This window comes from Gorilla gorilla, chromosome 13 (assembly GCF_029281585.2).
Source record: "Gorilla gorilla gorilla isolate KB3781 chromosome 13, NHGRI_mGorGor1-v2.1_pri, whole genome shotgun sequence".
NCBI classification, from domain to species: domain Eukaryota; kingdom Metazoa; phylum Chordata; class Mammalia; order Primates; family Hominidae; genus Gorilla; species Gorilla gorilla.
The window spans coordinates 103,954,230-104,098,408 of record NC_073237.2 but is presented as its reverse complement, the minus strand read 5'-3'; the positions used below and the strand labels follow the sequence as shown (position 1 = coordinate 104,098,408).

Genomic DNA, 144,179 nt, shown 5'->3' with positions numbered 1-144,179 from the left:
TTTCCCTTTTCACCCAGTAAAACCCTGCCTTACTCACCCTTCAAATTGTCTGCAGGCCTAATCTTTTGTGGCCATGAAACAAGAACCCCATCTTTAGCTGAGCTAAGGAAAAGTACTGCAACAATAGGACCCTTAATTTTTGAAGAACTGAGCTCTCCATCTTCCAGCTATAGAAGCAGAAAACACAAAGTTGGCAAAATCTTACTAAAGATAATTTAAAATTACAGTATAACTTTCAAATGAACAACACTGCACTTTAAGAAAGGCATTTAAAAGTGAGGGCTCCTGAAATTAGGCTTATCCAGGAATGCCTAGTGATGGGCAGAAGCTTCTAAAAAGATTCTAGTATTTTTATTATCTTTTTAAAAAGGCTTTTTGAAAGGCAAATAGAAAGCTTAAGCAATTAATTGATAAGAAAAATTGAATCTGCTAACTTTTTGGCTTAGTTTCTATTCTGCCCTGAAGGTGAAAAGAAAGTTGGCTGTAGTATTTACAAAAGGCAGGCCCTCAGGTAAAGAGGGCTTAATTATTTTTCAGAGCTATCCATGCTGAGTTCAGGCATAGAGAATGCTTTCCCTGCCCTATTCTTTAATGGGTTTCACCCTGAACTCTGTAATTTTAGCTAAGAAACAGACACTAAGTTTAAAAGTCCACCTATTGAACTAAGTTGGTCTCCAAAATACATCTTTCTGGCATTTAGCTAGTTATTTTAAAACCATTTTATATTTTAAAAAATACATCTATAAAGGAAATCCTAGATTTTAAGATTGACTCCTCTGTGCACTGGGAAGAGAGGGAGGACTGAGTCACTAGAAACTGTGAAAGGTAGATTAGATTTACATAACATGTGTTACCTATAAGGTGATTTTCCTGGCCATTTTAACTGGGCCCTTACCTACACTCTCCTTTGTTGATTTGAGCAAATGATGGTATAATGATTAGGCCTGAAGTCTCTGTGCTTTTGAGACACACATTTTCTCCTTTGTTTCACCTAAAAGGCATCCCTTTAGAAGTGTAAATGTAGGGTTACATAACTAACAATTACTTAGGACAATGAAATAGGTAATTGGGAAATGGATAGTCTGAATAGAGGAAAGAAAAATTATTTGTAAACTGGCCAATGCAAAACCTTCATGAAAGCTTTAAGATGTGCTTCTGTGTGTCTGTACATCTATGTGTCTATATATGTTATGTTCATGTGATATTTCTATGTGCTCTAAAATGATACTTGGTAGATAAAGCTAGTTTTAAAATTGTTGGTATAATAAAATAGGAATATCTCCAGAATTGTCAGTATTAAATATAATTCAAACATTTTTGCCTGGATCTACTGATCAGACAGGTTTATGCTGTCTCTAATACACGTTTTAAGGCAACAAAACTGCTGCTTCTATAATATTTTTGATACTTGCTTTATTTATCTGTAAGCTAAGGCTATAAGGGCTGGCTGTTGGGCTCCCCTGAAGGTTTGCACATATCTTACTGTGAGCTTACATAAGTATTTGGTTTTGAGCCTCTGGATCCTGGGGCCTGGTCAAGTGGCTATTGTGGGCTTGGGGACACATCCTGTGTTCTCAATGCCTGGGCCACCAGCTCCAGTGCAGAGCCAGGCCCAATATGGCCCAGCTTTGCTTCTTGGTTATACTAGGAAGAGTCAGATCCTCCAGGCATTCTCTTTACAGCTCCATCCAGTGTTCTGACCTCTACACCTGCTGTGTAAATTCAGGATTCAGAAGGTTCCTGCCTTTCGTAGCTGTCCTGGGTGCCATGTGGTATTTGAGACTCAGTATGACTGTAGAAGACATTAGGTAGTGTACCTGTGTCATAGTTTGAAGATGCTTTTCAGTAATTTAAAAATCTTGAAGACACATTATGTTAAATTAAGTAACAGATAATCATAAAATGTTTGAGTCATTTCTAAGTTATTATAAAATACTAAAACATTAATTATTAAACATAAGCTTAAGTTTCTATACTTCATCTTATTTTACATCGTATAGAAAAGCTAAATATATTTAGATCTGTTAGTAAATTTAAAAAATTGAGGAAACATATCTCTTTTATTTTATTTTTTGAAATGAGAGTCTTGTGTTGCCCAAGCTGGTGTTGAGTTTCTGGCCTCAAGTGATCCTGCTGCCTTGGCTTCCCAAAGTGCTGGGATTACAGATATGAACCACCATGCCCAGCTGGGAACATATCTTTCTAAAAAATTATGAAATGGTTTTTATCTATAAATACTGATATAAAACAGTTCAGATTCCTTCCTAGGTTTTTCACTGGAAATTAGGGTTACTAAGGGTTGAAATTGTAGTTAATTTTAATTGTAATAGTTAATTGTAGTTAAAAGTACGAGATAAAAAAGAAACAATTCGGTATACGGAGCGTATTAAGTGAGATACGGACAGAAAGAGGGACACAACAGAGGCAGGTAAGAACTGCTGCCCTGCTGTAGCCATGACTGTGGTGAACTTACCCACCAGAATAATATGAAAAAGCAGAGTGACTTGGTTAAGGGGAAAGCACCAAGATGATGGGCTTTCTGTTGCCTCCTGCAAGCAGAGGGACTTGGAGACCATTCAGCAGAGGCAGGAAAAGGCAAATGAGGAGGAGGAGAACCCAGGCCGGGCACGGTGGCTCATGCCTGTAATCCCAGCACTTTGGGAGGGCGAGGCAAGTGGATTACCTGAGGTCAGGAGTTCAAGACCAGCCTGGCCAACATGGCAAAACCTCATCTCTACTAAAAATACAAAAAAAAATTAGCCAGGTATGGTGGCACATGCCTGTAATCCCAGCTACTTGGGAGGCTGAGGCAGGGGAATCACTGGAACCCAGGAGGCGGAGGTTGCAGTGAGCTGACATCATGCCACTGCATTCCAGCCTGGGGAACAGAGCGAGATTCCATCTCAAAAATAAAAATAAAAAAGGAGAAGGAGGACCCAGGTAGATTTGTGGCTTTGTGTCCAGCCCTCTTGCCCCTTGCCAGTGTGCCTGAAGCCAGTCCAACTGTACTCGCATTTCCTCCTGTAGTGCTCACAGGTACCAGCACCGATGGCATTCCCTTTGCCCTGAGCCTGCAGGGCATCTCTTTTGTGCTTCCTTCCCCTCAGGTAGCCTCTCTCCCCCTGGGCCACTCCTCAGGGTCAAGTGGTTTTCCCTTCCCAGTGTTTTTTATTCCTGTGGGGCTCACTCCAAAGTATGAAAAGTCACATTGTAATTCAAATAAATAAATAAAGTGAGATGGGTGTTTTTTGGTGAAGAACGTTATAAAAAAGACATGAGGATGAGTATGTTGTCAAACAAAAAGTAATTTTGTCTCTTTTTCAGGTTATGTAAAAGTTGTTTCAAAATGAAGGAAAATATGCTATAGATAAAACTAAATGAATATAAATGTTGGGGAAAGAAGATAAAAAGAATTATACAAGAGATTATAATCTTATAAGATTCTAAGATATTATGTAAGAGGTTAAAAGAGATTATTTTATAAAATATAAGGTATCCATTGTATGGAAATCTTATTTTTGTGTTCAAAAGCTGGCTGAGATTAGATGTATTTGTTTATGAGTGTTTTTTTGTTTTTGTTTTTTTTAAGAGATGGGATCTTGCTCTGTCACCCAGGCTGGAATGCAGTGGTGTAACCTTAGCTCACTGCTGCCTCCAACTCCTGGGCTTGAGGGATTTTCCTGTTGCAACCTCCTGAGTACCTAGAACTACAGGTGTATGCCACCACTCCTGGCTAATTTATTTTAATTATTTTTTTATTATTATTATTTTTGTAGACATAGGGTCTTGCTACGTTACCCAGATTGGTCTCAAACTCTTGGCCTCAAGTGATCCTCCTGCCTCAGCCTCCCAAAGTGCTGGGATTACAAGTGTGAGACACCATACCCACCCTGTTTATAAAACTTTCTTAAAATTAATTTTAGTATTGACAATACACTAATACAAAAGTAAAATTTGATTTTCTTCTTTGAAGGAGTTTGTGAAGTATTAATATGCGAGAAAGCAAAAGAAATATTCTTCACCCTTTAAGTAAACTGCAAAAAAAAAAAAAAAAAAAACAGGGAAGAGAAGGAGAGACAGATTGTGTTTCATGCTGTCTTTCTTAGGTCTTTTGATTATTTGGAAAACTGACCCTCCTCTCCATCAAAGAATAAACGTTTTTGCTTTTTAAAACCTTTTAATGGCCAGGTGTGGTGGCTCACACCTGTAATCTCAGCACTTTGGAAGGCCGAGGTGGGCAGATCACGAGGTCAGGAGATAGAGACCATCCTGGCCAACATGGTGAAACCCCGTCTCTACTAAAAATACAAAAAAATTAGCTGGGCGTGGTGTCACGTGCCTGTAGTCCCAGCAACTCAGGAGGCTGAGGCAGGAGAATTGCTTGAACCTGAGAGGCGGAGGTTGCAGTGAGCTGAGATTGCACCACTGCACTCCAGCCTGGGTGACAGAGTTTGTCTCAAATAAAATAAAATTCTGATATATTGTCAGTCATAATTGTGCTTATTATGTTAAATTATTGTAAGCCACACAAATAAGCAAATTTTCTTGTCAATTGCATCTTTAACCATGACCATTTTAAGTCTTGTCCACAGTTAATTGCTTAATGCTTATGCATTTTCTGAAAGCTCTTTACAAGCAAGTAAAATTCTAAAGTATTATATCTTTAAGCAGGTCGGCTCCTGGAAAGGATGGAAAGGACGCTGACAAAAACTCTTAAATACAGATTTCTGATTACTTTAGGATCATTTGGACAAAGAAAGAATTCCCAGAACTCTAATGAAAAGATTGACTCGTTTATAAAACTGCTAACTCAAGCAAGATATTAATTAAATGCCAAAGAAATACTTTGCCAGATTTTCATGTTGAAGCAGCCAGTACCAAAATTATTAAGATATGCAATTTGAATGAGCTCCACAGTCCAAGGCAAATTACCTATGATAACCCATTTAATAAGCAATGCTATGTACCTGAATTGAAGAAACAAAGTTGGTATTTAATAAGAGGATATAAATCCAATGTTAAGCATGGATTAAGTGCAAATCGTTCTTTGCTCAATTAAACCCTGTTAAATTTGTCTAGTTTCTCTTTTAACACTAATAAGTAGCCAAGCCAGGATTTCAACCTGGTGGTCTGGTACCTAAAACCCACTCTCTTAACCACTATACCATAGTGTCCCTGAGTTATTAGGAGCACCTGTTAAATACACAGGCTGTTAAGAGTCCAGTGGTGATTATGTCACCTTCTTGCACTTATTTAAGTTCTTGCCCCTTTCTGAGTGTCCCTGTCTTCATCTGCAATGCAAAGGAGATGAACTAGATTTTTAGGGACCCCCCAGTCCTCCTGTGTGTGCTGTATCTTCACAAGTGGACTAAAACAAAAACTAAACATTTTATGATGCAAGCTTTTATTGTCTGTTAGGAAGAACTTAATGGAGGCTTTCAAAGGTTATTGAGGACCCAACGTCCTGGGCCAAAAAGCTGTAAACTAGAATACAATATTCATTTCAAGTCATTCATCCTAGGAATGTATGCTGAGCACCAACTGGTGCTAGATTCGGTGTTATCCACTGGATATCACAGTGCATAGGAGCCACACAGGACCTTCCTCATGGAGCAAATAGCCTGGGGGTAAGAGTCAGGCTAAGGGTGGGACCCACCAAACAGACTGAGGAATTACACGGAGATGAATGTGATGCTTGGGATGCCATGAGCAAGCATAGCGACAGGATCTGGCCTTATGAGAAGGATCAAAAGGACATGATTTTTATTTTGGGATCATGGCCGGCTCTGAGAGTTTGTTCTCTAGGACTGCTGAGGGCTCTGCATGAGAGACACAATGTTTTAGGCTACACTGTCTTTTCTTGCCATTATATGTTTGCCCAGCCTACTCTCAATGCCCGAGTAGCAATGAGAATAGGGCAGATGACCTCAGGGTGATATTTGGATCCCTGCTTCTCATTTCATCAACACTGCAAAACCCACATGACAACCAGGAACACAACAGAAGGACTGCAAGTGCTTCCCCCACAGAGCGGCCATGACCAGGCGGCTTTCCACTCAAAAAGGGACCAAAAGAGGAGTGGGCAGGGCTGACCAGGTGGGCCTGCAATAGGGAAGCAGCAGACAGGAAGATGCTACAAATTGGAGCACTCCAGCATGAGCTGCCTGGAGTTGGTTCTAATGTGGCCTGACTGCCCCATCAAAAGATGGTGAGGGGAGTTGATGAAATGTAAATGCCTTCCATTTGTTCCACTCAGGGTGCTATTAGGAGCACACGGAAAGAATTTTGGTGTCAGATTTTTATCCAGAAAGCCTCACTTGGATAACGGGATATTTTGCTTACATAACTTGCTTCTGATAGGACTTCCCTCATATTTTTTTAAGCTCTCCTACTTCAAGCCTCACTCACAAAAGCAAGCTTGTCCAACCCATGGCCCACAGGCCACACATGCAGCCCAACACAAATTTGTAAACTCTTAAAATATTATGAGATGTTTTTGTGATTTTTTTGTTGTTGTTGTTTTTAGCTCATCAGCTATGAGTAGTGTTAGTGCTTTTTTTGTGTGTGGACCAAGACAACTCTTATTCCAATGTGGTCCAGGGAAGCCAAACAATTGGACACTCCTGCACAAAAGCAAAGCTTTAGTTTCTTTTTTCTTCATCCTGTCTTTCATTTTCACAACAATGGCAGCAACTCCATGTTAAGCTCCTACTGGGTGGAGATGACTCCCAACTCTCGGTACTTCTCAACAACCCTTTGACATCAGTCATCCTTCTCCCCTCGTAGCTGACGCTGCAAAGATTCAGTGACCCAACTGTCATGCATCTGGGTAGGGGTCAACTGAGCAAGGATCTTCCTGAAGCCATAGGCGCCTACCAGCCCCCAAATATGCTGTTTCCCACCCCCATCATAAGTGCTACAGAAACTTGAAGACACTAGAATCTTTATGGTTCTCCTGAGCTGTTTCAATTTATAGTTCCTGGCCAGGCGTGGTAGCTCATGCCTGTAATCCCAGCACTTTGGGAGGCCAAGGCAGGTGATCACCTGCGCCCAGGTGTTTGAGACAGCCTAGGCAACATGGCGAAACATTTCCTAGCTGGGCTTGGTGGCGGCGCATGCCTGTAATTCCAGCTACTCGGAGGCTGAGGCAAGAGAATCACTTGAGCCCAGGAGGCAGAGGTTGCAGTGAGCCGAGATGGCGCCACTGCACTCCAGCCTGGGTGACACAGCGAGAGTTGGTCTCAAAAAAAAAAAAAGTATAGTTCCTATGTTTAGTCACTCACTACTGATGTTGTTTTTTGTTTTCGTTTGTTTTGAGACCGAGTCTCACTCTGTTGCCCAGGCTGGAGTGCAGTGGCATGATCTTGGCTCACTGCAACCTCCCCCTCCCAGGTTCAAGTGATTCTCCTGCCTCAGGCTCCCAAGTAGCTGGGATTACAGGTGCCCGCCACCATGCCCGGCTACTTTTTGTATTTTTAGTAGAAACAGGGTTTTGCCATGTTGGCCAGGCTGGTCTCAAACTCCTGACCTCAAGTGATCCGCCCACCTCGGCCTCCCAAAGTGCTGGGATTACAGGTGTGAGCCACTGCGCCCAGCCTACAAATGTTTTAACATTGGTTTGAGGACACTTTTAAGTTGTCTTACAGCTTCTCTAAAACATTTTGAATTTTCCCCCAAAAAAGTAATTTTTCTAAGTTTAACTTGGGGCCAGAGTTTAGTTGTTGCTGTTATTTAATATATAGTGGGCTTTTTAACTGATTATCTTGTTGTTTTATTTAGTATCACGAAGAACTTGCTACATCTACTTCAAGGGAATAAAATTATACCAGAATAGATTTATGGAAAATGAAAACAGGAACTGGCAAAGTCAATGCTATTTCACAACTATTTGCTAAAAGAGTTTGCAACACTCGGATTTAGTTGCTTTTTTTATGTGTTTTTTTTCTTTTTTCTTTTTTTTGTTCTGCTTCAGATGAATGGTTAGCCTGAAATTAAAACATTTTGAATTTGCTAGAATGCTACATGCCCAACCCAGAGGAGGAGGAGAACTCTAAAAACATTCAAGTATTCGAAAGCTGCATCTTGCATGAGGCCTGCCCTGCTCCCATTTCTCCTGAATTGGGAAGCTGATTTCTCTGCAACATTCAACGAGCTTGCATTGCCTCTTTAGAGAACAGAAAGAACAATATCTCCTTTCAAAGAGAAGCCACCCTTGCTATCGTATACGGGCTAACCTCTGCTTGTTAATCTATGAACAAACGCTGGTGAACCTCTGGGCAAGCTGAAACATCTCTGAACTTCAGTATCCTCATTTCTTTGACATTTCAGTGTCAAAGAGTTTTAAACTCTGCAGAGCCCAGTGAATGTGAGTAATTGTTGCAACTGTCAACACAATTATAATGGAGAATATAACTTAATGTACAGGCATAACTCTAAATGCACCTCCCATGTTTAAATAAAATATTTTCAACAAAAGTAATTCTAATCCTGTCCTGGCAAACACATCATCTATGGTAAGAGTTCATTTTTATGTGTGAATTCAGGAATTTGTGATGACTCAGTCAAGGGCTTGGCTTAAACTGGCCTTTGGTACTGAAGAAAAATAAACTCTCTTTGTCATTCCTTCATTCATTCAACAAACCTACAGTGCCTTTCACAAAGAAGTTTAAGCAAAGCTTTCAGATAAGAAAGGGCTTAAGCATTTTAGAAGCACCATTTATGCAGGCTTTTCACATGATTATTCAGAATAGCTGGGAAACTGCAAACCGTTGAGAGCATAGAAAGGTACATGTTCACTTTATAAATAATTTTGATTCCTTCATTAAAGCGAGTTCCAGTGATTATCCTCATTCACCTTTCTTTCTTTTTTTAATAGAGATGGGGTCTCGCTATGTTGCCCAGGCTGATCTTGTCTTTAACTCTTGGGCTCAAGTGAGCCTCCCACCTCAGCTTCCCAAAGGGCTAGGATTACAGGTGTGAGCCACCGTACCTGGCGTCATTCACCTTTTAATCCTTTTAGGTCTGCATGAAGAGTTTAAAATTGTACAGCACATTTTTAAGTTACATACAATAGTCACCTGTAACTTATCTATCTTATTGTAGACTTTCTCCAATTCTTTGAAAGTAGTAACACTTTACAATAAATGGAGGTGCAGTAGAGGGCAGGACATCAAAGACACACACAAGCCATTTGGGGTGAAGGTGCCCGAAGGCAACCGATTCTCCCCCTTAGCAATGGCCTGTGATTTCTGGAGGGTCTCCCTTTGTTTTCCTGTGGATTAAATCTTAAAAGATTAGGTTCCCTACCAGCCTCCCCCAGCTTATTCAGCCAGTAACCTGTGCAGTCTATAACTCTTAAGAGGTTATTTGGGGGCCAGGCACGGTGGCTCACGCCTGTAATCCCAACACTTTGGGAGGCTGAGGCGGGTGGATCACTAGGTCAGGAGATCAAGACCATCCTGGCCAACATGGTGAAACCCCGTCTCTGCTAAAAAAAAAAGTACAAAAAATCAGCCAAGCGGGGTAGCGCACGCCTGTAGTCCCAGCTACTTGGGAGGCTGAGGCACGGGAATCACTTGAACGCAGGAGAGGTTGCGCCACTGCACTCCAGCCTGGCGACAGAGCAAGACTCCATCTTAAAAAAAAAAAGAAGATACTTGGTACTTTTCTTGAACCACATGAAGCTTTATCTTCTCAACCAGGCCTCTCCCCATCCTTGTCTGCCTCCTGGGGTAAGGAATGGGATACACTGGGTGGTGCTTCCCAGCAAGCAGGTGCTGACATATCCTGCTCTTCAGGTGGCCACCTCAGAGGTCAGGAGGAGCCTCCTCCTTGTAAGGACATCGAGAATTACCAAGCACAGAGAAGTGAGGTAACCAGCGCAAAGGGAATGCAATTTTCTAGATTTCTAGGTTTCAGCTGGGAAACAACAAGGTGCAAGAGAAAACGAGCATACACTCTTTGGGATTATATAGCAGGGTGCTTTATACTGAGCATGTCATTTCACAGCTCAAGCCTCTTAACCTCTGTAAGTCTCAGTTTCTACATCTGTAAAATGGGGATGGTAGTCATTCCTACAAGTTTATTGGGAAAACTAAATGAAGTAAACACTGTCTGTAAAGTAACAAGCACTGTATCTGTACAGAATAGTGGGCCTATGAATCATGGGTAACACCATAGCCCGTTGTAGTCTCAGTCGTAAATACCGATGTAGGCATGAGCCACTAGTGTCTCCCAAAGCAGTGGGGAGAATAGGACATGAGCCCACTGTCCAGTGAGCCTCTTATTGTTGCCTTTTTCTGGTACCTCTCTGCCTCTCTTCCCAACTCTGAAGCTCGTTCTAGGCATCATCTGCCTCCCACACAAAGAATCTTCTCCACGTCTTCATTCTGCCTTTTTCTGCAAGTCCTTGTCCAAAAGTTACCAAAGACACCCAACCTTACCTTCAGTGAGCCCCACTCACAACTCCCCGTGGGTGCCCTAGCTCAAGCCCCCTTCATCTCTCTCCTGTGCTGCAATACTGCCTCTTCTCTGATCTCATTGCCTTTACCCCTTCTCTTATCCCAAACTCTTCATCTCTACAATACACAGAGTTTATCAAGCCTCTCATTTATAATTTCTGAAATGGAGTACACATACCATGTGGGGTGGTCAACCTGATCCATTGAATACAGAAAGACAACCTTACGTTATCATCTCCATTGTGTTGTGTTGTATTGTATTGTATTGCATTGTATTGTATCGTATTTTTTTGTTTGTTTGTTTTTGTAGAGATGGGGTCCCACTGTGTTGCCCAGGCTGGTCTCAAGCAACACTCTTGGGCTCAAGCAAGCCTCCAGCCTCAGCATCCCAAAGTGCTGGGATTACGGTCATGATCAACCACACCCAGCCTCACCTCCATTTTAAAGACGGGGAAACTGAAACTGGGCAAAGTAGTCCCAGCTACTTACGAAGCTAAGGCAGAAGGATTGCTTGAGCCCAGAAGTTTGAGGCTATAGTTTTCCATGATTGCACCTGTGGATAGCCACTGAACTCCAGCCTGGGCAACATAATGAGACTCCAATCTCTTTAAAAAAAAAAAAAGATGGAGAAACTGAGGCATGGCTGTGTTAAGTAATTTGCCTGTGGTCACACAGCTGTTAAATGTCTGAGTTTGTGCTATTAGAGTTATTCTGGTATCACAATACCACAATACGTATGCATAACTTATTAACAAATATGCACAAATGGGGATGAGGTGCTCCAAATATATATTTTGTTAGAGTTGTGTGATTTTAAAAGTTTGGATTAAATTTAAATTCCTTATCTTGGCTGAGCATAGTGGCTCATGCCTGTAAATCCAACACTCTGGGAGGCTAAGGCAGGAGGATCACTTGAGTTCACGAGTTCAAGACCAGTCTGGGTAACTTGGGAAGACCTTGTCTCTACAAAAAATCAACAAGTTACCTGGGCATGGAGGTGCATGCCTGTAGTCCCAGCTACTTGGGAGGCTAAGGTTGGGAGATCGCTTGAGCCCAGGAGATGGAGGCTGCAATGAGTGGTGATCACACCAGTGCACTTCAGGCTGGGCAAAAGAGCAAGACCCTGCCTCAAAAAAATAAAAAAATAATAAATAATAAAAATCTTTATCCTGGTCTTCCTGGGTTATTAATATGTTCTGACTACTGCCTACCTCTCACTCTTCTAGCAACTTTCCTCCCCTTACAGAAGCTTCATGCCTCCAGGCCTTTCCTGGTGCTGTTATCTCTACCCAGATGCCCTTCCCTCAGGTGAGCTCAAGTGAGATTTGAACTGAAAGGGGAATTTTGTGCTTTAACGGGAAACTCTATATTGTCTAGAGAACACCTTCTAAGTTACCTGATTCTGATTCCAAGGGACCTATTTTACAACTCTGGAAATTGTAGATAACTGATAGAGATGCAAAATAATTCTTGTTTACGGACATGTAAATTCTGTTTTATCCACAAAGGTTTCCATTGATTCTTCTTCCACTGTAAAGGAAACTAATTTTGTTTTCATTTGCATATTCATTTCAATATTCCTCATGTGCTAGCTCTTCAGATTCTCCTTTGAACTTGTTATAATATCTGCCTCATTCTCTAATTAATAAGCTAAATAAAATATTTAACACGTGTTTAATTTCTACCTGTGTGAAAATCATGATGTTAGGCCAAGAATTGTAGCTCACACCTGTAATCCCAGCACTTTGGGAGGCCGAGGTGAGAGGATTGCTTGAGGCCAGGAGTTTGAGATCAGTCTGGGCAACATAGTGAGTCCCCATCTGTATTTTTAAATAAAAAGAAGAAGAAAAAAGAAAGTCACGATGTTCTCCTTGTTTGGAAATAATTCTTTAACAGACTGAGGTCTGACCCAGAGCCCATGATCTCTGCTCTCCTCCCCTTCATGCAGGAAACCTTCGGTGAAAACCCACATAGTGTCGGACCCTGTGTTGGGTGATAGGGATGTTTGATGAGTCAGGCATGGTTTCTGCTACCAGACAACTCCCACACAGGAGGCATATGGGGAGGCATAATGACACAGACTGTTTGCCTGGATAAAGGGAGACAGAAGCTGCGAGCAAAGTGAGAAGTCCCCATCCCCAGTTGGGAACACAGAAGGAGTTTCCTGAGAATCAAGGTAATAATTAATATAATGAGTTAATCGCATTACAACAAATTCTAAAACTCTATTCAAAACTATTGGCCGAAATACAATTTTATGTTGAATATTACTTGAATTAAGTGAACTAAACCTTGGCAACATCTGGTTTCTTATGAGATATGTTAGTAATAATACTTGACCTGCACAGTATTTAAAATAATGCTGTATCCTATTCCAAAGAACATACTTCAGGGTTTCCAAATCCCATGGGCAGAACTGATTAGTTGCAGTTATTTAAACAATGTCAATCATCAAACAGCCATCCTCATGAAAAGGAAAATGCATGCATATATAACAATGGATCCAGAAGGCTTTTCTGGACACCAGGCAAAAGGAATGACAGCATATATTTGTCTCTCCGCCAAGAAAACTCATTTTATTCATCTTTGTATTTCTTGCCCAATTCATTTGTTCATTCATTCATCCATCCATTCATTAATTCTAAAGTCTGCACCACTGGGGTCTATAGAAACTTGAGGGGATTTAATGATGAAAGAAAGGTATAATTCTTGTCCTCAAAAGGTTTACAGTCTTCTCACAGGGATGGGGTCAGGGCCCAAATATAAATACCCAGAATGCAATTCAATCGTGTTATAAATAGGTTAAATTCAAAGTGCTATGGGAATAAAGATAATAACTTATGAGACAGGAGTGGCCCATGATGAGGCAGATAAATTGTTTCTACCCAGGGGAAGACACAAGACTAGGCTAAGCTTGAAAAATCTGAAACGACAGGTCACTCCTACTTTTAGGAGTATATATGTCATTAAAAGGATAATTGTTATTAAAGACTGTCATTAAAATATAATTTTTGAAGGGTTAGAAACATGACTTTTCTAAAAAGAAAAAAAAACAGAAGGCAGGCAGGACACACAGTGGCTCACTCCTGTAATTTCAGCACTTTGGGAAGCTAAGCCTGGTGGATCCCTTAACTCCAAGAATTCAAGACCAGCTGGGGTAACATAGCGAAACCCCATCTCTGCTTTAAGAAGCAAAACAAAACAAAACATGACTTTTCTATTTATATTAAAAACACACACACACACACAAACAAGTATCAAAGATTTTAATCAACTCTTCAATTAATAAGACATTAAAACCAGTTCAAATGAGAATTTAAGGAGCTAGGTATATGTGGGCAATGTAATTGTATTAGTCTGTTCTCACGCTGCTAATACATACCCGAGACTAGGTAATTTATAAAGGAAAGAGGTTTAAATGACTCACAGTTCAGCATAGTTCCAGAGGCCTCACCATCATGGCAGACTGCAAAGGAAGAGCAAAGGCACGACTTATATGGCAGCAGGCAAGAGAGCATGTGCAGGGAACTGCCCTTTTTAAAAACCATTGATTCACTATCATGAGAACAGTATGGGAAAAACCCACCACCATGATTCAATTACCTCCCACCAGGTCCCTTCCACGACTTGTGGGAATTATGGGAGCTACAATTCAAGATGAGATTTGAGGGGGGACACAGCCAAAACATACCAGTAATTAAACAAAACTCACGGAGTTCACACTGCCTGAATTGACCTCCATGGTATTTCAACAAAGTGAGCAGTAGGTTCATTCAGTTTGGGCTTTTTAGGGTCAGTTATAGCAACAGTGGTGGAACTAGCAGAATAAGCTGCTGTGCCAAATCTCACTAAGCTGCCTCCTCCCCAGAGCTTTAAGAAGACACATCCTGCATAGATGAGGAAGAGGCAGGTGTTTTTAGGAAACATAAAGACACTCGTTATGACAGATAGTAGATTGGAGGATGGGGGAGATGGGTGGAGCACTATGGAGAAGTGTATGAGTTGTGTTAAGAAGCATGCAGATTCTCAATTCTGGACTTGGATGAAAGCAAAGATACTCCCAGAGGGGTTTTAACCAGAGAGACACATGGTCAATTCTGCATATTAGCAGGACCATGTTGAGGAACAGATCAGAGCTGGAAGATTAGAATCAGAGGCTCAACGGGAGACATGAGAACAATTCAGAGCAGAATGATGAAGGATTACGTGTTTCAGAGAAATACTGAAGTAGCAGCATTCAGAGTCGGTAACCAGTTCATACGGGGAGTGAAAGAGCAGAAAAGTTGAGAATCTTGCTCAGTTTTCTAATGTGGGTGTCTGAACAAGGTGATGCCATTTGAAAAAAAAAAACAGGGACTGGTTTAGGGAAACGGGTTAAAGATTATGAATTTAGTTCTATGTATAGTGAGCATAATTGGGCTGAGAAATTTCAGTGAACTGGATGGGACCCAGAAGGTCCACTGGGTCTTTGTTTTCATGGTGAAACTACCTTAGAATAACTTGTTCTTGAAAGTATTTGTAGAAGCAATGCATCTGAGGATCTCACAACAATTCTGGCAAAATTGAAGCTTCCACCATTATTCTAGTAAATTATTTATGAAGAATTGAATATCTACTGTGTGTCAGGCCTGTGCTGGGATGCAGAGGTGACCAACAAGTTCTTTGTCCTCTAAAAGCTCATAGTATCTGGGCCTGAGAGAGTTAACAAGAGTAGGTAAGAATGGGGGTTGGGTAGGGGGATGAAAGTCATAGAAAAGAAGAGCCCACCTATCTCCTAGGTAACAGGTAACCACCTTCTCCAGGGATACAAGGTCAGCAGGCCACACAGGTTATGTGCTGCCTTCATCTGATACAAGAAGTCACTCACAGGAGGAAGAGGAGAAAGTAACTAAAAATAACGTGGTTTCTGATTTGAGTATATTGCAACATTCTTTGGGTTGTTTTAAGGAACAAGTGCCTATGTTCTTTCAGGAAGAACTTGGAAATCAGCAAGCATGGGTGATTTGAGTCATTAAATGTTTGAAGCCTAATCCAGGCTTCTAGAAATCCTTCAGACACTGCTCCTACCTAAGCGGAAAACAGAACTTAATTTTCTTCTCCCCTCTCTCTTCTTCTCCTGCCCTAATTCTCTCTCTCATATTTTCTTGTCTCTCTTTCTAGAATGCAGTTGCTAAGAAATAAGTTTATTTCATCCCTTTGCTCTCCAGTCAATGGCACAATGTCACCAAAGTTGCAGGTTTAATATCAAACCTCTTTTTTGTGTGTTTGTGTTCCATCCAACCAGCTTCATGTTCATCTTCAGGGCTGAACCCGTCAAAGTCTAGCCAAGCTGATAGGTCAAGTCACTATTTTTTTTTTTTTTTTGAGATGGAGTCTCGCCCTGTCACCCAGGCTGGAGTGCAATGGCGCGATCTCAGCTCACTGCAACCTCCACCTCCTGGGTTCAAGCGATTCTCCTGCCTCAGTCTCCCGAGTAGCTGGGACTACAGGTGTACATCATCACGCCCGGCTAATTTTTTGTATCTTTAGTAGAGACAGGGTTTCACCATGTTGTCCAGGTTGGTCTCGAACTCCTGACCTCATGACCCAGCCACCTCAGCCTCCCAAAATGCTGGGATTACAGGCATGGGCCACTGCACCTGGCCAGTGTCTCAGCTCTTTTAGAGTCTACCTATCTTCTTCAGAAGCCCTTATTATAAGGTGATAAGACCCCCCAATTACCCATCTTTCAATCTTTCAAAAGTTGTCTTATCCATGAAGCCTCTTCCCAAATGGACCTGATCCCTCTTCCTTGAAGCTCACATAGTGCTTGACATGCATCTTTCTCTCTTTCTGCTTTTATAACGATGACCTATATGGACAGTAACCTTCACTGTTGCATTCCTAGTGCCTGGCATAGTTACAGGAACATTCTTCGGCAGATGGAGCAATTTGTCCGCTATATCCTCAGTTCCTATCACAGTGCTAACTAGCAGGCTCTTAACAGCAAACAAATACATGAACGTAAACTCTTCTTTTCCCCCACAATCAACAGGTAGGAAGGATTAGATGAGTTATTACTCTATGGTTCTCCTTATTTCCCCGGACCCTTGCACTCAGCTTAGTTTACTATTTTGCACATGGTTAGTACTGGGTACACATTCCAAAAATCATTTTGGTGAGGAATTCTCAGCTTCTTTGCAACTTTTACATAAATCTAAAACTATTCCAAAATACAAATTGAGTAAGACAATTAATTTGATCTTCCTTGGGAGTTGATTTTCTACCAGTGAACCACTGGAACTCTTGGCAAGTTCTTTTTTATAGCTCTTTCCATTGAGAACTCTACCTTTCATTTAACAAATAAATTTAATTGAAAAACATTTGTATAGCACTTATTATGTACCAAGGACCATTCTGGGTCTTTTCTAAATATCTTTCATTGACTCCTCATAATAATCCTATGGCAGTAGTAACCCCTTTCTACAAATGAAGAAAGTGAGGCATAGAGAAGTTAGCTAATAGTCATCAGGAGACATAAAACAGCACAAAGTCTGTTCATCACAGGTTGTAATTCCTTTTCTGGGACTTCTTTTTTCATAAGCTGAGGAATGGCTTCATTTCCATTTGGTCTGAACAGACAGTGTATGGGATTCTGTCACTGGAGAAACTTTGAACAAGGGCAACATTGTATAGCTCAGAGAGAGAGGCTACCAGGTTTGCTTTCCCTGGACACGTCAAGGAAGAAAGAATGATCTTTCTTTCCATTCTTCTGTATATGAAACCAGCTTCATGTTCATCTTCAGCGGCTGAACCCAAGTCAAAGTCCAGCCAAGCTGACAGGTCAAGTCACTACTTTATTCTTTTTTTTTTTTTTTTTTTTTTTTTTTTTTTTTTTTTTTTTTGAGACGGAGTCTTGCTCTGTCACCCAGGCTGGAGTGCCGTGGCACAACCTTGGCTCACTGCAACCTCCACCTCCCAGGTTCAAGCAATTCTCCTGCCTCAGCTCCCCTAGCAGCTGGAATTACAGGCACCTGCCACCATGCCAGGCTAATTTGTGTATTTTTAGTAGAGACGGGGTTTCACCATATTGTCCAGGCTGGTCTCGAACTCCTGATCTCAGGTGATCCGCCTGCCTTGGCCTCCCAAAGTGTTGGTGAGCCTCCAGGCCCAGCCATCACTACTTTATTCTTGCTGGTAAGATTGAGAGATGATTCATTTTTGTACCACATATACTACATGTTTTTCTAATTGTCTGGGTTAGCTTGTCCATTCCCAGATGTTTTCACTACCTCCTCTATGCTGGCCACTCTCCCCAAACTCTGTCTCCAGGCTTCTCTTCTGAGATCCAGGCCTGCATATCCCTCTGCCTTGTACAGTGAGGGACCACCATCTCCTGGCCACTTAAGCTATCCCTGTGGTCACCCACGCTGCCTTTGTAGCCTTATCCCCTGCTCCTTCACAGACTCTCTTTCCTGTTACATCACCTCATCTGCAAGGTTCAGATGCCTCTCTTTCCAACCTGTAGCCTATGATCTTCCTTCTCTTCTTCCTGAAGTAAATTCTACACCTTGGTCTATCTGGTGGGTTTCTACTCTTTTATAGCTCATTCCAAATATCTTCTTCTCTTGGAAACCTAGGTTGCAGATAAGTTGCTTTGCTGTTGCCTGACATTGACTGTCGAGTTCACCAATTCCCAATGCCACAAGCTTACTTACAAGTCTGGTCTAAAATGAATTTGTTAGCCAAACATGGTGGCGTGTGCCTATAGTCCCAAATACTCAGGAGGCTGAGGTGGGAGGATCACTTGATCCCAGGAGGTCGAGGCTGCAGTGAGACAAAATTGTGCCACTGCACTCACTCCTGGGCAACAAAGCAAGACCCTGTCTCTAAAAATAAAAATTAGGCCAGGCGCAGTGGCTCACACCTGTAATCTCAGCACTTTGGGAGGCTGAGGCGGGTGAATCTCCTGAGGTCAGGCGTTTGAGACCAGCCTAGCCAAGTGATATAGCCCCATCTCTACTAAAAATACAAAAAATTAGCTGGGTATGGTGGCCGGCGCCTGTAATCCCAGCTACTTGGGAGGCTGAGGCAGGAGAATCGCTTGAACCTGGGAGGCAAAGGTTGCAGCGAGCCGAGATCACGCCACTGTACTCTAGCCTGGGCAACAGGCTAATTAATTAATTAAAATTATATTAAATTAAAAAACGAATTAATTTTAACTTTTCTCAAGAGCTATTTTAATGGACAACTAAACTGCACAGTCTTAAATATATAATTAGATGAGTTTTGACAAACACAAACACTCATTAAGTAAATATCTCAGTCAAGAATTAGAATATTATCATCAGCCCAGAACATTCTCTCATGCCTCTTCTTCCAGTCAATCCCCACCCCCACCCCATAAGTAACTATTGTTCCAGTACCTCTCACCAAAGCCTCAACTTGTTTGACCTCAATTTTATATAAATGGAATCATGCAATATTCTTTTCTTCGTTTTGGTCTGGCTTCTTTCACTCAACATGTTTTTTGAGTTTGATCCACGTTGTTTTCTATCTCGGTAGTTTCTTCTTTTTCACTGCTGAGCAGTATTCCATGGTATGAAGATACTGTATCCTGAGTTGGTTTGTCCATGCTCCTGCTGATGGACATTTGGCTTGTTTCCAGTTTCATGCTACTGTGAATAAAGCTGCTGAAAATACTCTTTTACACATCTTTTGTGAGCATATGTTTTTCCTTTTCTTAGGTAAATATCCCCTGAAATTGTCTGACCCTCCTACTACCAACTCATCAAACTCATTTTCTATCTCAAACGTTTTCATTGTTTCTCCATGGCTTAAAGTTGCGGTCCAAGTTTTCCTTTTTTTTTTTGAGACGGAGTTTCACTCTTTTTGCCCAAGCTGAAGTACAATGGCACAATCTTGGCTCACTGCAACCTCCGCCTCCTGGGTGCAAGTGATTCTCCTGCCTCAGCCTCCCGAGTAGCTGGGATTACAGGTGCGCACCACGATGCCCGGCTAATTTTTTATATTTTTAGTAGAAACGGGGTTTCACCATGTTGGCCAGGCTGGTCTCAAACTCCTGACCTCAGACAATCCACCTGCCTCGACTTCCCAAACTGCTGGGATTACAGGCATGAGCCACCGCACCTGACCCAGTCCAAGTTTTTAAGGACCACCCTTTCAATAAAACCATGAGGGAGCCCTAATGAACCCCAACACTCAGAGGAGCCAAGAGATTTTCCCAAGGTTGTTGCCCAAGAGACAAAAAAGGACTGGAAGGTAGAGTTTCTGAGCCCAAGCCTACCTCTTTCCCTTCTGGGAAGAATAATGCTGCCAAAAGGTGGGTGTTTTGGGAGCAGCATCAGCTCAATTCCACCTTCAGATTTGCCCACTTTTTTGCTTTTCCTCCCATCAGTGTTTCAGAGCCCTCAGGCCATCCTAACAGTGCAGGTTCTACAAAGGGCAAGAACTCCAAGTCCAACAACCATTTATCTGCTTTGTCTTCTTCTTGCTACCCCTGCAAGTAGATACTGACTGGTTTGCTACAGATATTCCGGCATTCTTTGATAATCCTGCCCTGGAGGGGAGGGGCTAGATATTTGAGCCATTCAACTGTAATTCACACGGTGCCAGAATCAATCCAAAGGAAACCTTTGAGTATCTATTTTATACCAGATACAGGGAAGCAAAGATGGCCAAGGTCTAGTCACGAGCTTCAGGGCACACATGGCCCAGTGAAGGCAAATAGATGAGGAAATACTGCAAACAAGACAGGTCTTGGCACTAGCTGTTAATGGTGAAGGGAGACTCCTCTCCTGGAGGAGTTAAGACTGGAAGTTTTCCTGGAGGTGACAGCATTTGTGGTAATCCTTGAAAGTTGATTTATTAAATTTCTATACTTGGAGATAGAATAGTGTGAGCAAAATCCTAGAGATGGAAGAGTTCAAAAAAGATAATGAAGGCAGTGCCAGGAGAGTGTGGCTGGAGTTGATCATTCAAGTCAATAGTGGGAGGCAGAGGGGTGAGGTTGGCAACTGATTTGGACCAGGCCACTGAGAGTCCCAAATGCTGCCTCCATACAGCTTGACTTTTCCTGATGGGGATCGTTAGGCAGATCCTTGCTTTAGAAAGATGCTGGATAGTTTAGAAGATGGGGTTTAGAGGAGAAAAAAGGAGTGAAGTGTCCCCAAAAGAAAGGTGCAGGTGAGAGATGACATAGGCTTAGATGACAGAAACCATGGTGAAAAAGGCACAAAGGCACTTCTCCCAGCAGAGAAAAAGTGACGTTTTAAAGGACAGGTGTTAGCAAAGCAGGAAAGAAAATGACTCTAAGGCTGGGCACTATAGGTGGCAACCTCAAGGACAGAAGTCCTCACCATAGAAAGTGGTAGCATCGGACAAGCTTGAGATAAGCGGTGATGGAGATGTGGTCAGGGCCTGCTCTGGGGAAACTTGTACAAGCATGAGAGGTGAGCACACTTCTTCACTGGCCCCAAAGCAGCAGGCCTGGCAAAGCCAGCTAGAATGTTTTGTTTATTTGTTGGTTGGTTGGTTTTTGAGAAAGAGTCCCACTTTGTCACCCAGGCTGGAGTGTAGTGGCATGATCTTGGCTCACTACAGCCTTCGCCTCCTGAGTTCAAGCGATTCTCCTGCCTCAGCCTCCCAAGTAGCTGGGATTACAGGCACGGGCCACCACGCCCGGCTAATTTTTGTATTTTTAGTAGAGATGAGGTTTCGCCATGATGCCCAGGCTGGTCTCGAACTCCTGTCCTCAAGTGATCTGCCTGCCTCAGACTCCCAAAGCACTGGGATTATAGGCATGAGCCACCGTGCCCAGCCTCTGTTTTTATGTTTGTTTGGTTTTTAAGCCTGTTTTGGGCAAACAGTACCTCAGACTCCTGAGAGCTGAAATAAAGGGAGTCTCTCTTGAGGGTCAATCAACCACTGAAACAAAAAAATTGGGAGGAAATACTCTTCCCCTCCTCACCAGCCCTCTTCTAGCAGAGAAGGTGACAGCTGGAGAGTAGGGAAACCCAAGTTCAAAGGTCACCATTTAACTATGAGATCTTGAAAAAGTCGCTTTCGACTTTCTCTATGATCCTCGATTTCCTTATCCGTGTAATGCCTGCCTAAGTGTCCTCACAGGCTTATTAGGAGGATCAAGTGAAAATGCACGTGAATGCAGTTTCAGAGTATAGAGTGCTACTCAAATATAACATACTCTCTTTCTCATTATTATACTGCTATTATTATATGCTGCCTGCCAGGAGGGGAGAGTTAATTACCTGACCATCTCTTTAACTATGCCAGCACCCAGAGAAGTTAAAACTACCTTTTTTTAATCCTGTTTTGCCCAAGAAAATTTAAATGCACTTCTGTGCCCACAGCACTCCCGCAAATATGGTGAATGTTCCTAAAACCCACCGGACTTTCTGTAACAAGTGTGTCAAGCACCAGTCCCACAAAGTGACACAGAATGAGATGGGCAAAGATTCTCTGTATGCCCAGGGAAAGAAGTGCTATAATAGGAAGCCAAGTGGCTATTGTGGGCAGACTGAGCCCATTTTCAGGAAAAAGGCTAAAACTACAAAGAAGATTGTGCTGAGGCTTGAGTGCATTGAGCCCAACTGCAGATCTACAAAAGTGCTGGCCATTAAGAGATACAAGGATTTTGAACTGGGAGGAGGTACAAAGACAAAGGGCCAAGCGATCCAGTTCTAAGTGTCATCTTTTGTTTTATGATGAAGACAATAAAACTTTGAGTGTATGTTCACTTCAAAAAAACAAAAACAGAAAATTTAAATGTCTAGTGTGTATTGACCGGAAAGAATGACATGTTTTATTGCATTTTTCTCAGTAGCAATTATCCATGAAAAAGAACCATGTCCCTTGGCTTGAGGGTTTTAAGCAAGACTTACTTTTTTTCCTCTTAAAGAACTTCTAAGGATTTCTGCAAACACCAAATCACCCTTGAATTCTTTTATTTCCTATTGATTATCCACACAAAAAAAATAATTCTGGCTAGTATAATAATAGGCTATACCATTCTGTAGAACATGGAGGATTCATTCAGATGAACATTACTAGAGGATCCAGATAGAGCATGGAACATGAAGCCAAAGGAACCTCATAGGCTCCCCATCTCATCCTTTGATAGGGGCTCATGCCTCAAGGGGCATTCTGATGGAAGAGGGCTTTTCGTATCAAGGGAGACCACTTCTCATGGAGAAAGAAAACCAGACTATGTGCTGGGGGTGGAAAGTTGTCGGCCGTGTCTGTAACATGGATCTGCGGAACACATACACCCTCCACCATTACCACTGCTAAAGAGACTGTATGGCCCATTCTCAGGGGAACTAAACAAGGTTCTCACATTCCACGAGTTTGTAGAGTCCCTCGGAGTTATTACAAGGCAAGCTGTTGACCATATATAGCACTGCTCAAAAGGGCCTTATTTGTGGGAATTTTCTGTTTAATTGTATTTTTGATCAACAAGAATGTGACTTCATTACCTCAGCATCAATTCAGTAAGATTTTTCTGCCTCTTCGTGTCAGATACACTGCCATTAGCCCTGCCTTATACAGCCCTGCCTGCTGCACAGTGCTTACGGCCCAGTGTCTTAGAATGACTGAGTTGAAGAGCAAGATGTGACTATTGAGAGATTTCACAATTTGGAATGCTGTACCTCTAACATGTTTTTCTTTTTCCACTTGTTTGTTTTTGTAACTCATGGTTACTCTTTTTCCAATCCAGAATGAAATAGAAATTGAGAAATAATCAGGTTAACTCAACCCATGCAGACAGAGAAGCTGGTCAATGAGAACTCCCAACTGCACATGGAGCTGAGACGTTCTGTCCTGCTGCCCACGGTGGTTAGATTAACCTAAACCCATCAGAAAGCTAACCATCCTTAGCCAGCTCAACAAAGACTTCAGCTTGCAACATAGGAAAATGCAGAGCAAAAAATACTATGATAAAAAGAGTTTGGGAGAGATTCAAGGAAAAAAAATGTAAAGAGAGCATTGAGGAAACAGGCTTGCAAATCCGCATGAAGGACACACAAGAGAATCCTTTTCAAGGCTGAATTGGTGACTAGACCAATTTTACCCTCCCTTAGAAAAACTGGCATTGATTAGTGAGTGTGACTGTATGGGCTATTTGGAGCTTTAGTTTTCATTCCAAGAAACTGGCAGCGTCTCTCACCACGGATCTCCCCAAATTGATGGATGGTAGCAATTATGTAGAGCTATTTGTGTAATGTGTTGTAATAGCAGCACACGTTGGCTGTCACTTTGACCCAGACAGCCCCTTGCCCAACTATAAAGAAACCCCATCACAGAGCCGCCTTCAACAAGGAGCCAAGAAAAAAAGAAAAAAATCTTCATCCCACCCCGCCTCTCAAGGAAATAGAAATTTTTAAAGCCTTCGAGAAAATAATGCCCCGTTGATAGGAAGAGTTAAAATTGGACTTTGTGGTTTATCAGTCCATCTGAGCATGTATATTTCTGCTCATTCCTAGAGCAAACAAAGGTTATTAAAGACTAAAGAAACTTCTTCCACTCAGTGGATGTTTAATGACTTTTCACATTAAGGCCACATCATTGGTCTTGTCTGCAGGGGCATGCAAAGGTGAAACAGAGCCTTGGTGCTCAGGAAGCAAAGTGCCTGGTGTCCTTAAGATGAGAACAGCAATAATAATCACACCTTTCATGTACCGTGTACCGGGCATTGTACCAAGTGCTTCAACACATGATCCCTTATAACACTCGGATAGGACCATCTCCCTTCCTGGGCCCTTGACTCTTCTCACTGATCTTTTTGTTTGTTTTTATTTTTGAGAGAGGGCCTCACTCTGTCTTCCAGGCTGGAGTGCAGTGGCACCATCTCTGCTTACTGCAAACTCACAGCCTCCTGGGCTCAGGTGATTCTTCTACTTCAGCCTCTTGAGTAGCTGGGACCACAGGCAGGCACCATCATGCCTGGATAATTTTTCATGTTTTTGGTAGAGACAGGGTTTTGCCATGTTGCCCAGGCTGGTCTCCAACTCCTGGACTCAAGAGATCCACCCACCTCAGCCTCCAAAAGTGCTGGAATTACAGGCATGAACCACACACCCAGCCTCTCACTGATCTCTTTACTCTTCCCTGAACACTGGATGTGCTCCTGCCTCGGGATCTGGCACTGTTTTCTCCAAGGACCATTCTTTCCCCAGATATCCAGGTCTCACTCCCTCACTGCATGCAGGTTTCTGCTCCAATATCACCGTATCTGGCAAGCCTTCTCTTGATCACTGCAGGTAAACTAGCAATGTTGTCACCTCACCCCACTTATTTGTCTTCGGTGACCTTGTCACTCCTAGCAAATTAGATATCCATTTGAAATTGATCTGGAATCGGGCAGTGGTAATGGTTGCACAACTTTGTGATACACTAAAAACCTCTGAATTATACACTTTCAGAGGGTAGAATTTATAGTATGTGAAGTCTATCTCAACATAGCTGTTTAATAAAATAGAATAAAAGTTGCTGCCATCTTTCTCCCCTGCGGGGAGACAAATAAGAGTTGTTTTTGTTATGTTTTATTTATTTATTTTTTTAAACAAGTTCTCACCCTGTCATCCAGGCTGGAGTACAGTAGTGCTATCTTAGGTCATTGCAACCTCCACCTCCGACTAGGTTCAAGCAATCCTTTCACTTCAGCCTCCCAAATAACTGAAACTACAGGTGCATACTACCACTCCCAGCAATTTTTTGTAGAAATGGGTTTTGCCATGTTGCCCAGGCTGGTCTCAAACTCCTGGACTCAAGTGTTATCTGCCCACCTTGGCCTCCAAATGTGCTGGAATTACAGGCATGAGCCACCATGCCCAGCCTGTCCTAGCTATTTTCTTGAGGTCTAGAGAATCATGAACACAAAGCAGGCACTCAATAAACATTTGCTGAATGAATAAACATGTGAGAAGAAACCTTGAAAACTAAAAAAACATTAATTAGCCGCAAGGATGTTAGTGTTTTTATTCCACAGATAATGATAGGTTTCTTCTAGAAGACAGAACAAGATAACTTCTGGCACAGTTTGTCTGCTTCTCAAATAATTAGTTGGGCTTCTAGACTTTCTTCTTTTTTTTTCTCTATTTTTTTTTAGTCAACTGCAATGTCATCAAGCTGAGAGAACTAAAAAGAACACTTCATCACATAAATAGAATCAGGGATAAAAAAACCTTATGATCGTTTCATTAGATGCTAAAAATTTAAATAAAATGCAACATTGCTTTATGATAAAAGCTCTCAACAAACAGCATATAGAAGGAACATCTCAACACAATAAAGACCATATAGGACAAGCCTACAGCTAATACACTGAATGGGAAAAAACTGAAAGCACTTCCACTAAGATCTGGACCAAGACAAGGATTCCCACTTTCACTGCTTTTATTTAACATAGTACTAGAAGTCCTAGCCAGAGTAATTTGGCAAGAGAAATAAATAAAGGGCATCCAAATTGGAAAGGAGAAAGTCGGATTATCTTTGTTTGCAGATGACACAATCTTATATTTACAAAAACCTTTAGGCTCCACCAAAAACCCTTAGAACTGATAAACGAATTTAGTGAAGTTACAGGACACAAAATCAACATACAAAAATCGATAGTGTTGCCATACACTAACAGCAATCAATCTGAAAAAGAAATCAGGAAAGCAATACAATTTGCAATAAACACACACACACCCTAGGAATAAATTTAACCAAAAAAGTAAAAGATCTCTCACTGATGAGAGAAATTGAAAAGGACAGAAAAAAATGGAAAGATATCCTACATTCATGAATTGAAAGAATTAATATTGATAAAATGTCTGTACTACCCAAAACAATCTACAGATTTAATATAATCTCTATTAAAATACCGGTGACATTTTTTGCAGAAATAAAACAAATAATCCTAAAACTTATGTTGCACTAGGAAAGACCTCAAATAGCTAAACCAATCCTGAGCAAAGAGAACAAACCTGGAGGCATCATACTATCTGATTTCAAGTTATACTGCAAAGCTATAATAACCAACACAGCATGGTACTGGCATAAAAACAGACACATAGATCAATAAAACAGGGTAGAGAAACAATAAACAAATCCACACACAGTCAACTAATTTTTGACAAAGGCATCAAGAACATACACTGGGGAAATGACAGTGTCCTTAATAAATAGCTCTGGAAAAACTGGATACTCATATGCAGAAGAATGAAACTAGATTTCTATCTTCCACCATACACAAAAATCAACTCAAAATTGATTAGACTTAAATGTAAGACCCGAAAGTATGAAACTATTAGAAGAAAACATTGGAGAAATGCTATAGGACCTTTGTCTGGGCAAAGATTTTTTTGGTGTAAGGCCTCAAAAGCACAGACAACAAAAGCAAAAATAGACAAATGGAACTAAATCAGCTAAAAAGCTTCTCCATAGCAAAGAAAACACTTAACAAAGTAAAGAGACAACCTACAGAATGGTAGAAAATATTTGCAAACTATCCATCTGACAAGAGATTAATAACCAGAATATATAAGAAACTAAAACACCTCAATAGCAGAAAAACAAATAATCTTCCTTAAACATGGGCAAAACACCTGAATAGACATTTCTCAAAAGAAGAAATATAAATGGAAGCTGGAAGTGGTAGTGCGTGCCTGTAGTCCCAGCTGCTTGGGAGGCTGAGGTGGATCACTTGAGCCCAAGAGTTTGAGGCTAGCCTGAGAAACATAGCAAGACCCCATCAAGAAGGAAAAGGAGAAAGGGTAAGGTAGGGGGAAGGGGAGAAGAAGAAAAAGGAGGAGGAGGAGGAGAAATATAAATGGCTTACAGGTATATTTTAAAATGTTCAACATCACTAATCATCGGGGAAATGCAAATCAAAACCACAGTGTGATATCATCTCACCCAGTTAGAATGGCTATTATCAAAAAGACAAATAATAACAAGTGCTGGTGAGGATGCAGAAAAGGGGAATGCTAGGACACTACTGATGGCAAAGTAGAACAGCCATTATGAAAAACAGTATGGGGGTTCCCCCAAAAAACTAAAAATAGAACTACCATATGATTCAGCAATGCCACTGCTGGATATATCTCCAAAAGAAAGAGAATCAGTATGTCAAAGAGATATCTGCACCCCCCTATGTTTACTGCAGCACTATTCATAATAACCAAGATATGAGATCAACCCAAGCATACATCAACAGATGAATGAAGAAAATATGGTACATATACACAATGGTGTATTATTCAGCCTTAAAAAAAAAAAAAAAAGTCTGTCATTTACAGCAACATGGATAGAACTAGAGGTGATTATGTTAAGTGAAATAAGCCAGGCACAGAAAAACAAATATTGTGTGTTCTCACTCATATCTATGAGCTAAAAAACAAAAAATGGATCTAATGGAGGTAGAGAGTAGAACAGTAATTACCAGAGACTGGAAAGGGAAGCTGGGATGGGGAGGAGGAAGAGAAGTTGGTTAATGGGTACAGATATACAGTCAGATTGAAAGAATAAGTTCTAGCATTTGATATTACAGTAAGAAAATTATAGTTAGCAGTTATTTATTATATATTTCAGAATAGCTAGAAGAGAATAATTATAATGTTCTCAATACAAAGAAAAGATAAATGTTGACTAGGTGCTGTGGCTCACACCTATAATCCCAGCACTTTGGGAGGCTGAAGCAGGAGGATCACTTGAGCCCAGCAGTTCAAGATCAGCCTGGGCAAAATAAGGAAACCCTGTCTCTACAAATAGTTTTAAAAATTTTGCCAGATGTGGTAGCATACGCCTGTGGTCCCAGCTACTTGAGAGGCTGAGGTGAGAGAATTGCCTGATCCCAGGAGGTAGAGGCTGCAGTGATCATGCCACTGCACTCAAGCCTCGGAGACAGAGTGAGACCTTGTCTTAAAACAAAAACGAAAAGATAAATGTTTGATGTGATAGATATCCTAATTACCTTTGATTATTATACATCGTATACATGTATCCAAATATTACATGTACCCCAGAAATATGTACAATTATGATACGTCAATAAAAGATAAAAATAAACAAGGAACACTTAACTGACAGACATTTCTTGATTCATACACTGGCTCTGCCAATTATAGTGTATGACCTCAAGTGAAATCACTTATTTCTTTGAAACTCAGTTCCTGGATTTATAAAATGGAGATTAAAACATCTCACTGGGTCCTTATGAGGATGGAATAACAGAATGTACATGGAATAGTCTAGCACTTCTAGATATATAACAGCCAGCCAAGAAATGTCCAGATATCTGCCAAAACATCAGTGACAGATCTTAAGGGAACTCAAACTACAGTTTTTCAGTAGCCTCACAAAAATAAAATTCAGTTCTCAAGAATTGTAAACCTGGATTTCAAAGCAATTAGAAAATGCAATGACTGCCCTTCCACAGGATGTCTGGTTACATCCCACTTCACCTCCCTGTCTTCCATCTTCGTGAATGCTGATTTTTCTACTCTGACTGCTGACTTCCCCTTCCACGCCAAGGATATCACTTAGCACAACAGAGTGGGGACACAGAGTGCTGGTTTTCCAGCCAGACAGGCCTAGGTATGAGCCTGAGATCTGCCTCATTGTAACCTTGAACAAGAAGCTTAGTCACTCAATTCTCAGTTTCCTTATCTAGTCAATAAGAATCATGTATCACGTGCAATTCTCTCACGTGCATGCTTTCCCTCTCTATCTTTATCTCTGTCTCTGTTTCTGTAGTTGAGCTAAAGTGAATGAAGTAACAGACACGCAAATACAATACATATTACTAATAATATAAGTACCTCTGTCCCCTACTCCACTCACTGGATGTCAGCTTTGAGAACTGTTCAGAAACGCATTATTGCATTCATTCAATCATTTAATATTTAATGAGCACCTACTCTGTGCCAGATGTCAGGTTTTTTTTTTGAGACGGAGCCTCGCTCAGTCGCCCAGGCTGGAGTGCAGTGGTGTGATCTCGGCTAACTACAAGCTCCGCCTCTCCCGCTTCACGCCATTCTCCTGCCTCAGCCTCAGATGTCAGGCTTTGAGGAAACAGGTTTACAAGACGGATGCAATCATTTGTTCATTCCCCTATGGAGCAGAGTCTGCAGGTCCTCAGGTGAAAGAACTCTCTATACTGCCCTCACACCACATTTCAAGAGAAGTGGTAAGATCCAGCTCTTTAAAGAGCAAGTAGCCCACTAGTACTTCTTCTTTTTCTTCTCCAAGGTCCCAGGATTCTAGGAATTTGAATTCCTGGAAAGAGAGGTCTTTTGTCTCTCCCCTTGGTCACACAAATAAGCTAAGGCAAACCATCTCTCTAGCTCCCAAGAGATCAGGATTCCTTGAAAAGATGACATCTGGGCCGGGCACGGTGACTCATGCCTGTAATCCCAGCACTTTGGGAGGCCGAGGCGGGTGGATCACGAAGTCAGGAGATCGAGACCATCCTGGCTAATATGGTGAAACCCCATCTCTACTAAAAATACAAAAAATTAGCCTGGCACGGTGGCGGGCGCCTGTAGTCCCAGCTACTCAGGAGGCTGAGGCAGGAGAATGGCATGAACCCGGGAGGCGGAGCTTGCAGTGAGCCGAGATTGCACCACTGCACTACAGCCTGGGCGACAGAGCGAGATTCTGTCTCAAAAAATAAAATAAAATAAAATAAAGAAAGAAAAGAGAAGACAGGACCCCAGTAGAGGGAGCTTCAAAGGATCACCAGAATGATCAGACTCCCTATTCACACTTGGAAACACTTCTTAGCTATTATTAGGAAGAGAAAGGACCTTCATGGATATACCATCTTCATGAACTTTCTTTGCAGCACTGAGGTTTTCTTTTCAAAAAGGAAGTTTCTCTTTCTTCCATGGACCAATAGCCTTTTTGAAAACAAAAGTATTAATCCTCATGGACAGGAAGACAATTTTAAGTTTTGGAGTGCGACAGGCAGGGTTTGACTCCCTGGCTCTCCTTGAAGAAAAAAAAAAAAAAAGCCTATGCAAACATCAGGGAACTTTATTTTATTGCTGGCCTTAATTACAATTTAGTGAGAGGAACACATCCTTCTTTCCAGGAGACACTGCCTACCCAGAGCTTGGAAAAGAAACAGAGTCCCCCTCTGGCCTTTGTCATCAACTTTTTGCCTCTTTAGTGTTTTTTTTGTTTGGTTTGGTTTGGTTTTTGGGGTTTTTTTCAGACGGGATCAGCTCTGTCATCCAGACTGGAGTGCAATGGCATGATCATGGCTCACTGCAGCCTTGACCTCCCAGACTCAAGCAATCCTTCCACCTCAGCCCCCCAAGTAGCTGGAACTACAGGCATGCGCCGCCACACCTGGCTAAGTTTTTAATTTTTTGAAGAGACAGGGTCTCCCTACGTTGCCCAGGCTGGTCTCAAATTCCTGGGCTCAAGTGATCCTCCCACCTCGGCCTCCAAAACTCCTGAAATTACAGGCATGAGCTACTACGCCTGGCCCATTTTTAGCCTTGGAAAGATGACTTTCCAGGCTGTCACAATTCCCCCCTGCTAGGTACCATTGCGTATCTATAAATTTAGATGCTTAGATCTGCTTTCACAGTTTGTGCTCACAATGTCTGGATATAACATTTGCTACATAGATAAATTTCTCTCTTAAAAACATTGGATGCTTTCATATCTAATAAATTATTTTACAATGCATCACCAATTGCATTATCTCATTTAATTCTTGTCGCAATTTTGTGAGGTAGGTATAATCCTTATTACAGAGGAAGAAACCAAGACTAAGCAATTTTATAGGGAGTTAGATGAAGATCCAAATCCAGGTCCTCAGATTTCAAGTTCAGCATTTTTCATCGACTCCACAGCTGTCTTACAAAATTTTTCTAAAGCTCTCTTGGAAATTAAATATACGTATATAATAAACACATATAACACTGCACTTATTTTATGGGCAATAATAAAATTAGAAACCAATGCACAGTTTAGCCACAGTGAAACAGAGAATAGAGCTCACTTCTTTTCTCTACCTAGCCATTTTGCCATAATCTGGAAGATTTAAAGCAGTTTTAATGCACTGAACTTTCTTTAGACTGCTCAGTCTTTATCTGGCGAGGCAGAATAAATTCTGTTTTCTACATTTATAAGCGAATCACTGCAAGGCCCAGAGAGTTGGCTGGGGAGTGAAATGATCTGGGGCTCCAACAACAGCCAGGACCACCCTTGAAGGGTGAGGGTCCATGAGGAGTGCCAGTAGAGACACCGAATTCTACTGTGTTACAAGGGTATTAGCACATATGTACTCTTTCTTCATGGTTTTTGGCATTAGGTAGCTTCTGGAAAGTTGTATGAAGTCACACGTTTATCAAGTCACTCAGTAAGTAGCTATAACAGGGATCATCCTTTGGGGGAAAATACAGAATTGTCTTTTTCTCCCTTTCTCAACCCACACATCATTGCTCATGATTTTCCCTCTTTCTGCCCAGAAGCATATATTCCTTATTAAATAAAAAAATAATTAATTAAACTTCATTGAAAGGAAAAAATGGCTTTCTACATTCCATTACCTATCAAAACTCAAGTCTAGTGGACTTGGGATTGAGAGTTTCCTACAAGCTATAAGTTAAAGGAGAAGAAACAGAAAATGCTCACAAGACAAAAATAAAGGAAGATGAGGAAGGAGGAGGTCAAATGTCACCTCCAACTCCCTGTAAGATTAAAAGCCATAGATGGGAGAAGAAGTAAAGGATAATACCAAAACTCTTAATATAGCTGTGAACTCCAAATGCTGGCATAGCAGACAAGTTTTAGAAATGGTTGACATTGGTGCTTTGGACAAGGGACTTGCTCTCAGACACATTTTGGAAAAAAGAAGATCCTGAGACCGAAGGGCAGAAACAGCTCTGATAGAGTTTAGATTTGGAATACGCCAAGTACATATCTAATTAACTTGTGAGTTAATCCAGATGAAAGTGTTTTAAACCAGAGAGACAGAGTTTCCCTTAACCGGCAAACTTCTCCTCCCCACCCATCCCCCAGGGAATGGGAGTGGAAGTTCCATTGCAAAATAAGGTCATTTATCGATAAACACAGAATTTATTTTTTAAACTGGGACACTTCTGAGGGTGAAAGGGAGCGCTATTAGTAATTTCTCCAGAATAGCAGGCATAAATCAGAACTGTCCCAAGCAAACTAGTTAGTACGATCCCCCCAACAATAGAAAACAAAAATGCCTCCTTTTGTGTCTTAGTTGTAAAGTGTAAATATCTATCCCCACTTATTTAGTGTCTCTTCTGGACAAAACACAGTGGGAGAAGGGTAGCCTCTCTAGGGAACACTAGCCCTCTACCCTGCTTTGCAGAATGTGGTAGCCAAACTGCAGGGATGGCTGGAGGGAAGTCACATCCTCAGGCTCTCCGATGGTAAAGGGCAGTGGGAATGCGGGAAGATGGAGACCCATGCCCACTGGGATAAGGATGTCAGGAAAGGTGCTGAGAAAAAAGGTACCCCAGAGACAGGGGGAACTTGAAATTGTGGAAATAAGAATATTAGAATGGAGGTGAAAATATTTCAGGATGAAAGAAGAGTATAAGCAGAAATGTGAAAGCGGGGTCCATGGATATGAACAGGGCACTGCAAGGCATTTATTCTGGCAGCACAGCTGTGTGCAGCAGACACTGGTAACGACCATTCCTACTGCCATTTCCTTCTTCCTTTCACAGAAAACACAACTTTGTTCTGAGTGACAATGGTCCCAACTAAAGATATGTGGATCTTCCCGGCTCCATAGTACTCTGGCCAATGAGATCTGGCGGAAGTTCTTGTCCAGGACACTCTTTCCCAAAGCCCTGCTATGAGAAAGCCCTTTACCCATCACTCTTCACCTTTATTTTAGCCCAGGCAGAAGCCATGCCTGGAAGTGCAGAAGCCATCTCATCTTCTGTGAAGAAAGTTATAGTCTGTGAATGGCAGACCAGGAAAATAAAAGGAACCAGGGTTGCTGGTGGCGTACACATGCTGCCATACTAGCCCTAAACTGTCTACCTTGAACTTCCTGTTGCATGAGATGAATATATTCCTTAATTGTTTGTTCCACTGTCGGTGGGACTTTCTGTTATTTTCAGGCAACATAGTTTTAACTAAATAGATGTAAAACGGATGTAAGGCCAGCTGCAAATCAAATAGTGAGGGCCTTGAATACCAAGCCACTGGTCTGTGGAGTGTCTTATATATCACAAATGATAAGTTTGAAAAAAATAAACAGTAGACAAATGGAAATGCTAAGAATCTGAGGACATTGTTATTAAGATTTGTTTTTCATTGTTTGTTTTTGTTTATTGCAAATAGCTGGGGTGGTCAATATAGTCCTTAAAGTCAGCGGCCAATCAAAACCTTCAGAAATACTTGAGTTTGTGACTATTAAATTTTTTTAATTCTAGCATTAACTGAGCACACATTGTGGGCTAGTTTCCACAGTAAAATGAACATTTTATGTCACTACTCTTAAAACGCAAAAGGTTGACATCTGTTCCCATTCTGATGTATCTTTCTCTGTTGGCTCCTGAATTTCCTGAAATGCATGATTATAGCAGAGTAAAACAGATTTTTCAATTATTATATTCCTGGTTTGAAAAGTTTAACGAGGTTTACATACTCAGGAAGTCAATGTTTGTATACTCTACCAAGATTCAGCTCGGAGAAAAGCATCACCCAACAAAGTTCAAAGCTGATAAACAGCAGTAATCAGGCATCTCATAACCGAACCATCTAACTCAAACTGCAACATCTGCTGAAGAGTCTAGAGGAATTTGCTGAGAATGGGCTTATCAACAACCTCTCTGAACACTCCTTTTCTTCTTACTTTCCAAATACACCATGGTCAAGGCTCAGGAGCAAGAATTAACAAAAAAAAAAAAAAATTTTTTTTTTTTTTTTTTTTTTTTTTTGAGACTGGGTCTTGCTCTGTCTCCCAGGTGGGAGTGCAGCGGTGTGATCACAGCTCATTTTAGTCTCCATCTTCTGGGTTCAAGTGATCCTCCCACCTCAGCCTTCCGAGTAGCTGGGACACTACAGGTGTGCACCTCCATGCCTGGCTAATTTTATTTTTAGTAGAGACTAGGTCTTGCTACGTTGCCTGGGCTTGTCTCAAACTCCTGAGCTCAAGCAACGCTACCAGCCTTGGCTTCCCAAAGTGTTGGGATTACAGGTGTTAGCCACCGCACCCAGTCAAAGAAAAGAATTTCAAGGAGAAGGAAACACCATGTCCACTGCTACCCTAGTGCCACATCCCACGGCTAAAGGGCATGATCTGCTGTCCAACATGCGCAGCACCATGAAGTGATGTAGACGGCCACTCGTGCATGCCCTGAGTCTACAGCGTTGCCTCCAGATGATCCTTGCAAATTTGAGTAAGTGTGGCATGCAGTTGAGGACATACACTCAGAATTGAATTGCCTTGGTCTCAATTCCAGTTCTGCAATTTATTAGCCGTTTGACCTTGATGATAACAACAATGTCAACCTCACAGGGTTGTAAAGATTAAATAAATTAGCACATGTATAATGTTTGGAAAAGTCCCTGATACATAGTAAATATTTCAAAATATGAGAAGATTAAAGTGGAGCAGTTCTAGGGAAGCTTGGGATGGAGCCCAGAGGTTTGTCTGCTAGGATTTTCCCCCTTGTCCCTCTCCAAGAGGCCCAGCCCCAAAATTTACTCCTGTCTTAGGGAAGTCTCTCACTTAAGTTAACCAGCTATTAGGAAGCCTCTGTGTGTGGTGAGCGGTGATGACTGTTTAAGTCTCTGCTATGTTTTTATTTTTGTGAATTCCCTCAACCAATATTCTGTAGTTCTCTACTCCAATCCCCGATCCTAGTTTACTGAGAAGTGATTGTAGCTTTTTCCACTTTCCAACCTAAATTAGTATCATTTAATGTTCTTTAAATAGTTCAGAACTATGGTGATAAAAAAAGAAAGTATTTCAATAATGCTACATTTCACGATTAAAATTCAACAGGCACACACTTGTCTTTATTTAAAACCTCTTCCATAGTATATCTGAAATCTGTGACAGCTTTTCCTGCTCAATATTTAAAAACAGTTTTATCTCCCTTTGAAAGAAAACTTCCATAAGGACCAGCTATTCACTGCCAATGTCAAAACAGGTGAAATATGGAAATAGCTCCCACCAGCAACATGTTTTCTCAACATGTTTGCTACACAGCAAAGTGTAGCAAAAAAAAAAAAAAAAAAAAAAAGGATTGAAAATAAAAAAACCTGGACTTTGCAGACCATTGTTTCCTCTATTTACGATTTGTTATGCAACTTCGCATAAGAAATTTTCTCTCTCCGAAACTCAATTTTTCTATTTTAAAATGAGGGGCTTAAATTAGAATGATGGTCTTTTCTTACTCCTTCTTTCTTGCCTTCCTGCCTCCCTCCCCTACCTCCTTTTCCTTTCTTCTTTCCTTTTCTTCCTCACATTCCTCCTCCTCTCTTCCTCCTGCTTCTTTTCCTTTCTTCTCTTTTTCTTTCTTTCAATAGTAGAGACCCCTCCCTCCCCAAAATCCACTGGAGTCACAGTGGATAAGAGTCCTGAAGAAAGCTAGCTCTCCAGGAAAGCCAGCATTTGTTTATGTTAGAGGGCACGAGTTTGGGGAAAGCAGTCCCTCACTCTATGTTTCCGGCCATCTGATGTTTTCTCTCCTTCTGAACACAAACACGCACAATTCACTCGCATGTTTGGGAAAGAAAGCACTTGCATTGTACACTCAGAGCTGAGAGTAAAAGAGCACAGATCTTAAGATGTATTTGGACACAGTGAAATGTGTATGAGTGGGTAGTGTGTGTGTGTGTGTGTGCGCGTGTGTGTGTATGCTTTGTGGTTATCATCAAGCAAATCCATTACAAGCCAACAAACATTTGCAAACTTTTTTTAGCCTTCGTGACTCTGTTCTCAAACCATTGGCTTATTTGTGGAACTCACTAGTATCTTCATTAGAGCGAAGCACTTCAAAACTGTGTTTTAGGCTTCTCCATCAGCCTTGAGAACAAGAGAGTAAACACAGCATCACTTATCACTTTGGCAAGCTCAACAAACACCATTTCAGAGTGTTAACAGCCCTTAATAAGGACTCTCACTGGTGTTAGTTAAACAAACAGCATTAAGTTGAGAAAAGCAATCAGCGGCCTGATCTCAGTATTGACTGATTGTTATCAGGCTTGGCCTCAGCTGGCTTGGTGCGGTGCGCACGCCTGTCCCAGCACACTGATGAGAGCTGGTGTTATTGGCCACCTGGGAAGTGGAGGCCTTATTATTTAAACGCTCAGCTGAAACTTGCGGTTGTCAACAGACCTTTGTGTCACTTTCAAATGCCAGAGGTCATCTTGGAAATGGAATTTGAAGATTTAAACATTGGCATGTCTGGAATATTTTCATGACTTACTGCATCAATGGGGCAGAAGTTTTAGAAAAATCCACGACCCTTAGTGACTGTACCTGTGAATTTGTCTCCTTAGGGGGGAGGAAAAGGGTGTATGATCATAGGAAGGACAAGAAGTATTTTAAATGCTTATGGGCAAATAAGGATGTCATTTTAGAGTTGGATCTACTTTCAAAGCTGGGCTACCACTAGCCCTGTTTTAAACGACCTAGAATTTAAACATGTGATGATTTAAACTGTCCATGTTCCCCTTTCCCCACAACTAATGAAACCCCACTCACTTTTCCCAATTTCACCCACAGAACCACTCACCTCCTCTAGGAAGTTTTCTCCTCACTCCACCTTCCTCGAACTCCAGAAGAAAATTATATTTTCTCCTCTAAACTTCTATAATGCAAACATTAGCAGGCTAAGAGTCACTGAGATGCTTGTAAAAAATGCAGGTGCCTCTAATCCAAAGACTGGCAATCCTGGCTCCATATTTCAATCACTTGGGGACAATTGAAAAACAAAACAAAAACACAAAAGCTCTCCAGGTGAATCCTATAGCCCAACAGAGTTCAGAACAACTACTCCTCCCCAGAGAGATTCTCATTCTGTTTACCTGGGGTAGGGCTCCAAAATTTTATTTTATTTTATTTTTTTGGAGACAAGAGTCTCACTCTGCTGCCCAGGCTGGAGTGCAATGGTGTGCTCTGCTCACTGCAACCTCTGCCTCCCAGTGTGTCCGGAATTGATGGGTTCTTGGTCTCACTGACTTCAAGAATGAAGCCGCGGACCCTCGCCGTGACTGTTACAGTTCTTAAATGGGGCGTGTCCAGAGTTTGTTCCTTCTGATGTTGGATGCGTTCGGAGTTTCTTCCTTCTGGTGGGTTCATGGTCTCGCTGGCTCTGGAGTGAAGCTGCAGACCTTCGTGGTGAGTGTTACAGCTCATAAAAACGATGTGAACCCAAAGAATGAGCAGCACCAAGACTTCTTGCAAAGAGCGAAAGAACATAACTCCCACAGCCTAGAAAGAGACCCCAGCCGGTTGCCACTGCTAGGTCGGGCAGCCTGCTTTTATTCTCTTATCTGCACCGCCCACCCCCGCACCCCCACCCCCATCCTGATGATTGGGCCATTTTACAGAGAGCCGATTGGTCCATTTTACAGAGAGCTGATTGGTCCGTTTTGACAGGGTGCTGATTGGTGCATTTACAATCCCTGAGCTAGACACAAAAGCTCTCCACGTCCCCACTAGATTAGCTAGATACGGAGTGTGGACAAAAAGGTTCCTCAAGTCCCCACCAGAGTAGCTAGATACAGAGTGTCGATTGGTGCATTCACAAACCCTGAGCTAGACACAAAGTGCTGACTGGTGTGTTTACAAACCTTGAGCTAGCTACAGAGTGCCCATTGGTGTATTTACAATCCCCTAGCTAGACATAAAGATTCTCCAAGTCCCCACCAGACTCAGGAGCCCAGCTGGCTTCACCCAGTGGATCTCACACCGGGGCCGCCGGTGGAGCTGCCTGCCAGTCCCGCGCCGTGCACCCGCACTCCTCAGCCCTTGGGCAGTGATGGGACCGGGGGCCGTGGAGCAGGGGGCGGCGCTTGTCGGGGAGGCTCAGGCAGCGCAGGAGCCAAAGGCGCGAGGTGGGGTGGGAGGAGACTCAGGCATGGCGGGCTGCAGGCCCCAAGCCCTGCCCCGCGGGGAGGCAGCTAAGGCCCGGCGAGAAATCGAGCGCAGTGCTGGTGAGCCAGCACTGCTGGCGGACCCGGCGCACCCTCCGCAGCTGCTGGCCTGGGTGCTAAGCCCCTCACTTCCGGGGGCTGGCAGGGCCTGCCGGCCGCTCCCAGTGCGGGGCCCGCTGAGCCCACGCCCACCCGGAACTCGCGCTGGCCTGCAAGCACCGCGCGCAGCCCCGGTTCCCGCCGGCACCTCACCCTCCACACCTCCCGGCAAGCTGAGGGAGCCGGCTCCGGCCTTGGCCAGCCCAGAAAGGGGCTACCACAGTGCAGCAGCGGGCTGAAGGGCTCCTCAAGTGCCGCCAAAGTGGGAGCCCAGGCAGAGGAGGTGCCGAGAGCGAGCGCGGGCTACGAGGACTGCCAGCATGCTGTCACCTCTCACCAGGTTCAAGAGATTCTCGTGCCTCAGCCTCCTGAGTAGCTGAGACTACAGGCGTAAGCCACCATGCCTGGCTAATTTTTGTATTTTTAGTAGAGACGGGGTTTCACCATGTTGGCCAGGCTGGTCTCCAACTCCTGACCTCAAATGATCCACCCACCTTGGCCTCCCAAAGTGCTGGGATTATAGGTGTCAGCCACTGTGCCTGGCCGAGAATTTTAATTCTTAACCAGCATCTTGGAGCAGAGATTCTCAGTCCACATTTGAGCAAAGCTGCCATGCCCTTTGGGTGCTAAATGGGGCCTGATAACTATCACATTAACATTGCTTTATAAGGAGCATACATTCTGGAAACTGGGGGTCCTTTAGTCTTCTAACCATTACGATGCCTTTTGCATATATAAGAATGGAGGTAGAAGCTCAGGTATAGATTAATTGATCTACTTCATAAAAAAGAGTGCCAAATGTGTGGGAATGGGGGAGGGAAGTGGATACTGTAATGGAAGAAACTGAGGCCAGCAAAGCTGAGGAAAAGGGAAAGCAGGAAACTCATGACTCTAGCACACGGCCATGTCCTAGAACCAACCTTGAATGATGAAAATGTTGCAGGGGAATGTTGTAAATTGTTTGCTAAGGTGTGCAAAGTAATCTCCTTCCTCCATCTCCCTTTAAAACTCTTGAGTAAAGAGAGGTGCTGGAAGCCTTCTCTACATTGGCAGGGGTGGGAAAAGGGAGGAGGGCCTGAAGAAGTAGAGCAAGGCAATGAAGGACAGCTCACATCTGGCTCACATGTGTGGGCTTCGTCTTCTACACAGCCTGTTACACAAAACAGGTGTTCAACAAGTATTTGTGAAACAAATAAAATAACTACTAGGAAAAAAGCTCACAAGGAAGACTGTGGTTCTTACCACTGCAAAAGACTGACAGGGATCGAAACAGAAATATCCTTATCAGTTTGCAAATGCAAATCCTGACCTTCTCAACCTCAAGCTAGCACAATGTGCAAATGTTTGCCAAGAAAGAGCTGGCAAGTTTATAGCTTACAGAGTCAAAGAACTATCCGTGTGACATAAGGTAGGCTTTGGGTGTTTGGCTGTTACTGCTTTGGAAAAGTTGGGTGGTGGGGGGAATAAAGGGGGCCTTCAGAATACTGGCAGAACAGTTCCCATGTGCCCTTCGATACTGATGTGCACGGCATTGGTCTTAAAGCAACTGAAGCAGGAGACATCCATGTGACACCCAGCTGGCTGAGTGAAACTTTGCCCTGAGTTCCATGTGTTTTAAGCCAAAGTCACAGACTTTGCCTGGGGGTCCTACTTACAATTCAGATTCACACAGCTCAACAGCAACTCTTCTGCAAATTATTTTACTTTGATGGAAGCTATATGTATTTCTAAGCCAACAGAATTCTCTTTAATGACTTTAGAAACAAATTTACTTGGACTAGGACTGACTCATAGGGAGACCTAGGGAAGAGTCAGGAGCAAATACCTCTTTCTCTAAGGCTCTTGAGGTAGATATTGCTTTGTTTTCTTCAGCCTAGCATCCTTAACGCCATTGAAGAACGGCTTGTCTCCAGTCTGTGTCATCCCAGCCATCTACCAACATCCCCCTCCTCATCACAGAGTTGGTCATGTGACTCCAGATTAACCAATCTCAGTGCTCTATGCCTCTAGCAACAGTGATTGGTCCAGGTGTAAGTTGTGTAATCTAAGCAAGGCCAATCAAAATCTTCCCTGGATTGATAATAAATGGGCATTGGGAATTAATAAGCTGGAAAACATGTGAATCTGGAGCTGTGGGTGGCCACAGCCTGTCTACAGGATACAGCCAATACCCACAGGGACTCTGAACTAAGGGGTGAAGAGAAGCTGGGTCCTGATGTCACTGTTGGAATCCCTGAATCCAGCTGCACCTAAAGTTGGTCTTGCTGAGTAAATAAAATTTTATTTATTAGTTTATGTTTAGGTTAGTTTTAAGCTGAGTTTTGTTACTTACGAGTGAAAATGTTGTAATGAATATAATGTGTTTATATTTCAGTAAACTTCATGTAGCAAAACGGGATAATAACTGCAATTATTTATTGAATGCCCATTTGGAGTTAAGGCCTGTACTAAGACATTGACAGCATCTCTCATGTGAACATTCCACGAAACAAATGAAGTCACCTGAGACTCAAGAGAGGTTGCTTGACTTGACAAAAATCACTGAGCTAATAAAAGGAGGAGTGGGGATCCTAATCTAAATTTCAGTTTACGTTGACTGCACTCTCTGCTTCCAAAGGAAGAGTGTATAGGGAGCAACACCTCTTTTGTGTTAATTAGCAAGATGTCAACACTTCCCTCCGAAGCTTAGGGCCACAGAATGACTTTTGTCCTACACAAGGCTCCGAGCTTCCAACCGGGCTCCTGAGGGTGGCAGAACCCAGCTCAAAACTCTGGCAGCAACAAAGCCTCCCTAGTGGTTGTTTGGGCTGCCTGTGCCACATGCCAGGGAATCAGTGGAGACATGCTCTGCAACTGACACTCATGGGCCTGAAAGCTGGAGGAAACACAAACACTAAGGCAGTGCATTTCATCCAGGACCTGCCACCTTCTTGGTCCATGGTGAGCTCTTTCAAGCTGAAGTGGGGAAGTCAAGGAGCAGGATGGCTGTGATATATCAGTAACAGGAGTGGAACATATCCAAGACTGTCTCTGCACCCATTCTTGACTAACTTTGCTCATCCTGCTACACCTTCTCCTGCAGTTCCCTTGGAAGTAGCAGGGGAATAACATCCTACATTCCCAAACCCCATTAATGAAAGTGTCCTTTATTTGAATGTAAATTCCCATTCTAATTGTAAAAAAATGCATGATTTCTCTTATTAAAATCCCCATGCCAAGTTTTGAAAAATGCATGGATGTAGCCCTGCACTGCCATTGATTGTCTATGTGACATGGGCAAGTCACATGGTCTCTTTGAGCCTCAGTTACCTCTTCTGAAAATGGAAATCATGCTGCCTACCTGAAGATATCATAAGAATGAAACAAGGTGATGTGCCATCGCTCCTTCTGCTGCGTGGCATGCAGCAGATGCTCCCTAATTGTAAATAATGGCAAGGTTTCCTGCGTGTTCATGGGAACTCTGTTAATGCATGCCAGGCCCTGTCTCCTCTGCTGAATCTTGAATTGCTGCCTATTAAATAGCCAGCTTCTTCCAAACGAGGCCAGAAGTAATTCATAGCTTTTCCCATTTTCCATATTTAATGACTCTGGAATCCCCACAAGTGGTCCTGGCCTGGTTAGATGAGGCAGAGCTACCCCAAGGTCACATAATCACTGTGATGCTAAGGTTAACTATGGGTTAATCGTGGTGCTATCGTGATACAGCAAGAAATATATTGGATACCATGTAGAGAAGTCTCAGGGCTCAGGCACTGCCTCTCTGCCTCCAACTGAATCCCCCGAACCACAAGTAGGGTGTAGCTGATGAGGAGATTAGGGACCCTAAACACTTTCTAAGATAGAAGACTTCTGTGCTTTACTTTCCATTCTGTTAAGGTCTAGAGGTGTATACCACATATGCACGGCTAGGAAGGAGTGGTCACCCAGGCTCTAGACCAAGCTTTTCCAACTTGGGGCCCATGGGCCGCATGCAGCCTAAGATGGCTTTGAATGCAGCCCAACACAAATTCATAAACTTTCCTAAAACATCATGAGATTTTTTTTGCAAAATTTTTTTTTTTAGCCCATCAGCTATCATTACTGTTAGTGTGTTTTATGTGAGGCCCAAGACAATTTTTCTTCTTCCAATGTGGCCCAGAGAAGCCAAAAGATTGGACATCCCTGGTCCAGATGATCACAGGTGCACTGAAGTGAAGAAAAAAAAAATTGTGGTCTAGAGGTGCCCCATTGTTCCTTGTGTGGATTAATGTAATATTGTAAAATATATATTTAATCTTCCATCCTGTTACTGGCATACAACTCCTAAAATCCTTGGAATCTGCACAGCGATGTTTTTGTATGCTAATGAGTTGACTGATGGCTTGTAGGCCCTAGGTAACTTCAGAATGAGGGCTAGTCACCAAGACACGACTAGAGGGTTAGGACTTTCAGCCCCACCCACAACCTCTGGGGTGAGGAGAAGGGCCAAAGGTCAAGTTGATCACCAATGGCCAATGGTTTAATCAATCAATCATGCCTACATAATAAAGCCTCCATAAAAATCTAAAAGGGCAGAGTTCAGAGAGCTTCTGGATAGCTGAACGCATGGAGGTTCCTGGAGGGTGGTACACTCAGAGAGGGCATGGAAGCTCCGCCCCCTTTCCCCCATGCCTTGACCTATGCATCTCTTCATCCGTATCCTTTGTAATACCCATTATAACTGATATGGTTGGGCTGTGTCCCCACCCAAATCTCAATTTGTAATAATCGCCACGTTTCATGGGAGGGACCTGGTAGGAGGTAATTGAATCATGGGGGCTGGTTTTTCCCATTCTGTTCTCATAATAATGAATAAGTCTCATGAGAGCTGATGGTTTTATAAAGGGCGGTTCCCCTGCACATGCTGTCTCTCTTGCCTGCCACCAGGCAAGACGTGTCTTGCTTCCCCTTCACTTTCTGCCATGATTGTGACACCTCCCCAGCCATGTGGAACTGAACCGTGAGTCCATTAAACCTCTTTCCTTTATAGATTACCAAGTCTCAGGTATGTCTTTATTAGCAGCATGAAAACGAACTAATACAATAATAAACCAGTAAATGTTAAGCGTTTCCTTGAGTTCTGTAAGCTCTGCTCCAGTAAATTAATCACACACAAAAAGGAGTTCAGGGGATCCCTGACTTATAGACAGTCAGTCAGAAGCACAAATAAAACAACCTGGGGCTTTTGACTGGTATCATAAGTTAGGGGCAGTCACGTGGGACTGAGTCCTCAACCTGTGGCATCTGACGCTACCTCCAGGTAGGTAACATCAGAATTGAATTGGATTGGACGGCACCCAGCTGGTGTCTGCTACAGAACTGACTGCTTGTTGGTGAGGAGAAATCCCCACAGAGTTGGTCACAGGAGTCTTCAGTGGTGATTACTGTTGAGTGAGAGAATTGAAAAAACACTTTGACTTTTTCAGTTTTTTTCTACTCACAATAAGGAAGGTAGCAGTACTGGGAGTCCTCCCAATAAGTATTTCACCAAGATAGAAAAGCATCAAGGAGGCCAGGTGTGGTGGTTCACACCTGTAATCCCAGCACTTTGGGAGGCCGAGGCAGGTGAATCACCTGAGGTCGGGAGTTCAAGACCAGCCTGGCCAACATGGTGAAACCCCATCTCTACTAAAAATACAAAAATTAGCTGGGCATGGTGGCACGTGCCTGTAATCCCAGCTACTTGGGAGGCTGAGACAGGAGAATCATTTGAACCGGGAGGTGGAGGTTGCAGTGAGCCAAGATCATGCCATTGCACTCTAGCCTTGGTGACAGAGTGAGACTCCATCTCAAAAAAAAAAAAAAAAAAAAAGAAAAGAAAAGCGTCAAGGATAGCAATTTTCAATCTTTCATATATGCTGTGAATCACCCAGGGATCTTGTTAAAATGCAGATTCTCTGGTTCAGTTGGTCCGAGGTTAGGCCTGAGAATCAGCATTTCTAATAAGCTCTCAGTGATGCTGATGCTTCTGGCTTAGGAATTATGTTTTGAGTAGCAGGATTTGAGGACATAGGAAGTTCACAGTAGCTGAGCACAATGGCATGTACCTGTAGTCCCAGCTGCTGGAAAAGCTGTGGTGGAAGGATCACTTGAGCCCAGGAGTTCTGGGCTGTAGTGTGCTGTGCCCATGAAGTGCCCACACTAAGTTCAGCATCAATACAGTGACTTCCTGGGAGTGGGGCATCACAGGTTGCCTAAGGAGGGGCGAATGGGCCCAGATCAGAAACGAATCAGGTCAAAACTCCCATGCTGATCAGTAGTGGCATCACACCTGTAAATAACCACTGCCCTCCAGCGTAGGCAACATAATGGCATAGCCCTGTCTCTAAAATGAATAATAATAATAGTAATAATAAAAGGAAGGTCACAGTAAATGCTTGCCAAGGAATTAGCAATAGATAAATTGCTCAATGAACATACAAATGAATAAAATAGGGGGAAGGCACCCAGCTGGTGTCTGCTACTGCTGTAGCAAGATGAAAATGCTATTATCCGAGGCTAGACTGAGGTTAGAGACTATGCTTCCAGCCTCCTATATTTGACATTTATTCCTCCAACTGTTCTTTTTGATTTTGTTATCTCTCTCTCATCAGTGTCAGGGCAATGAGAAGATCAAAGTCACTATATCCGGTGTACCCCCTGAGCTTCAATGTCCATATCTGTAAAATGGGAATAATACTGTCTATCTTGCAGTTGTTGCAAAACTAAATGGCTCGTAAGAGGAATTTAAGAAATGGTTGCTATTGGATATTTTCAAATTAATTAACTTGAAGAGACAACAGATGCCTCTCCTCCACGTAGAAGGAACAGAGAAAAAAAACTGTTACTTATATCTATGTGCTAGCACTGTGCTAAGTGCCTGAATAAATTGTTGAATAAATTGTTTTATAAATTGTTTTGCTTGTAAAGCCTTTTGAAGTCCATAGTGTTATGTCAGTTTCACAGTTGGGGAAACTGAGCCTTAGAAAGAATAAGAGACTTTTCCATCTGAGGTCACAAGGCTGAGTAAGTGGCGGGGACCAGTTGTGTCTGATTCCAAAACCACACTCTTTCCCCACATCCTGCCTCTCCTCCATGCCCTAGTAGTGGGCAGCCTGCCCCTTTGAACACAGTCGTCCACAGTCAAAGGCTCTGGGTATTAGCTGTTAAGGCTCCAGTTCCGACCCACGTCCAGGGCTCATTCCTTGGCTGTGAAGCAGACAGCCTGTTTACATGACACAGGTCTGGGATGGCAAAGTCCTCAGTGCCTGTTTGTCTGTTTTTGCCTTCTCCCCTACTCAGACCTTTGGTGAGTCAGTTATGGTCAAATTCAGGGACAGTTTGTGCCGTGCTCCCTCCAATTTATGGGGAAGGTGTCTTAAGCCCTGAAGTTCAGTGGGTGAAAGTGTCAAAGTAGACAGACAGATGACCTCTCACCTCCTTGCAGAAGGGAGGTGTTTGTTGAGCAAAGCATTCAAGAGCATCTTCTTCCCAAACAGGCCTGAATCACCAGCCCCATTTTCCAACCACAGATGTTTTCTCACACATAGCCAGGTTCCAAGTGGGACAGGATCTGCTGGATTGAGCTCTAGAAGAGACAGAGAGGAAAGAAATGTGAATCTGACATGTTGTTTTCACCACTATAAACCCAGCTCCTTGGCCCATATCCCAGTCCTGCCTCAGAATTCCCCCTCCTACGGTAGAGACAGCTAACTGCTTCCCTTCCATAGTGTAGAACTGTCACTGGGAAGTAGCTGCCATGTCGGTGATTACATTTCCCAGCACCTCTTGCTTCTCGTGGGTGGTCATGTGACCACTTTACAGCAATGAGCAGAAGCGATGTGTCTCACTCCTGGTCCAAGGCATTCCTTCTCCAACCTGTCTTTTCACATCTTAGGTGAGAAAGAAGCCACAGGAAGAAGGAGGCAGGGTTTCTGACTCACCGTGTGAAAGGTTTTCTGGCAACCAGGAACATCCATATCAACAGCTTGGTGAGTGAAAAATAGTGTTTTATTACTTTAAGGTCACTGCAACTTTTGGACTTGTTCATTAGAGCAGCTACCATTGCTCTCATTAGTATACCCAGGATAGATAGCAGCATCGACGCTGACTGGACTCTCGGCACTGGGTGCAGTGCACTGTGCTCAGAACTTCATCACCATCATCTCATGGAACCTTCATATAATTTTGGCAGGTAATCCCCCTCCCCATTTTAAACTATAGAAACCTTCGCTCCAGAATGTTAAATTATTTGTTCCAGATCACATGGTTAGGAAGTGGCAGACATAAGATTCAAACAAATTTCTGTCTGACAACAGTTGCAGGAAGTTCTCCCTTTTACACTCTGGTCTGAGTGACAGAGTGAGACCCTGCCTCCAAAAAAAATGAAGGAAGGAAGGAAGGAAAGAGAGAGAGAAAGGAAGAGAGAAAGAAAGAAAAGAAAAGGAAGGAAGGAAGGCAGAAATGAAGGAAGGAAGGAAGAAAAAGAGAAAGAAAGGAAGGAAGGAAGAGAAAGAGAAAGAGAAAGAAAGGAAGGAAGGAAGAAGGAAAGAAAGGAAGGAAGGAAGAAGGAAAGAAAGAAAGAAAGAAAGAAAGAAAGAAAGGAAGAAAGAAAGGAAGGAAAAGAAAAGAAAAGAAAGAGAGAGAAAGAAACACTGCCTAAACCCTCTCACCCAGGTGTGTTACAGACCCCAAAGAAATAGCAGCAGGTTTGGTTGAAGCACCTTTAGAGTAATCAATGTCTTTTTAAAGTGTGTCTTAAACTTGCTGTTGGCAAGTCATAGTGAAATAGAGTTCCAATAAATTTCCCAACTGGGGTGACTCAAAACTATTGAAATTAAATTTGCAAAGGTGGTCACATTGCAAGATGTGAATTATGCTGTACTTAGATCCAGCTCACCGAGTACAACTTTAGAGGGCACCTATGACACTGGCGACAACCTTGTACTCAAGTGGAAACATAGTGAGCTTGGAGCAAGAAGCCAGGGCTCTGAGACCTAACACCATGGCTTACTGACTTTGTTACATGTAACTAAGACACACTGGTTACATGTCAAGACACAACATCTCAGAGATGCAGCACCCTGGTTTCTGAACAGGGGTTGGAGTGGAATGGGGAGGTGCTTCTCTATCTTTCTCCCAATGTTGTCAGATTTCCTTGTCTTTTTCATCTTTATGCTCAGACCTCAGCCTCTTTTTTTTTTTTTTTTTAATTTTACTTTAAGTTCTGGGATACATGTGCTAAACGTGCAGGTTTGTTACCTCGGTATACATGTGCCATGGTGGTTTGCTGCACCTGTCAACCTGTCATCTAGGTTTTAAGCTCTGCTTGCATTAGGTATTTGTCCTGATGTTCTCCCTCCCCTTTCCCCCAACTCCCCAACAGGCCCCAGTATGTGATGTTCCCCTCCCTGTGTCCATGTGTTCTCATTGTTCAGCTCCCATTTATGAGTGAGAACATGTGGTGTTTGGTTTCCTGTTCCTGTGTTAGTTTGCTGGACCTCAGTCTCTTATACCTGAACTATTGCAACAGACCCTGGGAGTAGGGACAGTGTGGTACCAGAGCCACACACCCCTCCTCATTATATCCAGTGAGATCACACTCCTATTGAAACCCAAGAGTTCCCTTCTATCCTCAGGATAAATCCAAGCTCCTCAAATTGCCATTCAAAGTATTCTATGATACAATCTTGACCTTCATTTCTGTTGGATATACCATGACTCCAATTCTTCACCCTATACTGGATCCCATTGGCAAGTCCCACATTTCCTGGGTACCTTCCTGCCATTTCCTGACTTTAACTCCTCCAGTGTGCTCTTATCCTAATCGTTATAAATTCAAACTCTACTCACCTTTCAAGGCTGATGTTGGTACAGCCACTTCTAGAAAGCCTGATGTCCACAACTACGATTTCCATTTCTCTCTTAAGAGCTCAGGCGGCAGGTTTTATTGGACTCTGATCCCTTTGAAACTTGTTGTTCATTATTTGATCCCATTTCTTATCTCCTCTCCCAGCTCCTTAGGAAAAAATGACTCCACCTCCTTCATCTTTTAAATTGTCCAGTACCTATAATGATTCTTGGTGCAAAGTCAGCCTTTGGTAAGTTTACTAAGTTAACTCAAAATCATGAGTCAAGGAAAGACTCAGAAAAGGCAGTTGATAAGAGGAGGTGTTAGAGGAAGCCATGCTGTAGTAACATGTAAACCCTGACATTAATGACTTAACACAATAACAGGTTACCTCTTACTCTCCTCACAGTCTTTCATGAGCTCGCAGCTTTGCTTAGCAGAGCTCTTCCAGTCAGTGTCAGAGGGATCCAGTCTCCTTCCATCCATTGAGGGAAGCACTCTACCATTCCAAGTGCTTTACTTGCAGCTGTACAGATAAAGCAGAGAAATCTTGGAAGACTGCACATGATATTTTATGGCCAAGTTGGAATTGGTGTACGTTCTTACTACTTGAAGTGTTGTCCATAAAACCAGCAGCACTGGTATTAACTAAGAGCTTATTGAAGTGCAGAATCATGGGCCTCACCCAAAACCTACTGAATCAGAATCTGCATTTCAACAAGATCCCTGAGTGATGGGATGACTCATTATACACACTGTAGCGTGAGAACCACTAGTGGACATCATTTCTGTGCACATTCCGTTGGCAAGAACTCCAGCGCAAGCCCCAACCTAACTGCAAAGAAGGCTGGAGAATTTATCCCATCCTAATACCTAGAAAGAGGACAAAAGTTTTGCCTGCCATAGACTGCCACAAGCAGCATTTAAAATGGAACAAATCCAGTTCCTCTTCCAAGTCAAGCAAGTCATACAACTCTAAACCTCATCTCCCTGCTATGCAATATCAGGGAGGTTGGAGTGTCTGTGCTGGCTGAATAAGGGACAGGCTGTTTCAAGATGGTGGACTGCAGCAGAAGGCAGGGACTTTAAATATGTATGTAAAGAAATGGAAGCCAGGTGAAAAGGCATATTAAACAACCTGTTAGCCAACAAAGTTGAAAGAACGTTTAAACCATGTACTCTGAAGAAAAGAGCTCCCCTCTGCTCCCACCAATAAGTCATCCAACCAAGACATAGGCCTTAAGGAAACACAGAAGCAAAGCCAGACCAATGCACTGCTAATTTTCTGTGAAGTTTTTACCTGTTTGATCCAAATGTTTTCATTATTTCCAGTGGTCATTGTTCCTGGTTCTCATTAGTTGAAATTTATTTTCATTATTCTGTGAGTATGTTTTTTTTCCAGAACACAAGGATTTGAGGTTCATATACTTTCATCTTTTCTTTATGATTGGTTAATTAACAAGCACTGAGTGGGGAATAAGGAATGGAGGAAACTTTTAAAAATCCCTTTTCATGTAAATGTATAGGGCACTTAACAAGGAACTTGGAGGTCCTTGGTAATATTTGTACTTGATGGTGTTTTACTTGGAAAATATTGTTAACCCAGCTCTGATCTTAAGTTTTAAAGCATTTCAATAAAATAAAAAGAGAACACATTATATTTCATAATACAAATTAGCTTCATCTTGCATGTGCCAGGCATGGAAAAGAACAACCCTGAAGCGATCAAAATTTCCCCATTAGTACTGATCATCTAACTTTTATAGCAGACCATCACTTCTCCAAACAATGTTGTATGTTTGTTTTTAAACCACAGGGAAATAAATAATTTATAAACTCAATAAGAAAAGAAAACAAATCTATAAAAAATACATATCCCGGAAAGAATTTCTAGTGCCAAGTGTAAACTGGCACTTCATGTCTATTCATAAGATTTAAAATTAGGTGTCAATGTGGTGTTATATAATTCACTTGTGAGCTGCATGGGTGAATGGGTAATGTACATGTGTATGCCATCAGTCACGGGATAATTTCTGCGTTGTTAGCGGATCATATATCTTTTCTCTTTCTATTGCTGTCATTTGTGGCTAATGACACAACTGTCTTAGCCACAGTTAGAACTGTCTTAAAGAACTGTCTCTTTCCTCCATTGGCTTCAACAACTGGGGTGATGACTTCTAAACTTTCTCTCCAGAATCTACCTCACTCCTGAGCTCCTTACTTACATAACCAATTCAGTATTGGACAGCTCTGTTTCCAGAGGACCTCAAATGTGCATGTGTTAAAAGTAACTGTCCATCTTCTCCCAAAACCTTTCATTCCTTCTTGTAGTATTCCTAAGAATGTAGGAATTCAAGTATTTGCTGAGGGAGATGAGGCATCATTCTTTCTTTTCCTCATTTTCATTTGCACAGAATTAATAGAACCCTTTATATACATTTATGTTTACCACATCCCACTCCCCCAAAAATCTTGAAGTAGCTATTTAAAAAATCTACAATACAATACAATGAAAACAGTCTTTAAAAGTAATGGGAATGGCAAAATTAAGTTAGAATAGTTGCATGAAGCCAGAGGAAGACTGATTCTCCCAAGGTAGAGTAGGAAGTTGGGACACAAATTAACTTGAGTTTTCCACAGGCTAAGTTGGAAACACTTATCAGGGATGTGTGATTCATAATGTCTGTCAGATTAAAGGAAATTCCAGCTGCTCAAGAGGAGCATGATTTTATTACATAACAAAAGCAGTGCCAGCAGAAGTGCGAGGTATGGACTTTCATACAAGATGACCTGGGTCAGATGAACCTCCTCGGCTGCATGCCTTGTCTATTTAACAATAAGATAGTTGACAATGGACTTAGGTAAACACCTTAATAATTTTTTTTTTTTTTTTGAGACAGGATCTCACTCTGTCATCCAGGCTGAAGTGCAGTGACATGATCTTGGCTCACTGCAACCTCTGCCTCCCAGGCTCGAGCAGTCCCCCCACCTCAGCCTCCAGAGTAGCTGAGCTGGGACTACAAGAATGTGCCACGATGCCCAGCTAATTTTTGTATTTTTTAGTAGATATGGGGTCTCACTACGTTGCCCAGGCTGATCGTGAACTCCTAAGCTCAAGTGATCCTCCCACCTTGGCCTCCCAAAGTACAAGTATTACAGGCGTAAGCCACCATGCCAGCCCTTAGTGAATACCTTAGTTAACTTTCTCTTGAGGACTACCTGGAAAAGACAGTGGAGGTGGGCAAAGAACTACCTTACTTCCACTGTCTCTCCTACTTCTCTGAGTATGCAATTCTAGTGAGCATCCTAAAATGAAATGTCAATCAAATATAAAGCACGTTTACTGAATAAGGGTCCTCTGTGGTCTGCCTTCTGTCTCATCTCCTGCCCCGTAACCACCACACCATCCACACTTGCTGTTCCTTTCACTGCTTATGTCTTAGCTGTTCCCCCTACAAAGCATACTCTTATACTGTTTCTCTGCCTCATATTCTTAGTCATCTTATGTAACCCAATACTCATTTCTTCTGTGAATCTTTCTCTGACTCCAGTATTGGAAGCTCTCTCCTTCAGGTTCCTACCCTCCATGTACATTTTTTTTGCCATAGCATTTGTTTATAGGGTATTAAGATTTCTTGTTTAGTGGCTGTTACCACATATAACAAGTAAATGTTTCTGTGGGTTGAGAAACTGTGAGTGTTGGTTACCTAGGTGCCACTGGCTCAAGGTCTCTCATGACGTTGCAGTCAAGGTGTGGGTTGGGGCAGTGGTGTCATCTGAAGACTCAGCTGGATGAGGATCTGCATTTGAGCTCACCACATATGGTTATTGGCAGGTCTTAGAAAATTCATTCCCCAGCTCACTCACATGAGCATCTCCAGAGGGCTCCCTCAGGACTGGGCTTCCTCCAGAGTGAACAATCCAAGCAACAGAAAGAACACTCTACGAAGAAGCCACAATTTTTATAACCTGATCTTGAAAATGACATCCCATCACTTCTGCCGTATCCTATTCATTAGAAGCAACTCTCTAAATTGAGCCCACACTTAAGAGGAAGAGATCACACAAGAGTGAGAGTAACAGGAGGTGGGGAATCATTAGAGGTCATCTCAGAGGCTGCCTACCACGATCTCCTAAGCAATCCTGCAAATTCAGTCTCATAACTTGCATTTGCAGATAGAACACTGAAGCTTAGTGAACCAAAGCAGCTTAGCAGGTGATTAGGTCTGTAGGACTCTCCAGTTTACCTTTCACTGGTCCATGATATATCTTTGTCTCAATGCCTAGCATGGTGCAAATCATGTAACAGGCATTCTAAAAATCAGAGATCATGGATAGCCCACAGATCTTTGAGAGTGGAACTTCATAGAGTGTTAAAATTTATTTAAGTTCAAGTCCCTTTAGAAGCCATATATCCTCTCCACAGTCTCCTTCACTCCTTATTGTCTTACCCGGGCATAATTCACCCAATTACACTGACTGTCTGGCCCCTGAAGTCATTTCAGTTTGGGTTCCTGCTATAAGTAATTGGTGACAGAAGTGAGGTTTGTCATTCTTCATCCCCTATCCATTCATTCAACCAGCAAATATTTCTTGAATGCTTACTATCAGCTAGGCAGTATGTTAGCCAACTGTGGGGAGAGACTAAACTATTCAATGCAAACAGGTTCATAATTCAGGAAACTTGGTGTATATGGATCAGTATATGGATGCTTTTTACTTTCTTGTTTGTTCAAAAATTTCTATAATAAAAAGGTAAAATCAAAGGTGATCCATAAAATTTCTAAGCCATGTTGTGAAAGGAAGGGGTAAATACTGGGAAAATACCTTGTTGAATCCCACAATACTTCTTGAAGGAAGTTTTAATATTTCAGTTTACAGATGAAGAAACAAGTTGATTGAGACTAGAAGGTTCTGGAGCTGAGATTCATAGCCACATCTGTTTGGATCAAAGGCAAGCATTTTCCCCCACTGAACTACACTGCTAAACATATACAAATGTTATCTCCGCATCTCAAATCTTAAGGCTGCACTGGATTCTGGAAACCAACGAGGTTGCTTTCATGACCACCTAACAAGTGACTCTCAGTCTTCACTGTCCCTTACTTAACATTTCCCCCAGTTACCTGTGGTGTCTCCCCTATGTTAAGCACATAGTGTATGCCAGGCACTGGGCCTTAATATCAATTCACCTTCACAAGCCTCCTCATTGGTATTGTTACTTCCCTTGTCCAGAGAGGAAAAGAGGCTCAGAGAGATGAAGTCATACATCAAGTCATATAGCTAGACAGGGTGGAATTCAGATTTGAATCAAGGGCAGCTGGATCACAAAATGATTGTTCTTTCTGTTAACAGGACTGTCATTTTAGAACCTATGAATAGGGAAGAAACAGAAAATACAAAACTCTAGGCTAGCCATGTGGTAGCTGATTCCTGCTGATTACCAATTAGACCCTCCCCAGATTGTTTGCCCTCTCCAGTCACAGACTTCACATCTACAAAAGAGAGACCTGGTTTCAATATCCCTTAAGGTGGGATTTTCAAACCATAAGTCAGACCCATCAAAAAGTAATCAGATCAATGGAGTCACCACAAACATTTTTTTATGAAACAAAAGGAACAAGGCCGGGCGTCGTGGCTGACACCTGTAATCCCAGAATTTTGGGAAGCCAAGGCGGGCGGATCATCTGAGGTCAAGAGATTGAGACCATCTTGGCCAACATGGTGAAACCCTGTCTTTACTAAAAATACAAAAAATAACTGGGTGTGGTGGCATGTGCCTGTAGTCCCAACTACTCGGTAGGCTGAGGCAGGAGAATCGCTTGAACCCAGGAGGCGGAGGTTGCAGTGAGCCAAGATCATACCATTGCACTCCAGTCTGGTGACAGAGTGAGACTCTGTCTCAGAAAAAAAAAAAAAAAGAAGAAAAGAAAAATGAGTATTGAGTGTTTTTTTATGACAAGTATACATACACACACGTGTGTACCTTTGTGTATGTGTGTATGTGCATTGGGTCATGCTGTAAGATCAAGTTCTCACTGTGGATTACTGTCAAGATTTTGAAAGTTACTGCATTAAGGAGGATTCTTTCAGCCTAGGGATTTACGTCTCACAATTGCAAATGCAAACCTAACACTTTCCTGGAAACTCTATAGACCGATAGAAAGAGGAGGAAGATAGAATCAGGCAGATAGATTTTAAGGGTTTTTTTGGTCTTTTGTTTAATGTTGCCCAGGCTAGTCTCAAACTTCTGACCTCAAGCAATCTTCCTGCTTCACCTCCCAAAGTGCTGCAACTACAGGTGTGAACCACCACACCCAACCAAGACTTGGATTTGGATCTGAACTCTTCTATTTATGACTGTATGCCCTCAAGCAAGTCATTCTACCTCATTGGGCCACAATTTTATTATCTGTAAAATGCAAATAATAATGCCCATCTTACAGGGTAATAATGAGGCTTAAATGAGAAAATATAATCACTTAGCAGAATTCCAGGAACATCATAATGCTCAAAATATGTTAATTATAATAATTGTTGATTTAAACATTTTTATTATGACCATTATAATTATTATTTTCAAATTGCATTGAAATTATTTATTTACATATCTCTTCCTAGACTAGACTCATAAAGAAATCCGAGGTAGTCTTTATCATTGTATGTCAAAACCATATTGTATTCAATGCAAATTGATTATGTTGACAGTATCTCCAAAGTTAGAACTAGGAGCAGAAGCCTAAAAGACTATTCCACACGCCCCTCAACAAATTTATAAAAGGACTTTCATTCAGTTAAAAGCTCTTTGAAAAGAAAATGCACTGTCTTGAAAAGTAATAACAATGACTTAGCACTGCAAGGCATTTTATTATTATGAGGTGACATCACCCACATAATTTTATTTCAATCTAACAACCACATTGCAAGGGAAATACTGTTCTCAAGCCCCATTTTACAGCATGGAAACTGAAGCTCAAAAAAGTAAAATGATGTGCCTAAGCCATAGAACCAGAACTGTTGACTTTGAGCTATATGTTCTTTCTCTTGTACTGGCAATTGATAAATTTTAGGTTGTATGTAAAATTAACCAGGAAACTGGTCAAAAACAAATTGCCAGTTCCCAATCCCAGAGATTGTGACTCAGTTCTTCTATTATGAAGAACAGGAATTTGCTTTTTTTTTTTTTTTTTCTAAGAGGGAGTCTTGCTCTGTCACCCAGGCTGGAGTCCAGTGGCGAGATCTTGGCTCACTGCAACATCCACCTCCCGGGTTCAAGCGATTCTCCTTCCTCAGCCTCCCGAGTAGCTGGGATTACAGGCACCTGCCACCACGACCGGCTAATTTTTGTATTTTTAGTAAAGATGGGGTTTCACCATGTTGACCAGGCTGTTCTCAAACTCCTGACTTCAAGTGATCTGCCCACCTCGGCATCCCAAAGTGCTGGGATTACAGGCGTGAGCCACCGCACCTGACCTGGAATTTGCTTTTCAACAAGCATCCACAAATGATTCTGATCTAGGTGATCAGAAAATGACTATTTCCCTCATCCAACAATCTCTTAAAAACACAGGTTGAATGCCCCAATCTGAAAATCCAAAATCTGAAATGCTCAAAAATCCAAAATTTTCTGAGCACCAACATGAGATAGTGACACTTTTGCTTTCTGGTGGTTCAGTGTACACAAATTTTGTTTCATACACAAAATCATTATAATATCGTATAAATAATCGTATAAATATTATCGTATAAATATAATAATCAATATCATATAAAATTACCTTAAGGCTATTTGCAGAAGGTGTACATGAAATATAAATGAATTTTGTGTTTCGATTTGTATTCCATCCACAAGATATCTCATTACATACATGCAGATATATCAAAATCTGAAAAAACCTGAAATTCAAAACATTTCTGATCCCAAGCATTTCAGATAAGGGATACTCGACCTGTACTCACAAACAAAGGTCTTATTTCTCTAGCCTAGTGATCCCATTTGTACACTTGCCGAAGGCTGTTCTCAGTTACAATGGGCACATAAGGACCCAGGATCTGGAATTCCCAGGCTTCGCTTTGCTAACAGTTTCATTTTGCCTTCTGACCAAGCTTTAGGCCCTACTGCTGACAGTGGTAAGAAAAATGTCTTTAAATCACCTGCCTGTCTGACCAGCAGTGCATGCCCTGAGGGTGGAGCCAGCCTGTATCTACACCACATCATAATGAAGGTGTTGTAGGGATAAGAGCTCTGAAGCGCTTTGGGAGAGCTGAGATCCATCCCATGGAAACCATCCTCAACTTCTTCAGCCAGAGTTGGCACCCCCAGCTACGGCTCCTATAATCTAACATATTGTTAGTTTACAAGCCTGCCTCCTGGAAAAAAAGGTGCAGGGAAGAGAGGGCAGAGGAATCATACCTTATTCATCTTATCTCTCCACCCCTATACTCAGCTCTAGTCACTCAGCAGATGCTGAGCGTATGAGTCAATGAATCAATCACTGAATGCAGAGCAAACAATACCACAGCAGACTTACTTTTGTAACAATATTGAATAAAAGTTTTCTAGGCCAGGCGCGGTGGCTCATGCCTGTCATCCCAGCACTTTGGGAGGCTGAGGCGGGTGGATCATGAGGTTAGGAGATCGAGACCATCCTGGCTAACACGGTGAAACCCTGTCTCTACTAAAAATACAAAAAAATTAGCCTGGCGTGGTGGAAGGCGCCTGTAGTCCCAGCTACTCGGGAGGCTGAGGCAGGAGAATGGACTGAACCCGGGAGGTGGAGCTTGCAGTGAGCCAAGACTGCGCCACTGCACTCCAGCCTGGGCGACAGAGTGATACTCCATCTCAAAAAAAAAAAAAGTTTTCTAGCTGCCTATGTCTCATTTTATTAAATTTGACCACCTCTGGAATTCAAAGGTGGTTAGTTTCTTTTTTTAACCGTGATGGAAACATTTTTAATTTTTCTTGGAATACATTAAAAACATAAAAAAGAGCACTTTTTTGAAGCAGAAATGATGAACAATAAACTCTGTGGTTTGTGAGACATGAAACACCATAACTCTTTTGAAAAGATAATTTTCCTGGAAACAATATATTTGGAAACTAATTTGCTATTTCAATGGCCAAAACTTGGCCCGCTAATCCCCCAGAGGAATATGGAATATGAGGCTTTGTGGTACAACCAACAACCAACATTTGACAGAGTGACTTTTCCAAGACAGATTCAGTGCACACAGTGCACAGTTCAATGTTCTGATGGTGTCTTCTCATTCACCCTCTTATGGCAGGAGTATCATTCCTATTTTACAGCTGTAATAACCTAGGTTCAAAAATCACACAGCTAATAAGAGTTAGAGCTGGAATGATACAATAGCTGTCCTCCCGTGATTGCTTTATTTCACTTGGCATAATGTCCTCCAGGTTTATCCATGTTGGTGCATATGAAAAGATTGCTTTCTTTTTTTAATACTGTGTGGATTTACCACATTTTCTTTATCCATTCATTCATCAATGGACATTAAGGTTGTTTCCATATATTGGCTACTGTGAATGCTATGGTTTGAATGTCCCTGTCAAAATTCATGTTGAAATTTAATTGCTATTGTAACAGTATTGAAAGTCAGGACTTTTAAGAGATGATAAAGTCATGAGGTCTCTGCCCTCATGCATGAATTAATACTGTTATCATGGGAGTGGGTTAGTTGTCAAAGAAGTAGGGTCCTGGTTAAAAAAAAAAAAAAAGATGAGTTCGGCTCACTTTTCTCTCTGTCTTATACATTCACTCACCATGTGATACCTCCTACCAGGGGATAACGCTCGCCAGATGCTGGTATCACGCTCTTGGAATTCCCAGTCTCCAGAACTGTAAGAAATAAATTTATTTCCTTTATAAAATACCCAGTCTGTGGTATTTCGTTATAGCAGCAGAAAATAAACTAAGCCAATGAATAATGCTGCAATAAACCTAGGAGGGCAAATATCTCTTTGAGATCCTGATTTCAAATCTTTTGGATATATAGCCAGAAGTGAGGTTGCAGGTACTATGGTAGTTTTATTTTTTAATTTTTTGAGGAATCTCCATATTGTTTTCCATAATGGCTGCAACATTTTACATGCAAGATGAATAAGTTCTAGAGATCTGCTGTGCAACATAGTGCCTATAGTTTACTGTATTGTAAACTTAAACATTTTGTTTAAACATAAAACTCATGTTAAGTGCTCTTATCACAAAAAAAGGGTTGGAATGCTCACTTCAGCAGCACATATACTAAAATAGGAATGATACAGAAATTAGCCTGGTCCCTGCCCAGGGAAGACATGCAAATTCATGAACCATTCCATATTTTCTAAAAAAAACAACAACAACAACAAAAAAAAAACAGCATAGGGGACACAAGAAGACTTTTTGAGGTGATTGATATGGTTCGGCTGTGTACCCACCCAAATCTCAACTTGAATTGTATCTCTCAGAATTCCCACGTGTTGTGGGAGGGACCCAGGGGGAGATAATTGAATCATGGGGGCCAGTCTTTCTCCTGCTATTCTCGTGATAGTTAAACAGTCTCACGAGATCTGATGGGTTTATCAGGGGTTTCCACTTTTGCTTCTTCCTCATTTTCTCTTGCTGCCCCCATCTAAGAAGTGCCTTTCACCTACTGCCATGATTCTGAGGCCTCCCCAGCCATGTGGAACTGTAAGTCCAATTAAACCTCTTTTTCTTCCCAGTCTCGGGTAGGTCTTTATCAGCAGCATGAGAACGGATTAATACAGAGATGGTTGTTTATTACTTTGACTGTGGTGATGGTTTCATGGGTGGATGCACACATCTAAACCCATCAAATCGTATACATTAAATATGTACAGTTTTTTTAATAGATCAATTATACCTCAAAAAGACTTTTTTTTTAAAAAAAAAAAGCCTAGTGGATGTATACAAAAATGTAAATATACTTAATATTACTGAACTGTGCACATAAAAATGGTAAAATTTATATCATGTGTTTTTCACCACCAAAAAAAAAAAAAAAAAGAGACGACAAAACAAAGAGAACAAGGTAGAGCTGGATTTTTAGGTCCTTTTGGTCTCAGCCCTATAGACTTCCTGTAACACTCAGGCTATTTGAAGTTCAGCAGCGTCATCATAAAGCGCTTTCAATTAACTCTACCCTAATACAGGGTGATATGGTTTGGCCGTGTCCCCATTCAAATCTCAACTTGAATTTTATCTCCCAGAATTCCAAGGGACCCAGGGGGAGGTAATTGAATCACGGAGGCTGGTCTTTCCCGTACTATTCTCATGATAGTGAATAAGTCTCACAAGATCTGATTAGTTTATAAGGGGTGTCCGCTTTTGCTTCTTTCTCATTTTCTCTTACTGCCTCTATGTAAGAAGTGCGTTTCACCTCCCGCCATGATTCTGAGGCCTCCCCCACCATGTGGAACTGTAAGTCCAATTAAAGCTCTTTTTTTTTTTTTTTTTTTTTTTTTGAGACGGAGTCTGGCTCTGTCGCCCAGGCTGGAGTGCAGTGGCGCAATCTCAGCTCACTGCAAGCTCCGCCTCCCAGGTTCACGCCATTCTCCTGCCTCAGCCTCCCGAGTAGCTGGGACTACAGGCGCCCGCCACCACGCCCGGCTAATTTTTTGTATTTTTAGTAGAGACGGGGTTTCACCATGTTAGCCAGGATGGTCTCGATCTCCTGACCTCGTGATCCGCCCTCCTCGGCCTCCCAAAGTGCTGGGATTACAAGCGTGCGCCACCGCGCCCGGCCAAAGCTCTTTTTCTTTCCAGTCTCTGTTAGGTCTTTATCAGCAGTGTGAAAATGGACTAATATACAGAGCAATGAAAATCCAGGCAGAAAAAAAATGCCTCCTCTCTTCAGTGAACCCTCCTGACCCCTTCTCCAGTCTCCCCTGCCAGATCATTCAATCATAATTTTGCTTTTTTGAGAAAAAATCTAAAAATGCCACATATTATAAACTGTATGAAACATGTGAAATTGACTGATGGCGATGTCTTCATTATCCTGAAGTCCTAAAGAATTATGGAGCATCAGTAAGATAAGGCTGTAACAAATAAACAAAATGTAGTTAAGAAATAAATTATCATACAATAAAGTTTGGAATAAGTAGAAACTAAAATAAAGAATAAAGAAAAGTGCCTAGTAATCTAATATGCAAAGACTGTGAAGTATTTGACTAACATTTACTTAAAGATACAGATACATATTTTACATATATAATCTATATAATATTATTTCAAATATATAAATATGAAATCAGAGTATGTAGCATGAAATAGTACATCTTTTTGTTTTCCACTAACATTTAAGCAGACACATTTTCTCATGTGTATTCTTCCATTTTCATACTGCTGTAAAAAACTGCCCAAGACTGGGTAATTTATAAAGGAAAGAGGTTTAATTGACTCACAGTTCAGCATGGCTGGGGAGACCTCAGGAAACTTACAATCATGGTGGAAGGCAAGGGAGAAACAAGGCACCTTCTTCACAAGGCAGCAAGAAGGGGAAGTGCTGAGCAAAGGGTAAAGAGGCCCTTATAAAACCATCAGATCTTGTGAGAACGCACTATCACAAGAACAGCATGGGGGAAACCATGATCCAATTACCTCCACCTGGTCTCTCCCTTGAAATGTGGGGATTATGGGAATTATGGGGACTATAATTCAAGATGAGATTTGGGTGGGGACACAAAACCTAACCATATCATCATGCGTTGACACAGTCTCCATGGGTTTTACTGGATGCATAATACTTTATCAAAGAAATATTTATTTAATTAATCTTTTTAAACTATATATTTAGGTTATAACTGGTTGTTCACTTCTCTCATGGCAATTCTGTCATGAGCAACTTTGAAAGTAAAGCTTTAATTAGAACATTGAGATACATCCCCAGAAATGGAGTATGAGTCTATTAGGTATGAATATCACACAAATTGCCAAATCCTTTCTGAAATGCTGCAATCGCTTCATCTGCAGTGCATTTTCCTTCACTGTCCTCAGGGCCAGCTTCATAGCAGTGCAACCTGGGCAGCCCCAGAGAACCCTCACTCAGAAGGGCCCCATGTTTGGTTTAATGCTTTGTTGGCACCATCTTGAAATTCTTAATAGTTTGAGCTTTGAATATGTGTTTTCTAAGCACAATCTGATGGAACATGGGAACATACAGGTTACCAGAATAGATTCAGGCAATCTGTGTGCCCCCTGTTCCCTGCTGCCATATTCACATGGAGTGCCAACCACGCCTCGTGAGCACAAAATTCCAGCAGACCCACAGTATGTAGAAGTTCAGTGAGGTTCAAACAAGTACGAGGTAAGAGTGTTATTTCTAGAACTAGGTAAGCCGGGGGGTCGGGGGCTGGGGGCACTGACCGTCCTAAGAGACCATACTTTTTATTGAAAACAGAACTTACTTCAAATGGCCAACAAGCCCTGTCATATGTTTTCTTGCTTGTGTTACTTTCCTGTTTCAGGCAATCATTTAGCCTGGTTTCCTTTTAGGCCATCTTTACTCATCAGTGAGCCAAAGGTAGACAGCATTGGTAGAATGTTCACATATCAAGAAGTGAATTGAAAACAATTGAGTTAGTTTTGTGCACCATTTACACTGTTCTAGTAAGAATGAAATGCATATGCATGTACAAGCTACAGAACATATAGTTCAAAGGTAATGCAAATACAAAATGTAATTTCAGTAATTCTGCACAGGAGATTGAATACTCTTTCTAAATGAATCCAATCAGTTTGAGGGAGCCAGAGCGGGATTTTACTAGCAGCAATCTTCCTTCTTCCTCTTCCATACCTCTTCTAACTGCCTTCTGGCTCAACAGCAGGCTGATAGCTTTTCTGCACAATCTAATATGTGACAAACCACCAGGCCAGCTTCTCCAGATAGGGACAGATTAATAGCAATGTTGGTTTGAGGGCTAATCTTTGGTAAAAGGCAACTAGGCTAACATTTATTTATTGCTATGTGCCCTATGACTCTTAGGTTCTTTATTTACTTGCTTGCTGGTAAATTTTTACTGCCTTGTTCTGCCAAATATTGTTCTCCTTTGGATTAAGGCCTCATTTCTGAAATATAACTTTTGAACTTTGGACTGCAGTAAAATCACTATTGCTATTATGAGTTGACTATAAAATTACAAAGTTGTTCAGGATAGAAGGTTGGAGAACAGTAAAAAAAAAAAAATTACAAAGTTTTCCTTCTAAGGACATTATTATAGCAAGAGATTATCTGGTAGACAGTGTGCAAAATCTTCTTAGGCTGATAACCCATAGCCTGGAGAAGAACCAACCTAACCTCTACGGCAGAGGATGAAAGTTAGAATCAACTGAGAAGCTTTAAAAAGCAAGAATGCCTGAGTCTAACTCTCCAATATTTTGACTTAATTGATCCTGGGTGCATGCTGGGCACTGAGAATTTTACAAACTTTGCAGGTGTTTCTTTATGCAGCTACAGTTTTGAAGCTGCTTAGAGCCACTGCTCTAATATCTCATCTGTTTAAATTCACAGGAGAAAATACACACAACTAGGTCAGGCAGAATGTCCACTTCTATATCATCAGGATTCAGCCAATAATTCTGGAGCCCCTACTGGCTGACTAACACTAGGCCCTTTGGGAATTGCAAAGATGAATAAGATAACTCCTCTGTCTCCAGAAGCTTCCAAGAGATTGGGCAAGTGAGGATCAGCAAGCTAGTCTGAGAGAAGAGAGAGTGTCTAGAACAAGATATACCCATGAGCCAATAGGAGACTCTACCTGTGCATTGCCTTTGGACGGGAACTTCTGGGGTCTCTTTACAGAGGAAGTGTTGGGTCAGATACTTGTGCATTAGGAAGAAGAGCAAAAAAAATGGCACTCACATCTGGAGATTTTGTCCAAATCCATCCCAAACCTTCACCACTAACAAAGGCAAAATAAACTTCACCACTAACAAAGGCAAAACAGAAAATGTTTGACTCAACTTATTTTTTTTTTTTTTTGAGACGGAGTCTTTCTCTGTCACCAGGCTGGAGTGCAGTGGTGCGATCTCAGCTCACTGCAACCTCCACCTCCCAGGTTCAAGCAATTCCCCTGCCTCTGTCTCCCGAGTAGCTGGGACTACAGGCATGTGCCACCATGCCCGGCTAATTTTTTGTATTTTAGTAGAGACGGGGTTTCACCATGTTGGCCAGGATTGTCTCAATCTCCTGACCTCGTAATCCGCCTGCCTTGACCTCCAAAAGTGCTGGGATTACAGGCATGAGCCACCGCTCCCAGCAGACTCAACTTTTTAATAGTAATGTACTTTTCAACAGCTACACAATCATTGACTATCAGTGCATACTAAATAAGGAGAGAATGATGAGGGGATGAAGATTAGAAATCACTCTCTCCCCAGCAGGTTGAATGAACAACAACAAAATCTGTATCTTTGTCTAGATGTGATGGCTAATCTCATGAGTCAACTTAACTGGACCATGGGGTACTCAGATCTTTGGTTAAACATTATTCTGTGTTTATCTGTGAGGGATTTTCTAGATAAGACTAACATTTGAATTAGTAGACTAAGTAAAGCAGATTGCCCTTAGGCCTCATCCAACCTGTCAAAGCCCTGAATTGAACAGAACAAAATTTGCCTGATTGTCTTCAAGCTGGAACACAGGACTTCTGCCTTCAGACTCAGACTTGGACTGGAACTTATACCATCAGCTCTCCTCAGTCTCAGACCTCTGGACTCAGACTGCACTATACCATCAGCTCTCTCTAGAGAACTCAGACTAATACACTATCACAAAAAAAGTTTCCATGCACATTCACGTTTAATTCTCATAACAATCCTCAGTCAAGGGAATGGTGGTATAATATGTGTCTTAGTTGGCTCAGGGTGCCATAACAAAATGTTTTAGCCTGGGTGACTTCAACAACAGAAAGTTGTTTCTCATAGCTCTGGAGGCTGGGAAGTCCAAGATCAAGGTGCCAGCTGATTTGGTTTCAGGTGAGAGCCCTCTTCCTGGCTTGTACATGGCTTCGTTTGTCTATACCTAATTACCTCCTAAAGGCCCTATCTCCAAATACCATCACATTGAGGGTCAGGACTTCAACATATGAATTTGGGAGGACACAAAAATTCAGTCTATAACAGTATGTTTCCCATTTTACAGATGGGAACACTAAAGCCTGAAAAAGTGAAGTAACTTGCCAAAAGCCACCAATCTTATGAACGCAAGAGCTAGAACGTGAGCCAATCTCTCTCTCACATACACCATTCTTTCTACTACAGCCATGCTTTTTATGCTAGCTATTCTAACACATAGCAAGATACTCATCTTTAGAGATAGCCAGTAAAGGTCTGAAAAGCTACCAGCCTCGCTAGTTATCTGGAAAGTGCTAATTAAAATGACAGCAAAATTCTATTTTTCACTCATTAGATGGGTAAAAATTAAAAGACTAATACTATCCCAGTGTCAGGAAGGGAGAGGTGAAAGGAATGCTCCTAAATACTTCTTGTAGGATCACATATCAGCAGACTGTGTGGAGGGCAATTTGGCAGTATCTATAAAAATTTTAAATGTGTATTCTCTTTGATCAAGTAGTTTTAGTTCTTAATACCTACCCAAGGGAAATAGTTTCACATGGGTATGAAAAACATCCACTGCGTTTTCTGGTAACAGCGAAATATTAGAAGCACCATAATACCCATTCATAGGGAATGGGTAAAAGGATCATGGTGCATCCAAACTATGACATCCTTGAAACCTTCCAAAAGAATGTGGCTGATTTGTATATTCTGACATAGAATGTTTTACTTAGTAGAACAAAACATGTGGTATGTATAGCATAATGTTACTTATCTGATAAAAAAGCATTGTATGTCTATATGTATATAATTTTATACAAAAATTCAGGGACATACATATCAAACTGCTAATAATTACTGCTAATCATTCTGGGATTGGAACAAAGGGAAAACAAAGAGAGCTTTTGCATTGATGGCATACTGTCTGAAATTCATAGTGAGAATGTGCTCATTATTTTTCATATCATTATAATAAATAAATAGATACATAAACAATAAAAGCATGGAAATAAAGGTGCTTTTCTTTACACCATTTATTTTACTTCTCTCACTATAACGCTATGGGGTAGACAGATTCCACATCCTAAATGAGAAACCAGAGAGTCTGAGAGGAGAGGGGACTTGTGAGATGAGCCAGGAGGTGTTAGTGATAAAGCTGGGACCAGAACCCAGGTCTTTGTGTTCCAGTTCCAGTGCTCCATGGATGGCACCTTCCTGCGTCATTTAACTTCCACAGTCTTCATGCCATTTTGCCTCTTGTGGAAGGAAGGCATCAACCCATTCTTTCAAGGGAAACTTCAACTCTTAAAGAGTTAGATTTGAAAGCTTTTCTTCTCCCTCTTCTGTTTTTTAAACCAGTCTGGATCCAGGGGCCAGCATCCTCCTAATCTCTACTTGAAACCTGCAGGTTCACTGTTGCAAAAGACTTCTCTGATGTTCCGTCCAATTTCTATCCAAATAAATCTCATTTTGCTGATGTCTATAAAGTCTGACTTTATAGCAGAGAGCTCTCCTAGAACTCTGTCTTTAATAAAAGGGGAAAGAAGTGGAACTACTAATTTAGTTTCTTTAAAAGGCATGTATTTTCATGCACATTAAGTCCATCTGTTGGTGAAATGATGCCTTTGCACAGTGTATAATTTGATAAAACCCAAAAGAACTCAGAGCTCCTAGCTTGAAGCAGAAATAGAGAAAGTGGCTGGGAACCTGACTAAAGTGGAGAAATCCACCAAACACTATTTTTAGAATTAAAAACTGATTTAAAAAAATTATCCGTCATGGAGAAAGATTCACGTTCTCAGTGTAAGCGCCTCTCAGCACATTCGAACCACTTCAGAAACGGAGATCAAAGGCCCTTGGTCTCTTCAGCTCATCCACTGGGGATATCTTTTTCATGGCACTATGCAATATCTGACCATCTCACTGTCTTCACACTGTCCAGTGGGTCCCTACTGGCTACAGAGAGCTTACAAATTGGCAGCCACATGTTTGTTTGCCAGTATGAAGTATTTTTAAATGTTAAATATTGACAACATTTAAAACTTGGCAGTCCACTTAAAATTCTGATTTCTGATTTCTCAAAAAATCAGAAGATCTGGCCATTCCAGGTCCAAATTCTTGCACAGCATATAATGTGCTGATGCTGAGTAGCAGAAGTATAAAAGAGACATAACTTACTATGCCACAATTCCACCTCCACTGCCTGGCCCCTACAATACTTGAAGTTGCAACACCCGGTCTTAAGGATCAAACTCTAAACTTCACAAAAGGATATCCAAGGTTCTTCACTATTGGCTACTGGTCAGCTTCTACATCTTCAGCCCCTCTCACTTCCCTATTTATTTAATCAATAAACCTTCCTTGATCCCTAGCATGTACCAAGCAGTGTGCTAAATGGATATGGAGATGAATAAAATGCATGCCTCAGTTAGGGCCCCAGCAGATGGCACATACAAATTAAGACAATTTGAGCAGGGTTGGTTGAATGGCAGGACAACCACAAAGATAGTGCAGTACTTTGAGCCTAGAATTTTGGGACTTTTGTATCTCTAGACCTGAAGAGGGACTTCTCCTACCTGGAGAGAAACTACAACCTTCTGTTGGGAATGCAGTCAACTCAAGATAACCCTGCAGACCAGGCACTTTGGGAAAGATCACCTGCTTTCACTCTCATCTCTACCTCTGGTTTTCTGAGAAGGCTTCTTCTTTGGCCAAAGTCAGAAGCAAAGGAGAGGGTGTGCCTCTTGATACAGTCCAGAGAGGTCAGCTTCATAGACAGAGAGCAGGACAGAGATAGGACAGAGTGGGTCCAAGGTACAAAGAGATGACACTGAGCCAACCCTGCTCTGTCCTTCAAGGAACTCACAGCCTAATGAGGAGACAGGTGGGTCATCAGACAAGGCCAGCATGGTGGGGGCAGTGCTGTGTTAACTAGAATCATAGCAGGCTATAGAAACTCTGGTAACTACCCAGACAGAGGCAACTAACTCAAGACAGCTGAAAGCTCCAGGAAATGGTGAACTCAAAGCTGCTCTAGAAATGACTGAAGAACAAGGAGTTAGAGGTGAGGAGGGAAAGGCGGGTCATCCCAGAAGAGAGAGCATCCCATTGCTCAGGCTTCATGGGCACCATATGCCCAACCCACTGAGCCATTCTGTTCCCCAGATGTTTCTCACCCTTTTGAACTATATGCCTGTGCACAGACACTGCCCTCTGCTGCAATAGCTTCCCCCTACCCTTTTTGGAAAGTTAAATTCAGTTCAAATTCACCTCTCCAAGCAATTTCACTCCTGTATCTACCCAATAGAAATGTGGTCACACATGCACAAAAAGACACACATTAGAATGTTCACAACAGCATTATGCATGGTAACCAAATGCCTATCAACAGTAGAATAGATCAATGAATTCTTAAGATAGAATACTACCCAGCAGTGAGAATGTACAATCTAAAATTCCATGTAAAAATATGAATAAATACCACAAACATAATGTTGAATTTATTAGTCCATTTTCACACTGCTGATAAAGACATACCCAAGACGGGGAAGAAAAAGAAGTTTAATTGGACTTACAGTTCCACATGGCTAGGAAGGCCTCAGAATCATGGTGGGAGGTGAAAGACACTTCTTACATGGTGGCGGCAAGAGAAAATGAGGAAGATACAAAATTGGAAACCCCTGATAAATTCCTCAGATCTCATGAAACTTATTCACTACCATGCGAACAGTATGGGGGAACCATCCCCATGATTCAAATGATCTCCCACTGGACCCCTCCCACAACACGTGGGAATTATGGGAGTACAATTCAAGATGAGATTTGGGTGACAACACAGCCAAACCATATCATGAGTGAAAGAAGTCAGACAGCTTTAACTGATGTACACTTCATAAGGTTTCATTTATAAAAAGGTCAAAATCAGGCAACATCAATCTATAGTGTTTGTATTAGGCTGTTCTTACATTGCTATAAAGAAATACCTGAGGCTGGATACTTCATAGAGAAAAGAGGTTTTAAGCAGCTCATGGTTCTGCAAGCTGTACAAGCATGGCACCACCATCTGCTTGGCTTCTGGTGAGAGTCTCAGGGAGCTTACAATCATGGCAGAAGTGGGAGCAGTTGGTGTCAAATGGTGCAAGTGGGAGCAACAAGTCAGGGGGAAGGTGCCACTCTCTTTTAAACTACCAGATCTCATATGAACTCAGAGTAAGAACACCTTTATCACCAAGGGGATGGTGCTAAACCACTTATGAGGGATCTGCTCCCATGATCTGAACACCTGCCACCAGGCCCCACCTCCAACATCGGGGATCACATTTCAACATAAGATTTGGAGGGGACAAACATCCAAACCATATTGGTGTTAGAAGTCAGGATGGTAGTAATCCCTTAGAGGAGTGGTAGGTACTGGAAGGTAGCACGATATGGGGGGGTTCTGTGTTGCTAGTAATGTCCTATTTTAGTATCTGGGGGCTGGTTGAATGAGTTCATAAAAATTCATCAAGCTACACCTATGATACAATTTTCTGTGTGTTATATTTATTTATTTATTAGTTTAAGTCACTTTCTCAGGGAAAATTTCACAGGTTGTTGAATAACAAGGGCTTCCTGTCCAAAGAGCTCAGAAAACTCTTCTGTAGAACTCATCAAGACGTTTGAAAACCACTGAGAAAAGAGCAAGGTCTCAGGAGCCCCACACCTGCCTGGATTTCCCTGGCAATCCTGAACAAGTCCTGTCTACTCTCCACCTGTTCCTTTAATGATGCAGTGCAGCAGATGTACTTCCATTTCTTTTCAGTAATCAGGAGTTTTGTAGACATCAGAGATCAATGGATCATTCATCATTTTCTGAATTTCCTTGCCAACGTGTACAGTCTGTGCTCAGAAAACAACCTTGAAGGCCGGGCACAGGGGCTCATAAGGTCAGGAGACCAAGGCAGGTGGATCACAAGGTCAGGAGATTGAGACCTTCCTGGATAACATGGTGAAACCCAGTCTCTACTAAAAAAACAAAAAATTAACCAGGAGTGGTGGCTCATGCCTGTAGTCTCAGCTACTCAGGAGGCTGAGGCAGGAGGATTGCTTGAACCTGGGAGGCGGAGGCTGCAGTGAGCCAAGGTCGCACCACTGTACTCCAGCCTGGGCAACAGAGCGAGACTCCATCTTACCAAAAAAAAAAAAAAAAAAAAAAAGAAAGAAAGAAAAGGGAAAGAAAGAAAACAACCTTGAAATAAGCTGGACCCAGGGGCTTGTGCCTGTATTCCCAGCTACTCAGGAGGCTAAGGTCAGAGGATTGCTTGAGCCCAGAGGTTTGTTGAGATTAGCCTGGGCAGCACAGTAAAACCACATCTCTATAAAATAAATGAATAAATACATATATTTTGAATAACAACCTGAAATGGCTGCAACTCTCAGCTGAGTGGCTCCCAACTTTGTCATCGTGGAGGGACCCTGCTGTGACTTCTTTCCTTTGAGCCATACATACTGCAAAACGATGCAACCAATAACAACAACAAAGATGTTTATTGCATAATGATCCATTTGTTTTAATTGAGACAATTATATTAACGCCAACCTAACCTTGTGACCAGCATGAGATAACCAATGTTTCTCCACTGGGTTGTGTAATTCCTGCTCAAAGCACAGTAATAAGATAGTTTAGTTCATCTGGGAATATCCATAATAGGGGTTCAATGTAAGATTGCCATCCTTAATTTTATGATACAGAAATTAACTCAGGAGACTTCATTTATATTTCTCAAACTCCTCAAGGTGGCATTCCTAGGTTAGAACCACAGTAACAGCTCCTCATCCCACATACCAAAGAGACTTTGGATTTTGTCTTCAGATATTTCATGGTACTACTTTCCTGACTTCTTTTCAATGATGATCTCAGAGTGATAAGGCCTTTGTGATGCTACGTAAGCCAAGTGAAATGAAATATGATTACTTCAATCATACCAATTGTCTTACTATGTTTGGGCTGCTAACAAAATCCCATAGACGGGGTTATCAACAACAGAAATTTATTTCTCATAGTTCTGGAAGCTGGAAAGTCCAAGATCCGTGTCTGGTGAGGGCCTGCTTCCTGGCTCATAGACAGAGCCTAGCTCTCTGCGACTTCTTTTATACGGGGACAAATACTGTTCATGGGGGCTCTGTCCTATGACCTAATCACTTCCTAAAGGTCTCATTTCCTAATGCCATCACTTTGGGGGTAGAATTTTAACATATACATTTGGGGGGCAAGGGAGGACGCAAACATTCAGATCATGGCACCAATATTGGCTTGCATGTGCTGCTGTTGTCCTAGGCAATTTACATGGGTTAATGCAGGCTGTGGAGTCAGATGGTGTGGGTTCAAATCCCACCTCTGATTCTTACTGTCTCGGTGACCTTAAGTGGGCAGGTAGTTAACCTCACTAAGTCTTCATTTCCTTATCTGTAGCATGAGACTTAATAGTTATTGAGTTCTTTGGATGATCCAATGTATATAATCCATGAAAGAATATGACATATGGTTTGGCACATAGATATATTTAAAATGGTCAGCTTCTAATAGTAATTCTACTTTCTTTTTCTTTCTTCTTTTTTTTTTTTTGTGGCAGGGTCTCATTCTATCGCCCAGGCTGAATTGCAGTGTTGCAATCTTGGCTTACTGCAACCTCCGCCTCCCAGGTTCAACAGATTCTTCTGCCTCTGCCTACCCAGGGGCTGAGACTACATGTGTGCACCACCATGCCTGGCTAATTTTTTATATTTTTGGTAGAGACAGGGTTTCACCATGTTGGCCAGGCTGGCTGGTCTCAAACTCCTGACCTCAAGTGATCCACCCGTTGAGCCTCCCAAAGTGCTGGGATTACAGGAGTGAACCACTGTGGCCAGCCATAATTCTACTTTCTTCACAACATTCCTTTTAAGAAAGTATCATGATCCCCATTTTATAAAGGAGAAACTGAGGCTCAGAGACTTGCCCAAGATCACACAACAATTGAATGGCAGATCCAGAACTTTTAACCCTAGTTCTTCTTGATGCCAAAGCCTGACCTATTTCCATGAGTCAGTCCTTCAACCTGGCAGATGTGGGGGCTGAATACCCTCAATAAGTGCTTCGATTCTCTTATAAATATTATTTTTGAGAAAAAATAACATTTTAATTATTTTAAAGAATAAAAAATAAATTCTTAGATAGGCCTTTTGCCCTTGTCATCATTTTTTTCCAAGCTCATTTTTTTATGGACCCATTCAACGTTGTCAGTCCTAATTTTGTGACTGTTGCCAATCTTATATCGGGCTTTCATTAGCCAAAGAGAGCCCTGGCCAAGCTGTGTGACTGTGGGCACCTCCTTCCCTCTCAAAGAGACCTCAGTTTCTTCTTCTGCAGAACGGGGGAGTGGATGGAGGTTCTCCCAGCTCCTGCAGCCTGACCTGGAAGCTTTTCTCCTGACATCACTCCAGGGCCTTTACCCTTGTGAGCAGCTCAAACGTTTGACTCCTGCCCTGGCTTCCTGAACTATGTCAGAGGGGAAAGGAAAAAAAGACAGAGAGAATCGAACATCTGTTTTCACACCAGGGCTAGGAACTCATTCCTAAAACATTTCTCATACTTGACCAGAAGGGCATTTCGTCACGAGGAACAGGATTCGTCCCTCACTCTCTGGCTGCCTCTGCACTCTGCTGATAAGACAGTAACAAATGTGCTGATGTGCATTTCCAGGAATCGAAGCTTCTCCCTGACCAGGGCCAGCCCTGCTGTGTTCAGAGGCAGGTGCCAGCACCCAGTGCCCAAAAGCCCTTCCCTTCCCAGGCGAGCTGGCCAAGACCCTGTCCTTGGGGCTCTCTTCCTCCCGCTCAGCACCTCTTTCAGGCCCTGTAGACAGGGATTGGTTGGTTGTGCAGTCACCAATTGCACCTCCTTCTTCCTGACTTCCTGGTTCAGATGTGGGAGAAAGCCCACCCCCCATCCCTCTGCCTGGTTCAGCCATGGGAGGAGCTAAACAAACCCTCAGTCCTACCAATCAATGGCTCAGGGCTTTGCCACCCACTCCAGTAGGACCTTGAACAGGTCTCAATGTCTCTGGGCCTCCATGCTAGCTAATCTTCAAAGAACACTGTTTACCAGGCAGTATTCTAGTTACTTTTGATAGGAATTGACTCCTATTTAATCCTCTCAACAACCTTACATCCCATGTGATTAGTTTTTGGGGTTTGTTTGTTTGTTTGTTTTGTTTTTTTGAGACTGTGGAATCTCACTCTGTCACCAGGCTGGAGTGCAGTGGCGCAATCTTGGCTCACTGCAACCTCCGCCTCCCAGGTTCAAGAGACTCTCCCACCTCAACCACCCGAGCACCTGGGATTACAGGCACCTGCCACCACTCCCAGCTAATTTTTTTATATTTTTAGTAGGGATGGGGTTTCACCATGTTGTCCGGGCTGGTCTCGAACTCCTGACCTCAGGTGATCCGCCCACTTCGGCTTCCTAAAGTGCTGGTGAAATTACAGGCATGAGCCACCGTGCCCAGACCCCCACATGATTAGTTTTATTGTTACCCTGTTTTGCAGATGAGGACATAAGCCACAAAGAGCCACAAAGAGTTCACCTAAGAACACACACATCCCAGATTTGAACCCGGCCTTTGGACACTAGGCATGCTCACACCCTGTCAGCAGTCCTTGAACATTTGGGTCTTAGGATCCCTTCACAGTCTTTAAAAGTATGGAGGATCCCAAAGTACTTTTGTTTCTGTGGGTTATATCAATCACCATATTAGAAATTAAAACTGTGAAATTTTTAAAGCTAAGAATACACAAGCACACGTTCCATTTGTTGTCCAAGTACAACATCATCTCACATCAAACAGCCTCCAGAAAACGCCACTCCAAGCTCATGAGAGAATGGGAGTGAAAAAAGCAAATGACATCTTAGTATTGTCACAAAAATAGCTTTGACCTCAAGGACCCCCTGAAAGATTGTTGGGGACTCCTGGGGTCCCCAGACCACACTTTGAAACGTATGCACTACACAACCTCCATGACCTTGCTATGGCATGCGCCTTGGAGTAACTCCTCTACCTTTCTCACAAGGTATTAATTCAGTCAGTAAATACTAATTGACCACTGACTACATCTCAGGCACAATGTTAGGCACTAGGATACAGCGGCAATCAACAAATACGTCCCAGCTGCTGTGACACTTCCAGGAAAGTGGAGGAGTCAGATATTAAGCCAAAATAATCACTCCAATTAGTAATTTAAATCTATTAAGATTATTAGAAAAGAGCAGGACGCTAGGGGACCATAACTTAAAGACATGACTCTGTTTGAGCAATCAGGAAAAACTTTCTTGAGGAAGTGGCTTATCTCACTGAGGTTTTGCAAACCATAATTGTGCTTTGCAAGAAGAAACTGCTGATGGTCTCCTTCTAATGAGGGTCTGAGATCTGTCATAACCTCCTTTCTTACAGCATTTTCTGTTCTTAAAGCTACCCCAGGTAAATCCTTTCAGTCCAAAGACTCTCAACTGGGGACCCTTAGTTATTTTCAACTCATGATCCTTTCCCTCCCATCATTCGGTCCCAACACAGCTGCTCCCAGTGCATATATACAGTGGTAGAAATCAGTGGCAAGGAAGGGAAGAGGCAACGTGGGGGAATGAAAAGACTCTGGCTTTGGCTTGAGTCCTGGTCTCCATCCCTCTCCTTCCTACTCATGGGACGCTGGCCAAGCTGCTGTTCTAGGTTCTCAGCATCCTCAGCTGGACTCATGAAGAGCATAGCATCTTCCTCATGTGGTTAGGATGACTAGTAAGTGGGTTGGCATGTATGAAAACACCCTGCAAATGTAAGATACATAAGGAAATGCACAAATATAAAGTGCAGTGCCAGTACAGCAATAATGACAATATTGAATTAGAATCAGACAGTGAGACATACTGGATGAAACAGCTTTATCTGTGTTGTTCTCAGTTACATGTTGAAATCCATGCTTAAAAATAGGTCATGTCAAAGAACAGCTATAATTGAAAATACATGTTCTTTGAAGGAGGCATGGGTTTTTGGTTTTGTTTTTGTTTTTTGTTTTTTGTTTTTTTTTTTGGTCTGTTTTCTGAATGCAGAACCAGAAATGCAAAAAAACAGCTATAATTTTCCCAAGACAAAAGACTTAGTAATTCAGAGCTTTGCTTTATTCATGCTGTTTATCATTCAAAACCAAACCTTCTTGCAAGATCCACCGGGGTGTTTGGTAAAAGGCACATGGAGCTGGGAGTCAGAAGCGCCGGATTCTCATCCCAGCCCAGCCACTGATTCACTCATTGCTTTTGAACAAGTTTCCTCTCTTGTTTGGGCCCCAGTTTTCACATCTATAGGATGGGCAGGGAGGTGGTGGCAGGTTTTAACTATGTTATTATTTCTCAAAGAATGGGCACAAAGCAGTTGCAGAAGCCCTATGAGAGAAGACTTTAGGAATCACAGGCTTAAAAGAAAATCACTCGTTAAAAGGGTAACATGTTTTAACTCTCTTTTAATCCTTCGAATTATATGTCAAGGAGAAATTCTCATATCGGAGCTAGCCTGTCTTTAACAGCTTTCTAACATTTGCTACTTTTCTCTTCAACTGAGAACACTCCTTAGGACAAAGCTTCAGAAGGCAAGAATGTTTAGCTAGAATTTAATATCATTATTTTGCTATCATCGTGCATGCGTTTTGATTGACTTCTGTTTTAACAAATGACTCTTTTTTTATTAGATGATATAAAAGCTTCCTTTGTAAATAAATTGTTTAGTTTTAAAAAGTGATTTGTTGTTTTAAATGTAGCAGGTATTACAAGAAACACATAGCTATGGTGGTAATCGTGGCCATACCCCTCGAGTTTGGAGCTGTGTGCTGATATCTGAGGTGACTCCCCTCACTGCTGAGGGTCTAGTCTTAGCCCCTATTTAGTGGCTGTAAATGGCTTGGTCACAGAATGTTCTCACTGTTGTCTGTTGTCCAGGCTCCCTGGGTGCCAAAGTTGCGTTAGACTCTGGGTGAGGGGTACAGAGGTCCAGGTTGCTCAGGAATTTTGTTCTGCCACAGACCTAAGAGCAGCAGGTGCACTCTCTGAGAATAATCCTACTTATAGCAAGGGGAGGGCTCTAGCTGTCATTTCAACTGTATTCAGAAGAAATTACCATAATCATGAGTTCTGGGTGATGTAAGAGTTTATGAGGTCCTTTCTTACATATGAGCTCAGGAATCCTCACCACACACCTCCAACTTTGGTATTATTTCTGACTTCATTTTATAGTTGAGGAAACAAAGGCTCAGAGAGCTGAAATGTTATGAAGCCACACCCCTAGAAAGGGGTAGAAGGAGGATTTTCAATCTGCATCTTGTGCCACCAGAGCTCATTGCTCTTTCCAATGCAAATGATGCTAAAGAAAGTTTGGAAATAAATCTGAAAGACGAAGTGTTACAGCTCACTAAAAAACACCCAGATAAAATAAGAATAAAAAACGAAATATGAACCCAGATTTTTTTTTACAGTGACAAGTATCCCATTTTATGAATATGCTATGTAAATAGTCTCATGCTTTAGAACACATATCTTGTATCCAAAAAATGAACAACCTGTGGCTAATTGTGTGCATCTATAATATGCTTACAAGATAAATTCCTAAAATTCTAGCTGCTGTGTCAAAAACTGAGTGTACATTTTTAAGCTTCTTGACACTTATTGACACATATTGCCAAAATGCCCTTTAGAAAGATTGCACCAATCAATTCGTGTCGTCCCTGAGAGAATGAGACGGCCCAAGTCTCTCATACTTCCTCTACTTCTGAGCATTAGCATTACATTTGTAAAAATAGGAAAGAAATGGTACACCAGTTTTTTATTAGCATTTCTTTGATTATTAGTGAAGCTAAATATTTTCCAATCTGTTCATTTACCATTTGGATTTGTATATTTAGGACCTTTATGTTCAAATCAATTACTTACTTTTTCAAAATTTTATACATTCAGGATTCAAAATAAGGGGAGAAAATTCCCAGAAACTCTCTGGGCCTCACTTTTCCTAATTATGAAACGAGTTTTGGAGAAAGTGCTCTCAAGATGCCGTTGGCTCTAATTTTAACTGGAACAGAAGCAACAGCAATGTTGCTACCGTCTGGACATGCTCCCTAGACCAGAGTCTCGGCCCCACCAGCCCCTTCCTGCTTGAGCCGGTAAAGACAGTCCAGGCTGCCAGATGTGCTGGACCACCCCTACTAGAATCAGCACCATAATCTGGCTTCCCCACAGGGATACCCCACCCATGATCATTTATTGAGACAGTGCCTATCTATTTCATTCATGTTAAATAAAATTGTGAAATCTCTCCTTAGAATTTAAGAAGTAATTTTGCTCGTGCTTGTTACTTTCATCATTTTTAATTACTCCTTCCTCTTCTTACATCCCTACCAACACCACCAGCCATCCTGTCCTTAGGAAAGCAGGCATGCTAACGGGGCACTTGCCACGGTGCCATAACCATCTCCATGACAACCAGTGGTGATGGCCTTGACATGACTATAAAAGAATATATCCTCAGCTTATAAGAAAAGAACTTCAAAGCCTTAAGAAAAATCCCATGTCTGCCTTTACAAAAAAGGTAACTGCGAGATTAATTTCTAATTATAGATCTTCTTTAATGATGATGATGAAGTTAGAAAATATTTTCATTTTCTTTTTTTCTTTCTTTTTGTTTTAATATAGACAGGGTCTCACTAGCTAATCTCAAACTCCTGGGCTCAAGCAATCTTCCCATCTCAGTCTCCCAAAGTGCTAAGATCACAGGTGTGAGCCGCTGTGCTTGGCCTTTTTTTTTTTTTTTTTTTTTGAGACAGAGTTTCACTCTGTCACCCAACCTGGAGTGCAGTGGTATGATCATGGCTTACTGTAGCCTCAATTGCCTGTGCTCAAGTGATCCTCCCATCTCAGCCTCCCAAGTAGCTGGGACCACAGGCATGTACCACCATGCCCAGCTAATTTTTTAAATTATTTTTTGAAGTGAGTTCTCACTATGTAGCCCAGGCTGATCTTGAACTCCTGAGTTCAAAGGATCCTCCCACCTCAGTCTCCCAAAGTGCTGGAATTACAAGCATGAGTCACTACGCCCAGCCCGTAATTTCATTTTCATCTTGTGTGGATATCTGTTTAAGATGAATTACATTTAGCTGAAAATTTGGTTTTCATTGATCAAATGAAACTGATCATTGCTTGAAAGTGAATATGTAAGCATAGAATGGTAATGAGGAAAGTATTGGAAGTACATACATATCTTAATGTCCTAGAGAGGTGGGTATAATATGTTTTATTTCACAGAGATCTTCCTGAGAAGGAAGACATTGTATGTTTTAACCCATGGCCTCTCTTTATGTCCCATGTCCTATCCTTTCAGCTGGACTGACTCATCCACATATCACACTCATGGTGGTTACTGAAAGTCAGCTGCAAACAGAGCTGGTCTTAGAGTGCATGGAGTAGCTCCATTCTCTATGCCATCTCCACCTGCTCTCCCTCTTGAACTCTTGATCCTATTCACTGCTCTCCTCTGCTGACTTTCAAAGTTGTGGTGCTCTTCTTGACTGCCTATTGTAGGGTTTCTAGCTTTGCCAATCCTTGTGTTCTGAAAGCTCTTGATGTCCCAGTCTTCCTAATCCCACCCCAGTCCTTGCTCCTCAACTCTCAGTAGGATGAGGAAGGGTAGAGGCCAACGTATTCCTGGTTCCATCTTTGGAGAAGGGGCCATCTGGCATAGCCAAAGGTGAGTGCTTTGCTAAATCACTGCATATAAGCATTTGAACCAAACTGTGGGTTTGCCTACTGTCTTTTCCAGCCTCTTCAGTATATTTCTGATTATAGATAATTAAATGAGGCCAGGCACAGTGGCTCATGCCTGTAATCCCAACATTTTGGGAGGGCCAGTTAGGTGGATTATTGACCTCAAGAATTTGAGATCAGCCTGGACATCATGGCAAAATCCCCCTTTTTACAAAATATTTTTAAAAATTAGCTGGGTGTAGTGGTTTGCACCTGTAGTCCCAGCTACTTGGGAGGCTGAGTTGGGAGAATCACCTGAGCCCAGGAGGCTGAGACTGCAGTGAGCCATGATTGTACTACTGCACTCCAACCTGAGCAATGGAGTGAGACCATGTCTCAAAAAACTAATAATAATTAAATGCTAAAAACTATATTTCAAAATTATCTTTCAATCTAGAGCTCATTTTCTAGAACTTCCAACAATTTTGTACACATCATTTTCCTTACATTAAATTGTTTTTCTGCCTAAACTAGCTAGGATACTTTCCATTGCCTGTCCAATACACTTCTTCTCCAATAACATACTTCAACATAAATTTTACTTTTATAAAATACACTTCTTCTCCAATAACATACTTTAACATACATTTTACTTTTATAAAATACTGTCTTAGAATTATTCTCTTTTCTTTCATGGAAGCCTCATAAGACCCCAAGAAAAGATATGCATGTCACTAGACCCATTTTTTCATAGGATTAAGCTTAGGTTCTAGGTAGTAAGCACCCTATGGCTAGAAGGCAATAGGACAATGCAAACCATTTCAAATCCTAAGCTCTTTCCTCCATATCACATAATCTTAAAGCCCAGGCATTTCAGACAGGGCATCTGGGTAAAGGTTCTACTTCAGGTGGAATTATAGACTCAGTGAAAACATAATAGAGCTAGTTGATTAGCCTTGCTGGCACAGGGACTGGATCCTGATATGGTTTGGCTCTGTGTCCTGGCTCAAATCTCATGTTGAATTGTAATCCCCAGTGTTGGGGGAGGGACCTGGTGGGAGGTGACTGGATCACGGGGGTGAATTTCCCCCTTGCTGTTCTCATGATAGTGCATGAGTTTTCATGAGAGCTGGTTATTTAAAAGTGTGTAGCACTTCCACCTTCGCCCTCTCTCTTCTGTTGCCATGTGAAGGCATGCTTACTTCCCCTTCCCTCCTGCCATGATCATAAGTTGCCTGAGGCCTCCCTAGCCATGCCTCCTGTACAGCTTGTGGAACTGTGAGTCAATTAAACCTCTTTCCTTTATAAGTTACCTGGTCTCAGGTAGTTCTTTATAGCAGTGTGAGAAGGGACTAATACAGAAAATTGGTACCAGGAGCAGGCTATTGCTGTAAACATACCTGAAAATGTGGAAATGACCTCAGAACTGGGTAACGGGCAGAGTTTGGAACTGTTTGGAAGGCTCAGAAGAAGATAAGGAGATGAGGGAAAGTTTAGAACTTCCTAGAGACTTGTTAAATGGTTGTGATCAAAATGCTGACAGTTATATGGGCAATGAAGTCCAGGCTGAGGTGGTCTCAAATGGAGATGAGGAACTTACTGGGAACTGGAGTGAAGGTCACTCTTGCTATGCTTTAGCAAAGAGACTGGAGGCATTGTGCCCCTGCTCTAGGGATCTGTGGAACTTTGAACTTGAGAGAGATGATTTAGGATATCTGTCAGAAGAAATTTCTAATCAGCAAAGCATACAAGATGTGGCCTGGGTGCTTCTAAAAGCCTACACTCACTTCCACAAGTAAAGAGATCTTATATTTAAAAGGGAAGCAGAACATAACAGTTTGGAAAGTTTGCAGCCTGATTTTGTGGTAGGAAAGAAAAAACCATTTTCCGGGGAGAAATTCAAGATGGCTGCAGAAATTTGCATAAGATGAGCCACATGTTAATAGCCAAAACAGTGGGGAAAATGCCTCCAAGGCATTTCAGAGACCTTCATAGCAGCCCCTGCCATCACAGGCCCAGAGGTCTAGGAGGGAAAAAATGGTTTCATGGACCAGGTCCAGGGCCCTGCTGCTCTGTACAGCCTCAGAGCCCTGTATCCCAGCCACTCCAGTTGCTGCTATGGCTAAAAGGGGCCAATATACAGGTCAGGCCATGGCTTTAGAGGGTGCAAGCCCCAAGCCTTTGTGGCTTCCACTTGGTGTTGAGCCTGCAGGTGTGCAGACTGCAAGAGTTGAGGTTTGGGATCCTCTGCCTAGATTTCACAGGATGTATGGAAATGCCTGGATATCCAGGCAGAAGTCTGCAGCAGAGGTAGAGCCCTTATGGAGAACCTCTACTAGGACAGTGTGAAGGGGAAATGTGGGGTTGGAGCCCCCACACAGAGTCTCCACGGGGCCACTATCTAGTGGAGCTGTGAGAAGAGCTACCCTGGAATGGTAGATCCACCAACAGCTTGCACCATGTGCCTGGAAAAGCTTTAGGCACTCAACGCCAGCCCATGAAAGGAGCTGAGGGGGCTGTACCCTGCTGAACCACAGATGTGAAGCTTCCCAAGGCCATGGGACCCTGCTGCTTGCATCGGCATGCCCTAGATGTGAGACATGAGTCAAAGGAGATTATTTCAGAGCTTTAAGATTTAATGACTGCCCTGCTGGGTTTCAGGCTTGCATGCAGCCTGTAGTCCCTTTGTTTTGGTCGATTTGTCTAGAAATGTCTTCTGCCAAATACACTAAAAACCCTGATTTCTCTCTGTTCCAGGTTTACCTAATGCCTGTACCCCCATTGTATCTTGAAAGTAACTAATTTGTTTTTTATTTTATAGGCTCAGAGGTGGAAGGAACTTGCCTTGTCTCAGATGACACTTTGGATTTGGACTTTTGAGTTAATGCTGGAATGAGTTAAGACTTTGGGGGACTGTTGGGAAGGCATGACTGGTTTTGAAATGTGAGAAGGACGTGAGATTTGGGAGGGGCCGGGGCAGAATGATATGGTTTGGTTCTGTGTCCCACCCAAATCTCACATTGAATTGTAATCCCAGTGTTGGGGGAGGGACCTGGTGGAAGGTAATGGGATCATGGGGGAAGATTTCCCCCTTGCTGTTCTTGTGATAGAGAGTGAGTTCTCATGAGCTCTAGTTGTTTAAAAGTATGTAGCACTTCCCCCTTTGCTCTCTCTCTCTCTCCTGCCACCATGTGAATATGTACTTGCTTCCCCATTGCCCTTCTGCCATGATTGTAAGTTTCCTGAGCTCTCCCCAGCCATGCCCCCTGTACTGCCTGTGGAACTGGGGCAATTAAACCTCTTTTCTTTATAAATTACCCAATCTCAGGTAGTTCTTTATAGCTGTGAGAAAAGACTAATACAGACCCTGAGAGACCTGCATTTAAGCCACAGCTCAGCCATTACTCTGCACCAGCTGCGTGATTTTACTACATTTATTTAACCTTTTTTGAGTCTAATTTTTCCCATCTATAAATTGGAGATAATAGCACTTCCCTTGTAAGGCCAATGCAATAACTAAATAAGACAATTTATGTGAAGTGCCTAGCACAGTGCCTGACTCCTAATAAACATTCAATAATTCAGTTAGCTCTCAGGTTATGGGACCTTTCACTGAGGTATGCTTGGTAGGAAAGCCAGCATGAGGCAGTGAGAGAACACTGGGTGAGGATAACTGTCTATCACTGCCATGAATGCACTGCATGACCTTCACTACCCTGTGAAGCCTCCCCTGGTGGACTTGGGACTCCATTACTTGCACCTTCACGGTATCTCATTTGTGTCTCCATTAAGGTATTGATCACAATGCAGTCATGGTCCATTTGCACTTCTATCTCCCCAGCAGACTTCAAGCATTGTGGGATCAGGGACTGGCCTTCTTTTCTCTCTATTTGTAGGCCTGCTACAGTGCCTAATGCAAGTGCCTGTTTATGAAATGTGGTTGAGTTAATAAATTAATGAATGAAGGTTATATAATTGTGAAACTTCAAGTCAACATCACTCTGCAGAAGCAAGTTGTCCATGGCCTTACTGGTAGCAATCCTCTCAGTCTCCTATATTCAAAGTCTCTTCCAGTTCTTACAGTTTTATAAAAATACTGGTTAAAGGGGGCAATTTTTCATCCTAATAAATGCAAAACCTTAATACTCGTACTCCTGGCACAATTTATAAAGAATCATTGACACTGATTAATAGTTCTAATCCAGATTACGGAATTTTTTAATTAAGCAGCTGCCAAACAAAACAACATAGAATACTAATAATGAAGTAGAATCTTCTCTCCCTTTTTTCCTGAGGCATCTATCTAGTCTTTTTTTGACTCAGTCTCTACCTCAGTAAAATAAAATACATAAACAAATATTATTTATTGAGCACTTTCTATGTGTTATTCAGTACTCCAAGCATTTTACATATAATAATTTCTTAAGTCCTCATAACAACTTTATGAGGTAGATTTCATTCTTACTATCAACAAATCAGGAAATTGATGCACAAAGAGATTAAATATCTTGCCTGAGGTCACTCAGCTAATAAGAGGGCCAGCAGGAATTTGAATGTATAGACATATCGCCTCCAGGGCCTCTGGTCTTAATCCCTACTCAAGATAACATATTATTTTACTCAACATTTAATAATAGCATGCATAAAATGTGAACCATGTCCAAAATTCTTTATTGTGTTCATTCTCACTGACTTCAGCTTCTAAAGGATTTCCCTTAGTATCTCTATTGAGAGGTTTTATTTTAATTCAGGAAGGCAAAAGGTGGGCTAAGCTCATCTATGCCTCTGATCAGTTGAAGACTCTTCAGCTTTGGACTGATTGTCATTCTGGTCAGGAGCCTTTGGGCAGGGGATTAGTTCTGTCCTAAGGTGGCTGATGAAAAGTGGATTTGGACACCTTCTTTTAGCTCTTCTCACCCTAATCCTGCTCTGAAGAGGAAGAGAAGGAGGGAGAATGACATCTATTGAGCACCTGGTTTATTACCAAAATACATACTTTTGCTAAATTCCTGGCCTTATAACGTTTGCATTATTTTCTCCATTTTATAGGTGAGGGAACTGGAGTTCAGAGAGGTTGAGTGACTTACCCAAGGTCACTCAGATAAACTGTGGCACTGACCATGGAACCCTGGTCTTTCTGGTTCCAAAGCCCAAGACTACCTTTCCCAGTGCCAAACGAGGCTTTCCACAGCCTCTTGTTCCAGCAGTGTCCTGAGGGATGGAGAGATTTGGCCTGCTCATGAGGCTCCAGTCTATGTTTCCATGACAAGGCCATGTGGTCAGCACAACGCACGTGGGAGGAAGCCTGCATCAGCCAGGGCGTGAATGAGGGCTGCAAGTCAGGAGCTCAGCACCTCCCATCCATCTGCCTTACCTCCCACAATTTAACTGTTACCCTCACCGCCCACCCCCAAGATCAGGACAGGAGAGAAGATGCTGGGATTGTATGCGTGCTTCTGTGTTGGCCTTGCAGTGAGAGATGATCAAGAAATACTTAGAAACTCTATGTGCATGCAATTTGGGTACCTCCTGAGTGTGAAGAGCTCATTGATCCCATTGCAAGTATTGGTGGGCCATCAGATGAAAGCTCCAAATTCATAGTCCCCCTAAGAAAACCACCCCATTAAAACACTAATGAACACACTAGCAGGAAGGGAATGGAGGAGAGAAAAGGAAGCAGATGATATTCTTTCAAAACCAAGGATTCCTCAGTAATTCTTTTCCAGGTTTCCAATTCTAGCTCTATGAGAATCATCCACTGTTATCTTGGGGAAGTGACTTGATCTTTCTCAAGTGACTTCCTCTGTAAAAGGGTGGTAGTAATACTCATCACTGGGCATGGTGACTTAACACAGTGCCCAGCATCCAGTAGGACTTCAATAAATGGTAGGTCCTTTCATTGTCCTTCTCTGTGGAAACAAAGGCTAACAGAACAGAAGTCCTGGAGCTTACAAGAAACTCTAAAAATGAACAAGTTGGAGCCAAAAGGAGGCTGGGAGAGTAGGAATCTTTTGAGCCCTGTAGCATGATGGGGATGAAACTGGTGGGGATGAGGAAGAGAATGAGGCTAATGAGCAGGAAGGGATGGGAATAACCAGGCAGCAGCAGCAGCAAGCACAGTACCTCTGGTTTAGAAGGCTCTGGCCTCTTCCTGCAGACGAAGGGACTGGGGCTCCTCGCAACCTTTGCTGCCTGTCGCACTGTGAGATGAAAGAGACACCGAGGGTATAGGAGGGGGATTGAGAATGAGAAAGGGGCCCCACTTTGGCCCCAGCCTCTAGCGTGACAAGTAAGAGGAGAGGCTCTGGATTCTAGTCCCCTGCTCCCCTGTTTTCTAAGTTATGGCCTCTGTAACCTCAGGCAAGTCAGCTCACATCTCTGAGCCTCAGATACCTCATTTGTAAAGTGGGTATAATGATAATTCATAACTCAAAATGTCACCGAAATGGTTAATCGAGGGAAAGTTATGTAAAGCACTTAGTATAGTTTATTCACTTAGAAAACACTCAGAAGTTGTCATTATTGGTCTTATTATTATTACTATATTTTATCTTAATGATTGTTACAGGGCCCCTGTGAAGTCGCTTTTATGCAACTCTTTTATGCTCTTTGAAAAGTCTCTGTAACAGAATCCTGCATTGTGGCTCAAAATGAGTTAATGCTGCCAAACGTCAAATGGGGTTGCATTCATTGCTATTCACTGGGCCACTCTGAACCTCAGTTTCCTCATCTGAAACCCAGGATGGTCTGGACACTGCAGGGTTATTGGGAGGACTCCACGAGGCAGGAAATGGAAAGTGGCGAGCACCAGGCTTGGCACAGAGAAAGGCTTGAGAAATGGGAGTTCCCTTTCTTTTCCTGCTGGCTTCCTGGGAAAGTGCAGAAATCCAGGTTAAGGACCCCCTGGGGCTTCTCTGGTCACCTGACCGGAGAGCTAGGGTGGAGAGCAGGAAGGGGGTGGTGTGATGTGGAACAGGTCAGTTTCTTTTTCCCTGTGACCCTGCAGTTTGGAAACACACTCCCTATCTGTAGTGCTATTCTCCTGCCGGTCGGTCCCACCGTGGTCATTCCCAGAACAATGGCAGGATACAGGCCTGTGCTTACGAGCAATGGCATGCAGCCGTTTGAGCCAGGTTGAGTTGGACCAGGCCAAACGGGGCTTATCCTAGGCATAGAGAGGGCCAACAGCCTCGACATCAAATGCAGCAGCCTCCTGCTGCGGCCCTGGAGTTTTCACCTACTGCAATTGTCAGGGAGATCCAAGAGTTAAGTCCAAGGAGTTAGGGAGTTCTTGGAGACCTGGCCGAGAGGTGACAGAGGGACTGAAGGCTCCCTGGAGCATTGATTTGAGGGGCTCCACACTTGCAGATTTCCCTCCCACTCCTATGGGCACCAGTTGGAGTTGGGATTCCTGGTGCACCCTAACAGATCTTTACCAGACCCTATGCTTTCCCTGATGATAATATAATAAGCTGCCAGTTTTTTACTGGCCAATTACTAAGCACAGTCAAATCATTATTTGCAGATTCCATATTTGCAAATTTGCTTACTCGCTAAATTTACTTATAACCCCAATATTAACATGTGCAGTGTTTCAGCATTTTCATGGCTGTTCACAGACAAGCACAGAACAGCAAAAAAAAAAAAATGGTTGCTTAATGCACACACACATTCCCAGCTGAGCGAGGCCATGCTCTACCTTCTTTTTTTTCTTTTATTTTATTTTTCCAAGATGGAGTCTCACTCCATCACCCAGGCTAGAGTGCAGTGGCGTGATCTCAGCTCACTGCAACCTCCTCCTCACGGGTTCAAGAGATTCTCCTGCCTCAGCCTCCTGAGTAGCTGGGATTACAGGTGCATGCCACCATGCCCAGCTAATTGTTGTATTTTTAGTAGAGACGAGGTTTCACCATGTTGGCCAGGCTGGTCTCACACTCCTGACCTCAGGTGATCCACCCTCCTTGGCCTCCCAAATGCTGGGATTATAGGTGTGAGCCATCACTTGCGGCCCTCTACCGTTTTTTTCAGCTCTCATCCTATAAACAGGTGTCCTTTCTGCAGTCTATTTAGTGCCATAAATTTCACTTTTTTTTTCTTTTATTGGAGATTTTGCTGTTTGAAATGGTCTCCAGATATAGTGCTGAAGTGCTGTCTGGTGTGTTTAAGTGCAAGAGAGCAGTGATGTACCTTCAGAGAGAATATACATATTAGATACGCTTCATTCAGATATGACTTAAAGTATTCTTAGCCATGAGTTTAATATTAATGAATCAACAATGATATTAAATAAGGTACCTTTAAAAAGAAACACACATACATCATGGTTATGTATTGATCAGTTAACAAAGATGCTGTGACCAGAGATTTTTCAGGAACCTAATCCTGTATTTCCAGTAAGAGCAATGGCTCACTATTCCAGTAATTCAGTGTTTGCAGTGACTTTATAGAACATAATTGCCTCAGAAAAATGGTATGCCACTGTATTTGTTATTTTATGTAATCCTCCAGACAGCCACGGAAATAAATATTATTGTTTCCATTTTACAGAGGTGACAATTGAGGCAGAAGGAAATGGGCTTTCCTAAGGTCACCCTGCCCAAAAGTGGATTAAACTGATCTGCCTGTAATGTTTGCATCCTTCCCCCTGCACTGGGCTGCTGTTTGAGGGACTACTTCCCAGAGGGCAGGTGTGGCTCTCACATTCATATGAGCAGGATGTGTGAGCAGGCCCAGACCACTGAGATACAGCCTTGTTCTCACCTTATGAGGAAACTGAAGTCTGAAGGGAGCAAGTGTTAGATCCAAGAGACTCATGGCGGCTGACCAGAGACCCACTGCAACATTTGCATCCTCTGCCTTTACTAGAGAGTACTACATGAAGTAATTTTGGCTCCTAAAACCTCATTTTGTAAGATTCCCAAGAGCCTTTCTTTGGGGGGAAAATACTGACTTGTTTTCTTTTTTCTTTTTTTTTTTCTTTCTGAGACAGGGACTTGCTCTGACACCCAGGCTGGAGTGCAGTAGTTTCATCACTGCTCACTGCAGTCTTGATCTCCCAGGCTGAAGTGACTCTCCCACCTCAGATTTCCAAGTAGCTCGGACTACAGGAGCATGCCACCAAGCCTGGCTGATTTTTCTGTATTTTTTGTGGAAATAGGGTCTCACTATTCTGCCCAGGCTGGTCTCAAACTCCTAGGCTCAAGCCATCCATCTGCCTTGGCCTCCTATAGTGCTGGTATTACAGTTGTGAGCCACCATGCCTGACCTGATTTTTCTGAAAAAAAAACAAATTTATATATATCAAGCACCAGGCACTTACATCATTTATTCTCACAAAAACTCTGAGAGGTACAGGGTATTACCCCTATAATTGTCCTTATAGAAGCTCTGCCCACATGCCTTCATTATTAGCCTCTGCACACCAAAGGCTGCTTAACACAAAGTGAGCACATGTAATTTTCTTTTTTTCTGGTCATAAGAGTCTATTTGGCCCAAGCACAGGGCAAGGCAGAGGGCATAGAATCAATGCCCCTGTGAACAGCCCTCTGACATAGTACAGCTTCCTTGCTTCTCTGTTGGTTCAGCCTTCAGTCATGATCTGTACCATCACCCAGGGCTCTCCATGGGACTGAGCTCCAGTAGCTTATAATAGCAACTGGCTTGATGATATTTCTCTCCCCTCTGTGTCTCAGATCTAGCAAAATTTGTTGGGGCCTCCTTCCAAATAAACTACCCGCACTCAGATAACAGCTTTCCATCAAAAAGACAATGTTCTGGGAACATGGACGGGAAGTGGTAGTGGTGGAAGCTCTGGTTTTTTTTTTTTTTCCCATTTATCCTTCATTTCTCCATTATTTATCCTTTATTTCCATTATTTTTTTCATTTATCCTTTTATTTCTCTCAATTTTCATTTTATATATTTTAAAGATTGATATGAGTGAATACAAATTTGTAAATGTTATGTCTTACAACTGAATTGATCTCTTTATCATTAAAAAAATTCTTCTTTATTTTTGGTAATATTTTTGGTAACATTCCCTCTGAGAACTAAACAAGACAAGGATGCCCACTCTCACCACTCCTCTTCAACATAGTACTGGAAGTCCTAGCCAGAGCAATCAGACAAAAGAAAGAGATAAAGGGCATCCAAATCGATAAAGGGGAAGTCAAATTGTCACTGTTTGCTGACAATATGATCGTTTACCTTGAAAACCTTAAGGACTCCTCCAGAAAGCTCCTAGAACTGATTAAAAAAAAATTCAGCAAAGTTTCCAGATACAAGATTAATATACACACATCAGTAGCTCTTCTACACACCAACAGGGACCAAGCAGAAAATCAAATCAAGAACTCAATCTCTTTTACAATAGCTGCAAAAAAAATAAAATAAAATACTTAGGAATATATCTAACCAAGGAGTTGAAAGACCTCTACAAGGAAAACTACAAAACACTGCTGAAAGAAATCATAGATGACACGACCAAATGGAAAAACATCCCATGCTCATGGATGGGCATAATCAATATTGTGAAAATGACCATACTGCCAAAAGCAATCAACAAATTCAATACAATTCCCATCAAAATACCACCATTATCTTCATAAAATTAGAAAATACAATTCTAAATTTCATATGGAAGCAAAAAAGAGCCTGCATAGCCAAAGCAAGACTAAGCAAAAAGAACAAATCTGGAGGCATCACACTATCTGATTTCAAACTATACTACGAGACCATAGTCACCAAAATGGTGTGGTACTGGTGTAAAAATAGACACATTGGCCAATGGAAAAGAATAGAGAACCCAGAAATAATCCCAAATGCTTACAGCTAACTGATCTTTGACAAAGCAAACAAAAACATAAACTGGGGAAAGCACACCCTTTTCAACAAATGGTGCTGGGATAACTGGCTAGCCACATGTGGGAGAATGAAACTGGATCCTTATGTCTCACCTTATACAAAAATAAATTCAAGAAGGAATAAGGACTTAAACCTAAGAGCTGAAATTGTAAAAATTCTAGAAGATAACATTGGAAAAACCCTTCTAGACATTAGCTTAGGCAAGGATTTCATAACTAAGAACCCAAAAGCAAAAGCAATAAAAACAGAGATAAATAGCTGGTACCTAATTAAACTAAAGAGCTTTTGCACAGCAAAAGGAACAGTCAGCAGAGTAAACAGATAACCCACAGAGTGGGAGAAAATCTTCACAATCTATACATCTGACAAAGGACTAATATCCAGAATCTACAAAGAACCCAAACAAATCAGTAAGAAAAAAACAAAAAATCCCATCAAAAAGTGGACTAAGGACATGAATAGACAATTATCAAAAGAATATACACAAATGGCCAACAAATATATGAAAAAATGCTCAACATCACTAATGATCAGGGAAATGCAAATCAAAACCACAATGTGATACCACCTTACTCCTGCAACAATGGCCATAACAAAAAAATCAGAAAACAATAGATGTTGGCATGGATGTGGTGAACAGGGAACACTTCTACACTGCTAGTGGAAATGCAAACTAGTACAGCCACTATGGAAAACAGTGTGGAGATTCCTTAAAGAACTAAAAGTAGAACTACCATTTGATCCAGCAATCCCACTATTGGATATCTATGCAAAGGAAAAGAAGTCATTATTCGAAAAAGATACTTGCACAAACATGTTTATAGCAGCACAATTCACAATTGCAAAATCATGGAACCAACCCAAATGCCCACCAATCAATGAGTGGATAAAGAAACTCTGATAATGTTAATTCATTCCTTTTTATGGCTGTATACTATTCCATCATATATATACATGGCTGTATAGTATTCCATCATATATATATGGAAAAAGGAATGAATTAACAGCATTTGCAGTGACCTGGATGAGATTGAAGACTATTATTCTAAATGAGCAACTCAGGAATGGAAAACTAAACAATTGTATGTTCTCACTGATATGTGGGATCTAAGCTATGAGAACCCAAAGGCATAAGAATGATACAATAAACTTTGGGGACTTGGGAGCAGGAGTTGGAGGGAGGTGAGGGATAAAAGGCTGCAAATATGGTTCAGTGTATACTGCTCACATTATGGGTGCACCAAAATCTCACAAATCACCACTAAAGAACTTACTCATGTACCCCAATACCACCTGTACCCCAATAACTTATGGAAAAAATAAACAATAATAAATTAAACTAAATTAATAAGAATAAATAAAACTTTTAGGTTCGGAGTACATGTGCAGGTTTGTTATATAGCTAAACTGTATCATGTTTAGCCTACAGATTATTTCACCACCCAGGTGATAAGCATAGTACCTCATAGGTAGTTTTTGATTTTTTTTAACCCTCTTGATATATCTAAGTAGATTACACCAACACTACAGATGAAAAAACTGAGTCACACAAAGATAAATATAGGCAAAAGTTGCATGGTAGTATCTGGCCTATCTGACTACTAAGCTTTTGCTCTTCTCCTTAACTGCCTTGCCTCTAAGACTCTAAGAAGTTTACTCAGGCCAGGTGCAGTGGCTCACGCCTGTAATCCCAGCATTTTGGGAGGCTGAGGCAGGCAGATCACTTGAGGTTGGGGGTTTAAGACCAGCCTGGCCAAAATGATGAAACCTCATCTCCACTAAAAATACAAAAATTAGCTGGGTGTGGTGGTGCACACCTGTAGTCCCAGCTATTCAGGAGACTGAGGCACAAGAATCACTTGAACCTGGGAGTTGGAGGTTGCAATGAGCTGAGATCACACCACTGCACTCCAGTCTGGACAACAGAGTGAGACTGTCTCAAAAAAAAAGGAAAAAAAGAAGAAGTTTACTCTCCAATTGCCAACATGCAATGGAGGGCTGTTAGGGGCTGGAACACCTGGCGGGATAGCACTTGCTCTCAAATTCCACTTTGTGGGTAGCTGCAGATGATACCAGCTTGTAAAGCAGGCATATCTGCAGTTTTGTAATCCTTAACATTAACTATAATAGTCTCCCAGAAGCAGATTCCTGCACTGCTCATTTAGGAGAATCTGTGTTAGTTATCTATTGCTGTATAACAAATTATCATAAAACTTGCAGGTTAAAACAATACACATTTATTTTATAGTTTCCATGGGTTAGGAGTCCGGGCATAACTTAGCTCTGCTCAGGGTCTATTATTCTAAATGAAGTAACTCAGGAATGGAAAACCAAACATTGTATGTGCAGGGTCTCACAAGTTGTCAGGCAGGCTGTGTTCTCATCTGGAGGCTCGATTGGATAAGAGTTTGTTTCCAAGATCATTTGAGTTGCTGGGAGAATGCATTTCTTTGCAGATACATGACAGAAGATGCTGTTTTTACTGGCTGTTTTCTGAAGGCCAACCACAGGTCCTAGAGACGACCCACAGTTCCCTGCCACATGGACCTCTCCATAGGCAGGTCACCACATGGCAATTTGTTTCTTCAAAGCCAGCAGGAGAATCTCCTGCTTCAGTCCACTAAGATGGAGTCATAAATAGTGCAATATGATCATGAGAGTAATAGCCCATCATTTTTGACCTACGATGGATGGATTTATTTGTATTTTTATCACCACTATCATTTACAATAATTAATATTATCATTCATCATAATCATGCTAAATTTGGTATCCTGAAATATAGTATTAAGATTCCATTTACCTTTTACATAAAAACCTTCCTTACTTCTCAGTGCCTATGGAATAAAATCCAAGTTCTATAGCCTGCAATTCATGCCCCCCATCCCTGTTATATTCCTGGCCTCATCTTTGCCCAATCCTGGCTCTTTCCCAATGACGCCAAACACTTTCGTCTCCTTTCCTCCTTTCAGCACAGGTAGCCTCTCTGCCTGACCTGCCCTTTGCTTTCCTCTTGGTCAGGTTGGTGTACATATCTTTGCAAACTCATTGGGAAAATGACCTTTACTCTCCCTGAGCCTGCTCAGCCTCTCCCCTCTCTGGGCTCCATAGCTCTGGGAATGTGCATCTTTATACTGCCAGTCACACCATATTATATAATTGCATCAAGCAGTGAGTTTCAATTCATCTCTAAATTCCAAGACTTGGTACAGATTAGGTCTCAACAAATCATGCTGAATAAATACACAATTAATTTAATTAACAGCAACTTTTCTTTTATGTCCTCTTCAGGTTTGCAAAGTATATTAAGCTGATGTGGGCAAGTTTGGAGTGAGGACGTTCAGCAAAAGACAGAGGGAACCAGCTGGATGACCCTAGCAGGCCTGGAACAGTTTGGAACCGGACGTCCTCTTCTTGTAGACTGACAGGCTCCGGAAAGAAGCCACAGCTTCTCCGTGGAGCCCTGGGCTCAGCACTTCCCGTATTCACTACTGCTATTCTCAGTAGTCCTCTTCCCCAAAGTCTGCTTCCATATTTTCAGGTCTTTGAATGTTGCAGCCAAACCACTGCTCTAGTTCTGAAAGCAGAACCAAAACACACCCCAGGCACCGTTCCGTCACTGACTTCCTACTCCTAGGGCTCCAATCCCAGCCTCCTACCCCTTCATCCTCTCCCTGCTCCCTTACCCTAGAAGCCACACCCACGTTTTACACCCTGGCCTTGCACACTGCCAGCCTCCTGCATGCTCTGAGTTTCCCTCTGGGATTCCTCTTCCAGCCAGGCTTCCTGAGACCCCTGCGGGTCTCAGGAACCCTGCTCCTCCCCGCTCTCCTCCTTGCTGAACCACTTCCCCATTTGAATCGTTAATCTCCTCCTCCCTTTATTCTGGGGGAAGCCTGTTCCAAAAGCCAGTGGTGACTTTCTTGGGTTAAAGGCCAGGATTAAAAATAAGTAGGAGTTACCATTTCTGGCCCCATAGTTCCTCAGGCAGGAAGGAGCCACCAAGGCAGCCTGGCCCGACCCAGCACAGAGACTGCCAAAAATGACCAGGCCAGCCAGGCCCCCAGGAAAACAGGTCAGGAAAAGCCAAGGCCCACCAAAGGGGTCCAAGAATGAGTTTCGTTTTGTATGAAATGTAGGGGATATTCAATATGCCCATTTTAGAGGCGATTTCTCTCCATTTTGATTCTAGTTAAAATCCACAACCAGAATTCACAGAAGCAGGACTGGGTGAGGGAAAGATATGAAAAAGCTTGGATTTGAATCCCAGCCGTGTAACCCAGGACAAGGTGTGCAAAACCCTGAGAAGCCAAATTTCTCCTATAAAACGAGAAGGACAAAGCCCTCTACTTGGGATGGTTGAGAATCAAATGAGACAATATTTAGTAACTAGCACAGCACAGAATCCGTGGAAGTCTCGCCAAACAAAGCTAATTACCTTCTCCTCTAAAAGTGTTGTTGTTGCCTTCAGTGGAGGCCCCTGGGAGGTTGTCAGGCTGTAGCACTGCCCTACCTGGAATGCATTTAGTACCTGTACCTGCACAGCACTGTCGTCACTGCCTCATGGGCCTCGCGGCAGGCCTGCCACCACTCCAGCCACCAGTCCAGCCAGGGTGGTGATAAATGGCCCTGAGCCAGCATCCTCAGCAACTTCAGGAGCTGCTGGGAAGAGGTGGCTTTGATGTCAAGCCAAGGGAAGACGTGTTACAATTATCTAAATTATTCAAGGCCCCCACAAATTTCAGAGAGCTGTAGGTTGCTTGCAGATGATTGTAAATTCCCTGCCTACCACTTCTTTATCACACCAACTAGGCTTTCAGTTCCCTGTCAAGTCCCTCTGTCTTACACCTCAGTGCCTTTGTATGTACCAGAGTCTCTGCTTAGAATTCTCTTTGCTCCCCTCTGTCACTGCCCAGAACATCCCCCCTCACACTTCAGGTCTCAGCCCCATGGTCCCTGTTTCAGGAAGCCGTCCCTGATGGTTCTTCCCCAGTGTTCTTTACATGTGGCATTTTTGAGTCTGCTATAATCACTCATTTATGTGCCTGGGTCCCCAACAAAATTGAAACCTCTTCGTGGTTAGATACTGACCTTTGCTCACATTCATGCCCGGTGTTCACACAATGCCTGCCACAGAGAGGTTCCCAATACATGTTCATTGAAACTCACTTCTACAACTGTGTGGTAGTAGAAATAACCAAAGCTCGAAAAACTAAAATACCTCCTTTTGAATTCAGGCTGTATCACCAAATAGCTATGACATTGGTTTGAATTCCTTAGACTCTCTGCCCATCAGTTTTCAGTTTGTAAAATGGAACTATGAAACCAGTCTCAGAGAATGGTTTTGAGAAAACACACACATGCCCCAGCGGGGCCACTTCTGCACAGCTAGGGAGAAATGGAGAGTAGAGCCATTTCACTGACACTCCAGGTCAAACAAGATTACTCATCACCACCTTGGGTGTTGACCTTGATGTCTTGCTCTCAGCCTTCTTCCATGATCCAGGCCTGGGACTCAGGAGGGAGTCCAGGAAACAGGAGGCTTCCTGGCCTTTAGTTCAAGGGCAGAAAACAGGAGGACTCTTGGCCAAGGGCAGAGCCCTTCACACAGATCTCAGCCAGATCTTACCTCCCTGGATAGCATCCACAATGACGCTGAAAGAGGAACTTCCAATGGATGCTCTCTTAGGCAAGAATGGACACAATACCTGGCTCCAAGATGCAGATTCTGGCTGCCATGTTGAAAAACAGGACAGCTGGAAATCTCAAAACAGGACTTGTTTTCCCAAAGCATAAACCTGCATTTCAAGCCAGGACTCTTTTCCTGTCCTAAGAAGAATGGCGCCATGAGTCGGATATTAGTTACCATAGGTTGGGTTATACTCCAGTAACAGAGAACCACCAATAATCTCAGTGGCTTAAAATCACAAAGGTGTCTTGCTCACAGATTGGTTTTATGGACCTGCAGAGTCCCCAAGACCGCCAACCTCCATAGGGGATAGCTCAGAGAGGCAACTTCACATCAGCATGAGTTTCCCCAACAGCCTGGCCAAGGAAGAGCAGGCACCAGAGCTATTAGCCATCACATGCTCCACCTGGACGTCAATGTGGTATCAACTTTGTGTCTGCTTATCCTCTAGAGTATAAGTGCCTTCAGAAATATAGCCATCCTCCTTATTTTCAGTGCTGTGTACCTCTTTATATGTTTATAATTCATTTACACCTCAACTAGAACTCTGAGTTGTACCCACAATAATCCGTGCCAGGTTCTGGGCTGGGTGATGGGGACACAACTATTAACAGAAACAAGCCTCAGCCTCTACCGTCCGTGAGCTCACAGTCTAGAGGGCGAAGCTAATGTTAAACAAACAAACAAACAAACACAAAAAAACTAATTCAATCCTATATAATAAGGGCCATCACTGAAATCCATGAAATCTGCTATAGGAGTGAGTTAATGGAAAAATAATCTTCCCAGGAAATCTTGAAAGGATTTAATGAGGAAGTGATACTTGAGCTAGCTTTTAAAATATATTTTCCCAGGTAGAAGGGATGAGAAGGGCAAAGTCAAGGGCAATAGCATGGACGTGGACATTAGGGGAAGTCTGGCATATTCAGGGAAGGGAGAGCTTCATTCTGTGTGTTCCTGGGAAGTTGCAGATGAGATGGGGATGGTGAGGGTACAGAGGGCAAGAGGAGCAGGGCTACATTATGGGGCACCATGTATGTCTGACTAGGGAGTTTGGGTTTTATTTAGTGGGAAATGGGAGCCTTTGTAGGTTCTGTAGGAGGGACGTGATGCTATGGAATATTAGAATCTCACCCTGGCTGCAGGAGAAGAATGTATTAACAGGGGAGCACCTGGAGCCATGGGACTAGTGATAATGCTTTTGAAGTAGACAGCCTCCCAAGTCTCTCTAAAAAGGGCCCTTGGTCTTGGTTCTGTAGCAAGAGGGTCCTCCTGATTTCTACAGATGTGTCTTACTTACGTGGGTACATGTGGATACATATGCACATTACAGGGTGTTTAAAGTCCTTCAATATTGATTTGTGTATAAAATCTCTCCAAGGAAGGCAAACAATGGGCAAAACTGAGCTTACCCAGAGTTCAGTATCAAAATTGCAGACGACGGTTGTCAATTTTTCTACAGAGAGCTAGAAGCATTGGAGTCCATGACATAAGACACAGCATCTGTGAAAACAGGGACTGGCCTATGGGTGGATCTCTTAAAAATGTTGATGCTTTCTATTTCTATGAGGAAATCTGCTGTGAGACACTTATTTCATTTTGTCAATGTCAAAATTAGGTGGCCTGTTAAGTTCCTTTCTGCTCTGGCACAGACTTAAATTTTAAATAAAACTTAAGTGTCGAAGGGCTAAGTGACCCATCCAAGGTTGTACAGAGAGTTATTAGAATCCTGAGATAGCAAGGTCTAGTGGAAAAACACTCAAAGTGGGTTAGTTTGTCTTTGTTTTGCCATGACACAGAAATCCACATATGGGGGCCCTAATGATAAATCAGTTAACTATTCAGATATAAGATTATTTTTCAACTCAATAATATAAAAGTTGTTTTTGGCCAGGCACATTGGCTTATACCTCTAATCCCAGCACTTTGGGAGGCCGAGGCAGGTGTATCACTTGAGGCCAGGAGTTCCAGACCAGCCTGGCCAACATGGTGAAACTCCATCTCTACTATAAATACAAAAATTAGCTGGGTGTGGCAGCACACACCTGTAATCCCAGCTACTTGGGAGTCTGAGGCAGGAGAATCACTTGAACCCGGGAGGCAGAGGTGCAGTGAGCTGAGATTGTGCCACTGCACTCCAGCCTGGGCTACAGAGTCAGACTTTGTCTCAAAAAAAAAAAAAATTGTTTTTAAGAATTACTTAATTGACTTTATTTATAAAAAGACAAAACAGATTTCCCTGAGTGTAAGTCTTGTGCTGGTCCGTGCTCAGTCTAAATTGGTGAGAACATTGATGTGTTCAGACAGAATGGGTTTGGAAAGAACAGGTATTCATGGAAGACTCCTCCAGGTTAATTCCTAATTACATCAAAGAGTGTTGCTTTCACCTGTAGCCAGTCAATCATGAAAGAAGGATTTCTATAGAACCAGATAGGGCTAAACGTGATCTAGAATTTGGCCATAGGATTCAACAGAAATCTCAACTTACCATCCAGAACTTTTCATGAGTAGCCATAGTGTGTTTTTCAGCTTCATTTTTCTACAATTGAGTCAGGCTAAGCAGGGAAGGTGCTTGATAATCATACCTACCCTCAGGCACCCATTCCAAGCACATCATAGAAACAGGATGGCCTGTCCTTTGATCAAAATCCTAAAATTTTTTCTGGATTGTTTCATTTCATTTATATCATATATATCAGTCAAGGTTCTCCAGAGAAAGAAGACCAATAGTATCTAACTATCCATCTATTTATCTATTAATCTATCTATCCACTCCTCCACCTATGTGTGTATGTATATACACACATGTATATATACATATATGTGTATATACATGTATGTGTGCATTTGTATGTGTACACACACGTACATATCTCATTTGCCTCATTGAATTGTGAGGCTGGCAGGTCTGAAATCCATAGGCTAGGCTGGCAGACTGGAAACTCAGCCAAGAATTGATGCTGCAGTCTTGAGTCAGAATTTTTTCTTCTCCAGGAAAATTCAAGTTTTGCTCTTAACGCCTTCAACTGATTAAATGAGGCCCAGTTCTTTCCTTTACTTAAGGACAAGTGATTTCCTTTACCTCTTCAAAATACCTTCACAGCAACATCTAGATTAGTGTTTGCTTAAATAACTGAGCTGACACAAAAAACTAACCATCATGCCAAGTTTCTGCCATTTTTCAAAATCTGTGATTCGACTGGATTTAAGAAAATTTAGTCACATGAGGACAATACTTTTTTCAGCTGCCATAAGCTTAATACATCTACCCAAATCAGTCACGCTCTTGTTTTTTTCCTTGTAATATTGAGTTTAGTGTGCCCGGATGTCTTGTCACATCAATTAGGGAGCAAAAATGTATGAGTCATGGAGCATGCAGCAGAGTGAATTTTCAAGTCCCCTGAACAGGTTTTTATGACCCAGCCATCTGATTGCCCTAAAATAAACCCAACTGCCATGTTCCGCCTCACCTTTTCCCAAATGCCCCATGGCCTGGAGATGACTCAGGGCCCAAGAATGAAGAAAATAATCAGAATCTCAATCACTTCCTCTATCACATCTTCAGTGAGCCTGACTTACAAAACAGAAACTCTCCAGAAGAATAAGGCAGTGAAAGCTGAACCCAGCTACCTTCTTCTTGGACATGAACAAACAATTATAATATTCTTTCCCTTTCATGGAAGGAGCCCATCTGTGTCAAGGGAACTCAATTTTTCTGCATTTAGCTTGCATGTCTCAGATGCCATGTTGGCAGGTGGACAGCCCTGTTATTTGTTGTGTGCTAGCTAATTGTACAAGATCCTCAAACGCAAAATGAAAAAGACAGTTTGGGCACAGTGGCTCACGCCTCTAATCCCAGCACTTTGGGAGGCCGAGGCAGACAGATCACCTGAGGTCGGGAGTTTGAGACCAGCCTGACCAACATGGAGAAACCCCGTCTCTACTAAAAATACAAAATTAGCCGGGTGTGGTGGCGCATGCCTGTAATCCCAGCTACTGGGGAGGCTGAGGCAGGGGAACTGCTAGAACCTGGGAGGCAAAGGTTACAGTGAGCTGAGATCATGCCATTGCACTCCAGCCTGGGCAACAAGAGTGAAACTCCGTCTCAAAAAAAAGAAAAAGAAAAGAAAACAAAAGAAAAAGACAGAAAACAGCTAGTTCTAAGGAGAATATGGAGCAACCATCAAACACTGTTGAGAAGCATATAAACCAAGTACAACCATTTTGAAAACCTGTGTATATACACACACACACTGTAGGAGAGGAATTGCTAGGGAATAAAGTACTTATAACTTTGTAAGTAATGTGTGTGTGTGTACACATACCCTAGAAGACCTATATATATGTGTGTGTGTATATGTATATGAGACCTATAAGACTGGGGAGGTGTGTGTGTATATATATATATATATAGGTGTACATAGGTATGTATATAGTTGGACACACACCTATATGCATACCTATATACATAGTATTAGTCTGTTCTCCTGCTGCTAATAAAGACATACCTGAGACGGGGTAATTTATAAAGGAAAGAGGTTTAATTGACTAACAGTTCAGCATGGCTGGGGAGGCCTCAGGAAACTTACAATCATGATGGAAGGGGAAGCAAACATGTCCTTCTTCACATGGTGGCGGCAAGGAGAAGTGCCAAGCAAAAGGCGGAAAAGGCCCTTATAAAATCATCAGATCTCATGAGAACTAACTCACTATCACAAGAACAGCAGCGTGGGGGTAACTACCCTCATAATTCAATTACCTCCCACTAGGTCCCTCCCATGACACATGGGGATGATGGGAAATATAATTCAAGATGAGATTTGGGTGGGAACACGGCCAAACTATATCATACACCTATATACACACAGACACACACCACCCCCAGGAGAGGAATTGCTGGGGAATAAAGTGTTTAAAACTTTGTAAGTAATGTGTATGTGTGTGTGTGTGTGTGTCTATATATATATATACACAGAGAGAGAGAGAGATAGAGAGAGAGAGAGAGAGAGAGAGAGAAAAGTCATGGCAAAAACCACAATTACTTTTACACCAACCTAATATATATGAGACCTATAACACTGTGGGGTGTGTGTGTGTATATATATAGATATAGATACAGATATAGATGGATATAGGTATGTATATAGGTGGACACACAGCTATATACATATCTACACACACACACACCCCCCATCTCTCTCTCTCTCCATGTATATATATGGAGATACATGTATATATCAAACAGAAATGCACATACACTGAAATGTTCGTAGTGATGTTATTCATAATAGCCAAAAGCTGGAAACAACTCAAATGTCTATCAATAATAGAATGGATAAATCAATATAGTCACACATTGGACTACAATGATGAGAATGAGAATCTGCAGCTACATGCAACATTAGGGAAGAATTTTATAAACATAATATTGAGCCAAAGAAGCCAGGCTCACAAAAAAGAACATATTGTATGATTCCATTGATAGAAGGCATAAAAACAGGCAGAACCAATCTATGGTAGAGGAAGTTGACACATGGTTACCATTGGAGGGAGCATAATGACTGGAAAGGGTCAACTGGGGGCTTCTGCGCTGGTGGATTATATTTACTTTTCTTATCACTGCCTAATAAATTACCCCCAAAATTTAGGGGCTTAAAACAACAATCATTTCATTATATCTCATGATTTTGTGGGTCAGAAATTTGGTCAGGGCTCAGGTGGGTGATTCTTTTGCTCCATGTGGTTTTGACAGGGGTCACTCAGTGGTCTTTAGCTGGCAAATGGGCTGCTTTGCAGGGTCCAAGAAAACTCTCCTAACAAATTTCCTGCTTTGTCAGGGATCACCAGAAGTCTGGATTCCACTGAACTGTCAACAGGAGTACCTATATGTGGCCTCTCCAACATGGCAGTCTCAGAGTAGCTGGACCTCTTATGTAGTATTTCAGAGCTCCTGGAGAGGGTTTCCAAGAGACCCAGGGAGAAGCTGCAAGGTTTTTTATGATCTAGCCCTAGCAACATTTCCGCTTCATTCTATGGTCAAAGAAGTCATTAAAGCCAGTCCAAATTCAAGGGGAAAAGAGGAAGAATTCCACTTCTCCAGGAGAAGGACATTAATATACTTGGAGGAAATGAACTGATGGCAGTCATCTTGGAGACAGGTGACCACAGGAAATGTTCTGCTTTTTGATTTGGGTGTTAATTATAGGCTCTATTCAGGTTGTGAACATTTATCAACCTGTACACTTCTAGGTGCCCTTTTCTATGTGTATATAATTTTAATAAAATATTGCAATCTAAACAGACTTACCAAGCAGAATAACCTTTGGAACAGACAGGTCCCATTTGGACAGGTCCCATCTCTGTGGCTGGATGGATACTCCTGCTTCACTGGAGTCACATGGCCCCTCAACATTTCTGTGACCTTGGGTTACATAGGTGTGAAGGTCAGGCCTCTTGCTCTGTTAGGGTCTCCGTTTCAATGACAAAAGAAAACATTTATTTGGATTACTGTGAGGAAGAATGAGACAAATGAAGAGAAAACTTCTGGCATATCCTAGATGCTCAGTAAATGAGCTTCATTTCATTTCAAGCCCTGAGTGCTGCCTCAGACCCTTGACTCCTAGGCTGCCAAAGAAATTAGCAGCTAGGACTTTCTAGAAGTCTTGCCAGGAGTCCAGAGAGAGCTTGTCTTCCAGGCTCCCTTGCTCACCTTGTGAGCAGAGACAGGGGTACATTCTCAGGCACCTGTGCCCTGCAGGGAGGGCCTGGGTCAGAACCCGATGAAAATAACTTTGCAACTGCCAGGACTAGTCCAAAGTCCCCAAGCGGAGTGACAAGTGAATCACCTCAACGAACGCTTAGTCACTGCAAGGTACTTTCCACACAGACACATGGAGATGGTTACCAAAGAAACGTCTGCTGGCTGCTCTCACATCAGCTCAAAGAAAATGTTGTTGTAACCTTTACTTTGGAGGGGGAAAAAATAGCATCACTTTCCCTTTTCCTTTCCTTTTCTTTTTTGGAGAGAGATTCATTGGCAACATTGTTGAAGTGGTTGTTTTTATTTACCCTGGAGAAAGAGTTTCCAGATAGCTCTGAATCCAGAGCTTTGTGTATGTAGCAGTCCCTTCAAGTCCTAAGCACTTAGTGTCTAAGTGTGTAAACAACCCCCTTAGAGGAGACTGTCACGGACCATCCAGATCACAGGGCCTCCCATGAAGCTCCCTGATTGCAAGCAGAGTCCTCCAAGATTTTAAAAGTCAGAGATGGGGGGTCCAAATCCCTCTGCCCTGTATTATCAGTATAGCCTTAGGGCAAAGGATTCCAACTTCCTGAGCCCCCTACTTCTTTATTAATAACAATGAAGCTTCATTATGTGTACCCACAAGGTGGTTGTGAGAATTAGATGAGGTGGTGTGCAGAAGCATCCCCAACAATGCTTGGCATTCTCATAGTAGTTGATTAGTTAAAGTAAGTTAATCTCTCCTTCTCTCTCCTGATTCTTCCTTTGTTATTTCTCTTGCTGCCTTTCTCTTTTTAAACTCCCTCTCTTCCTTCTCTTTTCTTCCTTGCCAAACTTAATCAACCCTCATTCTCTCCTATTCTTACCTTTCCTCTCTGCTGTCTGCCTGTTTTTTTTTGTCCTTCCTTTTTTGCCTTGTTTTCAAGCCTCAACCCCCACCCCTCCACACACACACACACACACTCACAGCCATCTCTCTGGCTGGTACAGCTTTGGCATAAAGCTATTGAAAGCCAGCCAAATTCTGGTTAAAAACCCTGCAATTCTTGGCCAGACTTTCTCTTCTTACAAATGAGGGTGATGTTTCAGGCATGGGAAGTCTTCCCATCCATTTAGGCCCCAGGGAAAAAAATAGCAACGCCTCAGTGTGTGGCCTTAGGTGGACGGCGAAGTGGGGCTCTGGGTATTGACAGAAATAAATCTGGTGTTTCTGAAAATTGTGAAACATGCACAGTGAATGTGTCATCCCAGCAAAAGTGAGTCAGCTCCTAGGCCGGGGCCCAAATCTGGCTGCATTTGCTTTCTAAATAGAAAGTGTATTCCTGGCCAGCCCAACTTAGCAAATCAGCGGTCAATGAGAGTGGAAAGACAGGCAGAAAAAGAGACATGCAAATGTATACTTTGCAAGAAGATTACTGGAAAAATCAAATTCTGTCTCTGTGATTTAAAAAAAAAAATCATTCATTTTCTTCTTTTCTTTCTATCCTGATATCTGCATCAAACTTTTCTTTTCATCATTATTTTACCCCAAACTTCTGGAGTAGCCTTCAAAAATAGGAACACAGCAAAGTTGCAAAAAAGCGGCCTGGAGTAACTGGGTGCTGTAAACTTTAGGGTGAGACAGACCTGAGTTCAAATTCTGACCCCACCTTCAACTAGTTCTGTGTGGGTTGTGTTGTGTTGTGTTGTGTTGTGTTGTGTGTGCATGTGTATGTGTGTGTGTGTGTGTGTGTGTCCTTGGGAAAATTTCTAACTTCTCTGAAGATTTAGTATCACTTTAATCAAATGGGAGAAATCCAGTGGAGAGTAAAGTAGGTAACATCAGCAGTGCCTAGTTTATGGCAGGTGTTTGTCGTCTCTGAGTCACCTTTCTCTTTTTTAGGAAGGGAAGTATGAGGAACTCTGATGCCTCTTAACTCCCTAGTTCTCTGTCCACATGGGGTTATCTCTTTTAGAGGGTGTGAGCACCCAGAATATGGGAGCAGCAGCTTTGCCTCTTCTACTTCAGACATAGAATTTGGAGAAAAGAAGCAACACCAGGCTCAGGGCCTTCTGCGCCAGCATCATGGACAGGCAGGGCTCCCCTGCATCCCTGGCAAGCCCAGATGCTAGAATCATGTGGCCTCCACTCTGCCAGAGGAAGTGATGCAACTGCCCATTGGCTTTGGGTCAGCGTAGAAGAAAGTGTCCTGTTACAGCATGGGAGTGGCTGGCTTCAGGGCTCCAGTCCTGTGCCCTGTTCCAAACCCACAGCAGAGGGGCAAGCAGGAGATCCTGCCTTTGTGCATAGACTGCCTGCTGTTTACCCAGCTTTGTGTACCACTATCCGGGCCCTAAAAAGGGCCCAGCCAAGCAAGTCATCTCTGGCCCTTGGCCTCTCCCTTCTCTCTGCTCCAGCTCACAAATTGCCCTCACTACAAACACCTGTTTCCTTTCTCCCAGACCCTGTGGGGTCGAGCTAGTCTATTGACCTCATATGCATGGCAGGGATATAATTGAACTCAATTATAGTAACTATATCCATTAAAAACCTATGTAATGTTCATTAAGCAGCCTAGGTAATATGCAATTAATGGCATTACCATATGAATTGTGCATTGGGTCACTAATATGCAGATTATATGTAATGTTCAGTGTATGTATTAATTACAGCACATGCTGGAAAAGCACAGCACTCCAAGCTTGCAGGTCTGTCCCAGTTAGAAACCCTTTTGATCTCATACAAATCCTTTTATAGAAGAGCCTTTTCATTAATTGGAACATTTGCTTTTCGGCTCTTTACACAAAGATGACTATTGGAGAGAAAGGACTCTGAAGAGCTGGTTAGCGCTAGAGTTGGGTAAACTTGAGAAGCCTGTATTGGAGCTACTGCTGGAGAAGAGCCATGACCTTCAGGGCAGAATTCGGGCTTCAGAGTTCTGACCTAGCCTTTGCCTGTAATTTTTCTGCCAATCACTGCCATCTCCAGTGGGATGTCCGTCATCTGGGAAATGGACATAATAGGCCTTGATGATGCCTACGTCACCAGTACATTACATAGATTCTCTCACGAGGGAGACTAACATCCTTTGGAAAGGCAGAGTGGTAAAGGCATTAAGCATCATTTCCACGAAGCTCCCAATGGAAAATTTCTTCACTAAAAAAAAAGAACCTGCTCCAGTCCTCCCAGCCTGACCTTCATGTGGGTAGGTTTGTCCAATAATGCTCAACCTTAATGAGAGAGCATCAGTGATGTCCACCCTTTAAGTGGGGTTCTCTCATAGTTTCTCTTCAGAGTATATTACTGGCATTGCCAGGGTCCTGGAGTTACCATCTCTGTTTTAAAGAATTTGGAAACAGAGGCCCTGGTGAATGAAGAGAGTTGCCCAAGTTCATGTTAGAGAGTGTCCTTGACATGAAGGAGATGATAGAAGATGGACAGAGAGATGTGCATCTCAAGTCCTTGTAACTGGCTTCTGACTCTGCACCCAGCCTTCACCTCCTCAGCTGACACGAACACTTTTCTGAACACTCACACCCATCTTGTTCTTCTTCCTGTTGTTGCCTATCAGGAAAGCCCTGGTCATCTGACCTCCAAACCATCTGGCAGTCCACACTCTGCTCTCCGTATAACATTCATTTGAGCATTTGGTGAATGCCAACTCGAGACCAGGCACTGTGCTACACATGGGCTAAAAACATGAGGAACTTATGGCCCTGCTTTCAGAGAGCTCAGTGACAGTCTTGGTTCAGGCCTTGACCTCCTGTTCCTGAAATATGGATGGCCTAATGGGTCCTTTTCCTTGAATTTTACCTTTTTCCAATCCTACCTTCTTATAGCCACTGGAATGGGCTTTTTAAATCCAAAGCTGGCCTGCTTAAATCTTTTCAGGAACCCTCAATGCTTACAAAATAAAGTTGAAGCCCTTCACTTGGCATTCAAGGCCCATCAGGATGTGCCTTTGTTTCTTTGGTTTCCTCTTCTCTACCATCACCATATGCAGCAAAAGCACTGGATTTCCCACCCGTAAATCCTTCCCATACCTGTAGTGTGAGTTGTGGCTCCTTATATGAAGAAGTGGAACATATTTCTCTGCCCCTTGAATCTCAGTAGGCCATGAAACTGTCTTTGGCCAATGAGACCATTAGCAAATGTGAAGCAAGCAAAAGCTTGAAAGCTCTATCTTTCTGCAAGCCCCTCCAGCCACTATGTTTACTAACCTTAGCTAGACTCCTTGAGGATAAGGCCCATGTGGAAAGAGATCTCAGCTGACCCCAAACATGTGGGTAACACCATCCACAACTTCCAGCAACAACTAAGCTCACTTAGACCAGGAGAATCACTCACTCAACCCAAAAAATCATTCTAAAAAATGATAAATACTGGTTAAGTCACTAAGCTTTGAGTTGGTTTGTTATACAGCAAAAGCTAACTTACACAAACTCACAATGTGCATGCTGTTTTGTGCTACTCTGCTCTACCCCATACTGTTCCCTTCAACTGGTGTGCAGTTCATCCTCCTCCTGTGCCTGAACACATTTCTATTCTGCTCACTGAATGACAGGCAGAGAAAGGGAGAGAAATCCCCATAGAAAGAAGAGCATAAAGCCAAGTTTGCGTTGGCTGTGCATTCTGCTCTCAATATTCTTAGCCTGTCTTACAATCATTCTTCTGGGTGGGCATACGTGCTTTTCTTTCTCATGAAAAACTGGGCATCTCAGAGCATGGACTAAAACCCACCTACTACCAAGGCTGTGCCTGCATCTGACTCATCACCCTCAAAGCCCTCCTCATCCTCCTTTCTCATTCCCTCATTTTCCTCACCAGCCTGGGAGAGCACTTTGCCCAGCATGGTGCTTGGCTCATCATTAAGCTTCCTGAAAGGACCCACACCATCATCACTTCCTCCATGAAGGCTTCAACAACATCCCAGGCTAAGTTGCTCTGTGTTTCCACCCAGTGCTCCCACATCCTGTTTTGCTTATGGCTGGCACCTTGTAGGGAAAATCTGTTTACCTATCCATCTTCCACAACTCTCCATTCCCAGCACACAAACACTGTCAGTCACCAGCAGGCCTTCTCTATCTTTGTGTCTCCATGCAGTAGAATCAAAGAAAGAATTGGTTGGATTAATTCATCCATCACCAAGGGCACACAAGGGAGCCACGGAGAATTAAAAACAAGCAGCTTTGAGTCAGACAGCTCTGAATGTAACCCCCGTTTTCACATTTTCAGGTAGAAAATTACTTAAACCTTTAGATTTTCAATCACCTCATGTGTGAGTGATGTCAATCAAGGAAAGTGACTGAAACAAGTCTCAGTCATTTTAGGAGGTTTATTTGCCTAAGTTAAGGATACCCAGGCTGGGCGCAGTGGCTCATGCCTGTAATCCCAGCACTTTGGTAGGCTGAGGCGGGCGGATCACCTGAGATCAGGAGTTCGAAGCCAGCCAGGTCAACATGGTGAAACCCCGTTTCTACTAAAACTACAAAAATTAGCCGGGCATGGTGGTGGATGCCTGTAATCCCAGCTACTTGGGAGGCTGAGGCAGGAGAATCGCTGGAACCAGGGAGGTGGAGATTGCAGTGAGCCAAGATCATGCCACTGCACTCCAGCCTGGGTGACAGAGCAAGGCTCCATCTCCAAAAAAAAAAAAAAAAAAAAAAAAAAGATAAGAGATAGGTCTATGCCTTTCTCCAAAGAAAGGGTGGGACATTGAGAAATACACAATTTTCATGTGAGAGGCGGGGAGGGGAAAACAGTCATTCATGCCTTAGTCTGGCTCAGTGAATCTGCATTTTTATGTAAGATAACATAGACAATAGGGCAGAGGAAACAATCAGATATGCATTGGTTTCAGGTGGGTAGAGGGATGACTTAGAGTTCCATCCTGTGTTGCCACACCTGTGAAGATAAACTATCTATTTATTAATAAATTGTCGTGTTGAGCTTTAACAGAAATGCTTTAGGGTAAAGATCTTGGGGCCCACCGGGAATTTCCTTGTAGCTTTTCATCTTTATGTAGCTTTTCATCTTTGTATCCATCTTATTTAGGAACAAAACTTGGAGGCAGGTTTGCATGACCCAGTTCCCAGCTTAACTTTTGCCTTCGGCTTGGTGAGTTTGGGGTGCCAAGATTTATTTTCCTTTCACGGTGAGCACTATCTAAAAGATCATTGACCCTTGAACAACAAAGGTGTTAGGGGCACCAGTCAAAAATCTGTATAATTTTTGACTCCCCCAAAAATGTAACTACCAATAGCCCACTGTTGACCAGAAGCCTCACCAATAACATAAACAGCCAATTAATACATATTTTGTATTTTATATGTATCAAATACTATATTCTTGCAGTAAAATAAGCAAGAGAAAAGAAAACATTATTAAGAAAATCATAAGGAAAACAAAATATATTGACTATTGACTGAGTGGAAGTGGAGCATCTTACAGGTCTTCATCCTTATTGTCTTCACATTGAGTAGGCTGAGGAGGCAGGAGGAAGAGGAGGGGTTAGTCTTGCTGTCTCTTGGTGGCAGAGACAGAAGAAAATTCACATATAAGGGTGGGCAGAGGGATGTGCGCAGCTCAAACCCATGTGGTTCAAAGGTCAACTGTAATCCTTTCCTCATGAGATGGTTTTGAGGATTCATGAGATGGTTTTGAAGACTCATGAAACATTATAAGTAAAACTCCACACTCAAAAGCTGGCACATGGGAGAGATTCAAGCCAAGTTCTGGACATCTTCTCCCTTCTCTCCAACTACCCACAAGTTCTCCTGCTCACTTTAATTTTTGGCTCCACCCCTGGCTGTTTCCCTGGATTACAGAGATGTCTTTCCCACACCACATGGGCGTCCTGAGCTGGGAAGAAATGGAGCATCCCCTCTGCTCAGCACCCTCTTGGAGCCTGAAGTTTATACACTTTATCTTAGCTTCCTTCTGCTTTATGAAGAGAAATAAGATGAGGCCTGCTGGTGTGGTTTATGAACTGTAACTCGGGATGCAAATTTTCACTGTTACCTTTCCGAGATGAAACAAAGGCTTTCAGCTGTCACCTCTCCTCTCCTGACCTCACTCTCCTGGAGTCTATAGTTGCAGATGGCAAAAGTCTCTGGCCTGGTTTGGTATTAGAAATGGTGTTAAAAGAGGAGGGCTACTCCATCCTCATTCATTCATCCCATTCATTCATTCTCTTTCACACACACACTCTTTGATTCATTCATTCATTTATGCATTCTCTACATATTCATGGAGCATGCGTTTTCTGTGCCAGGCTCTGTGCTGGGAGCAGAATGAAGAAGCAAATACGACTCAGTTGGTCTCTTCCCTGAAGGAGTTGAGTCCTCTCTTGACTTCTCTGTTATGCGCGTATATGAGAAGAGGTGCAGGTCATTGCAATGTGCAGTGTGTCTTATGAGCCTGCCCCGGGACACAAAGGTGGAATCACCTTTTCCACGAAGCTGGAGTGTGAGCATAAAGTGCAATCGACAGGGGCGAGTGCAGAAAGTACATTGGATTGTGGCAATTGTGAAGGGCACTCCAAGGAGCTCTGTTTTTCGCCTCGGGCAAACAGGAGCCACTGAAACCCTTAAAATAAGAAATAAACGGGAGCACTCATCTAGTTACTTCTTCAAATGCAGCTTGATCTGCTTCCCAATAGTTATTCCCCAAGAAGGCAGGAATCAGAGCAATCCTACAAAGCATTCCTTTCTATGGCTTTAGCAGATTACTTTATCATTTTGAATCTCAAAATAGGAAATACCAGAATTCTTGACTTTCTTCACTGAGTGGCTGAGCCTTTAAAACGGTTCTAGCCAAGCCGTTAAGTGTGTAGTCTCAGGGGTCAAACCTGGTTTGCCAACTCTGTCGTTCTGGGACCACTCAACTGTTGAAATCCCCAGTTCTCCCACCTGTAAAATGAGCATGATCACATTTCCTTTGTTGTTGTGTGAATGAAAAGGGATAATGCATGTAAAAAGATTAGCACAGAGCAGGGCATGGTGGCATGTGCCTGTAGTTCAAGCTACCTGGGAGGCTGAGGGAGGAGGATCACTTGAGCCCAGGAATTTAAATCTGCAGTGAGCTATGATCATGTCACTGCACTCTAGCCTGGGTAACAGAACAAGACCTCGACTCTAAAAAAATTTTTGAATAAATACATAAATAAAAATAATGTTTTTTTTTTCTTTTTTTTGAGACAGAGTCTCGCTCTGCCACCCAGGCTGGAGTGCAGTGGTGCGATCTCAGCTCACTGCAAGCTCCGCCTTCCGGGTTCACGCCATTCTCCTGCCTCAGCCTCCCGAGTAGCTGGGACTACAGGCACCCGCCACTACGCCCAGCTAATTTTTTGTATTTTTAGTAGAGATGGGGTTTCACTGTGTTAGCCTTGATGGTCTCGATCTCCTGACCTCATGATCCACCCGCCTCGGCCTCCCAAAGTGCTGGGATTACAGGCGTCAGGCCACCGTGCCCTGCCATAAAAATAAATTGGAAAAAATAATAATAAATAGGCTGGGCTTGGTGGCTCATGCCTGACATCCCAGCATTTTGGGAAGCCAAGCTGGGTGGATCACTTGAGGTCAAGAGTTCGAGACCAGCCTGGCTAACATGGTAAAACCCCGTCTCTACTAAAAAATATAAAAAATTAGCCAGGTGCTATGTCTCATGCCTGTAATCCCAGCTACATGGGAGGCTGAGGCATGAGAATCCCTTGAACCCAGGAGGTGGAGGTAGCAGTGAGCTGAGATTGGGCCACTGCAGCCCAGCCTGGTCCCAAATAAATAAACAAATAAGTAAATACTAAAAAATAATGGTTAGCACAGTGCCAGCACGTAGTAAGCACACAATACATGATATTATTATCTGTATTAATTGATAGGATAACTCCCTGACACGTGTGACTCTATCAGAACTACAAGCTCATTCCATGTTCTTGCCTCACACACTCCCAAAGGTCTCAGGGACCACACAGATTCCAGGCCCATGTAGTGCCCCCTCCCAGAGCTCCATATTTTGAGAAGGAAAGAACTGCCAAAGAAAAATCCAACTGCATGCTTTTCCTATCAAAGAGAAAAACAAAAAAATGCAAAACACTTGCCGGAACACACCAGTTTTCTTCCCGGAACTTCTTAGAATTCTATGGGCCTTTCCGTCATATTCCTGGCCTATGCCTGCCACCAGGATATTTCCCGGCAGATAGCGCTGGTGCCCCCAACCAGGCTCCGAGGAGAAGGAAAGGAAGGTCGTGCCAGGTACAGATGTGCCCAAGGCAGAGCTGTGCTCATCTTCCGGGCCTCATTGGCCTGCAGGGAAGGCAGAGAAGGCTTTGGGCTGCATCCAGAGTTCTCAGGAAGAAGCCCTGTTCATCTCCAGAACAGGAGACGTAAGGCTTTCCCACCACCCTGGGCATCCTGCCACCCTGCTCCTCTGGAGAGAGAAGCTCCTATGATCAACCAGAGCACCCATCGCTTCCCATGCCTCCTGGTCTTGTTCTGCTTTCTCATCTGGGAAAAGCCAAGGCTTTGTGCAAAACCCTCTTTTTGCCCTGGGGAGCGGCACTTAATCCTCACAGTGCAGCAGGAAGAGGGTGCTGGACCCACTGCTGGAGCTCCCTAAGGGCAGGGGCTGCTCAGAGTCATCACTGCATGATGGGAGCTGACAGCAACCCTCCTAGCACAAATGAGGTGCTTTGAAAATGGTAGCTGCTTAAGCAGCTTATCAAGTTCTGGAGCAGTTAGATGGAGGAAGCAGAAGAGATCGGCCCTCAGTAAGTAGCAACTGGCACCAGGCACTGTATTTTCTCATTTAATTCTCATGCTAACCCTGGAGCTATGTCTTCATAGCTCCACTTTGTAGACAAGTAAATTGAGGCTTAGAAATAACTTGATCCAAGTTGCAGGAGTAGAAAGTGGCAGCGCTGGAACGAAACCAGGTTTTTCTGACCCCAAGCCTCTTTCCCACGACAGCCCCTGCCTCTCTGGAAAGGGAGATGTGGGTCTCCATGTTGACAAGCCTGCGGCCTGCAGACCTTGCCCACAGCACTATGCCAGGCATGGGGAGGGGGACTGAGTTCTGACCAGGAAGGCAACGCAGGGAGAAAATGCAGAATGAGGACAACAGCAAGTGGCATCGAGGAGCTGGGAGCAGGGAGGTGCAGAGGGCATGGCACAAATGTGATCTGTGAGTCTGTGCAAAAGGGCTTTGGACATCCAGGCCACACAAATGCCAGGCACTAACTCCCCTCACCTCTTTGGAAGTCAGGAAGACTCTACACAGGAGGGACCTCTGAAATCCAGATAAATTGAGGGAGTAAAGGAATAATAACAAAAATCAGAGCTGCCATTGATAAATTACCTATGCCGTCCAGATATTCCACTAGGTACTGTAAATACATCATTGCATTTAATTCTCACAACTCCAAGAGGTGAGAGTTATGATTCCCATTTTACACTTGAGAAAATTGGGGCTCAGGTCGGGTCACTGACCCATAGCTGGCAAGTGGCAGAGTCAGAATTTGCACTCACATTTGACTGATTCCAGTGACTGCCCTATTCATAAGCCCCAAAGGCTACAGATACCAGGCAGATTATGCACATGAGGAAAGCAGGGTGGGCTTAATAGGAAGAGGTGGAGAGAGCAGACAACCCCAGAGCACGTGCTTCATCTAAAGGGGCAGCTGCTCCTCAGCTTCAGCCAATTCTTGCCATTTGAGAATGTGGACCCAGTGTGGCCAGATCTTTCCATGTCAAGATAAGCCAGAAATCATTTATATTTCTGGGTGTAAAATCTGATTTTTAAATACTGGAGAATAATGTTTAAATTGTTTAAACACATAGAAAACTAAACAAATCCTGTCTGAAAGACAGATATGGCCTCAGGTCAACATTTTGCAATCTCTGTTCCGCAATGTGGGGTGGCAGAGGGCACCCCATCCCTAGAGATGTCAAGCATATTCTGAACAACAGACCCCAGGGGATGGTGGAGAAGCAACTGGAGGGGGTGCTGCTGAGGACGGGCCTGGTAACCTTTAAGATTCCTTCAAAGGTTTGAGACCAGCCTGGCCAACATGGTGAAACCCTGTCTGTACTAAAAAAATTAAAAAATTAGCCAGATATGGTGGCGGGCACCTGTAATCCCAGCTTCTTGGGAGGCTGAGACATGAGACTCACTTGAACCTGGGAGGTGGAGATTGCAGTGAGCCAAGATCACCCCACTGCACTCCAGCATGGCTACAAAGTGAGACTCTGTCTTAAAAAAAAAAAAAAAAAAAAAAAAAGATTCCTCCAAAGCTTGAGACTGCGTGAATCCAGGAATTGGCAGAGTGGAGATGGGCGGGATCCCTAAGCAAGGCAAACACTATGAGCAGAGGCGTGGAGCCAGGAACAGTCCTTTTGTCTTCATTCACTCCCTCTTCTGAAAGCCTTCATGTCTTCCCCCTGTCTCTTCATTTTGGTGATGGCTCTGCCCTAAATCCCTGGCCTAACCATCAGCTGCAATGGCTCCAGGAAAAGGCACCCTCACCGCTTCCTAGACCTGCCTCCAGATCTCTCTCCACCTGCCTCAGCCCTGCCTCTCCTCTCTGAGCCACCTCTCCAAACTGTCATCTTATGTGTAATTTTAGCTACCCAACCCAGGTGACCCAGATGATGGTGGCCTGCCATTTGTCTTTTCTCTTCCAGATAATCCACATGCCCCGAATATTTATTCCCCAAGTACTCATTGCACCCCCGCTATCCGTAGAGCTCTGTGCTAGGCATGTAGGGTGCTGCTGGGAACAAGACAGATGCCATTGTCTAGTCCAGTGCTGGCCATGCGGGGACTGCTCAGCAAAGACTTTTGCTAAGTGGAAACAAGTGATGATAAAGTGGAAAGACTTTTGACCTCCCCCATCTCTCTGGCTTCAAGACCCTGCATCTCTTCACCCTACAGACACCCAGTCCTGTCGATCCTACTTCCTTACTATCTCTCCCAGGCATTCAAGGAGGCACGTGGGGAAAAGCCCTGAGGACCCGAGAAGAAGGTAGTTACAGGTGGCATCTTTTCTTTTTTTCTCTTTTTTTTAATGTTCTCACTCCCCCACCCACCATGGCAAAGGTCCCACTTGCAGACACACTCCTCCTGAAGTTGGAAGCTGGCCTTGCCTCTGCTATGGCAGGCAGCCCTGAGTCAGCTGCCAGGACCTGGGGTGGAGTACAAATAGCCCCAGGCCCCTTCAGGCAGACCAAGAGCCAGCAACTCACCCCCTGGGCACCCAGCCAGGTTTCCTTCAAGCCAGGGCCTGAGCACATGGACCCTAATCGGCGAAACCCCCCACCCTTCCTTTGCAAACACCCTTGTGGTCAGCTCAGGGCGGGCTGACAGGCAGAGCTGATCTCCCCCGTGCTCCCTGAAAGCCTCCACACTGAAGGAGCTGGCTCAGGACCGCTCAACCCCGGCCAAGAGCAGCCCGGCCATCTGAGAAGGGCTGGGAGCTGCCCTCTGGACAAGGAGCGGAGCTCCGGGATCTGAATAGGACGCTGACTCTGGTGGACTCCCGCCTGCATGTCCTCCAGTCCTCTGCTCAAAGGCCTGCTCCCACCTACTGCGATTACACACATACACCCCAGCACTCCTGTTTATGCCCCTTATCATGCTTTATTTTTTTATAGGATTAAAAAAAATTTTTTTTTGCCATTTGGCATATCATAATGTATATTATTCATTTGTGGGAAACTCACTAGGATGAAAGTTCTATGAGGACAGCAATCTTTTTGTTCTATTCCCTACTATATCCCATTTCTAGCTGCTAATAGGTGCTCAGTAAACATCTGAAGGAGGAGGAAGGAAAAGAAGGAAGAAACGGAGGGTGGGAGGGAGACTCTTTAGAGAGGGTAGGTCTGGTTAGCCTTCTTCTCTTCCCGGCTGGCATCTCTCCTTCAGAACTACCCCAGACTGGTGGCCTTATAACCTTTTGGAGAAATGACTTTAGCAGCCACTTTTTAAACTTCCATTTATCCCATTTATCTGGGGCTCACTCTGTGTCAGGCAGTACAGACAGATGATCTCACTTGATCTTCTCAACAACTCTGAGGTCTGTGTCATTGCTTTGACTCAGGCTTTCTCAACCTCAGCCCTAGTGACAATCGAAGCCAGACAGGTCCCTGTTGTGGAGGGCTGTGCTGTGGATTGCAGGACGTGTGGCAGCATCCCTGGCCCCAACCCACCAGACACCACCAGTACCCTTACTCCTAGTGTGACAACCAAAAATGTCTCCAGACATTGCTAAGTGTCCCTTGGGGTGGCAGGCAAAATTGCTTCATTTGAGAACCTCTGTGTTAACTCCACAAAGGGGGAAACAGGCTCAGAGAAGCTAAGGAAGTTGCTGGAGGCCATGACAGAGGAAGGAATCCCGCCTAGATCTGCCTTGCTTCAAAGCCAGCGTTCCCTCCATTCTGCCAGGCCATCCTCCCTCGGCAGGCAGGGCTCACAGTCCAGGGAACTGTTACTGAGAGGCCTCTGCCCAGCCTCTGCCCAGCCCCTGCCTGTGTCCCAACGACGACAGAGCAAGGCCCCTGACGTGCGAGAAGAGCCTTCCCCAGCAGCCGCCGCTGAGTTTAAGGCCAAGCAGCTTGAAAAACACTTACTCATACCCTGGCCATGACGGGGAAACATCACGAATGATAAATCATATCTCTTAATTATCTGTGATTTCTGAGGCCGGCCAAAATTTCCTTTTCATGACAAATATTTGCTCTGAGATTTCTTTTCCCCTGAAAAAGAGAAGCAATGCAAGGAGATCCCTGGGGCTGGTCTCCCAAGTGGGAATCCCAGCATCTCTGATCAGCCCTCTTGTCCCACTCAAGCTGTCTGGAGCTGGGTTCCTGCCTGGGCATGCCTCTTCCCTCCACGCTCCAAGTAGTAAAATCCCCAGGTTTCTGTTTTGTTTTGTGTTTTTCGTTTTCTTGGAAGGGTGCCTGAATTGGAGATGTTTACTCACTTAAATGAGACCTATTTGAAATTACTCTGAGGGCAGGAGGAAGACAGAAAATAAAAGGGCATAGGGCCCAGGGTGAAAAGGCCAGGGTTCGAGTCAACTTGAAACTGCTGCAGGAAAATTTATTCCACTAGTCTAGCACCTCTTGGCATGATAAGGAGAGTGCCCAGTCTTCTCAGCCCCCATAACTTCTGGCCCTTCACCCTGCAGGGCTCTTTCTAGCTTCATCTTCCCCCCTCTTCCCTTAGGGTGAGCCCATTTACTAGCTTTTAAATATGATTTTTCACATGTTTTTGTCTTTGCAGTGAATGCTTTTCCCTATTTTCTGCCCATAAAACTCCTATTCCTCTTCCATAACCCAATATAAATGTCCCTTTCTTTGCCAATCCTTGCCCCACCCCGAGTAGAATTCATCTCTCCCTCTCCATGATTCCTCAGTAGTTTACACAGACATCAGTTTTACTTGGTTTATACTCTCTTGGAGATATGCATGTACCAGGCCTCTGGAGTCCAGGGGAAAAGCTGAGTGGGCGACCAGAGCAAGCCAACTGCCACTGGAGACAGAAAAAGACATTCAGGTTATTTCGCTCCAGGGCTTTCCTGTCCACCCAGCTTGGTTTTCCCAGGTCCACTAACATGTATGACTGTCCTGGGCGCATCTGCTAGAAGAAATTGCAGAGGAGCTTTGCAGCAGTCAGAAACTCTGATCCTATTTTGTTCTACATTCTGAAGAAGGTGACATGGGCCACCACATTCTTCACTTTTCCTTCCTTCCTTCCTTTCTTCCTTTTCTTTCTTTTTTTTTTTTTTTTTTTGGCAGAGTCTTGCTCTGTTGCCCAGGCTGGAGTACAGTGGCATGATCTCAGATCACTATAGCCTCAACCTCCTGGGCCCAAGCAATCCTCCCACCTCAGCCTCCTGAGTAGCTAGGACTGCAGCCATGCACCACCATACTCAGCTAATTTTTTAATTTTTGTAGAAATGGGGTTTTGCTGTGTTGCCCAGGCTGGTCTCAAACTTCTGAGCTCAAGGGATCCTCCTGCCTCAGCCCATCAAAGTGCTGGGATTACAGCCATGCACCACCATGTCAGCCGGGCCACCACCACTTTCTATGAGAATATTCTGGGTTCTGGTTACACTCACGTGCCATTGTCATGAAGCTAGGCTCATTGAAGGCACTTGACCATAGTCCATCTCAATCTCTCTCCTCTTGGCATAAAAATGTGGAGTGAGCAGAGTGGGGTGCCTGGTCCTGGCTGAAAGAAAGCAGAGAGCTCATATCCATTTCTGCAGGTCAGCCTCCCACTACAAATTCACAGCCACCCTACTGACTACCCACGAGCTCTGCTGAGACTCAAGGATGCTTCTCTTCTGCTCCAGTCCTAGTGATGAGGGAAGAGCAGGTCAAAAGGCCTGCCTCAGCTACCCAGAGCCAGCTCCTGTCCTTCAACAAATCCTGAAGTGCCACAGCTTATCCCCAGAGAGTACCATCATACTTCCTTTGACTTGCACTGCCAGTGAGAACCAGCATCTGTGGTCCCTTGCAGAAGCTGGGTTGCAGTTGGTCTGCAGAGCTCTGCTTGGCAGGCAGGCATGATGTGGGTCTGCTGGAGGTAACACAGCGAGGCACCCTTACTCCATTATCTCCCCAATGTCCTGAGTTTATAAAACAGCAAATAGATCTGGAATGTCACCCCAGTACAATCATTCAGAAAGTGGCTTCAGGACCCACCCAGGGATTACCAGACTGTTATGTTTTAATTAATGGCAGGAGATGAGACCAACGATGAGGGTGGGTCAGTAACTTAAGGATAGGCAGCAGCAAGCATTCAATGCGAAAGTTAGGAGTTTGGTTGTTAATTCTTTAAACAGTTTGCAGCCAGAAGCAAATTCTGACCTGTCTCAGAAGCTCACCCAGCTGCGAGTGGAAGACACACTTCCAAGGGGGCAATGCTGGAAGCCAGGAGGTAAGAGAAGGGCTGTTGCTGCTGCCATTAGGAGAACTGCCAGAGCCTGAGTTGCTGAACTGTGGAAACTGGGAGGAAGGGGCAAATTCAAAAAGCCTGAAATCCATAAAATCAACAGGGCTTGGTCATTTATTAGACTGGTGGTTAAACAGAAAGAGCCATCAAGATGGGTGCCCGGGATTAGGTAACTAGGTGGGTGGTGATAGCATTAGCCAGGGCAAGGAATCAAGCACACAGGACCATTTGTTGGAGACAGAGGAGGTGGGGAGGACAACAGAGAGGTCAAGCATGTTGCTTTGGGTCTATTGAGTTAAAGGCCCCTGGCAACATCCAAGTGAATATGAATGTATGGGCCTAACCTCAGGGAAGAAGTTGAGGATGAAAATACAGCATAGAAGTTGTTAAATCTATAGAAAAAGATGCATCTGCCTAAGGAGAGTGTATGGATACAGAAAAGAGGAGACCTGCAACAGAGCCCTGTGAACTTGCAGCCAGTCAGGAAAGTCAAGAGAAGAGAGAATCATGCAGAGAAGAAAAGACACTCAGCAAGGTAAGAGGCAGAGGTAGGAGACAAGGTGGGATTCTCATTAGAACTGAGTTAAAAGCAGCTAGTACAGCACCTGGCACATACAAGGTGTCCTCAATATTGGCAATTTTCTACCCAACTGGCAGCAATGTGAACAATAGTAACCGTCATTGAGTTATTGAACTCTTTTTTGTTTTCTTTTTTGTGGCAGGGTCTTGCTCTGTCATCCCGGCTGGAATGCAGTGGTGCAAACAGGTCTCACTACAGCCTCTACTTTCTGGGCTCAAGAGATCCTCCTACCTCAGCCTCCCAAGTAGCTGGGACCACAGGTGCATGCCACCATGCTTAGCTAGTTTTTTTATTTTCTATAGAGATGGGAGTCTCACGATGTTCCCCAGGCTGTCTCAAACTCCTGTGCTCAAACAATCCTCCCCACCTTGACCTCCCAAAGTGCTGGGATTACAGGTGTGAGCCACCATGCCCAGCCATATAGAACTCTTACAAGGCCAAATACTAAGCATTTTCCCTAAATAGCTTATGCATCCTTCATAGCCTATTACTGTTATCCCTATTTTCAAGATAAAAGGAATGAAGCACAAAGACATTCATAAGTGTAGGTAACACCCTAGTCTATAGATGGAGAAGCCGAGCCCAGGGTGACAATGCACAGTTCATTTCAGATAAGTGGCCTTTGAGCACATGGTAAAGAAGCAAGCACAGTCCGCAGGCCCAAACCCCTGCTCCACCTACCAGTTGCTGCTGCCTCTGCAGATTTTCTCCGGCCCTGCTGGGGCGTCCAGAGCACTCAGCACCAAACTGTACAGCACATCTTGACTCCAAGTCAAAGGGCCTAAAAAAAAAAAAAGCCTCCAAGATCTCCTGGCTGCCAAATTGTGATTGCAAAACTACTGATGATTTAACTGTAAATGAATCTGAAACATACGGACTGAATTTCTCTTGAACTACGCATTAAAATGCTCGTTTGATGAAAATAAAGGCCCTGTTGAAAAATTGTAAAGAAAAAAATAAGGAAAAAACAAGGTGGTAAATATGTGAGATTCAAGGGGGTATGGAAAGTGAGGAGCTGGCAGAGAGAGAACACTTTTGACATCCCCTAAGTGCAAGGCAAGTGAGAGATTTTACAAGGGGACTGTGAATTTCTTCTGCCTCTCCAAGGGGATACAGCTTTGTTGGCCCTGACAGCCATGTGGGGGTGTCCAATGACTGCTGAGGTATGGCAGCTTAAGAAAGAGGAAACTCTATATACGAGATGCTTATGTGCGTCTGTGTGTGTGTATCTGTGTGTGTGTGTGCAGGTAACTGGAAAAGCTGGAAAAGGAGAAATATATATATACATACATATACATATATACATATATATACAGTGTGTGTGTGCATGTGTATATATCTATTTATATGAACCATCTTTGCTGTATTTAGATATAAAGATATATAAATATATTTAGGAGCTGGAAATACATAGATATATAGATATCTTGAGAAATAACCATTCTATGTATAAAATTTAAAGTGATAAATGTAAATATTATACTTACTTTATGTACAAATAATGTCAAGCTTAGATGTTTCATATATTCAGAATATGCATATTCTAGAAATATCTATGTTAAATATATATGCTAAGTATATATCTTTAAAATACATGTAATATATCTAGTTAAATATATCCATGTGTATTCCAAAACCCCAAAAGGAAGGACAATGTGCAGGAGAGCAATGGGTGCTCACAACCCTGACCTAGCTCCAATCTGATTCCCTGGTTGCTGGGAAAAGGCCAAAAATCACTGTTGGGATTTTTTAGGAGCTGTGCTTCCAGTGGCCGCTGGTCCAGTCTGTTCAACTCAAGACGGTATGAGCAGCGGGCTCCGTCAGCAGGCCTGAGCTGGACACACGTGACACCAGTCACCATGCAGAACAAGGAGTTCCTGCCCTTGAAACCCACAGGTCATCAACATCTTTGCATCTGGCCTCTTCTATGACTGGGTATTTTCCAATCATCCACTGCCTGCAACTTCTCTCCTGGAAGTCACGGTTGCCAACTGAAAACTTCCAAAGGGGTGAAGAGAAACCCCTCTCTGAACCTTAATAAAAACAGAGATCGCCTTTGCCAGAGAAAGGGCACCTGCTCAGAAGCTCTGATTTCAAATTATGAAGAGCGCAGAGCCACAGTCCAGGCTTAGGGGTGACGCTGGTAAATGGTGGTGGTGGTTTCACTTTGTGTTTTTCCTCCCCAGTAAATTCTACTATCCTTTTTTATTTTCTTTCCTCCTCCAACCCCTTGGTGCTGTTAGGAAATAGTTTTGGGAAACACTTGTTCAAAACACAACAGCAGAAAACGGGTGAGCTGCCAATAAGTTTTTCAAAAGAACTATTTGGCAGCCCTGAAACAGATTACAACGCTGGTACAAACCTTGACTGACTGCAGGGTTACAGATGTCAGAATCGTGTGTCTTCAGAAATATGCACAACAACAACTGGATTCCCTGTCATAATGCCTAGCCCTACTAACATTGCAAAATGCTGGCCGGCAGAGAGGACAGAAACCATTCGGTCACAGCCTTTTTCCTGAGTAATAGTGGGGTCCTGCAAGCTACAACTCAGTTGTCAATAGGACTGGAAATTCCTTGACTAAACTCATATAAACTGGACCTTTCCATGCATGTCTCTGTCAAAAATGACTTTCTTTTAAGAGAGATCAGTCAGCAGAAGGGAATGGGAATCTGTGCCAAGGCCGCAAAGGGATGAATACACACTGCCAGAAATCTGCCAGTGCTCCTGGCACAAGGCAAGAATTAACCCTTGACAGGGTGCAGGAAGTGAGATAATCCACTGCCAAGGTCCAGAACTCTGATGTGGGAGGGAGACCGCATTAGTTCAAACCTCGGCTCTGAAACTTACTTGTTATGGGGACAACTGAACCTCTCCATGTATCAGTTGCCCCTCCTGTAAAATTGGCATGATAATAATTGTCACTATATCATAAAGACAGTCTGAGAATTAAATGGGTAAACATGAGAAGGACTTGGTACAATCCCTGATATATAGTAAGTTCTCACTAGATAGTAGTTATTATTTGTGTTGCTTTTTTGTTGCTGTTAGTTTCAGCTCACTACAATTAAGAAGCTACAAAATATGCTTTGCCTGAATTGGCACTAGCAAAAATTTAAGTACAAGAAGTACAAATTCACGTACAAGAAGTGTGTACGTGAATCCTTCTCCTAAGTACCACAGGGATATTTATTCACGATGGTGACTCCACCCAAAATCACACTATGCTCATTTCAACTACTTAACTAATTCATTGATTGATTGATTGATTCCTAATCATTTAACATTAGCATGGAGGGATAGCTACTTGAAGAAGATGCAGTTCCTGCTCTGACAGGATTCTTAGTCTACTTGAAGAGATAAACATGGACAGAATGATGACACAAGACACAGTCACTCACATTCTAAATAGGAGGACCTTCAGAAGCCAGAAGAAACACAGGTCCACTGGGTGGCTACTTGTCAATTCTGGCTCTCGAAGGGCACTTTTTCCGACACTTCCTCCCACCCTCAGCCTGGTGCGCACCTGCTTTCCTCCAGCACCCACAGCCTGCAGCTGCACTCCTCAGCCACTGTGTCTCCTCCTCTGGATTGGATACTCCCTGAAGGCATGGCTGCTCCCAGTCTTGTCTACCATTGTATTCCCAGTGCTAGCTTACAATCCTCATTCAGAGAATGAATATATGAATGATGAGACAGAGAATGAAGAAGGGAATAAGGTAGAGTAGATTGAAGATGATAATTCTGGATTATCCGCAAGAGACCTGTTAGGAGGCAGTAATGCTGGCCTTGGACAACATGATCAGCATAGTCAAAAGGCCTCAAGCAGAGAAACAACTGTCTACCTTTAGGCACACAATCAGTCTGTCTTCACCATGAAGACATGTGTCAGTGCTGAGATCTGAGAATCCCCAGGGTGAGCTAGCACTCGGCCAGAGAACTGCTGAGCTGGAGGTCAACCTGTACCATGTTAGAGTGACAAGTATTGATGTAATAACAGTGCCAATTGCCCATGGAAATGGGCCATCAGGAAATTGGCATAAGCATGACCCATACAAAGTAGCCTCTTAGCTTCATTTTTAGAATCTTCCTCCCAGCCTTTCAGCCAGTGGATACCCAAAACAGAACAGGAAAGGAAAGCAATGTTGATAATTAGAGTTCCATGGTATTGCCTGTACTATTTCCTTTACATACAGCGTTGGAAGGTAACTAGTATTATTTCTATTTTATAGCTAGGGATCTTGAGGATCAGAGAGGGCAAGTAACTTGTCTAATGACACACAGCTACTAAAACTCGAGGATGGGACTTGAGCCCAGATTTTCTGACTTCAAAATCCATGCTCTTGCTTTTAAATCACGCTGTCCCTCTTCTCTTACACATTATGATGGACTCACTCTAACTCCCATCACAAGGCATTTGTTTCTCAAAGGAAATCACAAACTGCTTATTTCACTATCATTTGGCAACTGCACACAGTTCTTCAGGGAAACTGGGGAGCCGGGGATGAAAATTCCACCCATGGATTATCTTAAATTGCTTGTGTTTCCTTGAAAAATGCCTGGCACTACCAACAGCTCTGGTATGGTTTCCAGCAGTGACCAGAGCCTTGTTCAACAAGGACGCTCTGATAATTGATTAGCTGTGCTCTTCTTAACATTTGACACCAACAGATGCTATGAATCTGAAGCTGCCATCTGTTCATGACACTCAGGTTTATGGGGGCCTCCAGGGCTTCAACCAGCCTGAAGAATCAGCCTTGGGTCCATTAGGGCACTGCCATGGCAAATCCAAAGCACTGGAGGAATGCTAGCTTCCCAGTGGGAAAGCCTTGGCAGGCTTTGGGATCCCGGGTGTGCCCAACTGCAGAGTGGAAGACAAAGGCTTCTAACGAAGAGGTCGATCCCCAAAAGACACCAAATGTGTAACAGATGGAAGAGTATTTAGGTGGGTCAATGAGAGCAAGGTAGCAGGAAAAATACCAGCATTGACCTCCCTTGAGAGACCAGGGAAATGGGGACTCTGCATCTCATGCCCACTGAGCACATCATGCCAGCCACTGAGCTGGACACTTTACACAATCATCTCTAGTGCTCACAGCAGCTCTTTGAAGTTGGAATGACTATCTCCATTTTACAGATGAGAAAACCGAGAATCAGAAAGTGAGTTGTCCCAGGTCGTCAACCTCCTATAGTATACTCTATGCTAGAGCAAGGACCATGGCTGGTTTTTACTCAGCTCCGGATTCTATACCTAGCATCAGTCATCAGGACCAGCTACATAATTTGTAGGCCTTAATGCAAAATGAAAATACAGGGTTTCAGGGCTGTTTTTTGTTTTGTTTTGTTTCGTTTTGCTTTTTTTAGAAAGGATCTTGTTTGACACCCAGGCTGGAGTGCAATGGCATGATCATAGCTCAGTGCAGCCTTGAACTCTTAGTCTCAAGCAGATCCTCCCATCTCAGCCTCCCAACTAGCTGGGTCTACAGACATAAGCCACACCATGCGTGGCTATTTTTTATTTCTCGTAGAGATGGGGTCTCACTGTGTTGCTCAGGCTGGTCTTGAACTCCTGAGATCAAGCGATCCTCCAGCTTTGGCCTTCCAAAGTGCTAGAATTACAGGCATGAGCCACCATGCCCAGTGGAAATGCAGGGTTTCTTGTCTAACAATTATTAAGAATTTCAAGATGGTAACAGTAGATCATTAAATCAAGCCTGGGACCTTCTGAGAGCTAGCTGTGCTCCCATGTTTATCGCAGCACTGTTCACAATAGCCAAGTTGTAAAATCCACGCAAGTGTCCATCAACAGATGAATGGATGAAGTAAATGTGGTACATATACACAATGGAATATTACTCACCCTTAAAAAGGAAATGATATCCTGTCACTTGCAACAACATGGATGGAACTGCAGGTCATCATGTTAAGTGAAATAAGCCAGACACAGAAAAACAAATATTGCATGTTCTCACGCATATGTTTGAGACAAAAAAGTGGATCTCATGGAGGTGGAGAGTAGAATGGTGGTTACCAGAGGCTGGGAAGGGTGATGTGTGTTGGGAGGGGGAAGACGAGAAATTGTTTAATGGGTATAAAAATACAATTAGAGGCTGGGCGCAGTGGCTCACACCTGTAATCCCAGCACTTTTGGAGGCCAGGGCGGGTGGATCACCTGAAGTCAGGAGTTCGAGACCAGCCTGGCCAACATGGTGAAACCCCATCTCTAGTGAAAATACAAAAATTAGCTGGGCACAGTGGTGGGCACCTGTAATCCCAGCTACTCAGGAGGCTGAGGCAGAAGAATTGCTTGAACCCTGGAGGTGGAGGTTGCAGTGAGCCGAGATTGTGCCACTGCACTCCAGCCTGCATGACAGAGCAAGACTCCGTCTATGAAAATAATAATAATAATAATAATACAATTAGATAGTCCAGGAGTGTTGGCTCAGGTCTGTAATTCCAGCACTTTGGGAGACTGACGCAGCCAGATCATTTGAGGTCAGGAGTTTGAGACCAGCCTGGCCAATATGGTGAAACCCTTTCTCCACTAAAAATACAAATATTAGCTGGGCATGGTGGTGCACGCCTATAATCCCAACTACTCAGGAGGCTGAGATGGGAGAGTCGCTTGAACCCAGGAGACGGGGGTTGCAGTGAGCCGAGATTGTGCCACTGAACTCCAGCCTGGGTGACAAAGAGAGACTCCATCTCAAAAAAAAAAAAAAATTATAAGAATGAATAACTTCTAATATTCGACAGTGCAGTAGGGAAATTATAGTTAACAATAGTTTGGAACAATGGTATATTCCAAAATAGTTAGAAGAGAAGAATTGTAATGCTCTCAACACAAAGAAAAGTTAAACATTTGAAATCATGGATGTCCTAATTATCTTAAGTTGATTGTTACACATTGTATGCATGTATCAAAATACCACATGTACCCCCAAAATAAGTACAACTATGATATATCAGTTTTAAAAATGCAAAAAAAGCACATGCAGGAACCCCCCACATGTGGAGTCCTGTGTAACTGCAGAAGTCATGTGCCCATGACACCAACCCTGCCCAGCACCATTTTTAGCACATAATAGCTTACAAATAAGAAGCCTACGGAATAAATGAATGACAAACAATAAAACTGAAAACTAGGTCTGTCTGTTAGATCTCAAATCCTGTCTAGATCTTTGCATCATTCTTTGCCGCCTTCTCCCTAAGTATAATCTCCCTGGTCCCAGTTTTTTTTTTTTTACTCTGTTAAGAGGTCAGAGCAAAAGAAATGTCAAAACAATGAATGAGAAAGCATTTTAAAATGACGATATTCTGCAAAACATTCCTGGTTTTTCATTTTGTTTTGTTTCAGATATAGGTCTTACTGTGGCTACGTTGTCCAGGCTGGAGTACAGTGGCACAATCATAGCTCATGGCCTCAGACTCCTGGGCTCAAGTGATTCTCCTGCCTCAGCCTCCCAAGTAACTGGGACTACAGGCAAACCCCACCATGCCTGGCTAAAATATTATTTTTACAATGTCTCATTTCCAAGTTTTTCATGTTACCTTAGGTCATGACCCTAGTCAGAAGAAGAGGTGGCATAGGATGAGTGCATATCACCGTGAAATCTAGTAGAGTCCCCTTTAGCTCCCTGACACACAGTACCAACCAGATCCAGAGAGGGGCCTGCTAGCTGTGCACTCTCTTCTCCATCAGCAGCACTGATGATACCTTCTAACCTCCTGCAACTCATCCCAGCACTATTGCTAGCATGGTGCTTCTGTGCTAATGTTTTAAAAGCCCCTTTTTTTCTCCAGGGGGATACAACCCTCAACCACTGGAGTGCAGTGGCATGACCATAGCTCACTGCAGCCTTGAACTCCTAGGCTCAAGCAGATCCTCCCATCTTAGCCTCCCAAGTAGCTGGGACTACAGGCATGAGCCACCATGCTCGGCTATTTTTTATTTCTTGTAGTGATGACTAAGTAGCCTCAGGAACCCAGAGCCTAATTACTGTTCTAGGAGCCAAAAGCACTGGCAATGCTGTTGAATGAATCTGCCTACAATCTGAGGGAGAATGGAGTAAGGGACAGAAAGAAAATGTTGACAAGGGATGTCAGTTGATAGCTAAGGTTCCTCAGTTACAAGTAATGTGAACCGACCTTCTTGTTCAGGCACAGAACAATGGAGGACTGGAGTGGGGGCAGCTTACAGGAAGGATTCAGTGTTGCTCACAGAATCCAAGGAAGACCAAAACAACAGGCGTTGGGAGAATGCAGGAGCCAGAGAAACTCACAGAAGCTCTGGAAACTTCTCTCTAAGCAGCATTTTTAGACTATTGGTTTAGCTCACTCATGAGTCATGAAATGAATTTAGTGAGTTACCCTCAGTGTTTTCTTTATTATTAAATACAGAGATGAGAAAGAAAGGGAAACGGGAAATGGGAAAGAGAAGGAAAGGGAGGAAAGAGAAAAAGGAGAGGAAAGAAGGAGAGAAGAGAAGAAAACAAGAAAGAAAAGGGGATGGAAGAGAAGTGAAAGAGAAAGAAAAAGGCCAGGCATGGTGGCTCATGCCTGTAATTCAAGCACTTTGAGAGGCCAAGGTGGGCGGATCACAAGGTCAGGAGTTTGAGATCAGCCTGGCCAACATAGTGAAACCCAGTATCTACTAAAAATACAAAAATTAGCCGGGCATGGTGGTGTGCACCTGTAATCCCAGCTAGCTACTCAGGAGGCTGAGCTAGGCGAATCGCTTGAACCTGGGAGGCGGAGGTTGAGGTGAGCTGAGATCGTGCCACTGCACTCCAGCCTGGGTGACAGAGCGAGACTCCATCTCAAAAAAAAAAAAAAAAAAAAAGGCCGGCACAGTGGTTCACGCCTGTAATCCCAGCACTTTGGGAGGCCAAGGCAGGCAGATCACGAGGTCAGGAGATCGACACCATCCTGGCTAACACGGTGAAACCCCATCTCTACTAAAAAAATACAAAAAAATTAGCCAGGCGTGGTGGCGGGCACCTGTAGTCCCAGCTACTCGGGAGGCTGAGGCAGGAGAATGGCATGAACCCAGGAAGCAGAGCTTGCAGTGAGCCGAGATCACACCACTGCGCTCCAGCCTGAGCGATACAGCGAGACTCCATCTCAAAAAACAAAACAAAACAAAACAAAAACAAACAAACCAAAAAAACAGAGAGGAGAGGAGAGTAACACCAATCTCCAAAAATGTGTGGGATGAAACTACAAATTTTCTAGTTATCAGTACTACGCCTAGCAGGTAAGAATATCTATCAGCATATGTAAACAAAACATTCTGCTTTCTTGAGAAGAAATTTACCAATTAATCGATGTCTTAAACAAACAAACACAAAACCTATCCAGGGCAACGTGAAGAAACCCTGTCGCTACAAAAAATCAGAACTTAGCCAGGCGTGGTGGCACACACCTGTAGTACCAGCTACTAGGGAAGCTGAGATGGGAGGATCACTTAAGCCTGAAAGTTTGGGGCTCCAGAGTGAGCTATGATTGCCACTGCACTCCAGCCTGGGAGACAGAGTGAGACCCTGTCTCAAAACAAAACAAAACAACAACAACAAAAAGGCCTGGAGTAAAAAGAATGTGGATTTCAAATTGTAATTGGAAAACTAGACTCTACCTCCAGACCCTACCCCTCACAAGTTGGATGACCTTAGGCAATCACATACTCTCATTACACCTCAATATCTACATAAATGAAATGGAAATAGCACCACATTACCCTAAAGAGTTCTGGTTAAAACTAGACAAGATAATGATGCAAAACATCTAGCATGGAGCCTGGCACCTCATGGGCACACAATATATGCCAGTTCCATATGAATATCACCTGTTACTCTGTAGTGGAAATATAGCTCTTGCATCAGAAAAAAACACCTAAAATACAATCCTGAACTAAATAGACACCCGTGATGTGGCATTTCTTTTGCACAAAGTTGTGATCTGCCTTGTAGGCAACAGTGAAATACCCATTGGCTTATGGACACTCTATGAGACAACAATTCCAGCCCTGGTCATACACACACATTTGCCCATGCCCCCCACTTGCCTCTAATCTGGTTTCTCTCAAGTGAATAATATCTGCCTTGGCCTAACCTCTTTGTTGCTATGCATACAACCACAGAAAACACTGTTAATGCCTTGGCCTGACCTCTTTGTTGCCATACATACAACCCCAGAAAACACTGTTAATACCAAAGCATCCTAGATCTTTCCCAGCACCGTGTATCAAATGGAAGGATTTCTTCCAAAGTCAAAGTTCACCTCATATCTGATGAGTCAACAGGATCCAAATTTTCCTTGGACTTATATTGTACTGCTCAAGTTGCTTGTGTGCATTCATGTAACTTTGCTAGAAACAGTTCACCAATTTCCTCAGACTTTAATTTTTAATTAATTGTTTTTGTATTTCAAATTTTTGAATTTTATTTCTAACTTCTCTGGGTTCATAGTGCGTGTATATATTTATGGGGTACGTGAGATGTTTTGATACAAGCATGTGATGTGCAATAAGCACATCATGAAGAATGGAGTATTCATCCCCTCAAGCATTTTCCTTTGTGTTACAAACAATTCAATTACATTGTTATTTTAAAATATATAATTAAGTTATTATTGACTATAGTCAACCTGTTGTGCTATCAAATAGTAGGTCTTATTTATTCTTTCTATTTTTTTGTACCCATTAACCATTTTCCAACCCCTACTACCCTTCCAAGCTTCTGCTAACCAACCTTCTACTCTCTATGTTTATCAGTTCAATGTTTTGATTTTTAGATCCCAAAGTAAGTGAGAACATGTGATGTTTGTCTTTCTGTGTCTGGTTTATTTCACTTAACATAAATCCTTCCATTTCCATCCATGTTGTTGCAAATGACAGAATATCATTCTTTTTTATGGCTGAATAGTACTCCATTGTGTATAAGTACCACATTTTCTTTGTCCATTCATCTATTGATGGACACTTACATTGCTCCAAATTTTGGCTATTGTGAACAGTGCTGCAACAAACATGAGAGTGCAGATATGTCTTCAATAGCCTGATTTCCTTTCTTTTGGATACATACCCAGTAGTGGGACTGCTGGATCATACGGTAGCTCAATTTTTAGTTTTTTGAGGAACCTCCAAACTGTTCCCCATAGTTGTGCTAATTTACATTCCCACCAACAGGGCATAAGGGTTCCCTTTTCTCCACATCCTTGCCAGCATTTGTTATTGCCTGCCTTTCTTTAGACTTTTTATATGTCAAATAAATCATCTGGGGCTCCCCACAATCCCCCTCCATTGGCAAAGACGAGCAGGAATCCTCTTTGAAAGGTGTCTAAAATGTCTTTGGTTTGCTTTGCATGTTAAGAGTATTAATGGTCATCAGAAGGTAGACTTTCTTGTGGGAATGTCAGTAGTCAAGAATACCACCTAATGAATTGGACAAAATTTTCAAACCATAATAAATACTTGACAGTATTGTCGATTTGGTTTGCTCTGACTTGGTATGAGGACCTCAAGTTGTACATCATGGTGCTGACAGAATCTGGTTTTAAGCCTCTCAACTATAAGGCTCTCTTAACCAGATGTCCATAACTGCTACCCAAAAGAGCTAATGCTCTGAGAAGTGTGGCCAAATCTAACTGCCTTGTCATCACTACCATTCATATTCCCACTCTACCCTGAACAAGCTTGCAAATCTGCCATGGCCAGCCGACTGTGGTAGCTCACACCTATAATCTTAGCATTTTGGGAGGCCAACCTAGGAAGACTGCTTAAGTCCAGGAGTTCAAGACCAGCCTGGGCAACATTGTGAGACCCCATCTCTTAAATTTTTTTAAAAATTAACCAGGCCTGGTAGCATATGCCTGTGGTCCCAGCTACTTGGGAGGCTGAGGCAGGAGGTTCACTTGAGCCTGGGAGGTCAAGGCTATAGTGAGCCTTAATCACACACACTACTGCAATCCAGCCTGGGCAACAGAATGAGACATTATCAAAAAAAAAAAAAAAAAAAAAAAAAAAAAAAAAAAAAAAAGAAAGAAAGAAAGAGAGAGAGAGAGAAAGAAAGAAAGAGAAAAAAAAATTTGCCATGGCCATTCATACTCCTTAGACTGGTACTCATGGCCCTTCATAACCTGGCCCCCCAATCTTCCTATTCAGTGTAATCTCTAATTTCTCCTCCTTCCCTGGACTTTATTCAGTAGCAGCATTGATAGAACAGCAGAAGGAACAAACAATCTCCAAATCACAGTGATCTAAGCAATAAACTTTTCCAGCTCACATTAGAGTCCTCTGGGTCTCTATTCCACACAGTCATTCAGGGGCCCTGGCTCCATCCAATTTTTGGTTCTATCATCTTCGTCTTTGGAGTTCTCTTCATTAGGCCAAGGGATGGGGAAATACAGTGTGGGAGATTGCACACATTTCACTGGCCAGAACTTAGTCACGTGGTCCTGCCAAACTACGAGAGGGAATGGGAAGTATAGTCTAACCATATATCTAAGAGGAAAATGGAAAGGGGATTGGTGAGTGCACACATTGTCCCTGCCACACACACTAAGTAGTTTGACATCTCCAAACAGCTTTACTTCATGTCCCTCTATGAGGAATTGTAAGCATTCACCTGTGGCCTCATCCCTATATTCCCAACTCTTCCAACCCAGGTCAATGCCATTGTCAGCATGAGAACTTCTATTCTTTTTTCTTTAGAAGCTCACCACATCCTCCTACACCTGAGCAGCCTGTTGCCTCCTCCTCTACCCTTTCCCCCGTCACTCATGCCATCACCAACTCTCACCACGGTACACGACAGCGCTCTCTTGACGCTTCTGCCTCCCTGACTAGACTGAGAACTCTAAGAGTAGGGAGCAGGCTTATTCCTGCGTGTGCCTCTAGCCTCTAGCACTGTGCCCAAGATATGTTTGGCATTCTGAAAATATAGCTGAATTATGGAAAGAGAGTGAAAGACATGGGTTATCAACAATACATGACATGGAGTCCATGATGATGGAAGCCTCGTCTGGATCCTCTATTCTGAGACCTTTTTAGAATAACCTCAAGAGACCGTCATTTAATGGAGACCTCTGAAAAAGTGTCTTGAAAAAGAAGTAGGGGCCAGGAGTGGTGGCTCACACCTGTAATCCCAGCACTTTGGGAGGCAGAGCAGGGCAGATCACAAGGTCAGGAGATCAAGACCATCCTGGCCAACATGGTGAAACCCCGTCTCTATTAAAAATACAAGAATTAGCTGGGCGTGGCGGTGTGCACCTGTAGTCCCAGCTACTCGGGAGGCTGAGGCAGGAGAATTGCTTGAACCCAGGAGGCAGAGACTGCAGTGAGCCAAGATCGCACCACTGCACTCCAGCCTGGACAACAGAGTGAGATTTCATCAATTAAAAAAAAGAAGGAGGAGGAGAAGGAGAAGGAGGAGAAGGAGGAGGAGGAAGGGGGGGTGAAGAGGAGGGGGGGAAGAGGAGGAGGAGGAGGAAGAGAAGGAGAAAGAGGGAGGAGAAGGAGAAGAAGAAGAAAAAGGCCACCATCACAAGTTTTTGAGAGAAGTGTCCTGTCAACGGCCACTGGCTGGTGTGCTTCAGGGACAATCTTGTGCAAATGGCTGAAGGACCCCGAGAGTCTGGGGAGGTCAACAGCACCTAATGGGAAGAGATAAAGCACTAATTGGCAGGGGACGAGAGGAGCTAACTGCTTGAGACATGCAAAGTCACACCCTCAGGGGAAGAAGACGGATGTGGCATGGCACTCCCTGAAACAGAAGCATGAGTATGAATCTCAGTCCACAAACTCAGATGCGAGTGAACGAGCATAGTAACTTTACACAAATCAACTTAACTTTGATCCTGAGCTCTTTCCTACCAAAATAGAAGAAATTCAATCCTACTTTGGATCTCTCCTTCTCCCAAGGTTGCATCAGTGACTCCAGGGTGTCACCTAGTATTAAGGTGTTCAGGAAGGCTCTCTATGGTTATAAGTGGTTTGTCCAAAGCAATTTCTCCTCTGACCACCCCCACCCCTGCCACTGTCCAGTCCATATGACCCCTTTGAGCCTGACACCCTGATATGTGACACAAGCTTCTCTGGATAGGGGAGCCCCACATGTGTTGCCAGCCTCCTGTGTGAACCAAGTAGCTTTTCCCCCTAGGGTCTTACCATATCCCAGGGTGCAGGTCTTGCCATCAGGATGCAGGTCCCTTTGCTCAAAGAGTCCCTAGAGGCCAGGAGCGGTGGCTCACACCTGTTATCCTAGTCCTTTTGGAGGGCAAGGTGGGCGGATCACCTGTGGTCAGGAGTTCGAGACCAGCCTGGCCAACATGGTGAAACCCTGTCTCTACTAAAAATACAAAAATAAGTCGGGTATGGTGGCGCATGCCTGTAATCCCAGCTACTTGGGAGACTGAGGAAGGAGAATCACTTGAACCCAGGAGGCGGAGGTTGCAGTAATCACAAGATTGTACCACTGCACTCCAGCCTGGGTGACAGAGTGAGACTCTGTCTCATAAAATAAATAAAAGAAAAGAAAAAGAGTTCCTAGAGACATCCTTCTCTCCCCATATCCTAAGTGAATCTCTCTTTCATTTGAGGGATGCTTCTTCTCTCAAACCCTGTATTCCTTGGCTGTACCAGAGGACTGCCTGCAACTGTCAGGGTAAGCCTTTTTTTCCAGCAGTGTGTTCACCTGCCTCTGGCTTAAAAAAATCAAGCTGAATTAATTGCCAAAATTTTAGACCAGGACATTTCACACAGATATCTTTGGAAAGTTATAAGATCTGGTATCGCTGGTACCTTCGGATACAGTATGCACACATCAGTTTGCTCCAACTCCTCCACGATTATTTATTATGTTTGTACCCAGCCTGTTTCCTCTGTGTTTTGCTGACATTTTACCTACCTGAACCCTGCAGGACTTTGGTCTTTCAGCACTTAGCTTAGGCCACAAACCTCCAGTCACAAGCCTCCTACTATAAACTTCTGAGCTAAGGAAGCACAGACCTTCTGCATACTTGAATGGAGGAAAATGAAAGATAAAGGAAAAGAGAAAAATCCAGGCAGATAAAAACAAATGTTTTCAATTACCTTGCCTGAGAAGCATTAACTGGGATCCAGTGAGGGGCACAAAAACATGTCTCAGGGATTCTCACATCTCTCATCTCACATCTCTCACCCATGCTTTGAGTGAGAACGTCATTCATAGGCCATTCCCCCTTAGAATCCTTAGATCCTCCTTAGAGCTGGATCTCTAGCGACATCTGAGCCACTAAATGTAATGAGCTCATTGGCAGTGAAGCCCATGGGTAGTAGAAAGACTTTACAGGGTGTTGTCACGGGGTTCTTGGTGTCTATGAAGTGCTAGGATAGGGACTGCACACAATCGGTACCCAATCAACAGGAGCTATTACTACTTTAAAAGTCAGAATAGCAGGCCGGGTGCAGTGGCTCACACCTGTAATCCCAGCACTTTGGGAGGCCGAGATGGGTAGATCACCTGAGGTCAGTAGTTCGAGACCAGCCTGGCCAACATGGTGAAACCCTGTCTCCAATAAAAATACAAAAATTAGCCGGGTGTGGTGGCATGCACCTGTAGTCCCAGCTACTTGGGAGGCTGAAGTATGAGAATTGCTTGAACCCAGGAGGCAGGGGCTGTAGTGAGCCAAGATCATGCTACTGCACTCCAGCCTGGACAACAGAGAAAGACCCTATCTCAAAAAAATAAATAAATAAAAATGAAAACGCCCATAGCCTCCTTTAATTCTCACTATAACCCTGAGTGAGCAGCAGAGATATCCTTGGGTTAGAGATGGAGAAACAAGCCTCAGGAGACAAAGTTAACTTGTCCGAGGTTCCAAAGTTTGAGAGAAGCAGAGAGAAGATTTGGGTCAGATAGTGCAGTTGGAACTCTGTACTATATCAGAAAGAACCAGTGACCACAGTGGGCTTGGGGTTCCCAGATATTCTAAATGGGGGTTGGCACCAGCCAGGGAGCCCTTGGCACCCTGCAAAGAGAGCATTCAATACAGGAGAGGCAGCCAGAAGCAGCCTGGAGTGACGGGTGAAGAGCACAGACTACAGCTGGAGGGCTGAGGTTTAACTCTTCGTTCTGCCTGTTTCTGCCTGTGTGACATGGGGCAAGTTCTTTAACGTCCCTGTGCCTCAGTTTCCCTACCTGTGAAATGGGGATAGTAACAGTATCACCTTCATAGAGTTATCATTTTTTGTTTTTTGAGATGGAGTCTCACACTGTCACCTGGGATGGAGTGCAGTGGCGCAATCTCAGCTCACAGCAACCTCCACCTCCTGGGTTCAAGCAATTCTCCTGCCTCAGCCTCCCAAGTAGCTTGGATTACAGGTTCCCACCACCATACCTGGCTAATTTTTTGTATTTTTAGTAGAGATGGGATTTCACCATGTTGCCAAGACTGGTGTCGAACTCCTGACCTTGTGATCTGCCTCCTCCCAACCTCGGCCTCCCAAAGTGCTGGGATTACAGGTGTGAGCCACCACACCCAGCTAGAGTTATCAATTTGAAGGAGTTGGTGTTTGCAAAGCACTAAGTACAGCCTGGTACATAGTAAGTTCTGTATGATTGTTAAATATGTGACCTTGTGTCACATCATCTGGCAAGCCCACACCTTCACACCTGGGTCATGTTGCTCTGTGCCATTATGATGCTCAACTCCAGGTATCAGGCCTGGTGCTCTGTCAGCTTTGGGACACAGGCTGTCTCTGGAGCGTTTCCCTCTGCAAAGCCCCTGTGTCCAGCACTCCTCTTCACCATGCTCCTCCCATTCTTCTCTAAAACATGCACCCCACTGAGGGCAGGCCCAAAGCTGGGTCTGACTCTTGTTATTAATCCTAATGCAGCATTCAATTCCGATTACCCCTTTTTGCGACTTGAGTGGAGCAGGACTCACTCAGAAAACAAGAAGCACAGAAAGTGTTTTTGTTTTTTGTTTGTTTGTTTTTAGAGACAGAGTCTCGCTCTGTCACCCAGGCTGGAGTACAGTGGCACAATCTTGGCTCACCACAACCTCTGCCTCTTGGGTTAAAGCGATTGTCCTGCCTCAGCCTCCCGAGTAGCTGGGACTATAGGCGTGCAATACCATGCCTGGCTAATTTTTGTATTTTTAGTAGAGACGGGGTTTCACTATGTTGGCCAGGCTGGTCTTGAACTCCTGACCTTGCGATCCGCCTGCCTCGGCCTCCCAAAGTGCTGGGATTACAAGCGTGAGCCACTGCGCCCAGCCAGAGGTGTTTTTTGACATATGGGAGATTCCGCAGCTGGAGAGACATTGGGAGAGGCTAGTTAGGAGGCAGGGGAGAAGGTGCAGGATTTCGTAGGCTGACATGGGGCATCCACGCAAGCATCAGGGGGATGTGAGAATGGACTTACAGCACAAGAAGTGCAGCGGGGAACAGCACGGCGCTGGTGGGCATGATGGGGAGCAGTCTTCTGAAAGAAGACAAAACTGCCATGGGAACAAAAGACACTTTGCAGAGGTGTCAAAGCCTGAAAGACATAGGCAGGTGTCTGACTTCCAAGCCAGGGTAGACCCAGGAGCTGGCAACCATAGGGACTGTGGGGATAGAGGGCACTCTCTGCCTGTCCCCAGCCTTCCCATCTACTCTGGTGCACTAGTGGTTTAGACACTTAGAGCAAGGTTTTGAACATCAAGTTCACATAGACAATACTTAAGACGCAGAGCCTTCATGTGCTAGCTCTGTGACCCCAAGCAGGTAGTCTCTGGCCTTAAAGAATTGCTGTGAAGGTTCAGTCAATTCATCTAAGTTAAGCTCTTGGCAGCACTGATCAAGTTAAACATAAACTATTATAGTTATTGCTCTGGTGAGGGCCTCAGATGTGGGCCTTATCTTCTGATTTCCTTACCTCAGCCAGCTGAGCTTCCTGCCTCTGGTTTTCTCTACTTCCAGTGGTTTCTCTGGGTGGTAGACTCGCTGCCCTCTCTAACCTGGTCACAGGGCTCCTCTGCCTACAGTCTTAGAATGGCTTCCGGAAGATACTGCATCTTGGCAAGCCCTTGTGTCTGCTGCTGTCTCCGCAGGGAGCACCAGACTTCCTGATGAACCCCAACTCATCCTTCTGAGCCAGTTCTAAGTTCTCTGCCTCCTCCAAACCTTCAGTGATGGCTCTTTGTGATGTACTAGAATCAGCCAGTACCTGCCAGCCCAGCACATACCTTGATTAATGCATTGATCACACTCCCCTACCGTTATCCCCTTCCAGTTTGGTTCTTACTACATCATTATCTCCTTTCAGACAGTATATTATGACCTTTATGCACTGGGCCTTCGCATCTCCAGCACTGGGCCCTTTCATCTCCAGCACTGGGCCTTTACATCTCCAGCACTGGGCCTTTACATCTCCAGCACTGGGCCTTTACATCTCCAGCACTGGGCCTTTACTTGTCCAGCACTGGGCCTTTACATCTCCAGCACTGCGCCCTTTCATCTCCAGCGCTGGGCCCTTTCATCTCCAGCACTGGGCCTTTACATCTCCAGCACTGCGCCCTTTCATCTCCAGCGCTGGGCCCTTTCATCTCCAGCACTGGGCCTTTACATCTCCAGCACTGCGCCCTTTCATCTCCAGCGCTGGGCCCTTTCATCTCCAGCACTGGGCCTTTACATCTCCAGCACTGCGCCCTTTCATCTCCAGCACTGGGCCTTTACATCTCCAGCACTGGGCCTTTACATCTCCAGCACTGCGCCCTTTCATCTCCAGCGCTGGGCCCTTTCATCTCCAGCACTGGGCCTTTACATCTCCAGCACTGCGCCCTTTCATCTCCAGCGCTGGGCCCTTTCATCTCCAGCACTGGGCCTTTACATCTCCAGCACTGCGCCCTTTCATCTCCAGCGCTGGGCCCTTTCATCTCCAGCACTGGGCCTTTACATCTCCAGCGCTGGGCCTTTACATCTGCAGCGCTGGACCTTTACTTGTCCAGCACTGGGCCTTTACATCTCCGGCGCTGGGCCCTTACATCTCCGGCGCTGGGCCCTTTCATCTCCGGCGCTGGGCCCTTTCATCTCCGGCGCTGGGCCCTTAACATCTCCAGCGCTGGGCCCTTTCATCTCCAGGACTGGGTCATTTCATCTCCAGCGCAGGGCCTTCACATCTCCAGCGCTGGGCCTTCACATCTCCAGGGCTGGGCCTTCACATCTCCAGGGCTGGGCCTTCACATCTCCAGGGCTGGGCCTTTACATCTCCAGGGCTGGGCCCTTAAATCTCCAGCACTGGGTCCTTTCATCTCCAGCGCTGGGCCTTCACATCTCCAGGGCTGGGCCTTTACATCTCCAGGGCTGGGCCTTTACATCTCCAGGGCTGGGCCCTTAAATCTCCAGCACTGGGCCTTTATATCTCCAGCAGCAATATAAAGCCAAGGACCCAGCAAGTGTTCAGTGAGTATTAGTTCAATGAATGCACGAGTGAAGGAATTACTAAATGAATGAATGAGTGAATGGTTTACTACTTGGCTTCTCCCTAAATTCAGCCACCTTTCTGGCTCCACAAGGATTGCCAGTTTTTCGTGTAGCCGAAACACAGGGCTTGACTTTTGGGGGTCTTGGCTGCACCTCACCCTAAAGACTATGGAACTCTCATCATTTCTTAGTGATGCTGGTGAATTTCCATTGTTTGTGTCCCTAAAAAAATAATCTATAAAAGAGAAGGGGTCAATAAGATTGTATTTGGGACTATGGTATCCAATTTCTTTACAGTTAGAGAGCAGAATGAGTTGTTTTTCAGAAGTCAGAAATGGCCTTTAGACATTAGAAGAAGGTCCCCCAAAGAGTGACTTCCCTGTTCCCAAAGGCACTTGCCCCCAACAGAGCTGCATTATGCCGTCTGTTTGTGGCCCAAAGCTGCAGCTGCAAACCTTTGATTGTCTCTCCAAACAGCTGCCTGACCATCCGGAGAGAAGGCAAAGCCAAGGCTTTGTACTTTGTGTCATGTGGATGAGAGCCTTTGTCCCCCCTGGCCTGGCTGGGCAGGTCATCTGTCTCCAGCATGGAGTGGTGTTTGGTGTGGGAATACAAGCAGCAGAAGCCAAAACAAAAGAAATTATCACCTACTCGGTGCTGAGGCCCTCACCATGTGCTGGTCACTTTATATTTGTGATCATACTTTACCTTCTCAAGTAGAAGGGGAATCTGATGAGATAGAGGGTCAAATCTCCATGTGTCAGATGAGAAAATTACAGCTCTTTGAGCAAGTTGCCTGAAGCCTCACAAGTAAATAATGAGCACACGATTTGAACCCACACCAGTCTAGCTCTGAATCCTACATTCTTGGTTCTTTCCTTGCAGCCTCTGGAGAATTTGATGAATTCTATGCATCTGAAAGGCCTCCGATGCTTAAGACCTTTTTTTTCTTTTCAAGTCTCAAACATTTATTGAACGCTTATATGTGCCAAGCGCTATTCTCAAACTGCCCCATGAGGAATGGATCACAGAGCTCCATTTTACAGGTGAGAAAACTTACTAGCCAGATGAAAGAAGATGCTTTCCTGGAAAAATGACCTCTGCTAGGCTGGAGCACAAGCAAATCTCTGACCCCAAGGAAGGAGAAAGAGCAAAGACAGAGCTAATTCACAACACACATGTTTTTGTCTCCTTCTCACCAGCTTGTCTTATCTGCCCACACTGCTGCAGTCAGGTCTGGAGACTGCAGAACACTGGAGAAGGCTTTTCATCTGCCTTCTGCAAATCCTTCCCCCATGACTAATAATTCTTGAGGCACCCCAAGAAGGTACATATTGTTCTCCCATTTTTCCAGACGGGGAAACTGAGTTGGGAGGATGAGCCTGAGACCACACAGGAAGCAAAGCCTACAGCTTCCAAGATGAAGCATGGAATTCCGGACTGAGGGGCTTTACAAGTTCATCTCTCTCCCTACATCCAACTCAGTCTGCTCCTGCAGCAGATCCCACTGCCAGAGAGACAGTAAACAGGCACTTTTACTTACCACAAAGAGAGGCATGGACCTTACTTTGGTGAAGCAACTGGGGGCTCTTCGTGGACAGTTTGGATTATAATCTTTTTTTTTTGCTTTTGTTTTTGTTTGTTTTTGTTTTTGAGACGGAGTCTTGCTCTGTCACCCAGGCTGGAGTGCAGTGGCTTGATCTCAGCTCACTGCAACCTCTGCCTCCTGAGTTCAAGCGATTCTCCTGCCTCAGCCTCCAGAGTAGCTGGGACTACAAGCACACACCGCCATGCCCAGTTAATTTTTGTATTTTTAGTAGAGACAGGGTTTCACCATGTTGGCCAGGATGGTCTCGATCTCTTGACCTCGTGATCCACCCACCTCAGCCTCCCAGAGTAATTTTGTATTTTTAGTAGAGATGAAGTTTGGCCATGTTGGCCAGGCTGGTCTCAAACTCCTTATCTCAGGTGATTCACCCACCTCAGCCTCCCAAAGTGCTGGGATTACAGGCGTGAGCCAGCACACACAGCCTGCATTGTAATCTGTAGAGTTGTGTGAGGTAGGATTGAGGTTGAGAGAAAGCATGCGCAGGAAGATTGCAGAGCTGAGGCCATGAGCAGCTCCTTATTCTCCATCCAAGGGGAGACTATAGACCTTCATACGTGAAGTGCTTCTTTGACAAAAGTAAATTTTCAAAATCCAAACCTCACCAAGCAACTCCCATTTTAAAAATCCTCTAGGCTTGGGCGCGGTGGCTCACGCCTGTAATCCCAGCACTTTGGGAGGCCGAGGCAGGAGGATCACCTGATGTCAGGAGTTCAAGACTAGCCTGCCAACACGGCAAAACCCCATCTCTACTAAAAATACAAAAATTAGCTGGGCGTAGTGGCAGGCACCTGTAATCCCAACTACTCAGGAGGCTGAGGCAGAAGAATCGCTTGAAATGGGAGGTGGAGGTTGCAGTGAGCTGAGATCACGCCATTGCTCTCCAGTCTGGGCAACAAGAGCAAAACGTCATCTCAAAAAAAAAAAAAAAAAAAAAAAAAGAAAGGAAATCCTGTAGGGCTGCAGCTCACTCCAGTTACCCACAGGATTATGCCTGAGCAATGCAACCAGACCCCCCAGTCTCCCTTGCCAGCTGCCTCAGCCTCCCTCCCTCTACTCCTCCACCAGAACACTGCCTTCAATCAGGACAAATGGCTTGCCCGCCCTGACACCCTCTGGTCTGTGAAGTGACCTGGTATCTTTGCTGGTGCTATTCTCATCACGGAATTCATAGCCTCCCTTCTCCAACTGGAGGATGTGTCATCAAGCCTCAAGACTGACGCTTGAACAGCCCCTCATCCCATGACACCAACCTAATGCACCATCCAACCGCCATCATTACAACCCAACAGAATCCACATCCATCACTGTTGATGCTTTTCACACACACAGGGTCTCTCCACTGTGGCATTTAACACTGTAGTTGTTACTTCATTGGCCAATCTCCCTAGACTGTAAGTCCTTAGAGGCAGAGTGACTAGATCCAGTCAGATTCTAGATGTCTTTCACCAGCACAAGGTCCAGCACTGGCTCCGCTTAGTGAGCCTGCTAAATGGTTGGGCAAATGGTCCTTTTCTCATGGGTAAACAGAGATCAAGGATACTTCCCTCTCTGTATGATGCCCACTTTAAGGATCTCTCTGTCCTATTTCTTACAACTGTATATGAATCTACAATTATCTCAAAAATTTTAATAAATTTAATCTAACATTAAATTAATTTAAATGTAATTAATGAAAGGAGTCCTGTACATTGGTGCCCACTCTCCTGTGAAGCCCTGATATATTTCTGTTGCTGGAACAAGAGATCCCCACACCCCGCATCATGCCCTGACTGCTTATCCCCCAACTAAAACCTGAGACCCCTGAATCTGGACAAAGCATTCTCCTTGGAAGTGCTGACAGCTTGCATCGAGCTTGTATTTACCAGTTTTCATTTTACTTGCATTTTACCCAGTTTGATACTGATCCTGGGGGCCACTGTGTGTCCCATGGTCAGGGCCAATCAGAAAGGCTGGTGGGTTCCTCCCTCCAGTTCTACCTGCTTCCACTTATTCTCTTTCCCCGCAGCCCGTGAGTGAGATTTCAGCATGCCTTGTGGTTAATGTCTCAAAGGTTTCCTGAATACTGACTGTGAGTCATGCTATCTGACAACCACTGGGTGTTCAAAGAATAAGACACATTTCCCTCCCATGAGGGTCATACAGACTCATGTGGAAGAGGAAGGAGAGAGCAGGTGACTCCAGCAAACGGATATGGATCCATTCGTATTAGATTGGTGCAAAAGTAAGTGCAATTTTTGCCATTCATTTGGCAAAAACCACAATTACTTTTGCACCAATTTATATATTTTACAAGATGCTATGAGAGGACAAGAGAAGGCAGGAGGACCTAAACCTGACTAAAGATGTCAGGGAAGCGAGTCTTAGAGCTGAGACTTGGAAGATATTCAAGGACCAGGCAAGGAGACAAAGTGAGGAACGGCTTTTTAAGGAAAAGGATCAAAAGGGCAAAGACCTGGGTCAGCATGGCCATTTCTGGAACTCCCAGGATGCCGGTACAACTGGAGCATGAATTGTAAGAGATAACAGTTAAGAGAAAACATTGAGACAAAGGCAGGCAAGGGCCAGATCATGGACAACTGGGAGATGCCTTTATCAGGAGTTTGGATTTCAAACTTGAAAGTGGATGAGGAGAAGAAATTAATGGTGTAGCTCTTAGATTAAAAAAAACCAAACAAACATTATCTGGAGATGTTGGTAAATCAGTCTACATGATCCCATAAACAGCTGAATTTGACCTGGGTGCTGATTAACATAAGTCACATGATTTCTTATACTCTCCATACGTTGCTGGGAGGATATTGCTTAATAGAATTGCTCTTCTGGATTGCTGGGGCTTAAACATGTAGGAGACACAGGTGAATTGCTGTAGTTCCTTAGCTATAAACTCTCCAAATGGAGTAATGGGGTGACTCATGGTAAAAGCACTTCTGCCGTGGAGCAGTCTCTTGATATTGCCCTCATCGCCAAGAAAAAGCTATGTCCTCATGGCACTCGGCCAGTATATCCGGGCATCTGTTCAGCAGATGCTCTTCCCTCACACGGGATGCAATTGGCTTCATTACTTCCTGGATCACTCTCTATTATGGGAACTGCATGTAGGGGAAAGGACACACCTGTGTTCACATCCCAGGCCTACCACTTACCAACTGTTTGACCAATGGCAAGGAACTCCTGAGCCTCAGTTTCCCCATTTCTAACATGGAAATAAGCACCCTTACCTCAGAGTGTTGTTAAATGACATAATACATGAGAAGTGCCTAGCTAATTAGAGATTCTCAAACAGAGAGAGATGGGTGTTATTAGTGTTGGGGGCCAAGTGTTGTTTTCAGTTCAGATCTTCAAAGAGGTGGAGAGGGAAGTGCTGAGGATCTCAGAGTCAAGATCTCTCCTAACTGTGTGGCTATACATCATCTCAGGGGATGCAGTGCTGGGCCAAGGAGGAGCTGGCAAGTGCCTGATCTTCCTGGCATGAGCACCGCCTTCCTCTGACTGTTTGGCTCACCATTCATGGGGATGACTGCCCATGCCCAGGAGGACACTTCCATTGCTGCCAAGGACCTTGCCAAAGGACCTGAGTTTGAAAGACTGAAGGGCCATCCTGGGAAGAGAATATTTGCACAAATCCGTTTAGAAGTCCAATATTTCAATCCAGCCACTTCAAAGAGGGACAGAAGGAACTGTCTCCCAAATGCATTGCAAATAAACTCAACCCAGGAGGAAAAGCAGAGAAAGAAAATTAATGCATATCAAGTTACCTAAGAAAATTATTACATATCAATTACCATTTGCTTAGAATCTACTTTATGCCAAGCATTTCCACAGTATTTCATTGATTCATCATAGAAGCCCTTTGAGGTAGGTCATATTTCACAATTTTCATAGGCATGAAAACTGAGTCAATATACTCCTACACTTGTATATTTCCTATACAAGTTATTAAGAAAATATGTCCCATATCCCACAGCTATGATGCAATATAATTGCCTTAGGATTCTAAGAAGGCTCCATCGTAGCCCTAAATTAATTTTAAATCCTGATGTCAGAGGATGTTAAATACTTTACACAGGAAATATAGTGGAGCTACAAAGGTATTCTCAACAGACAGTGATTATTCCTGCCAATCAGGACTCAGATGCTCTTTCTAGACTTACAACAAAGAATGGCCACCCTGAAGCAGGACATATTTTTCCAGCATGAGTGTAGCCCAGTATGTTTGACTAGAAAAAGGCAGCTCCCACATTCATTGTCATTGCAAGCAGTGGACACAGGCAGCACTTTAGAAGGCACATTAGAGGCAAAATTCAGCATCCATAGAAATCAAGTGATAAAGATGAAGCACTTTCAGCATCTCCTTTGAGTAAGTTCCTAAGAAAAGACTACATATTGTCTATGATGAGTGATAGACTCTGAAGCAAGAAGTATGTGCCTTGGTAACCACTGCCTGTGATAAGACGGCATGGAGCATAGCAGAGAACTCCTGGGAGAAGAGTCGCAGTGGAATCAGAGCTGACTCCACACCCACACTGGGTAAGCTCCAGCTACCGAAGGGCAGAGGAGAGAGATTCTAACATCAGTGCCTAATAGGTAGTCCTTGTAATTCCTTGACTCTATATTCATGTAGAAACTCTATCATCCTCCTTAATATCATCCTCGTTATTATCATTATCATTACAGAGTATGGACTCAGTCTCCCAATCATTATCAACAAATCCTTCAGTCACCTTCCTAAAGTCCTAAGTCAAAGAACTACTCTAGATACTAGTATAAAATATTCCCAAGCTGGGCGCAGTGGCTCACGCCTGAAATCCCAGCACTTTGGGAGGCTGAGGTAGATGGATCACCTGAGGTCAGGAGTTCCAGATCAGCCTGGCCAATATGGTGAAACCCCAGCTCTACTAAAAAAATACAAAAATTAGCCGGGCATGGTGG

The 144,179-nt window shown here is 43.3% G+C and overlaps 1 long non-coding RNA gene and 1 other non-coding gene across 2 annotated transcripts; one reads left to right on the top strand and one right to left on the bottom strand.

The window, feature by feature from the left end:
- Positions 1–43,679: 43,679 nt before the first annotated feature.
- Positions 43,680–118,978, bottom strand: LOC134756898 (uncharacterized). The gene is made up of 8 exons (XR_010130316.1): positions 118,879–118,978; positions 116,779–116,891; positions 110,771–110,965; positions 101,249–101,409; positions 58,310–58,385; positions 49,826–49,990; positions 48,528–49,051; positions 43,680–46,263 (listed from the first exon to the last, which is right to left on the bottom strand). It is a non-coding gene; the product is annotated as an uncharacterized lncRNA (long non-coding RNA).
- LOC115935875 (U6 spliceosomal RNA) lies at positions 58,767–58,870 on the top strand. The gene has a single exon (XR_004071472.1). It is a non-coding gene; the product is annotated as a U6 spliceosomal RNA (small nuclear RNA).
- Positions 118,979–144,179: the final 25,201 nt, after the last annotated feature.